The sequence below is a fragment of the Ranitomeya variabilis genome, chromosome 6 (assembly GCF_051348905.1).
Source record: "Ranitomeya variabilis isolate aRanVar5 chromosome 6, aRanVar5.hap1, whole genome shotgun sequence".
NCBI classification, from domain to species: domain Eukaryota; kingdom Metazoa; phylum Chordata; class Amphibia; order Anura; family Dendrobatidae; genus Ranitomeya; species Ranitomeya variabilis.
The window spans coordinates 581540598-581684776 of record NC_135237.1 but is presented as its reverse complement, the minus strand read 5'-3'; the positions used below and the strand labels follow the sequence as shown (position 1 = coordinate 581684776).

General features: G+C 47.0%; 1 protein-coding gene across 1 annotated transcript; it reads left to right on the top strand.

Moving 5' to 3' along the window:
- The first annotated feature begins 68631 nt into the window (after positions 1–68631).
- Positions 68632–143910, top strand: LOC143783182 (cytochrome P450 11B, mitochondrial-like). Its single transcript, XM_077271577.1, has 9 exons — positions 68632–69089; positions 108242–108397; positions 109497–109696; positions 134054–134257; positions 135060–135214; positions 141336–141502; positions 141795–141873; positions 142277–142468; positions 143702–143910. Exons 1-9 carry the CDS (start codon positions 68806–68808, stop codon positions 143810–143812), a joined length of 1548 nt encoding a protein of 515 aa, XP_077127692.1. The 5' UTR covers positions 68632–68805; the 3' UTR covers positions 143813–143910.
- Positions 143911–144179: the final 269 nt, after the last annotated feature.

The following is a 144179-nucleotide window of genomic DNA, read 5'->3' as shown; positions in this document are numbered from 1 at the left end:
TGGAATGGTCTGCGGGCATCATGTTACGTTTGCAGAGCCCCTGATATGCCTAAACAGTAGAAACCCCCCACAAGTGACCCCATTTTGGAAACTAGACCCCCCAAGGAACTTATCTAGATGTGTGGTGAGCACGTTCAACCCCCAAGTGCTTCACAGAAGTTTACAACGCAGAGCAGTGAAAATAAAAAATCATTTTTCTTTCCTCAAAAAAGATGTTTTAGCAAGCAATTTTTTATTTTCACAAGGGTAACAGGAGAAATTGGGCCCCAATATTTGTTGCCCAGTTTGTTGTGAGTGTGCTGGTACCCCATATGTGGGGGTAAACCACTGTTTGGGCACACGTCAGGGCTCGGAAGGGAAGTAGTGACATTTGAAATGCAGACTTTGATGGAATGGTCTGCGGGCATCACGTTGCATTTGCAGAGCCCCTGATGTGCCTAAACAGTAGAAACACCCCACAAGTGACCCCATTTTGGAAACTAGACCCCCGAATGAACTTATCTAGATGTGTGGTGAGCACGTTCAACCCCCAAGTGCTTCACAGAAGTTTACAACGCAGAGCCGTGAAAATAAAAAATCATTTTTCTTTCCTCAAAAAAGATGTTTTAGCAAGCAATTTTTTATTTTCACAAGGGTAACAGGAGAAATTGGGCCCCAATATTTGTTGCCGAGTTTGTTGTGAGTGTGCTGGTACCCCATATGTGGGGGTAAACCACTGTTTGGGCGCACGTCAGGGCTCGGAAGGGAAGTAGTGACATTTGAAATGCAGACTTTGATGGAATGGTCTGCGGGCATCACGTTGCATTTGCAGAGCCCATGATGTGCCTAAACAGTAGAAACACCCCACACGTGACCCCATTTTGGAAACTAGACCCCCGAAGGAACTTATCTAGATGTGTGGTGACCACTTTCAACCCCCAAGTGCTTCACAGAAGTTTATAACGCAGAGCCGTGAAAATAAAAAATAATTGTTCTTTCCTCAAAAATTATGTTTTAGCAAGTAATTTTTTATTTTTGCAAGGGTAACAGGAGAAATTGGACCCCAACAGTTGTTGCCCAGTTTGTCCTGAGTACGCTGGTACCCCAAATGTGGGGGTAAACCACTGTTTGGGCGCACGTCGGGGCTTGGAAGGGAGGGAGCACCATTTGACTTTTTGAACGCAAGATTGGCTGGAATCAATGGTGGCGCCATGTTGCGTTTGGAGACTCCTGATGTGCCTAAACAGTGGAAACCCCTCAATTCTAACTTCAACACTAACCCCAACACACCCCTAATCCTAATCCCAACTGTAGCCATAACCCTAATCACAACCCTAACCCCAACACACCCCTAACCACAACCCTAACCGCAACACACCCGTAACCCTAATTCCAACCCTAATCCTAACCCTAATCCCAACCCTAACCCTAATCCCAACCCTAACCACAACTGTAACCCCAACGCACCCCTAACCCTATCCGTAACCCTAACCACAAGCCTAATCTTAACCCTATTTCCAACCCTAGCCCTAATTCCAACCCTAACTCTAATTCCAACCCTAACCCTAAGGCTATGTGCCCACGTTGCGGATTCGTGTGAGATTTTTCCGCACGATTTTTGAAAAATCTGCAGGTAAAAGGCACTGCGTTTTACCTGCGGATTTACAGCAGATTTCCAGTGTTTTTTTGTGCGGATTTCACCTGCGGATTCCTATTGAGGAACAGGTGTAAAACGCTGCGGAATCCGCACAAAGAATTGACATGCTGCGGAAAATACAACGCAGCGTTTCTGCACGGAATTTTCCGCACCATGGGCACAGCGGATTTGGTTTTCCATAGGTGTACATGGTACTGTAAACCTGATGGAAAACTGCTACGAATTCGCAGCGGCCAATCCGCTGCGGATCCGCGGCCAATCCGCTGCGGATCCGCGGCCAATCCGCTGCGGATCCGCAGCCAAATCCGCACTGTGTGCACATGCCATAACCCTAACCCTACCCGTAACCCTAACCCTACCCCTAACCCTACCCCTAGTTTTAACCCTAGTTCTAACCCTAACCCTAGTGGAAAAAGAAAAAAAAAATTGTCTTTATTTTATTATTGTCCCTACCTATGGGGGTGATAAAGGGGGGGGTTTATTTATTATTTCTTTATTTTGATCGCTGTGATAGAACCTACCACAGCGATCAAAATGTACTTTGTAATGAATCTGCCGGCCGGCAGATTCGGCGGGCGCTGTTATGACCCCAATGGCGAGGGTCTCAGAGGAACGTGGAAGTCTGCAGAATACAAAAATCCAGCTCATAGGGCAGTGGTAACTGGGTTGACCATATATCTACTCCTGACGCCAACACTAGAAGTAGCCGGGGATCATTCCTACGTTGATTCTAGATGACACGCGCCAGCCGGAGAATCTAGCTACCCCTAGTAGAGGAAAACAAAGACCTTTCTTGCCTCCAGAGAAGGGGACCCCAAAGCTGGATAGAAGCCCCCCACAAATAATGACGGTGAGGTAAGAGGAAATGACAAACACAGAAATGAACCAGGTTTAGCACAGAGAGGCCCGCTTACTGATAGCAGAATAAAGAAAGGTAACTTATATGGTCAACAAAAACCCTATCAAAATCCACACTGGAAATTCAAGAACCCCCGAACCGTCTAACGGTCCGGGGGGAGAACACCAGCCCCCCTAGAGCTTCCAGCAAAGGTCAGGATATAGATTAGGAACAAGCTGGACAAAAATACAAAACCAAAACAAATAGCAAAAAGCAAAAGGCAGACTTAGCTGAAATAACTGGAACCAGGAACAGTAGACAAGAGCACAGCAGACTAGCTCTGATAACTACGTTGCCAGGCATTGAACTGAAGGTCCAGGGAGCTTATATAGCAACACCCCTAACTAACGACCCAGGTGCGGATAAAAGGAATGACAGAAAAACCAGAGTCAAAAAACTAGTAACCACTAGAGGGAGCAAAAAGCAAATTCACAACAGGGCGCACTGAGCATGCGCCCGCCATTTTGGAAGATGGCGGCGCCCATGATGGAGGCGGACGGGGACCGGGAGCCTCGGTAAGTATAAGGGGGGGGAGATCGGGGCACGGGGGGGGCGTCGAAGCACGGGGGGGTGACATAGGAGCAGGGGGGGAGCGGGCAGGAGGACGGGGGAGCGGAGCACAGGACGGAGGGGACCGGACCCAATAACGGAGCACTGGGGGGGCGATCGGTGGGGTGGGGGGGGTCACTTCAGGTTTTCCAGCCATGGCCGATGATATTGCAGCATCGGCCATGGCTGGATTGTAATATTTCACCAGTTTTTTAGGTGAAATATTACAAATCGCTCTGATTGGCAGTTTCACTTTCAACAGCCAATCAGAGCGATCGTAGCCACGGGGGGGTGAAGCCACCCCCCCTGGGCTGAAGTACCACTCCCCCTGTCCCTGCAGATCGGGTGAAATCGGAGTTAACCCTTTCACCCGCTCTGCAGCGACGCGATTATTCCATGACGCCACATAGGCGTCACAGGTCGGATTGGCACGGGTTTTCATGACGCCTACGTGGCGTCATGGGTCGGGAAGGGGTTAAAACTGGGGATTGGGGATTAATCGTATTAACCTAGGTAGTGCATTCCAAAGAATCGGCGCAGCACATGTGAAGTCTTGGAGACGGGAGTGGGAGGTTCTGATTATTGAGGATGCTAACCTGAGGTCATTAGCAGAATGGAGAGCACGGGTAGGGTGGTAGACTGAGACCAGGGAGCGGTCAGAGAGAGGAGGAGAACCAGGAGAGAGTGGTGTCCTTGAGGCCGATGAGAATTAGCATGGAGTAATGACCATTAGATTTAGCTGTTAGTAGGTCATTAGAGACTTTAGTGAGGTCAGTTTCAGTGGAGTGTAAAGAGCGGAAACCGGATTGTAGAGGGTCGAGAAGAGAGTTATCTGAGAGATAGCGGATAAGACAGGAGTGGACCAGGCGTTCGAGGAGATTAGAGATGAGGGGAAGATAAGAGACAGGTCTATAATTAGCAGCACAGTTTTGGTCGAGGGATGGTTTTTTAAGTAATGGATGTATGATGGCATGCTTAAATGAGGAGGGAAAAATACCTGAAGAGAGAAAGGTTGAATATTTTTGTTAGGTGAGTGGTGACAGGAGGGGAAAGGGCCTGGAGGAGATGTGACGGAACGGGGTAACTGGTGCAAGTGGTTGGGCGAGAAGGTGCAAGGAGCCTGATTACTTCTTCTGTGACTGGTTCAAAGTGAGAGAGTGAGCGAGATGCAGTGCGGGAGGGAGGACAGTGCCTGGTATGAGGAGATATTATAAGAGGCTGTTGGTGGCAAGGCATATACAGCAAGAGACAGTATGGCAAGCTTGGGTACGTGTGCATGTGTGAGGAAATGAAGAGAAAATTGGTGTGCACTAAGGTTGGAATAAAGCGAGGTGCAGGTGTAGAGGACTGGGGTGTCCTAACACACTATGACTAAATATAATACACCGCACACTCTAAGTATGTGACTTGTGAAGAATTTGAAATTTATTGAGGTGCTATAGACATATCATTCAACAATGCGAAGTGCGACCAGAAGTCAATCTGACAACGTTTCGACTCCTCCCGAGTCTTTATCAAAATGGTCGCTTAGCAAGGTGAATAGTAGTATAGCAAAAAATAGTATCCTCGTGGTATAAAGATATATATCTTTATACCACGAGGATACTATTTTTTGCTATACTACTGTTCACCTTGCTAAGCGACCATTTTGATAAAGACTCGGGAGGAGTCGAAACGTTGTCAGATTGACTTCTGGTCGCACTTCGCATTGTTGAATGATATGTCTATAGCACCTCAATAAATTTCAAATTCTTCACAAGTGACATACTTAGAGTGTGCGGTGTATTATATTTAGTCATTGCATGTGTGAGGAGACAGTATGGTAAGGAGAAATATTCATAAGGAGACAGGATGTGCAGATGGGGCAGTATGGCAGTTCGGTGTTAGCACTGTTGCTTTGCAGTGCTGGGGACCTGTGTTCAAATCCCACCAAGGACAATATCTGCAAGGAGTCTATATGTTTTCACCATGTTTGTGTGGGTTTCCTCAGGGTAGAAAATTTAGATTGTGAGCCCCAATCGGGATAACACAATCATGTTTGTAAAGTGCTCTGGAACTAATGGCATTATATAAGTAATATAAATAACTAAAGATTATTGGTAAATGTGTGAGGAAACAGTATTAGGGTTATGAGGGGACAATATGGGAAGGAGAAGCCATTACTGATGCTATGTTCCATAAGAGAGATAGTATGGGGGTCATATTTTGCGCAGGGAGCACAGTGCAATTATTCATTATTCTATTCAGTAGCATTATATTAACACTTATCTATAAGAGCCCCTTGTCAGGATGTGCTGGAGAAGACAGAAGTCTTCAGGGACAAGCTGTGAATGTGAAGTCAAAGTTGCATCTGAACCTGAAGGAGACAAAAGGGAAAGTATGAAAATAACTAAAATCAGAGAAGATGTCACCTATAAGGTAGATTGGTGTTATTCTTTATTCGTGACCCTGCCTGCCTCTCATCAGTACTGTAATTCCTGTACCATCTGCAGTTTGATGATGGCAATTCGGTTGCCTATGGGGCTGACTCGCCATTACAGTTGATCATTGTACCAAGTTTGGTGATGTATTCCTGTACTTCTGGTGGTTCTGATTATATATTCCAGTATTGATGGAGGTTCTAGTAATGTATTCCTGTACTGATGATGTTTCCGGTGATGTATTCATATACTGTTTTGTTCTAGTGATGTACTCATGGAATCATAGAATGTTGGAGTTGGAAGGGCCCTCCGGGGTCATCATGTACAACCCCCTGCTCAATGCAGGATTCACTAAACCACCTCAGACAGATATCGCCCGCTGTCACAAATCCCACCAATATGTTAGGGACCCCGGGGAAGATAGCTTTTTCATCCCCACGACTCACACCAATTTGTCATGAATTGGGGTTGTTTGGTTGCCCCTGGTTCTTTCTGAAGGGGATTTATCTATATTCCACTTCCCAGTTCCGGTTTGGAACTTGCAGCTCTCTGGCGCCCCCTTACCCTCGGGTCAGACCAGGTACTGCACCTAGGATAATTAGTCGCTGCCTTACTTAGTACTGCCTAATGGGCACACTGCAGCGAGGGCGATATAACTACTCCCGCTCAGACGGCAACAATAATTATCAACGCCGTCCTTCACTACAAAGCCTCCCAAACGCACAGGACAAATCCGCTGCCACCAGCTCCGATTTCGTAATTATTAACGGGTCCGGAGCCAACCGAAATCAGTAGCATAATTCACTTCAGAGGACGCGACAGTTCGTTATAGAGCATGGAGAGACAAGCTAGCAGTTTTATATTTTACTAAAAAAAAAAGGTAGGCAGTGTTATAAAGATATTATAAATGAGACAAATCATATGTACAATACAATTACAAATAAAAAAAACGATTACAATTGAAAAGAACACTTATAGGTCGTTATGGCATTGCATCATCATGGCTGGCCATGTGCTGAGGAGGGGGGGCTACATCAAGATGCATATCACAAATCTGTACAGCAGCTAGACCCCGGACAAAACTAACTCACAACTCAGCAGGATGAAGCTATGCCCTCTCGTCGTGACATCACTGAGTGGGCTGAGTTATGAAATGCACTCCTTTTTTCTTAGTTATGAAATGCCTTTTTTACCCATTTTTCGGCGTATGAACGTTATAGAAGAAAGACACAGTTATCACTATGCTCAGCAAGTCCTGAAGGTTAATTTAAGTGTAAACACATCTTGGCTGGGAGACGCAGTTAAGCAGTAATGCATTTCTCACTTTCGGCTGCATGCTGGCCTCCCCGATCTCACCAGCTAGGAGCCCTATCCTTGCGGTTCCCAGAAATATGGGAAGCCTATTTCTGTGCCTATCCTGTTATTATGATATATTTGGTCTAATTGGACCACTGTAGCTACACAATGGAATTGCCATGCTTTCTACTCTTTATGTTTAGCTTCACAGTGGCAAACAAAGACATTCCTGGGGGAGGGGGAAACGAGTGGCTTGAATTCCACTGTGCTGCAGGCAGAGGAAAGAAGGGGGTTGGAAGAGCCCACAGCGTGTCTGTGCTCATCTTTAAGGGACGTATCAGAGCTCAGTGTGCGGGATCATAGACAATCAAATACCTCATGTTCCTGACACCTCCTCCTTTTGGACTGCGCTACGGAGGCAGGACCTCTCAGTTCTCCTCCAAGCGCACCTCAGCAGGTTCAACCCATCTGCATTGCCATGCTCACTGCCCCTTTGAAGCTAACTGCTCAAGCAGCTTCTCGGAGCATGGCATAGGGTGCACGTCCGAGGCTTTGAAGGCGTTCAGCCCCCTGTAGTCCACGCAGAATCGGGTGGTCTGATCCTTCTTTGGCACGAGAACTACAGGTGAGGCCCACGCGCTCTTTGACCGTTGAATCACCCCCAGCTGTAACATCTCATCGATCTTCTGGCGCATAACCTGCTGCACCTCGTCGGAGATCCAATAGGGTGTTCGCCGTAGTGGGGCATGATTCCCGGTGTCCACCTCATGGACTGCTAACTCAGTCCTTCCAAGTCAGTTGGAGAACACGGCTTGGAAGGGTTCCAGCGTGGTCCGCAACTGCGATCGCTGGGGTTTGGTTAACAAGGCGCTTACCTCCACGTCCTCGATGAACCCACCGGCCTTGGCTTGGGCCAGCATGTCCAGGAGGGGGTCTTCCTCCCCATCATCCGGCAGGCTGCAGACTGGTAGGATGTAGGCTTCACGTTCGTAATGATCATATTGACATGAAAGGCCTTTCGCCTACCCCTAGCATGGTCAAGCGTGACCACGTAGGTAGACCACCAAAATAGTTCCTCTATAACAACTAACAATGATCCTCTTCACATGAGATAACATACAACCAACTGAGATAGTGAAGTCACAAACACGATCCAAATTCTATAAAAAATAATTCTTTATTTATACAAACAGGAATATTCTGTATATATCAATACACATATCAAATAATTACAAATATCCGTAAATATAGTATATAGCAGTGGAACCCACTACTGTACATGGACTAATATAGAACGGGGTAACAGAACCAAAAATAGAAAGTGACCTATCCCCATGCCATAATGACATCCAGAATGCATATATTATCAGCAATAGTCCATAATTCATATATTTATATAGCCTTTTCTCAAAAAATTGAACTAATAGAGCATGTCAATATACTATCCTAATATGTTTGTTAAACCCAAAATAGGGGTAAGTTTACAGCTAGTTTAGCATGATAGCCGGTCCCTATCATATAAGATAGATCTATACTAATGACATGAATCTATTGTATGCAGTCTCAACACTAAAAATAGTGGAGGATATAGATAGATAGTGTCTAATAACAGATCTCTCAATGAGAAGCAAATCCTATATCCACTGAGATACAAAACTATTAGAGGACATATTGTGATGAAGTAGATCTATTACCTGCGGTCATGTTGACAAGGGGTATGGACACACTGGCACCTCGACGCGCGTTTCGCTGGCTCTGCAGCTTCGTCAGGATGTCATTATGGCATGGGGATAGGTCACTTTCTATTTTTGGTTCTGTTACCCCGTGACCACGTAGGTGACTGGGTTGAGCTGTTGGTGGATGACGTACGGGCCTTCCCAGGCTGCCTGAAGCTTATCCTTTGGCATGGGGACCGGCACCCACACCCTTTGTCCCACCTGATAGGTCCGCTCCCGGGCGTTCTGGTCGTAACAGTGTTTCTGATCAGCTTGAGCCTGCGTCATGTTGCCATGCACCAACTGTGTCAAGGTCTGCATTTTGTCACGGAAGCGCATGACATACTCCACTATGGGCACTTCAGAAAGGTTTGGCTCCTCTTCCCAAGGTTCCCTTATTAACCCTAGGGGTCCCCGGACTCTCCTGCCATACAGGAGCACGAAGGGGGAAAACCCCGTCGAGGCCTGCGGAAACTCTCGGTAAGCGAATGGCAGGTGTGGCAGGTACCGCTCCCAGTCAAGTCCTTGGGTCTCAACTAGCATGTGTAGCATCTGCTTGAGGGTATCGTTGAAGCGCTCACACAAGCCATTGGTCTGTGGGTGATACGCACTCGATACTAGACGCTTCATCTGCATTCTCTTACAGAGAGCCTCCATTAAGCATCTGCCTGGAAAATCCTGCGAGTGAAAAGATGGCCAACAGTGCATCCGCCACCTTATCCGCCCTAGTTGAGGACAAAGCCACTGCCTCTGGTACCGGGTAGCGTAGTGTACCACAGTGAGGACGTATTGCTTTCCAGAGCTGCTGGAGACGGCCGCAGGCCCACCATGTCCACCACGATCCTCTGGAAATGCTCCTTTATCACTGGCAAAGGGATCAGGGGAGCCTTAAGAGCAGGGCCCACCTTCCCCACTCTTTGACAGGTGATACAGGTGCGGCAGTAGTTAGTCACATCTGTCCCCATCTTGGGCCAATAGAAGTGTTGAGTGTCATGATTCTCAATGGCGAGAGAACATAGCCCAGCATATATGAGAACTAGCTCTTGGAAGATGGAAACTATACTGACCATGAACTAAACCTGCCGCACAACTAGAAGTGGCCGGGTAGCATGCCTACGTTTTTTAACCCTAGATGCCCAGCGCCAGCCAGAGAACTACCTAATCCTAGCAGAGGAAAAGACAGTCCTGGCTCACCTCTAGAGAAATTTTCCCAAAAGGCAGACAGAGGCCCCCACATATATTGGCGGTGATTTTAGATGAAATGACAAACGTAGTATGAAAATAGGTTTAGCAAAATCGAGGTCCGCTTTCTAGATAGCAGGAAGACAGAAAGGACACTTTCATGGTCAGCAGAAAACCCTATCAAAACACCATCCAGAAATTCCTTTAAGACTCTAGCATTAACTCATAACACCAGAGTGGCAATTTCCGATCACAAGAGCTTTCCAGACACAGTAACGAAACAGCAGCTGTGAACAGGAACAAAATGCAAAAACACACAAGGACAAAAGTCCAACTTAGCTGGGAGTTGTCTAGTAGCAGGAACAAGCACAGAAGGCTTCTGATTACATTGTTGACCGGCAAGAAACTGACAGAGGAGCAAGGTTATATAGCGACTCCCACATCCTGATAGGAGCAGGTGAACAGAGGGGATGATGCACACAAGTTCAATTCCACAAGTGGCCACCGGGGGAGCCCAGAATCCAATTTCACAACAGTACCCCCCCCTCAAGGAGGGGGCACCGAACCCTCACCAGAACCACCAGGGCGATCAGGATGAGCCCTATGAAAGGCACGGACAAGATCGGAGGCATGAACATCAGAGGCAGTGACCCAAGAATTATCCTCCTGACCGTATCCCTTCCATTTGACCAGATACTGGAGTCTCCGTCTGGAAACACGAGAGTCTAAGATCTTTTCCACAACGTACTCCAACTCACCCTCAACCAACACCGGAGCAGGAGGCTCAACGGAAGGCACAACCGGTACCTCATACCTGCGCAACAATGACCGATGAAAAACATTATGAATCGAAAATGATGCAGGGAGGTCCAAACGGAAGGACACAGGGTTAAGAATCTCCAATATCTTGTACGGGCCGATGAACCGAGGCTTAAACTTAGGAGAAGAAACCCTCATAGGGACAAAACGAGAAGACAACCACACCAAGTCCCCAACACAAAGCCGAGGACCAACACGACGACGGCGGTTGGCAAAAAGCTGAGTCTTCTCCTGGGACAACTTCAAATTGTCCACCACCTGCCCCCAAATCTGATGCAACCTCTCCACCACAGCATCCACTCCAGGACAATCCGAAGATTCCACTTGACCGGAGGAAAATCGAGGATGAAACCCCAAATTACAGAAAAACGGGGACACCAAGGTGGCAGAGCTGGCCCGATTATTGAGGGCGAACTCCGCCAAAGGCAAAAAAGCAACCCAATCATCCTGATCCGCAGACACAAAACACCTCAAATATGTCTCCAAGGTCTGATTAGTCCGCTCGGTCTGGCCATTAGTCTGAGGATGGAAAGCAGACGAAAAAGACAAATCTATGCCCATCCTAGCACAGAATGCCCGCCAAAATCTAGACATGAATTGGGTCCCTCTGTCAGAAACGATATTCTCAGGAATACCATGCAAACGAACAACATTTTGAAAAAACAGAGGTACCAACTCGGAAGAAGGCAACTTAGGCAAGGGAACCAGATGGACCATCTTAGAGAAACGGTCACACACCACCCAGATGACAGACATCTTCTGAGAAACAGGCAGATCCGAAATAAAATCCATCGAGATGTGCGTCCAAGGCCTCTTCGGGATAGGCAAGGGCAACAACAATCCACTAGCCCGAGAACAACAAGGCTTGGCCCGAGCACAAACGTCACAAGACTGCACAAAGCCTCGCACATCTCGTGACAGGGAAGGCCACCAGAAGGACCTTGCCACCAAATCCCTGGTACCAAAGATTCCAGGATGACCTGCCAACGCAGAAGAATGAACCTCAGAGATGACTCTACTGGTCCAATCATCAGGAACAAACAGTCTACCAGGTGGGCAACGATCAGGTCTATCCGCCTGAAACTCCTGCAAGGCCCGCCGCAGGTCTGGAGAAACGGCAGACAATATCACTCCATCTTTAAGGATACCTGTGGGCTCAGAATTACCAGGGGAGTCAGGCTCAAAACTCCTAGAAAGGGCATCCGCCTTAACATTCTTAGAACCCGGTAGGTACGACACCACAAAATTAAACCGAGAGAAAAACAATGACCAGCGCGCCTGTCTAGGATTCAGGCGCCTGGCAGACTCAAGGTAAATTAAATTTTTGTGGTCAGTCAATACCACCACCTGATGTCTGGCCCCCTCAAGCCAGTGACGCCACTCCTCAAAAGCCCACTTCATGGCCAAAAGCTCCCGATTCCCAATATCATAATTCCGCTCGGCGGGCGAAAATTTACGGGAAAAAAAAGCACAAGGTCTCATCACGGAGCAGTCGGAACTTCTCTGCGACAACACCGCCCCAGCTCCGATTTCAGAAGCGTCGACCTCAACCTGAAAAGGAAGAGCAACATCAGGCTGACGCAACACTGGGGCGGAAGAAAAGCGGCGCTTGAGCTCCCGAAAGGCCTCCACAGCAGCAGGGGACCAATCAGCAACATCAGCACCCTTCTTAGTCAAATCAGTCAATGGTTTTACAACATCAGAAAAACCAGCAATAAATCGACGATAAAAGTTAGCAAAGCCCAAAAATTTCTGAAGACTCTTAAGAGAAGAGGGTTGCGTCCAATCACCAATAGCCTGAACCTTGACAGGATCCATCTCGATGGAAGAGCGGGAAAAAATGTATCCCAAGAAAGAAATCTTTTGAACCCCAAAAACACACTTAGAACCCTTCACACACAAGGAATTAGACCGCAAAACCTGAAAAACCCTCCTGACCTGCTGGACATGAGAGTCCCAGTCATCCGAAAAAATCAGAATATCATCCAGATACACAATCATAAATTTATCCAAATAATCGCGGAAAATGTCATGCATAAAGGACTGGAAGACTGAAGGGGCATTTGAAAGACCAAAAGGCATCACCAAATACTCAAAATGGCCCTCGGGCGTATTAAATGCGGTTTTCCACTCATCCCCCTGCTTGATTCGCACCAAATTATACGCCCCACGGAGATCAATCTTAGAGAACCACTTGGCCCCCTTTATACGAGCAAACAAATCAGTAAGCAGTGGTAACGGATATTGATATTTAACCGTGATTTTATTCAAAAGTCGATAATCAATACACGGCCTCAAAGAGCCGTCTTTCTTAGACACAAAGAAAAAACCGGCTCCTAAGGGAGATGACGAAGGACGAATATGTCCCTTTTCCAAGGACTCCTTTATATATTCTCGCATAGCAGCGTGTTCAGGCACAGACAGATTAAATAAACGACCCTTAGGGTATTTACTACCCGGAATCAAGTCTATGGCACAATCGCACTCCCGGTGCGGAGGTAGTGAACCAACCTTGGGTTCTTCAAAAACGTCACGAAAGTCAGACAAGAATTCAGGAATCTCAGAGGGAATAGATGATGAAATGGAAACCAAAGGTACGTCCCCATGAGTTCCTTTACATCCCCAGCTTAACACAGACATAGCTCTCCAGTCGAGGACTGGGTTATGAGATTGCAGCCATGGCAATCCCAGCACCAAAACATCATGTAGATTATACAGCACCAGAAAGCGAATAACCTCCTGGTGATCCGGATTAACACGCATAGTCACTTGTGTCCAGTATTGTGGTTTATTACTAGCCAATGGGGTGGAGTCAATCCCTTTCAGAGGTATCGGAGCCTCCAGTGGCTCCAAATCATACCCACAGCGTTGGGCAAAGGACCAATCCATAAGACTCAAAGCAGCGCCAGAGTCGACATAGGCGTCCGCGGTAATAGATGACAAAGAACAAATCAGGGTCACAGATAGAATAAACTTAGACTGTAAAGTGCTAATTGAAACAGACTTGTCAGGCTTCTTAGTACGCTTAAAGCATGCTGATATAACATGAGTTGAATCACCACAATAGAAGCACAACCCATTTTTTCGTCTAAAATTCTGCCGCTCGCTTCTGGACAGAATTCTATCACATTGCATATTTTCTGGCGTTTTCTCAGTAGACACCGCCAAATGGTGCACAGGTTTGCGCTCCCGCAGACGCCTATCGATCTGAATAGCCATCGTCATGGACTCATTCAGACTCGCAGGCACAGGGAACCCCACCATAACATCCTTAATGGCATCAGAGAGACCTTCTCTGAAAATCGCCGCCAGGGCGCACTCATTCCACTGAGTAAGCACAGACCATTTGCGGAATTTTTGGCAGTATATTTCAGCTTCATCTTGCCCCTGAGACAAGGACATCAAGGCCTTTTCCGCCTGAAGCTCTAAATGAGGTTCCTCATAAAGCAACCCCAAGGCCAGAAAAAACGCATCCACATTGAGCAACGCAGGATCCCCTGGTGCCAATGCAAAAGCCCAGTCTTGAGGGTCGCCCCGGAGCAAGGAAATTACAATCCTGACCTGCAGTGCAGGGTCTCCGGCAGAGCGAGACTTCAGGGACAAAAACAATTTGCAATTATTTTTAAAATTTTGAAAGTGAGATCTATTCCCCGAGAAGAATTCAGGCAAAGGAATTCTAGGCTCAGACATAGGTGCATGAACAACAAAATCTTGCAAATTTTGTACCTTTGTGGCGAGATTATTCAAACCTGTAGCTACACTCTGAAGATCCATTTGAAACAGGTGAACACAGAGCCATTCAAGGATTAGAAGGAGAGAAAGAGAGGAAGGCTGCAGTATAGGCAGACTAGCAAGTGATTCAATTAAGAGCACACTCAGAACTAGAGGAAAAAAAAAAAAAAAAATTGTAGCAGACTTCTTTTTTCTCTCCTTTCTCAGCCAGTAATTTAACCCTTTTTTGGGAAGGCCGGTCAAACTATCATGATTCTCAATGGCGAGAGAACATAGCCCAGCATATATGAGAACTAGCTCTTGGAAGATGGAAACTATACTGACCATGAACTAAACCTGCCGCACAACTAGAAGTGGCCGGGTAGCATGCCTACGTTTTTTAACCCTAGATGCCCAGCGCCAGCCGGAGAACTACCTAATCCTAGCAGAGGAAAAGACAGTCCTGGCTCACCTCTAGAGAAATTTTCCCAAAAGGCAGACAGAGGCCCCCACATATATTGGCGGTGATTTTAGATGAAATGACAAACGTAGTATGAAAATAGGTTTAGCAAAATCGAGGTCCGCTTTCTAGATAGCAGGAAGACAGAAAGGACACTTTCATGGTCAGCAGAAAACCCTATCAAAACACCATCCAGAAATTCCTTTAAGACTCTAGCATTAACTCATAACACCAGAGTGGCAATTTCCGATCACAAGAGCTTTCCAGACACAGTAACGAAACAGCAGCTGTGAACAGGAACAAAATGCAAAAACACACAAGGACAAAAGTCCAACTTAGCTGGGAGTTGTCTAGTAGCAGGAACAAGCACAGAAGGCTTCTGATTACATTGTTGACCGGCAAGAAACTGACAGAGGAGCAAGGTTATATAGCGACTCCCACATCCTGATAGGAGCAGGTGAACAGAGGGGATGATGCACACAAGTTCAATTCCACAAGTGGCCACCGGGGGAGCCCAGAATCCAATTTCACAACAGTTGAGACAGCCGGGCCTTAGTTTTTCTGATCCCCAAGTGTCCAGCGAGTAGGATCTCATGGGCAATCTGCAACACCTCACCCCTAAATTGGTGCAGGACGACCAGCTGTCTTATCCTCAACCACTCCTTTGGGGATTTTCTAGGAACTGTCTACCGGTACAACCTCCTTCATTCCCGGAACACCCTCTCCTTATCTGTCACAGAGGTGGGCATCTCGGCGAGGTGTCTCAAATTCTCCAGGCTCGCATTTGAGTGCAGAGCAGCCTGTAACTCCTGGCTAGGGGCAGCCAGAAGCGAAGTCAGGGTCCCTTCCCCACAGGAACCCTCTGGGACCTGCTCTGGGTCCATCTCTGGTTCAGTCACGCCTGTGACTGAGGAGGGTCCAGAAGGCAGAACGTTATCTGCGTTCTGGGCAATCTGACTGCGGGTGACAGCAGCTAAATAGGATGTGTCCCCGGGGATTTCCACAGACCCATCTGCCAGCACTGCTATGGGTACTACCTCCCCATCCATCCCCAACATTCCAGGAGCAGTGCTACTTATGGGGCAGTTACCTTCCTCTGTGGCACTGGTTAGTGGCACGGCATCACCTTCCTCACGGTTCCTATGCATCTCCCCATTTCGCTTAGCACCATCGATTGCTCCTGTTAGGGGTTCCTCAGCCATCCCACCCCACAAAGCGACATGGCTGAGCACTCCTGCACCTGTGAACACATCATTCTTGGGACACAAATGGTTAGCATGTAACACATGCACATTTTCATCATTAGCATCATCAGTATTACCCTCTGCATTTTCAGAAAAATGGTTATCAGGTACCTCATTAATCGGTAAAGCATTGTCAGGTAACACATGCAATTTCCCATCGCTATCATCACCATTCGATCGGGGAGGGGAGTAAGGGACATAATATGCAATCATCCTCCCCAAATCAGTCCCCAATAAAACATCAGTGGGCAAGTTATCGGACAGCTCCACTTCCTTCACCGCGCTCCCAGCACCCCAGTCTATATAAACCCGGGCCATTGGTAGGGGACAGCGGATGCCCCCAATCCCGGTGACAGTCAGGGTTATCCCCGGAATTATCTCTTCAGTGGCCACCAGTTCGGGTCGGATGAGGGTTCGTTCAGCCTTGGTGTCCTTGAAGCCTGTAGTGACATGGCCCCCCACAGTGATGCGCTGCACGTTGTCACACACCCTCCCAACCGCCCCAACCACCAAAAGAACTGCTGCATTAGGCCCTGGGGACTTGGCTGGGGGGTTCTTCTGCTTCTCGGGGCAGTGGACGCTGATATAACCTGTCCGTTTGCAGACAAAAAACTGGCGAGGGTCGGTTGTAGGTCTGATGCTGTTGGCAACTGGGACAGGGCCTCTGGTGAGTTGGCTGCCAGGGGTACGGCAGCACCACAGGTGATCGGTTGCTGCAGTGATGTTGCTTTTCCTTTGGGGAAGGTAATGTCATGCTCAGAGGCAATGGAGTTCTCTTTACCAGGTAAGGCACACACATGCAACACATTCTGAATCCAGGCCAAGAGGGGGAGCTCAGGACCCGGATTCAGGGGAGCTTCCCTAGGCTTTTTGTATCCTGACCTGGAGAAGGAGCAAGTTAGTTGGTCCTGGGAGACCAAGGAGGACAGTCTGGGAGAGACACTGAAGTGGAAGGAAGTCTGGAACTGAGTGCAGACAGAGAGGTCTGGCATCCACGAGGGAGCTGCAGCCTCTGGAAGGACAGATAACCTGGAAAAGGTTGTTGTATGTGGAGTAGCTGGAAGGGAAGGAGCACAGGAGAGGAACAGAGCTCACAGGGGAACTGTGGCAGGACACCCTCAGAGCTGAAGTGCAGAATCCGGGAACGGGGAGCCCGAGGCTTTTGTGGGACTCTAGGGCACAGAGCAGAACTGGAGGGCACGACACTACACGTTACCTGCCCGCACCACGACTGAGATGCAGCAGCACCTGAGGAGCCCGAGGCATGTTAGAGTCCCTGTAAAAAGGCTCAAGCTGCCCGTTGTGCAGGTACCTGTCCCAGGGGGAAACTGGAGGACTCTGTAGGAAGCTTCAGGCAGCAAGGACCTCACCTTTAACGGCGCTAGTTGGAAAGGCTCACGGACCTCTACTGGAACAGGGAACCCTCTATTGCCTCTGAGCCGGCCGGACCACCATCACCCATGCCTGATACCCTGGACTGTGGCCAGCAACCTACAGTAAACCAGGTAAAGACTTATAACTTGTCTCCTCCACTTATTTACCGGCTATACCATCCACGCCCTACACCATAGGACCCCTGGTGACCCTGCTTCAGCTGTGGGAAGTGTAACATCTGTGCTTCCGCAACATCCCCCAGGGGACCCCTTTAATGCAGCGTCAGTCCAACTACTGACCGAACTCCACAGGTGGCGTCACAACAAACTTTGAACATTTTCCCCTTTAACGTTGAGGCCCAGGGCCACGGACCGGGTCCAGCCACCTTGACATCCCCCTTGCGACCGGATCCGGTACCGAGTACCCCACTGCCCTGGGGGTGACTCATACTGGCATTGGTTGCAGGCTTACCCCCTCTCCAGCTGGCGGTGACTGACTTCCGCACCTTCGGTTGGCCTCATAGGCATCGGCAATCTGCGCTGCTTTAGTCACGTCTTTGGGCTCTCTGTCCATCACGAACTGTCGCACCTCAGCTGGGCAAAAATGTAAGAACTGGTCTTTGATCATCAAGTCTCACAGCTGTGCAAAAGTTCTATGATAAACCTCAGGTGTAGCTGGTACTTTATCAGGGCCTGCTTGATGGCCTCATAGTCACCATCTTGATCTTGAGGAAGAGCAGCAAATGACTCCAGAGCTTCGCCTCTTAGCCCTGGGGTCAGGTATTGGGCCCATTCTTTATTCGGCAGCCGATTTTGTCTGCAGACCATCTGAAAGGGCCTCAGAAAAGTATCCAAATCCCCGTCCTTTTCCATCACAGGAAAGTGTTGTGGCCGGGGTTTAGGGGTCTGAGCGCTGTTGGGCTCACCGCTGGACTGGAACGACCTCAGCCTCTGGAGTCGGGCTAACTCCAGCAGGTGCTCCTGCTCCGCTTGCCGCTCGGCTCTCTCCGCCTCCTGCTCAGCTCTCTCCGCCTCCCGCTCAGCTCTCTCATGGTATTGCTGGATCAGCTGCAGTTGTCTATCACGGTCGTCTGCAGGGAGTTGTTCCAAGGCCACCAGCAGGTTGGGGTCCAATCTGCCCTGGTTGAAAGTAGGGTCAGCACTCAGTGGTTGGTCCTCTGCTGCAGCACCATTTTCGCTTGTGCTGGCTTCTGCAGCCACTGGCCTCTGAGACCAGGCTTGGTCTGCTTCAAATTGCACCAGTTCCGTGACCAATTGAGCCTTGGTTTGCCCTGAGGATCCAGGCCGTGGTACGTGCATACCCCAACAAGAGTGTCCCTCTTCTGCTGGGTGTACCAGGCTTCTCCTTTTGCGACCATCATTGCCAAATAAATGATAAAATAGAAAAACAAAGAGAAGGGAGGGGGTAATCGCAAGTACACACTATTGTCTCAGGACTAGTGATGAACGAATATACTCGTTACTCGATATTTCTCGAGCACGCTCGGGGGTCCTCTGAGTATTTTTTAGTGCTCAGAGACTAAGTTTTTCTTGCTGCAGCTTAATGATTTACATCTGTTAGCCAGCATAAGTACATGTGGGGGTTGCCTGGTTGCTAGGGAACCCCCACATGTACTTATGCTGGCTAACAGATGTAAATCATTCAGCTGCGGCAAGAAAAATTAAATCTCCGAGCACTAAAAAATACTCGGAGGACCCCCGAGCATGCTCGAGAAATACCGAGTGACGAGTATATTCGCTCATCACTACTCAGGACTAGTAAACACTGAGCTTGTTCTCCAAAACTTTTTTGAGCCAAGTCCTCGCAAGAACTGTGCCACCAATATGTCACAAATCCCACCAATAGGTCAGGAACCCCGGGGAAGATTCCTTTATCATCACCACCACTCACACCAATTTGTCATGACCCGGGGTTGTTTGGTTGCCCCTGGTTCTTTCTGAAGGGGATTTATCTATATCCCACTTCCCAGTTCTGGTTTGGAACTTGCAGCTCTCTGGCACCCCCTTACCCTCAGGTCAGACCAGGTACTGCACCTAGGATAATTAGTCACCAGAAAGGCTGCCTTACTTAGTACTGGCTAATGGGCACACTGCAGCGAGGGCAATATAACTACTCCCACTCAGGCGGGAACAATAATTATTAACACCGCGGTCACTACAAAGCCTCCCAAACGCACAGGACAAATCCACTGCCACCAGCTCCGATTTCGTAATTATTAACGGGTCCAGAGCCAACCCAGATTAGTAGCGTAATTCACTTCAGAGGATGCAACAGTTTGTTATAGAGCATGGAGAGACAAGCTAATAGTTTTATATTTTACTCAAAAAAAGGTAGGCAGTGTTTACAAAGAATAAAAAGATATTATAAAGGAGACAAATTATATGTACAATACAATTACAAATAAAAAAGAATTACAATTGAAAAGAACACTTACAGGTCGTAATGTCATTGCATCATCATGGCTGGCCGTGTGCTGAGGAGGTGTGCTACATCTAGATGCATCACACATCTGTACAGCAGCTAGACCCCGGACAAAAGACCCACTCATAACTCAGTAGGGTGAAGATATGCCCTCTCGTCGTGACATCACTGAGTGGGCTGAGTTATGAAATGCACTCCTTTTTTCTTAGTTATGAAATGCCTTTTTTACCCATTTTTCGGCATATGAACCTCGTAACAGAAAGACACAGTTATCACTATGCTCAGCAAGTCCTGATGGTTAATTTAAGTGAAAATACATCTTTGCTGGGAGCCCCAGTTAAGCAGTAATGCATTTCTCACTTTCAGCTGCGCTCTGGGCTCCCCAGTCCCACCAGCCAGGAGCCCTGTGTCACGAAAAGGGGGGTGACCTTTGGCCGACACCCGGCTATCACATGTGCAGGGGGCTTATCTTAGTTATCCCTCCGCTGCTAACAATGCGATGAAGCACAAACAAGGCTATTGACCTATCAGTTTCACTCAGGGGCTTATTTTAGATATCCCACTGCTGCTACAATATGTCACGAACTGCAGGGACTTATATATATCCCGCTTTCCAGTTCCACATTGGAACTTGCAGCTCTCTGGTGCCCCCTTTACCCTCAGATCAGGTTAGGTACTGCATGTGAAGGAAGCCCCAGTTCCTCCCACGTCACCAATCCGTGACGTCACTACACAGGCACAGCTCTCCGGCGCCCCCTTTGTCTCTCAGGTCAGTAAGGGAACTGCACCTAGAGCAAATGGCCGCCTGGGAGACTGCCCTGTTACCCACACTGGGTATTCTAGGATTCGCAATCAGAGTAAAAGGATCAGCCCAAAATTAATTTATGATTTAATTGCCTTAAGGGCGCACTAGGTAATTACAAGAAATATACAATCACAATATATCAAGAGTTACAGTCAGAGTACAATACAACAACAATGATACAAGGCTTAAGGTATAAAGCTGGAGGTCACTTTACCAGGTTAGAGGTCGCTTGTGGAAGCCGGGGGGCGCAGCGTTCCGCAGGTCCAAAACTTTAGTTGCCGGGCAGCCCCCAGAAAGCGTGTGCTTGCCCCCCTCTGGCTGGCATGCCCTGTTTCTTAGCTGGTCATCTTCTGTGTGTCACCCGCTCTCCACATGTTCCAGCTCTTAACCCTGCCGTGTCCCTCCCCCTGTAGCTGGGTGGACTTAGCAATCTCCACCCCTCTGCCTCCCTGCAAGATTTATTCCATTATCTAATAAATGGGATAACTTCTCTCAGGATGATCGGATCAGTACCCGGGCAGTACCAGCGCCTGTGGTTTGTTCTGCCGGTCGTACAGGGATCAAACCTGGACCCATTCGGTCCCTGTGGGAGGCTGATCTCTATATCTCGGGTTTCAGACCTCCCAGGGACACAGGAGTCGCACTATTAGATGCACAATTTCTTTAGGACGAGGGGAATATTTTTTATGAGCCGGTACCTCGGACGATGCGTCCATAATTCACGATTCCATGTTTGAGACGGTTTGACTGGACAGCCATAAGAGATGTGTATCCAGTGGCCACTTGACATGCGTGGTTTAATTAAGCCCCCAGGCATTTCCAAGCCCCCTGCTGGTGTGGCTTCCTCCCTGAGCTTTGAAGTACCTTCTGCAATCTACACTGAGCTCAGCCGATTACCATACTAATAGGCACTATGTTCATTAGAAAAGGTGGGGGCCAGGAGCACTCCTCTCTGCAGAGCTGTGACCAGGAGACAAAATGGAGTCAAGCCAATCTGTGTTAGTATGCCCATCCAAGATGGCGGCTGTTCCCTCATCACACCTCCCTGCTTTAGAGGGCGCTAGGGGGCATCACATTCCTGTGTTCCCCCGTGCGCCCTTCCGCACCTTCTCCTTGCCGGGACAACCCATCAGCATTACCATGGTCTCTGCCCCCTCCTCTGTCTCTCTCCGAGGCTGTCTCTGCCTCCTCCTCTGTCTCTCTGAGGCAGTCTCTGCCTCCTCCTCTGTCTCTCTGAGGCTGTCTCTGCCCCCTCCTCTCTCTCTAAGGCTGTCTCGGCCTTCTCTCTCTTTCGGAGGCTGTCTCTGCCTCCTCCTCGGTCTCTCCCTGAGGCTGTCTCTGCCTCCTCCACTCTCTCTCTGAGGCAGTCTCTGCCTCCTCCTCTGTCCCTCTCTGAGGCTGTCTCTGCCCCCTCCTCTCTGTCTCTGAAGCTGTCCCTGCCTCCTCCTCTGTCCCTCTCTGAGGCTGTCTCTGCCTCTCCCTCTCTCTTTCTGAGGCTGTCCCTGCCTCCTCCTCTGTCTCTCTCTGAGGCTGTCTCTGCCTCCTCCTCTCTGTCTCTGAGGCTGTCCCTGCCTCCTCCTCCTCTGTCCCTCTCTGAGGCTGTCTCAGCCTCTCCCTCTCTCTCTGAGGCTGTCTCTGCCTCTCCCTCTCTCTCTGAGGCTGTCTCTGCCTCTCCCTCTCTCTCTGAGGCTGTCTCTGCCTCTCCCTCTCTCTTTCTGAGGCTGTCCCTGCTCCTCTCTCTCTCTCTCTCTGAGGCTGTCTCTGCCTCCTCCTCTCTGTCTCTGAGGCTGTCCCTGCCTCCTCCTCTGTCCCTCTCTGAGGCTGTCTCTGCCTCCCTCTCCCTCTCTCTCTGAGGCTGTCTCTGCCTCCTTCTCTCTTTCCCTGAGGCAGTCTCTGCCTCCTCCTCTGTCTCTCTCTGAGGCTGTCTCTGCCTCCTCCTCTCTGTCTCTGAGGCTGTCCCTGCCTCCTCCTCTGTCCCTCTCTGAGGCTGTCTCTGCCTCTCCCTCTCTCTCTGAGGCTGTCTCTGCCTCCTTCTCTCTTTCCCTGAGGCAGTCTCTGCCTCCTCCTCTGTCTCTCTCTGAGGCTGTCTCTGCCTCCTCCTCTCTGTCTCTGAGGCTGTCCCTGCCTCCTCCTCTGTCCCTCTCTGAGGCTGTCTCTGCCTCCTTCTCTCTTTCTCTGAGGCAGTCTCTGCCTCCTCCTCTGTCTCTCTCTGAGGCTGTTTCTGCCCCCTCCTCCCTCTTTCTGAGCGGATAGGGTACCCCTAACTGTCGGTCCCTGGGCCACGCCTCCGGTGAACCCTGCTGGACCGTTACCTGGAACAGCCATCCCTGGTCCCAGACCACCCGCTCGCGGTCTGACTCCCCAGGAGGCTGTGCCACCTGCTCCTTGAGAGCTTTCAGGCTAGCATCAGCTTCCAACGCTGCCTGAAATCCCTGACTCGATGTGGCGAGAATGGACGACACTGCCACATCCGCTGTCAGCTCCCCGGGATCTGTCTCCTGGCCGCTGTCTGACTCGGCCGCCACTTGGTCAGAGAGGGGGAAGCCTTCGGACCTCTGCAAGGCTCCTTGGGCTCCGGCGCTCCCACTCCTGGTGACAGCGGCCACGACCGCGGTGCCCATGGGTAGCGCCTGCTTCCCCCCGGCTCCTGACCAAGTCGCCAGGTCAGGCAGACTTCCCTGCCCTCCTGACATCCCGGGTGTGGGGAACTCCTGCCCTGGGGTCTTACCTGGTGGCTCCTCTCCTGGGACGCCTCCTCCCCCCATGGCCTGTTCCTCTTCCTGCAGGGGCCCTAGGCTCAGCAGGCTGGATTCACTTAGGGGCCCTACACTGCCCATAGCAGCCCCTCCCTCCACCTCTGAGCTCTCCCCTACAGTCTCCTCACCTGTCCTCCCTGTGAGCCCTGTGTGTGTGGTGTCAGTGTATGGATTACCCTCAGGTTTCAATCCCTCCTCCACTGTTGGAGGCACATTCAACACATCAACATTCACAGTAGAGTCATGACATTCTTGGGGAGCCGAACTTGGGGGTTCAGTGGCCACATACTGAGACACTATCCGCCCCAAATCGGTCTCAAGTAATACATTGGCAGGAATATTTGACGTTACTCCCACCTCCAGCACTCCCCTCCCGGCGCCCCAGTCCAAAAACACCTTGGCGACAGGCAGCGCCGGTTCCACGCCTCCAATTCCGGAGACGGAAAGGGTTTTTCCCGGTACCAAGTCTTGAGGGGACACCACCTCAGGACGTACCAGGGTTCGTTCAGCGCCTGTGTCCCGCAGTCCCATGACCGCTGTGCGGCCGATAGTGACGGGTTGGTAATTGTCCAGGGACCTCCCACCACCCCCTCCCACACATAAAACAGTGGACGGTTCCAGGGACAGGGATGGGGCCTTAAGACGCTGGGGACATGCAGACTTGAAGTGTCCCAGCTGGTTGCAGTGATGACGTCTGGGTTCTGCGCCTGGCCTGGAGAGGGCAGCAGGGGGGTACACCCCTTGCACTCTGGGGGCTGGGGAAACAGGGGCAGGATTGGGCTTACCCCCAATCCAGGAGCTGCTGGCAGGCTTCTTCGGCTCAGGCGCCCGGTTATTGGCATACTCGTCTGCCAGGGCGGCTGTAGCAGAAGCCCCCTTCGGTTTCCGGTCACGAAGGAACTGCTGGAGGTCCTCTGAGCAGTTCCACAAGAACTGCTCCGTGACGAACAGTTCCTGGACCTCCTGGCGGGTGGTGAGCGCTAGACCCGAGGTCCAGTGCTCTGCAGCTCGCAGCAATGCCCGCATGTGGTCGGTCCAGGTGTCCTTTGGGCCCCGCTGCAGGCTCCGGAACTTCTTGCGGTAGGACTCCGGGGTGAGGTTGTAGTGCTGGATCAGGGCCCGCTTGATGCTGCTGTAGTCCTGCTCTGCCCCGGCAGGTAAGTCCCCCAAAACTTCCAGGGACTTACCCCTCAAACGGGGGGTCAGGTATCTTGCCCACTGAGCCGGGGCCAGATGGTGTTGAAGGCAGGTCCTTTCAAAGGCCAGCAAGAAGGAATCCAGGTATCCATCCTTCTCAAGCAGAGGGAAGTCCTCGGCCCGGACTTTGGAAACCCTGGACTCTGGTGGTGCTGGGGCGTCCAGCGGGAGCCCGTGTTGAGCCATCTCCAGTCGGTGCTGGCGCTCCGCTGCTCTCTCTGCCGCTGCTTGATCTGCTGCCTCACGGCGTTCTGTACGCTCGGCCTCCGCTGCTTTCTCTGCCCGCTCCGCTGCCTCACGGCGTTCTGCACGCTCTTGCTCTGCCGCTTCATGGCGTTCTGCACGCTCGGCCTCCGCCGCCTTCTCTGCAGCTGCCATGAGTCTCATATAGGCGTCTTCATTACCCGCCTCGAGACGTGCCACTGCCGCTGCAACAAGGGCCTCTGATGTGGACAGGCTGGGGCGGGTAGGTGGTGGGTAGTCCCTTGCCGGACTAAGCACGGGTGGCTGGCTCCTTGGGGAGTCTGGGCTGAGCTCCCCCTCACCTTGAACAGTAAAGTCCACCACCACCTCCTCATCGACCATAGCACTGGCCTGCGCCCTCACTGCACTCCTGGTGCCCTCTGCCATCTTTGGAACCTCTGGTTACTGACACAGCTGTAACCCTGACCTTGCACACAACTTATTATATTTACACTCTAACCGTCTAGTGCTGGGCTGACCTTAAGACCCCAGCAGTGAAAGTTACCACTGGTAGTCTTTAGTGTCTGGGAGTAGGAGTCCCACGCACACTATTACTCTGATCCCACGTACGCTGCCACCACTGTGAAGGAAGCCCCTGTTCCTCCCACGTCACCAATCCGTGACGTCACTACACAGGCACAGCTCTCCGGCGCCCCCTTTGTCTCTCAGGTCAGTAAGGGAACTGCACCTAGAGCAAATGGCCGCCGGGGAGACTGCCCTGTTACCCACACTGGGTATTCTAGGATTCGCAATCAGAGTAAAAGGATCAGCCCAAAATTAATTTATGATTTAATTGCCTTAAGGGCGCACTAGGTAATTACAAGAAATATACAATCACAATATATCAAGAGTTACAGTCAGAGTACAATACAACAACAATGATACAAGGCTTAAGGTATAAAGCTGGAGGTCACTTTACCAGGTTAGAGGTCGCTTGTGGAAGCCGGGGGGCGCAGCGTTCCGCAGGTCCAAAACTTTAGTTGCCGGGCAGCCCCCAGAAAGCGTGTGCTTGCCCCCCTCTGGCTGGCATGCCCTGTTTCTTAGCTGGTCATCTTCTGTGTGTCACCCGCTCTCCACATGTTCCAGCTCTTAACCCTGCCGTGTCCCTCCCCCTGTAGCTGGGTGGACTTAGCAATCTCCACCCCTCTGCCTCCCTGCAAGATTTATTCCATTATCTAATAAATGGGATAACTTCTCTCAGGATGATCGGATCAGTACCCGGGCAGTACCAGCGCCTGTGGTTTGTTCTGCCGGTCGTACAGGGATCAAACCTGGACCCATTCGGTCCCTGTGGGAGGCTGATCTCTATATCTCGGGTTTCAGACCTCCCAGGGACACAGGAGTCGCACTATTAGATGCACAATTTCTTTAGGACGAGGGGAATATTTTTTATGAGCCGGTACCTCGGACGATGCGTCCATAATTCACGATTCCATGTTTGAGACGGTTTGACTGGACAGCCATAAGAGATGTGTATCCAGTGGCCACTTGACATGCGTGGTTTAATTAAGCCCCCAGGCATTTCCAAGCCCCCTGCTGGTGTGGCTTCCTCCCTGAGCTTTGAAGTACCTTCTGCAATCTACACTGAGCTCAGCCGATTACCATACTAATAGGCACTATGTTCATTAGAAAAGGTGGGGGCCAGGAGCACTCCTCTCTGCAGACCTGTGACCAGGAGACAAAATGGAGTCAAGCCAATCTGTGTTAGTATGCCCATCCAAGATGGCGGCTGTTCCCTCATCACACTGCACCTAGGGTACTTAGTCGCCAGAAAGGCTGCCTGCTATGTACTGGCTATTGAGCACGCTGCAGCGAGGGTGATATAACTACTCCCGCACAGGCGGGAACAATAATTATCAACGCCGCCGGTAGCTGCAAAGAAGCCCAATTTCACAGGACAAAGTCGCTGCCCCCAGCTCCGATTTTCACAAGGATTAACGGGTCTAGAGCCAACCCAAATTAGTAGCGTAATTAACTTCAAGCACGTGTAAATTCACTATAGAGCATGGAGATAATGAGACTAATAAATTTTATATTTTACTCCAAAAAAGTTAGGCATTGTTTACAAAAGGTATAAAAAGATTTTACACTATGAGACAAAGTAAGTACAAAGCAATTACCCAAAAAACTGGGATTAAAACAGAAATTAACACTCACATGGTGCTTAGATCATTCCAGGCTAACCATGCTGGTGGGAGGAGCTAGATGTCACAATGCATTGAGGGTCTTGTTGCAGCAGCTGCCCAGGTAAAACTGAAGGCTGGGCTGAGTACAGTGACTTATACTTCTGGGCTTGTGACATCACTAAAGGGGGTTGAGTAACCACTGCCCTCCCCTTTTCTCAGAGTTACAGATTTGTTAGCAATACTTATAATTATCGTAACTTGGCTTGAGAACCTAGCAGAATAACTACACACACATCACTTATCTTATATTGAAATTAGCTTTCTAATGATTTCAAACTCGGACTAGCTATTCCACTCGGTTCAGGAGAACTCCATTTCTTGAGTTCTTTTGGTGCTAGAATTTAGCAAAAGGCGCTGTAGCGAAGCCCTATCAAAGCACGTTCCAAATATGTACTTGTCATATTTCTATCATACACTGGCGTCACATTATGGCTTCTCTAATATCTCCCCCCATACAGCAAGCACATGGGCTTTTTAGACAAAAGACTGCTCTTGGCTAATTAACATTCCTGAAGGAGGAAGGAGAAGGAAGATCCATAGAGTTACAGGCTGTGTGTGAAGAAGCTTGGGAGAACAGCCTGCTGGCAGGGGAAGGGAAGCCTGGGTCTGCAGCTATGAAGGTAGCAGAACGTTCTAGAAAGGCATGTGAATTAATAAGGAAAACCATTCATTTTCACATTATCGTGACACCCTGTCCTTGTGGTTCCCGGAAATATGGTCAGCCTATTTCTGTTCCTATCCTGTTATGATATATTTGGTCTTATTGGACCACTGTAGCTACACAAAGGAATCGCCATGCTTTCTACTCTTTACGTTTAGCTTCACAGTGGCAAACAAAGACATTCCTTGGGGAGGGGGAAACGAGTGGCTTGAATTCCACTGTGCTGCAGGCAGAGGAAAGAAGGGGGTCGGAAGAGCCCACAGCATGTCTGTGCTCCTCTTTAAGGGACATAGCAGAGCTCAGTGTTCAGGATCATAGACAATCAAATACCCTATGTTCCTGATACCCACCTGTTCCACTTATTGATCATCATCACTGTCAAAAAGTTTTTTCTAATATCTAATCTGTATCTTCTCACTTTCAGTTTCATTCCGTTGCTTCGTCATGTTTCCATGTGCAAATGAGAATAATAATGATCCCTCTACACTGTGACAGCCCTTCAGATATTTGTAGACCGCTATTAAGACTCCTCATAACCTTCTTTTGTGCAAGCTCAACATTCTGAGATAATCTAATCATTCTCGTAGGACATACTTTGCAGTGTCCACTTACCATTCTGGTCGTTCTTCTCTGAACTTGCTCCTGTTTTTCAATGTCTTTTTTATAATGTGGTGTCCAGAACTGAACACAGTATTCCAGATGAGGCCTGACCAAGGAGGAGTAGAGAGGGATAATAACTTCACATGATCTAGACTCTATACTTCTCCTAATACATCCTATTAAACTGTGTTTGCTTTTTTTGCTGCTTCATCACACCGATGACTCATGCATAGTCTGTGATCTATTAGTATACCCAAGTCTTTTCCACACATGCTGTTACTTAGTTCTATTCCTCCCATTCTGTAGGTGTAATATTCATTTTTCTTGCCAGATGTAGAATCTTGCATTTCTCCCTGTTAAATATCATTCTATTAGACACTGCCCGTTTGTTCAAGCTTATCAAGATCCTTCTGAATCCTTTCTCTGTCTTCTCTAGTGTTAGGGTACTGTCACACAGTGCAATTTTGATCGCTGCGACGGCATGATCCGTGACGTCGCAGCGATCGTATGATTATCGCTCCAGCGTCGTAGACTGCGGTCACACGTTGCAATCACGGCGCTGGAGCGATGCCGAAGTCCCCGGGTAACCAGGGTAAACATCGGGTAACTAAGCGCAGGGCCGCGCTTAGTAACCCGATGTTTACCGTGGTTACCAGCGTAAAAGTAAAAAAAAAAAAACCGTACATGCTCACCATCTGATGTCCGTCCGGTCCCTTGCCGTCCGCTTCCTGCTCTGACAGATCCGGCCGTACAGTGAGAGCAGAGCGCAGCGGTGACGTCACCGCTGTGATCTGCTCTCACTTTCCGGCCGGCAGACAGTCAGAGCGGGAAGCGGACGGCAAGGGACCGGACGGACATCAGATGGTGAGCATGTACGGTTTGTTTTTTTTTACTTTTACGCTGGTAACCACGGTAAACATCGGGTTACTAAGCGCGGCCCTGCGCTTAGTTACCCGATGTTTACCCTGGTTACCAGCGAACGCATCGCTGGATCGCTGTCACACACAACGATCCAGCGATGTCAGCGGGTGATCAAGCGACGAAAGAAAGTTCCAAACGATCTGCTACGACGTACGATTCTCAGCAGGATCCCTGATCGCTGCTGCGTGTCAGACACTGCGATATCGTAACGATATCGCTAGAACGTCACGAATCGTACCGTCGTAGCGATCAAAATTGCACTGTGTGACGGTACCCTTAGCTATCCCTCCTAGCTTTATATTGTCTGAAAATTTGATCAGTTTACCTTCAGTTCTCTTATCTAGATCATTTATAAACAACACTGAGGCCAGGACAGAGCCTTGTGGTACCCCTCTTGTAACACTAGGGTCAGGACAGAGCATTGTGGTCCCCACTTGTAACACTGGGGCCATGACAAAGCCTTGTGGTACCCCGCTTGTAACACTGGGGCCAGGACAGAGCCTTATGGTACCCCGCTTGTAACACTGGGGCCAGGACAGAGCCTTGTGGTATCCCACTTGTAACACTGGGGCCATGACAGAGCCTTGTGGTATCTCATTTGTAACACTGGGGCCAGGACAGAGCCTTGTGGTACCCCGCTTGTAACACTGGAGCCAGGACAGAGCCTTGTGGTATCCCACTTGTAACACTGGGACCAGGACAGAGCCTTGTGGTACCCCGCTTTTAACACTGGGGCTAGGAATACCCCGCTTGTAACACTGGGGCCATGACAGAGCCTTGTGGTACCCCACTTGTAACACTGGGGCCAGGACAGAGCCTTGTGGTACCCCGCTTGTAACACTGGGGCCATGACAGAACCTTGTTGTATCTCACTTGTAACACTGGGGCCAGGACAGAGTCTTGTGGACCCCACTTGTAACACTAGGGCCAGGATATAGCCTTGTGGTACCCCGCTTGTAACACTGGGGCCAGGACAGAGCCTTGTGGTCCCCACTTGAAACACTTTTCCATTTGGATGTTCAACCTTTTATTACCACTCTTTGAGTACGATCACTGAGCCAGTTATGAATCCACCTAACTGTAGCCTTCTCAATCCCATCACATTTGAAGTCACTTTGAGGGGTCTATATGATAGAAAATAACCAAGTGTGACACCATTCTAAAAACTGCACCCCTCAAGGTACTCAAAACCACATTCAAGAAGTTTATTAACCCTTCAGGTGTTTCACAGGAATTTTTGGAATGTTTAAAAAAAAATGAACATTTAACGTTTTTCACAAAAAATTTACTTCAGATCCAATTTTTTTTTATTTTACCAAGGGTAACAGGAGAAATTGGACCCCAAAAGTTGTTGTGCAATTTGTCCTGAGTACGCCGATACCCCATATGTGGGGGTAAACTACTGTTTGGGCGCATTGCAAAGCTCGGAAGGGAAGGAGCGCCATTTGACTTTTCAATGCAAAATTGACTGGAATTAAGATCGGACGCCACGTCATGTTTGGAGAGCCACTGATGTGCCTAAACAGTGGAAACTGTTAGAATCTGTTTTGTTTTCGACCATCCACCATCTTGTTGTGGTTTTCTGGCTGCTGGTCTTTTTCCCCTGGTGCTGGGTTGTCTTGGTCAGGTGTTTGTATCACTCTTTATTACCCAGCACCTGCCTCCCAGTCCTTGCTGGACTACGGTGTTAATCCGCTTGAGTTCTGGCTAGGTGCTTTGATAGCTCTCTGTGTTTTCTATTTGGAGGTGACCTGTTTTTGTACCCAGTCCTTAGATCTTTCAGGGACCTCCTTCCCCTTATCTATAGGTCTTTACTGAGATTAATTTAGGATTGTCAGTGGGTCTATTCGCAAGGAATCGGTCGCCCACTCCATCGTAGGGTATCAGGCTAGTCTCAGTGTAGGGTCAGTTTTCCCCCTTCTATCTTAGTCCTGTGCTGCAATTCCGTAACAGAAACCCCCCACAAGTGACCCCACTTTGAACCCCCAATTGTTTCACTACAGTTTATAATGCAGAGCCATGAAAATAAAAAATCCTTTTTTTTCCACAAAAATTATTTTTAGCCCCCAGTTTTGTATTTTCCCAAGGGTAACAGAATACATTGGACCCCAAAAGTTGTTGTCCAATTTGTGCTGAGTACGCTGATACCCCATATGTGTGGGGAACACTGTTTGGGCGCATGGCAGAGCTCGGAAAGGAAGGAGCGCCATTTGGAATGCAGACTTTGATGGATTGGTCTGCAGACATCACATTGCGTTTGCAGAGCCCCCGATGTACCTAAACAGTAGAAACCCCCCACAAGTGACCCCATATTGGAAACTAGACCCCTCAAGGAACTTATCTAGATGTGTTGTGAGAACTTTGGATCCCCAAGTGTTTCACTAAAGTTTATAATGCAGAGCCGTGAAAATAAAAAATAATTTTTTTTCCCATAAAAATGATTTTTTTAAGCCCCCAAAGTTTTATTTTCCCAAGGGTAACAGGAGAAATTGGACCCCAGAAGTTGTTGTCCAATTTGTCCTGAGTACACTGACTCCCTATATGTGGGGTAAACCACTGTTTGGGCGCATGTTAGGGCTCGGAAGGGAAGGAGCGCCGTTTTACTTTTTCGGGTAAATATATTTTTATTAAAGAGAAGAGAATTTTACAAGAAAAACAGTAGTTGAAAACTACGACAATGATCAAAGTACTTTTTCTTATAATATACAATTCGAGAAGAGTAACACAAAAAACACTCGTTCACAAACCTTGCATAAATCTTACATAAAAGAAAGAAAAAAAAACGGTAACTTTAACATATAAGCAATAACTCCTTGCCCCCGCAACAGGCGAGGACTTTCATTACCGTGAATAAAAGAAAGCATACCTAAAATCAGTGCGCCCATGTCCCCTAGAGCGAGACATGCACGCAAATAGTAACATTATAAAAGTAACTGGTAAATCATGGTACAGACCTATCACCCCGAGCTGGTGGAAGGTGAACAGCTCACCCAGGGGGCAGATAGAAAGAGGAGGAAATAGAGGGGGGAGCCCACGTAGGTGGGGCTCAAGAAAAGAAATATAAAATGAGAACACGAAAAGAAAAGAAGAGTAGCTTAGTAATCGACTGTAGAATAGACAGGTGTATTCAGGTAAACAGGTCAGGGAAACGAGCAGAATCTTTAAATAGAATCCATTCAGTCCAGGTACCTAAGAAGGAGACCCTTGTCTGTGAAAGGTCTGCTTCAATTTCCTCCATCCTAAAGATGGTTTCAAATTCTGAAAACCACTCCACAACATCGGGGGGAACCGGGTCTCGCCATCGGCGGGGGATGACCGTTCTAGCAGCTGCTAGGCAAAATTTAAGGATGTCCTTTTTTTGGGATCTCACCGAACCGGGAATCATGGAGAGCAATGCCATCTCCGGAGTACCGGTGATGTGCTTGCCTGTGATCAAACCATAATTTCGGAACACTTGGTCCCAGAATGTTCTAATCAAGGGGCAGCCCCACCAGATATGCAAAAGGGAGCCAATGCCATTTCCACACCTCCAGCAGCAGTTTGAAATTGAGGGAGAAAATTTGTGTAACCTGTCAGGTGTGAGGTACCACCTATATTGCAATTTATACCCCTTCTCCGAGGCCTCACTGGAACTCGGGAGTTTATGGTTCATCAGGAAGCAACGCTCCCATTCCTCATCCGACAAAGTCCGCCCTAAATCCTTCTCCCAAGCAGACTGGAAATAGAGCCTTGCGTCAGAGTCAGGTGTTGAAAAAATTGAGTAGAGGGAAGAGATTCCCCTGCTCGGGGTGTCTCCACCGGCAAACAACAGTTCCAAGGGAGAGAGTCTACAGTTCGAACCCCTTGGCAAATTCAAAGAGGCCAGGAAGGACCGGACCTGCAAGTACTCCCACCAAAGAAGTTTAGTGGAGAGAGATTGGGTTTCGAGGGAACAGAGGGTGGGAATCTCGCCACGCTGTAAGATATCACCAACCCGTATGTCATCCTCGTATTTTCATCCCATGAAGGCTTTCCTGTGAATGCCCGGAGGAAATGCCGGGTTGCAAAAAATAGGTGTAAGAAGGCTGGCCCCAAAAGGAGCGGACCCCTTCACCCCACTGCAGTGCCATGCCCTCATAGCCTCTGAGGTTAGGAAGGAAAATCTCCCCCGTTGAAGAGCATATTGCTTTGGGATCCACTGAAGATAATGAAGAGGCAAATCGGACCATTCTTGTTCCAACTCTACCCATTTTTTAAATTTAATTTTATATTTCCAGTCCAAGAGGCAAACTAATATGGCCGCCCTGCAATAGTTTCGGAGGTTGGGTAGACCCACCCCACCAAACTGGCGTGGCCTAGATAAAACCTTGTAACTCACCCTCAGTGTTTTCCCCTTCCAGATAAAACGGTAAATCAAGGACTGTATTTTAATAAAAAACGATCTATGTGGCCAAATGGGAATCGCCTGAAAGATATAAAGAAATCTCAGCAGGATATCCATCTTAACCACCTGAATCCTACCGAGCCACGACAGCCTCAATGGGCCGTAAGACTCCAGAAGGGATCCCACCCTGTTCAAAATGACCTGATGGTTCAAAGAAAATAATTGAAGAGGATCCGAGGTGAGGTTCACCCCGAGATATGAAATCTGATCCTGTTGCCATCTAAAGGGGAAGGCCCGCTTCAAGGAAGCCACCACGGAAGAAGATAGAGAAATGTTTAGGACCTCAGTTTTGGAGTAATTAATCTTGAAGTTACTTAAATCCCCAAAGGATTCGAACTCCTTCATAAGCACTGGAAAAGAGACGACTGGGTTAGAGACGAAGAGGAGGATGTCGTCGGCAAATAGGGCCGTTTTATGGTTAGAGTTTCCAACCTGAATCCCTGAGATACTGTCATTAACTCGGATAGCCTTAGCCAAATGCTCAATAACTAAAACATATAATAGGGGCGACAACGGGCAGCCTTGTCTAGTACCGTTCTGAATATAAAAACGATCGGACAAAGATCCATTGACTCTAACACGAGCTGAGGGTTTTGAATATAATGACATAATTTTCCCCAGGAAATTGGATTGTAAGCCAATATGGGTCAGGGTCTCCCATAGAAAGTCCCAATGGACTCTATCAAAGGCCTTTTCCGCGTCAATCGACAGAAGACAAAGAGGGGACTTTTGCATCTTGGTCCTCTCAATAAGAAGAGACCTGATAATGCTGTCCCGTGCCTCCCGGCTCTTGACAAAGCCCACCTGATCAAGGTCGATAATAGATGGGAGAAGTCCTGACAATCTGTCAGCCAATACCTTGGCAAATAATTTTACATCGACGTTGATCAGAGAGATTGGCCTATAACTCCCGGCCAGCAGGGGATCTTTATTAGGCTTTGGCAGAACAGAAATATGAGCCTCTAGGGACTGGGGGGTAAAGCTATTCTCCTCAGAAATCACATTAAAGGTGAGGACCATTTGGGGAAGCAAGTCAGATAGAAGGGATTTATAGAATAAGGAAGTGAACCCATCCGGCCCAGGACATTTAGAGGTGGACGTGGATTTAACAGCTTCTGACAGCTCCTCAGGGGTTACGTCCTTTTCCAGGACCGCCAAATCCTCCTCAGGGAGGGACGGGACCTTGATCCTATTCATATAAGATTTAATTTTATTTTTCAATGTGGTGGGATCCAAATCAGCGAACCTGCCCCTAATGTTGTATAGGGATTTATAGAACTTTTGAAAGACCTCTAGGATCTCCTCATTACTATGGACCAGTTGGCCCTTATCATTTTTGAGTGATGAGATAAGGGTGGGACCCGATCTGGGATGAAGCAGTCGTGCTAGAGGGCGCCCACAAACATTAGCTCTTTTGTAGAAAAACCCTTTAGTTCTTTCCTTGTCACCCATAAACCGTCTATCCAGCAGGCCTTTAAGTTCAAGCCTTTTTGTAGTGAGCTCGACCAAAGTCTCAGAGGACCTCGAATTCTTATGCCTGCTTTCCAGGGTCTGAATTTGTGACAGCAAAGCGTCTATTTCCTCAGTCTGAAGTTTTTTGATTCTAGCCCCATGTTTGATTAAGGTGCCTCTCATGATGCACTTCAGTGCTTCCCATTTAATTGCCTGAGGTGTGGGATCTGACGCATGAGTATGGGCAAACGCTGCAATGTCAGATTTCAAATCACTCAAACAGGTGGTGTCTCGTAAAAGGTTGCCATTCAATTTCCATGAGAATTTTTTCATAGCCAGCCCGGGTATCTCCAAGGATAGAAAAATAGGGCAATGATCCGATTGAACCATATTACCAATCTTGGCATCAGGCCTCCAAGATAAGACCCCCCTGCTGACCAGAAAAAGGTCAATTCTGCTGTAGGAGTTATGTGGAGTAGAATAGAAAGTATAATCCTTACCTCTAGGATTGAGGATTCTCCAAACATCTATCAGATGTAGTTTAAGTAAGAATTTTTGTAGGGCTCTCACCTTTCTCGATGGGACCGCCCCCCGACCAGAGGAGGTATCTAGTTTGGGATCAAAGACAAAGTTAAAATCACCACCTATCACAACCTGGCCCTCCGCAAATGAAGACAGTTTCAACAATAGAGACTTGCAGACCTTAGGCTGTTCCCGGTTCGGGAGATACCAGTTAACTAGGGTCAGGATCCGTTCAGCAACTTTAACTTTCATAAAAATATAGCGTCCCCCTTCATCTATGACCTTGTCTATCAATATGATATTTAAATTCTTACAAAAGGCTATTGAGACACCTTTTGTCCTCGATTCGGGGTTGGAACTATGGGACCATCTATCATAAAGTCTACCCCCGATAACTGCTATCCGGTCAGTTCTAAAATGAGTTTCTTGAAGAAAAAGTATCTGAACCCCTAGCTTGTGCATATCTGAAAGTACGTGGCTCCGTTTTTGGGGAGTATTGAATCCCCGTACATTTAGGGAACCAAATTTTAAGGAACCCATTTTTCAATAGAACGTCGAGTACCCAACCATTAGGCCCCAAAAAGGGGTTATCCTGCCACCTGAGAGATGAGAACAGAAAACAAGATGCAGCAAATTAGAAGAAAAAGAAGAGAAAAAGAGTAGGCAAATATAGAAGAAAAAAGGAATGTAGCAGTAAATTGTACCCCTGAGGGAGCTGAAAATTAAAAACTCTTACTTAAGATATGGGGTATAGTCGTTTCACGAATATCACGGTTTGGACCAACCGTATAACCCCTTAATGGGTCGTGTCCTTTCCACTGAAGAAAGGAAGAAAGTCAAAACAATATATAACAAAATAAATCATATACCGACGGATTCGATAAACAATATAACTGTATAACACACCATGTTCCCCGGCGAACTTCCCTGAGACAAAAAAAATACACAAAATTACCCAGTACAACCGAACCACCAGAGGGGGAGGGAAAGGGAGAAGAAAAAAGGGGGGGGGGAGGGGTAATCAAAGGAGAGGAGGGGGAGGGGGAAGAATAAGAAGGGGGAAGGAAGAGAATGGAATAGTGGAGAGGGAAGGGAAAATGACCAAGGGAAAAGAGCAAAGCATATATCATCAACACGGCCATTACTGCCTAAAGCTAGACCAAAGACCTAAGGGTCTGCAACCGACTGATGCAAAAATACTGGACGCTTGCATATCAGCCGTCTTCACATACATCATTACAGTTCTGTCCTCTACCACGAGATCTAGTGCAGCCTCTTCCACGGTTGCGACGCGCCCTCTTTCTTCGCTGTGGCATAGGGCCCATATCCTGACCAACGGGATAAGGCCAGTCAGGGAATTGTAGGCCCGGATCCTCGAGGTTCAGAAGGGAGAGAAATGAACGATGCTCCCTGGGGTGAGATAAGGACACCATCTGGGTTCCCCGCCGAACCTGAAGGCGGAACGGATATCCCCAAGAATAGGGGATCTGGCTCTGGCGAAGGAGGTTAAGTAGAGGTCGCAGAGCTCTCCTCTTTTGGAGGGTTCTCCGTGACAGATCCGAGAGGAACTGTAATTGGCAATCTTGGAAACGGATCTCCTAGGTCTTTCTGGAACAGTTGAGGATTTCTTCCTTCACTTGGTACCTATGAAAACGACAAATCACGTCTCTAGGCAGACCTCCATCCTCAGGGGGAGGACCCAGCGACCTATGAGCTCTGTCAAATTCAATACCCAACTCTGGGGCAGTGTTCCTAACGGAGTTGAACAAAGCTTGAAGAGTCGCAGTTAGGTCACTGGCTTGGACTGATTCCGGTAGACCCCTCACTCTCAGATTTTGCCTTCTCTCCCGATTCTCCAAGTCCTCCATATAGTCTAGAAAGCTCTCAAAGGTGGACGTCTGGGCTGACAGTTTATCCTCAAGGGCTAGGATCTTGCTGGAGAGATTTTCCATAGTAGTGTCAGTAAGTGTGACTCTGCCCGCTAGAGCTGAGACGTCCCCTCTCAGGGCCATTGTTTCAGCTTTAAAGGAGTTCTCCACCCTGGAGATAAAGCCCTCAAGTTCCTCTTTAGTTGGAACATTGCTAATACGGGCCTTAAAAGCTTCCCACATGTCTGGGTCAGGGCTATCTTGTGGCCGCATATTTGGTAAAATAGGGGAACCACTGGGGCCTCCACTCATGGTCGGCTCCACTCGTCGCTCACCCCCTGTGGCTTCTGTGGGGTGATTTAGTAGAGGGGGGAGATAACCTGCTCCACTGCCCGGTTTCTGAATAGAGAGTTGTTGAAGCACCCCCTCTGCAGGTGTAAGTGGCCGAGGTGACAGGCTAGGAGGCAGCCGAGTCTCCTGCAGCACAGGCCACTCAGTTTGGGAGGGGTAGAGATCAGCTCTCTGTGTCCAGGACCTCACCGCTTCTCCCTCTGTTTGTACAGTCTCATGATCCGAGCCCCCACCATCCTCCCTCTCCCCTGCGGTACCTTCATCTGAGACCCCCTGCAGGGGGGCCTCTCCTGAGTAAACAGTCTGGTGACAGACGCTCTGGAATCCTCAGTGCAGGCCTGCAGTGTCTCCTTCTCTCTCTGTTTGTTTTTTGCCTCATGTGTAGTGCTGCAGGGCTTGGGGGAGGGATCAGCCATCTTAGGATCAGTGCAGCTCCAAGGCCCCTTCCCAGAGCTTCTTAAAAAGCGAGATATACTTGCAGAGAACTCCACAGGGGGTCCAGAAGGGGTGTTGGGGCGTGCAGGCTTCCGTTTAGCAGGCATAGACTCCGGTAAAGTCAGTTTCTGGGCTGTTGCAGGGCTTTATTCGGCTGGGGAAGCAGGAGCTCAGGGATTAGCAGCCTTCCTCCATTATGGCCAGGACACGCCCCCGCCGTTTTACTTTTTCAACGCAGAATTCGATGGAATTGAGAACGGACTTCATGTTGCGTTTGCAGAGCCCCTGATGTGCCTAAACAGTGGAATCCCCCAATTCTAACTCCAACCCTAACCCCAACACACCAATACCCTAATCCCAACCATAACCCTAACCACACCCCTAACCCTGACACACCCCTAACCCTAATCCCAACCCTAACCATAACCCTAACCACACCCCTAACCCAACACACCCCTAACCAAAACCCCAACACACCCCTAATCCCAACTCTAACCACAACTCTAACCTGAACACACCCCTAACTCTAATCATAAGCCTACCCCTAACCCCAACACACCCCTAACCCTAATCCCAACCCTAACCACACCCCTAACCCTGACACACCCCTAACCCAACCGTAAACGTAATCCAAACCCTAACCCCAACTCTAGCCCCAACCCTAACTTTGGCCCTAACCCTAACCCTAACTTTGGCCCCAACCCTAACCCTAACTTTGGCCCCAACCCTAACAATAATGGGAAAATGGAAATAAATAAAAACATTTATTTTATTATTTTTCCCTAACTAAGGGGGTGGTAAAAGGGGGTTTATTTACTATTTATAGCAGCTGTCACATACTAAAAGACGCCTTTTATTGCAAAAAATATTTTTTGCGTCTCCACATTTTGAGAGCTATAATTTTTCCATATTTGAGTCCACAGAGTCATGTGAGATCTTGTTTTTTGCGGGACGAGTTGATATTTTTATTGGTAACATTTTCGGGCACATGACATTTTTTGATCGCTCTTTATTCCGATTTTTGTTAGGCAGAATTAACAAAGACCAGCAATTCATGAATTTCTTTTGGGGGGGGGGGGGCGTTTACACCGTTCCACATTTGGTCAAATGGATAAAGCAGCTTTATTCTTTGGGTCAGTACGATTACAGAGATACCTCATTTCTATCTTTTTTTAATGTTTTGGAGCTTTTATACAATAAAAACTATTTTATAGAAAAAATCATTATTTTTGCATCGCTTTATTCTGGGGGCTATAACTTTTTTATTTTTTTGCTGATGGCGCTGTATGGCGGCTCGTTTTTTGCGGGACAAGATGACGTTTTCAGCGGTACCATGGTTATTTATATCCATCTTTTTGATCGCGTGTTATTTCACTTTTTATTAGTCGGTATGATGATAAAGCGTTGTTTTTTGCCTCAGTTCTTTTTTTTCCTTTACAGTGTTCACTGAAGGGGTTAACTAGTGGGACAGTTTTATAGGTCGGGTCGTTACGGACGTGGCGATACTAAATATGTGTACTTTTATTGTTTTTTTCATATATACATAAAGAAATGTATTTATTGGAATAATATTTTTTTTTTCTTTATTTAGGAATTTTTTTTTTTTTTACACATCAATATATATTTTTTTCACTTTTTTACTTTGTCCCGGGGGGAGGCATCATGTTATAGTGTCAGATCGCTGATCTGACACTTTGCACAACACTGTGTTAGATAAGTGATCTGACGTGCACAGCTCCAGGCTTGCTGGCTCCTGCTCTGAGCAGGCACTCGGTAAGCCACCTCCCTGCAGGACCCGGAAGGACCCCCGCGGCCATCTTGGATCCGGGCCTGCAGGAAGGAGGACGGAGGAGATGCCTGGAACAACGCGATCACATTGCGTTGTACCGAGGGTCTCAGGGAAGCACGCAGGGAGCCCCCTCCCTGCGCGATGCTTCCCTATACACTGGAACACTACGATCATGTTTGATCGCAGTGTTCCGGGGGTTAATGTGCCGGGGGCGGTCCGTGACTGCTCCTGGCACATAGTGCCGGATGTCAGCTGTGATAATCTCCCCCCGTGAGCGCGGCTGATCGGTGATGATGTACTATCCTGTCGGTGGTCATACGGGCCCAGGTTACCTCGATGGGATAGTACGTCCGATGTCAGAAAGGGGTTAAACAAAAGGACATTTTTGAAAGGAAAAAAACATTTCCTATAAAAAAAAAAGCCTAAAGCAAAAATGAAACAGATAATCTATAGGAAATCAGAGACGGCCCAATCTGTGCATCCAATCGGACTGATCGGTTTCCATCTACTCAGCTCCGTCATATTGGAGGTAATTGTCCAGTGCAGACTGTGTACAACAGAAAAGAGGCCTCCAGAATGATTAGTGCACGCTCCCCGCCGCTCCTCGCCGTCAGGACCCCGCGCCCCCAGTAGTCACCCAGCAGCTCCCCGCCGCTCCCCGCCGTCAGGACCCCGCGCCCCCAGTAGTCACCCAGCAGCTCCCGGGCCAGTGCCCTGCCTCTCCTCTGCACATAATACACAGGGGGGAAAAGAGGCCTCCAGAATGATTAGTGCACGCTCCCCGCCGTCAGGACCCCGCGCCCCCAGTAGTCACCCAGCACCGACCGGGCCAGTGCCCTGCCTCTCCTCTGCACATAATACACAGGGGGGAAAAGAGTCCTCCAGAATGATTAGTGTGCGCTCCCCGCCGTCAGGACCCCGCGCCCCCAGTAGTCACCCAGCAGCTCCCCGCCGCTCCCCGCCGTCAGGACCCCGCGCCCCCAGTAGTCACCCAGCAGCTCCCCGCCGCTCCCCGCCGTCAGGACCCCGCGCCCCCAGTAGTCACCCAGCAGCTCCCCGCCACTCCCCGCCGTCAGGACCCCGCGCCCCCAGTAGTCACCCAGCAGCTCCCCGCCGCTCCCCGCCGTCAGGACCCCGCGCCCCCAGTAGTCACCCAGCACCGCCCGGGCCAGTGCCTTGCCTCTCCTCTGCACATATTACACACGGGGGAAGTGACAAACACCAAAGGGACAAGGTGAAAACCCCGCAGATAACAACCGGACTCCGATCACCAGGCGTGGCTGACACCAGACCTTTACAGGGTGGTGGGAGTGGTCACCCCCGGCATCAGCTGACCCAGCAGCACTGCAGTAACAGCAGGCGGCCAGCAGGGGAAACTGACATTAACCCCCGATGGACTGAAAGGAAGTAAGCTACATGTAAACTGAGTGGGACCAGACCTGCCACCAATGCAAAAATGGACCAGGACACACAGTTACCTAGTTACGTCGGCTGAAAAGCCCCCGCTCCATCAGGTTCAGCCGTTCTTCTCAGATTGTTTTATGTTAGCTATAACCCACAATGTTCTGTGTACTGTGGAATCATCCGGCCCTTGTGTAAGAGCTGGTCGGCCATTACTACCTCCTGTGGTCGGCATCCTACCGTCTGACTGCTCGAACTGTGGAGAACCCTTTCCTCATTAGCTGCCAGATTCGCCTGCCTTCCCCCAGTAATGAGTGTCCCCTGGTCCTCAGTACGGTCTATGGAGGGACTAAGTCCTGTGCCGTCCTCTGTACAGACCACACATATATTATACATGGAATGAGATCTCCTCCGAGGCTAAACAAGACCAACGTGTACAACCTCTCCTCATATGAGAGGCCTCCATCCCGTGTAATATAGGAGAGGCCTCCATCCTGTGTAATATAGGAGAGGCCTCTATCCCGTGTAATATAGGAGAGGTCTCCATCCCGTGTAATATAGGAGAGGCCTCCATCCTGTGTAATATAGGAGAGGCCTCCATCCTGTGTAATATAGGAGAGGCCTCCATCCTGTGTAATATAGGAGAGGCCTCCATCCCGTGTAATATAGGAGAGGCCTCCATCCCGTGTAATATAGGAGAGGCCTCCATCCCGTGTAATATAGGAGAGGTCTCCATCCCGTGTAATATAGGAGAGGCCTCCATCCCGTGTAATATAGGAGAGGTCTCCATCCCGTGTAATATAGGAGAGGCCTCCATCCTGTGTAATATAGGAGAGGCCTCTATCCCGTGTAATATAGGAGAGGTCTCCATCCCGTGTAATATAGGAGAGGCCTCCATCCTGTGTAATATAGGAGAGGCCTCCATCCTGTGTAATATAGGAGAGGCCTCCATCCTGTGTAATATAGGAGAGGCCTCCATCCCGTGTAATATAGGAGAGGCCTCCATCCCGTGTAATATAGGAGAGGCCTCCATCCCGTGTAATATAGGAGAGGTCTCCATCCCGTGTAATATAGGAGAGGCCTCCTGTCACGATCTCTGCAGGCAGAGATCATAGCAAGCCTATAGAGGGACAAGCTCTCGGAAGATGGAACTATACTGACCATGAACTAAGCCTGCCGCGCAACTAGAAATAGCCAGGTAGCATTTCCTATTTATCGCTAGATGCCCAGCTCTGGCCTAAGACCTAAATAGCTAGCAGAGGGAAATATAAGACCTGGCTCACCTCTAGAGAAATATTCCAAAGAAGACAGTAGCCTCCCACATATAATGACGGTGAGTTCAGATGAAACAACAAACGCAGCAGGAAAATAGTCTTAGCAAATTTGAGGTCCGCTTACTAGATAGCAGAAGACAGATAGTATACTTTCATGGTCAGCAGAAAAACACTAATAAAACACCATCCAGAGATTACCTTAAACTCTGGCATTAACTCATAACGCCAGAGTAGCAATCCCTGATCAACGAGAGCTTTCCAGACACAGTAACAAAACTTCAGCTGTGAACTGGAACAAATAGGCAAAACGAAACATGGACAAAAGTCCAACTTATCTAGTAGTTGTCTAGAAGCAGGAACAAGCACTGAGAGGCATCAGATAACATTGTTGACCGGCAAGAAACCACCAGAGAAATGAGCTTAAATAGCGACACCCACTACTGATGGAACCAGGTGAAACAGGAAAGAGGATGACAAGTCCAATTCCACAAGCGGCCACCGGGGGAGCCCAGAATCCAAATTCACAACAGTACCCCCCCCTCAAGGAGGGGGCACCGAACCCTCACCAGATCCACCAGGGCGACCAGGATGAGCCCTATGGAAGGCACGAACAAGATCAGAAGCATGAACATCAGATGCATTGACCCAAGAATTATCCTCCTGGCCGTAACCCTTCCAGTTGACCAGATACTGGAGTTTCCGTCTGGAAACACGAGAGTCCAAAATTTTCTCCACAACGTACTCCAACTCACCCTCAACCAACACCGGAGCAGGAGGCTCAACTGAAGGTACAACAGGTACCTCATACCTGCGCAATAACGACCGATGAAAAACGTTATGAATGGAAAAGGACGCAGGGAGGTCCAAACGGAAAGAAACAGGATTAAGAATCTCCAATATTCTATAAGGGCCGATGAACCGAGGTTTAAACTTAGGAGAAGAGACCCTCATAGGGACAAAACGAGAAGACAACCACACTAAATCTCCAACACAAAGCCGAGAACCAACACGACGATGACGGTTGGCAAAACGCTGAGTCTTCTCCTGGGACAACTTCAAATTGTCCATAACCTGCCCCCAGATGTGATGCAATCTCTCCACCACCGCATCCACTCCAGGACAATCCGAGGATTCCACCTGACCGGAGGAAAATCGAGGGTGAAACCCCGAATTACAGAAAAACGGGGACACCAAGGTGGAAGAACTGGCCCGATTATTGAGGGCGAACTCTGCCAATGGCAAAAAAGCAACCCAATCATCCTGGTCAGCAGAGACAAAACACCTCAGATATGTCTCAAGGGTCTGATTAGTCCGCTCGGTCTGGCCATTAGTCTGAGGGTGAAAAGCAGATGAAAAAGACAAATCTATGCCCATCCTAGCACAGAATGCCCGCCAAAATCTAGACACAAATTGGGTACCTCTGTCCGAAACAATATTCTCAGGAATACCGTGCAATCGGACAACATTCTGAAAAAACAGAGGAACCAACTCAGAAGAAGAAGGCAACTTGGGCAGAGGAACCAAATGGACCATTTTAGAGAAACGGTCACAGACCACCCAGATGACAGACATCTTCTGGGAAACAGGCAGATCTGAAATAAAATCCATCGAGATGTGTGTCCAAGGCCTCTTAGGAATAGGCAAGGGCAACAGCAGTCCGCTAGCCCGAGAACTACAAGACTTGGCCCGAGCACAAACGTCACATGACTGCACAAAGACTCGCACATCTCGTGACAGGGAAGGCCACCAGAAGGATCTTGCCACCAAATCCCTGGTACCAAAAATTCCGGGATGACCTGCCAATGCAGAAGAATGTACCTCAGAGATAACTCTGCTGGTCCAATCATCCGGAACAAACAGTCTATCAGGCGGACAACGATCCGGTCTATCCGCCTGAAACTCTTGCAAGGACCGCCGCAGATCAGGAGAAACGGCCGACAAAATTACTCCCTCCCTAAGGATACCTGTGGGTTCAGAATTACCAGGAGAGTCCGGGTCAAAACTCCTAGAAAGGGCATCTGCCTTAACATTCTTAGAACCCGGTAGGTATGACACCACAAAATTAAAGCGAGAAAAAAATAAAGACCAGCGCGCCTGTCTAGGATTCAGGCGTCTGGCAGTCTCAAGATAAATCAAATTTTTGTGGTCAGTCAATACCACCACCTGATGCCTAGCCCCCTCGAGCCAATGGCGCCACTCCTCAAACGCCCACTTCATGGCCAAAAGCTCCCGATTCCCAACATCATAATTCCGCTCTGCGGGCGAAAATTTGCGAGAAAAGAAGGCACAAGGCCTAATGACGGAGCAGTCGGAACCTTTCTGCGACAACACTGCCCCAGCTCCGATCTCCGAAGCGTCAACCTCAACCTGAAAAGGCAGATTCACATCAGGCTGACGCAACACAGGGGCAGAGGCAAAACGGCGCTTAAGCTCCTGAAAGGCCTCTACAGCATGAGGGGACCAATTAGCAACATCAGCGCCTTGTCTGGTCAAATCAGTCAGTGGTTTAACGACATCCGAAAAACCAGCAATAAATCGGCGGTAAAAGTTGGCAAAGCCCAAAAATCTCTGAAGACCCTTAAGAGAGGAGGGCTGAGTCCAGTCACAAATAGCTTGCACCTTGACGGGATCCATCTCAATGGAAGAGGGAGAAAAAATATACCCCAAAAAGGAAATTTTCTGGACCCCAAAAACGCACTTAGACCCCTTCACACATAAAGAATTAGACCGCAGAACCTGAAAAACTCTCCTGACCTGCTGGACATGAGAGTCCCAGTCATCAGAAAAAATCAGAATATCATCCAGATATATTATCATAAATTTATCCAGAAAATCGCGGAAAATATCATGCATAAAAGACTGGAAAACTGAAGGGGCATTAGAAAGACCAAAAGGCATGACCAAATACTCAAAGTGGCCCTCGGGCGTATTAAATGCGGTCTTCCACTCATCCCCCTGCCTGATCCGCACCAAATTATACGCCCCACGAAGATCAATTTTAGAGAACCACTTAGCACCCTCTATACGAGCAAACAAATCAGTAAGCAATGGCAATGGGTATTGATACTTAACAGTGATCTTATTCAGAAGCCGATAATCAATACATGGTCTCAAAGAGCCGTCTTTTTTTGAGACAAAGAAAAACCCAGCTCCCAAGGGAGAAGAAGATGGACGAATATGTCCCTTTTCCAAAGACTCCTTTATATATTCCCGCATAGCAGCATGTTCCGGCACAGACAAATTAAACAAACGACCCTTTGGATATTTACAACCCGGTATCAAATCTATGGCACAATCGCACTCACGGTGCGGAGGTAACGACCCAAGCTTGGGTTCGTCAAAGACGTCTTGATAATCAGAGAGGAACTCAGGGACTTCAGAGGGAATGGACGACGAAATAGAAACCAAAGGTACGTCCCCATGAATACCCTTACATCCCCAGCTCAACACAGACATTGCTCTCCAGTCCAAGACTGGGTTGTGAGACTGCAACCATGGCAATCCCAGTACCAAATCGTCATGTAAATTATACAGCACCAGGAAACGAATAATCTCCTGGTGATCCGGATTGATACGCATGGTTACTTGTGTCCAGTATTGTGGTTTATTATTAGCCAATGGGGTGGAGTCAATCCCCTTCAGAGGAATAAGAGTCTCCAAAGGCTCTAAATCAAAACCACAACGATTGGCAAAGGACCAATCCATAAGACTCAGAGCGGCGCCAGAGTCAACATAGGCGTCCGTGGCAATGGATGACAAAGAGCAAATCAGGGTTACAGACAAAATAAACTTAGACTGAATGGTGCCAATGGAAACAGACTTATCAAGCTTCTTTGTACGCCTAGAGCATGCTGATATAACATGAGTAGAATCCCCACAATAGAAACACAATCCATTCTTCCGTCTAAAATTCTGTCGCTCGCTCCTGGACAGAATTCTATCACACTGCATACTTTCTGGCGTCTTTTCCATAGACACCGCCAGATGGTGCACCGGTTTGCGCTCCCGCAGACGCCTATCAATCTGAATAGCCATTGTCATGGACTCATTCAGACCTGCAGGCAAAGGGAACCCCACCATAACATCCTTAACGGCATCAGAGAGACCTTCTCTGAAAGTTGCCGCCAAGGCGCACTCATTCCACTGAGTAAGCACAGACCATTTACGGAATTTTTGGCAGAAAACTTCAGCTTCGTCTTGCCCCTGAGATAGTGCCATCAAAGTTTTTTCTGCCTGAAGTTCCAAATGAGGTTCCTCATAAAGCAAGCCCAAGGCCAGAAAAAACGCATCCACATCGCGTAACGCAGGATCCCCTGCTGGCAATGAGAAGGCCCAATCTTGAGGGTCACCCCTGAGCAAGGAAATCACAATCCTAACCTGCTGAGCAGGGTCTCCAGCTGAACGAGACTTCAGGGACAAATAAAGCTTACAATTATTTCGGAAATTCTGGAAGCTAGCTCTATTCCCTGTGAAGAACTCCGGCAAAGGAATTCTCGGCTCAGATACCGGAGCATGTACCACAAAATCTTGTAAATTTTGTACTTTCGTGATGAGATTATTCAAACCCGCAGTTACACTCTGGAGATCCATTATTGTCAGGTGCACACAGAGCATACAGAGATTAGGAGGAGAGAGAGAAAAAAGACTGCAGCAAGGCAGACTGGAGGAAAAAAAAAAAAAAAAATTCCAGCAGACTTCTTATCACTCTCCTTTCTCAACCTGGGTCTTTAACACTTTATTGGCCGGTCAAACTGTCACGATCTCTGCAGGCAGAGATCATAGCAAGCCTATAGAGGGACAAGCTCTCGGAAGATGGAACTATACTGACCATGAACTAAGCCTGCCGCGCAACTAGAAATAGCCAGGTAGCATTTCCTATTTATCGCTAGATGCCCAGCTCTGGCCTAAGACCTAAATAGCTAGCAGAGGGAAATATAAGACCTGGCTCACCTCTAGAGAAATATTCCAAGAAGACAGTAGCCCCCCACATATAATGACGGTGAGTTCAGATGAAACAACAAACGTAGCAGGAAAATAGTCTTAGCAAATTTGAGGTCCGCTTACTAGATAGCAGAAGACAGATAGTATACTTTCATGGTCAGCAGAAAAACACTAATAAAACACCATCCAGAGATTACCTTAAACTCTGGCATTAACTCATAACGCCAGAGTAGCAATCCCTGATCAACGAGAGCTTTCCAGACACAGTAACAAAACTTCAGCTGTGAACTGGAACAAATAGGCAAAACAAAACATGGACAAAAGTCCAACTTATCTAGTAGTAGTCTAGAAGCAGGAACAAGCACTGAGAGGCATCAGATAACATTGTTGACCGGCAAGAAACCACCAGAGAAATGAGCTTAAATAGCGACACCCACTACTGATGGAACCAGGTGAAACAGGAAAGAGGATGACAAGTCCAATTCCACAAGCGGCCACCGGGGGAGCCCAGAATCCAAATTCACAACAGCCTCCATCCTGTGTAATATAGGAGAGGCCTCCATCCCGTGTAATATAATAGAGGTCTCCATCCCGTGTAATATAGGAGAGGCCTCCATCCCGTGTAATATGGGAGAGGCCTCCATCCCGTGTAATATAATAGAGGTCTCCATCCTGTGTAATATAGGAGAGGCCTCCATCCTGTGTAATATAGGAGAGGCCTCCATCCTGTGTAATATAGGAGAGGTGTCCATCCTGTGTAATATAGGAGAGGCCTCCATCCCGTGTAATATAGGAGAGGCCTCCATCCCGTGTAATATAGGAGAGGCCTCCATCCCGTGTAATATAGGAGAGGTGTCCATCCTGTGTAATATAGGAGAGGCCTCCATCCTATGTAATATAGGAGAGGCCTCCATCCTGTGTAATATAGGAGAGGCCTCCATCCCATGTAATATAGGAGAGGCCTCCATCCCGTGAAATATAGGAGAGGCCTCCATCCCGTGTAATATAGGAGAGGTCTCCATCCCGTGTAATATAGGAGAGGTCTCCATCCCGTGTAATATAGGAGAGGCCTCCATCCCGTGTAATATAGGAGAGGCCTCCATCCCGTGTAATATAGGAGAGGCCTCCATCCCGTGTAATATAGGACAGGCCTCCATCCCGTGTAATATAGGAGAGGCCTCCATCCCGTGTAATATAGGAGAGGCCTCCATCCCGTGTAATGTAGGAGAGGTCTCCATCCCGTGTAATATAGGAGAGGCCTCCACCCCGTGTAATATAGGAGAGGCCTCCATCCCGTGTAATATAGGAGAGGCCTCCATCCCGTGTAATATAGGAGAGGTGTCCATCCCATGTAATATAGGAGAGGCCTCCATCCCGTGTAATATAGGAGAGGCCTCCATCCCGTGTAATATAGGAGAGGCCTCCATCCCGTGTAATATAGGAGAGGTGTCCATCCTGTGTAATATAGGAGAGGCCTCCATCCTATGTAATATAGGAGAGGCCTCCATCCTGTGTAATATAGGAGAGGCCTCCATCCCATGTAATATAGGAGAGGCCTCCATCCCGTGTAATATAGGAGAGGCCTCCATCCCGTGTAATATAGGAGAGGTCTCCATCCCGTGTAATATAGGAGAGGTCTCCATCCCGTGTAATATAGGAGAGGCCTTCATCCCGTGTAATATAGGAGAGGCCTCCATCCCGTGTAATATAGGAGAGGCCTCCATCCCGTGTAATATAGGACAGGCCTCCATCCCGTGTAATAAAGGAGAGGCCTCCATCCCGTGTAATATAGGAGAGGCCTCCATCCCGTGTAATGTAGGAGAGGTCTCCATCCCGTGTAATATAGGAGAGGCCTCCACCCCGTGTAATATAGGAGAGGCCTCCATCCTGTGTAATATAGGAGAGGCCTCCATCCCGTGTAATATAATAGAGGTCTCCATCCTGTGTAATATAGGAGAGGTCTCCATCCCGTGTAATATAGGAGAGGCCTCCATCCTGTGTAATATAGGAGAGACCTCCATCCTGTGTAATATAGGAGAGGCCTCCATCCTGTGTAATATAGGAGAGGCCTCCATCCCGTGTAATATAGGAGAGGCCTCCATCCTGTGTAATACAGGAGAGGCCTCCATCCCGTGTAATATAGGAGAGGTCTCCATCCCGTGTAATATAGGAGAGGCCTCCATCCTGTCTAATATAGGAGAGACCTCCATCCTGTGTAATATAGGAGAGGCCTCCATCCTGTGTAATATAGGAGAGGCCTCCATCCTGTGTAATATAGGAGAGGCCTCCATCCTGTGTAATACAGGAGAGGCCTCCATCCCGTGTAATATAGGAGAGGTCTCCATCCCGTGTAATATAGGAGAGGCCTCCATCCTGTCTAATATAGGAGAGACCTCCATCCTGTGTAATATAGGAGAGGCCTCCATCCTGTGTAATATAGGAGAGGCCTCCATCCTGTGTAATATAGGAGAGGCCTCCATCCCGTGTAATATAGAAAAGGCCTCCATCCCGTGTAATATAGGAGAGGCCTCCATCCCGTGTAATATAGGAGAGGTCTCCATCCTGTGTAATATAGAAGAGACCTCCATCCTGTGTAATATAGAAGAGGCCTCCATCCTGTGTAATATAGGAGAGGTCTCCGTCCTGTGTAATATAGGAGAGGCCTCCATCCCGTGTAATATAGGAGAGGTCTCCGTCCTGTGTAATATAGGAGAGATCTCCATCTTGTGTAATATAGTAGAGGCCTCCATCCTCTATAATATAGGAGAGGCCTCCATCCCGTGTAATATAGGAGAGGCCTCCATCCCGTGTAATATAGGAGAGGTCTCCATCCCGTGTAATATAGAAAAGGCCTCCATCCCGTGTAATATAGAAGAGGCCTCCATCCTGTGTAATATAGAAGAGGCCTCCATCCCGTGTAATATAGGAGAGGCCTCCATCCTGTGTAATATAGAAGAGGCCTCCATCCCGTGTAATATAGGAGAGGTCTCCGTCCTGTGTAATATAGGAGAGATCTACATCTCGTGTAATATAGGAGAGGCCTCCATCCCATGTAATATAGGAGAGGTCTTCATCCTGTGTAATATAGGAGAGATCTCCATCTTGTGTAATATAGGAGAGGCCTCCATCCTCTATAATATAGGAGAGGCCTCCATCCCGTGTAATATAGAAAAGGCCTCCATCCCGTGTAATATAGAAGAGGCCTCCATCCTGTGTAATATAGAAGAGGCCTCCATCCTGTGTAATATAGGAGAGGCCTCCATCCCGTGTAATATAGGAGAGGCCTCCATCCCGTGTAATATAGGAGAGGCCTCCATCCCGTGTAATATAGGAGAGGCCTCCATCCTCTGTAATATAAATGTGGAGGCCAAAACTGGATCCCATAGTCTAGCTGTGGCCTCACATTGATCATCTTTATATTTTATTGTTCTCAACACATTCCACTATGTAATGAATAAAGATTTACAACTGGAATTTTTCTTTCAGTGATGTCTAGGATGTGGGATTGTAGTGTTCCCTTTATTTTTTGAGCAGTAAAGTATCAGAACCAGACACAGTACAGATACAGGTGCTTCTCACAACATTAGAATATCATCAAAAAGCGAATTTATTTCAGTTCTTCAATACAAAAAGTGAATCTCCTGTATTCTATAGAGTCATTACACACAGAGTGATCTATTTCATGTGTTTATTTCTGTTAATGTCGATGATTATGGCTTACAGCCAATGAAAACCCAAAAGTCATTATCACAGTAAATTAGAATAATTAACAATAATCACCTGTAAAGGCTCCTAAGTGTTTATAAAGGTCCTTAGTCTGTTTCAGTGGCTCCACAATCATGGGGAAGACTGCTGACCTGACAGATGTCCAGAAGGAGGGGAAGCCACAAAAGGTCATTGGTAAAGAAGCCGGCTGTTCACACAGTGGTGTATCCAAGAACATTAATGGAAAGTGGAGTGGGAGGAAAACGTGTGGAAGAAAAAGGTGCTCAAGCAACCGGGATAACCGCAGCCTGGAAAGGATTGTTAAGAAAAGGCCATTCAGTAATGTGGGGGAGATTCACCAGGAGCGGACTGCTGCTGGAGCCATTGCTTCACCACACTCACACACACACGTCTCCAGGACATGGGCTACAAGTGTCACATTCCTTGTGTCAGCCACTCATGGCCAATAGACAACGCCAGAAGCGTCTTACCTGGGCCAAGGAGAAGAAGAACTGGACTGTTGTCAGTGGTCCAAGGTCCCAGAGTCTGGAGGAAGAGTGGAGAGGCCACAATCCAAGCTGCTGGAGGTCCAGTGTGAAGTCTCCACAATCAGTGATGGTTTGGGGGCCATGTCCTCTGCTGGTGGAGGTCCACTGTGTGTTATCAAGACCAAAGTCAGCGCAGCCGTCTACCAGGACATTGTAGAGCACTTCATGCTTCTCTCTGCCGACAAGCTTTATGGAGATGGAAATGTCATTCTCCAGCAGGACTTGGCCCCTGTCCACACTGCCAAAAGTACCAATACCTGGTGTAAAAACAACAGTATCACTGGGCTTCATTGGCAGCAAACTCGCCTGACCTTAACCCTATAGAGAATCTATGGAGTATTGTCAGGAGGAAGACGAGACACCAGACCCAACAATGCAGACGAGCTGAAGGCTGCTATCAAAGCAACCTGGGCCTCCATAACCCCTCAGCAGCGCCACAGGCTGATCGCCTCCATGCCACGCCGCATTGATGCAGTAATTGATGCAAAAGGAGCCGCGACCAAGTATTGAGGGCATTTACTGACCATACATTTCAGTAGGCCAACAATGTTCCCCCAATCCAAATATATGATCCCCCATCCTGGTATATGTCCCCATCCTTGTATATGCTCCCCTGTCCAGGTACAGTTGTGCTCAAAAGTTTACATACCCCAGCAGACTTTTTGCTTTCTTGGCCCTTTTTCAGAGAATATGAATGATAACGCCAAAACTTTTTCTCCACTCATGGTTAGTGGTTGGGTGAAGCCATTTATTATCAAACTACTGTGTTTTCTTTTTTTAAATCATAATGACAGCCCAAAACATCCAAATGATCCTGATCAAAAGTTCACATCCCCCATTTCTTAATACCGTGTATTGCCCCCTCTAACATCAGTGACAGCTTGAAGTCTTTTGTGTTAGTTGTGGATGATGTTCTTTATTTTCTCAGATGGTAAAGCTGCCCACTCTTCTTGGCAGAAAGCCTCTAGTTCCTGTAAATTCCTGGGTTGTCTAGCATGAACTGCGCAGTTGAGATCTCCTCGGAGTGACTCAATGATATTGAGGTCAGGAGACTGAGATGGCAACTCCTGAACCTTCACTGTGTTTTGCTGTAGCCAATGACAGGTCGACTTGGCCTTGTGTTTTGGATCGTTGTCATGATGGAATGTCCAAGTACGTCCCTCTCGCGTTATGTCACGGTGTAACGCAGTCCGTTTAACGGTCTGCTAAAATGCTATGTGAGCGCTGACTGGAGGGGAGTAGGGAGGGGCCAATTCGCGGCGGGACTGTGCCTGTCGCTGATTGGTTGCGCCCAGCCGGCCGCGACCAATCAGCGATGCGGGATTTCCATGACAGACAAACAGACGGAAGTGGACCTTAGACAATTTTATATATAGACTAGATGGTGGCCCGATTCTAACACATCAGGTATTCTAGAATATGTATAGTAGTATATAACACAGCCCATGCAGTATATAACACAGGCCACGTAGTATATAGCACAGCCACGTAGTATGTTGCATAGCCACGTAGTATATAGCACAGCCACGTAGTATATAGCATAGCGACGTAGTATAAGGGTATGTGTCCACGTTCAGGAAACGCTGCGTTTTTGACGCAGCGTTGAGCAGCATGCATAAAAAACGCAGCGTCCTGATGTTACAGCATAGTGGAGGGGATTTCATGAAATCCTGTCTCCACTATGCAGTAAAAGACGCATGCGGCACACCCGAGAAAACTCACATGCGGCGCGTCTTTTAAGAACGCAGCATGTCCTAAGGGTATGTGTCCACGTTGAGGATTGCTTCAGGATTTGGTCAGGATTTTTCATCAGTATTTGTAGCCAAAACCAGGAGTGGAACAATTAGAGGAAAAGTATAATAGAAACATCTGCACCACTTCTGTATTTATCACCCACTCCTGGTTTTGGCTTACAAATACTGATGGAAAATCCTGACCAAATCCTGATGCAATCCTGAACGTGGACACATACCCTTAGGGTACTGTCACACAGTGCAATTTTGATCGCTACGACGTTACGATTCGTGACGTTCTAGCGATATCGTTACGATCTCGCAGTGTCTGACACGCAGCAGCGATCAGGGATCCTGCTGAGAATCGTACGTCGTAGCAGATCGTTTGGAACTTTCTTTCGTCGCTTGATCACCCGCTGACATCGCTGGATCGTTGTGTGTGACAGCGATCCAGCGATGTGTTCGCTGGTAACCACGGTAAACATCGGGTAACTAAGCGCAGGGCCGCGCTTAGTAACCCGATGTTTACCGTGGTTACCAGCGTAAAAGTAAAAAAAAAAAAACCGTACATGCTCACCATCTGATGTCCGTCAGGTCCCTTGCCGTCCGCTTCCCGCTCTGACTGTCTGCCGGCCGGAAAGTGAGAGCAGATCACAGCGGTGACGTCACCGCTGCGCTCTGCTCTCACTGTACGGCCGGATCTGTCAGAGCAGGAAGCGGACGGCAAGGGACCGGACGGACATCAGATGGTGAGCATGTACGGTTTGTTTTTTTTTACTTTTACGCTGGTAACCACGGTAAACATCGGGTTACTAAGCGCGGCCCTGCGCTTAGTTACCCGATGTTTACCCTGGTTACCCGGGGACTTCGGCATCGCTCCAGCGCCGTGATTGCAACGTGTGACCGCAGTCTACGACGCTGGAGCGATAATCATACGATCGCTGCGACGTCACGGATCGTGCCGTCGTAGCGATCAAAATTGCACTGTGTGACGGTACCCTTACATTGCAGAAAAAACTCAAGGGCAACGCAGGTGACCTGCCAGTGACCTCAGGTGCAGATTTGGTCAGGATTTTACCTGCATAAAATTCTGACCAAATCCTGAAGCAATCCTGAACGTGGACACATAGCCTATAACACAGCCCACGTAGTATATAACACAGGCCACATAATATATTGCCCAGCGACGTAGTATATAGCACAGCCACGTAGTATATAGCACAGCTACACAGTATATAGCACAGCCACGTAGTATGTAACACAGCCACGCAGTGTACAGCACAGCCCATGCAGTATATTGCACAGCCACGTAGTATATAGCACAGCCACGTAGTATATAACACAGCCCACGTAGTATATAGCACAGCCCATGTAGTATATAGCACGGAGACATAGTATATAACACAGCCCATGCAGTATATAACACAGCCTACGTAGTATATAGCACAGCCACGTAGTATATAACACAGCCGCGCAGTGTATAGCACAGCCCACGTAGTATATATCACAGCCCACGTAGTATATTGCACAGCCACGTAGTATATAGCACAGGCCACGCAGTATATAACACAGCCCATGCAGTATATAACACAGCCCACCTAGTATCTAACACAGCCCACATAGTATATTGCCCAGCCACGTAGTATATTGCCCAGCCATGTAGTATATAGCACAGAGACATAGTATATAACACATCCCACGCAGTATACAGTATAACACAGCCCATGTAGTATATAGCACAGCCCACGCAGTATATAACACAGGGCACACAGTATTCTTCTCTTGGATTCCTGGACATAGCGGGTCCATGCCCCCAAAACTCAGCTTATGCATCACGGGTGAGCTGGTTTATATTCCTTCTCTTCATTGTTATTTATCTTGCAGAGACTGAGCATCTCCGCAAGATAAATAGACATGCTGCAGTCTATAAAGATGCGCCGCATGTACGGTTACGCAGGTCTGCCGCCTGCATGTTTGCACCGTTAGTGGAGATAGGATTTCATACAATCTCCTCCACTATGCTGTAACATCTGGACTCTGCGGCAATACGCAGCGTCCAATCTGCAGCAAATCCTGAACGTGGAAACATACCCTTATGGTAACAAAATGACCTGCAGTACAGTATGATTACGACGATACCAAACTTGCATTTTTTTTCTGATTGTGTCGCCATTTTCTGAGACCCATTGTGTTTTTTTTAGGTTGACGGAGCTGTGTGAGGGCTTAATTTTTGCAGGGCAACACAGTGTTTATATTGATACCATTTTGGGATAGATATGACATTTTGATCGCTCCTTACAGCATTATTTTGCGGTGTTGCAGCAACCAAAAAAGGTGCAATTGTGTCATTTTTTATTTTTTTATTTTGACTGCGTTTACCAATTGGTTTAATTATTTTTATATTTTGATAGATTTGACTTTTATGGATGCGGCAACATGACATATATGTATTTTTATTTATTTTTTTAATGGGAAAAGAGGGGTGATTGAATTTTTAAGATATTTTTGTTTCATTTTTTCATATTTTTGGAAACTGTTCTTTTTTTAACTTTTTTACTATTTGTATTAGTTCCCTTATGGGTCTTGATTACAATCGTCTGATCGCTTATGCTGTATACAGAAATACCACAGTATTGCTGCATATTGTAAAAATCATAGTCTCCTTTACAGCCCGGCCACAAGAAGGGTTTCACAGGACCTCTGTCTGACGAGCCCCCATGCCGACGCTGTGAAGAAGGTTCCATCACTCCCCCAACCTACGGTCTCCTTCCCCATAATCCTGTAGAATGTAAGTCCGCAAGGGCAGGGTCCTCTCCCCTCTGTATCAGTCTGTCACTGTAAGTGATATCTGTAACCTGTATGTAACCCCTTCTCCTGTACAGCACCATGGAGTCAATGGTGCTATATAAATAAATAATAATAATAATAATAATATAGCAGAGGCCGCGTAGTATATAGCAGAGGCAACGTAGTATATAGCAGAGGCCGCGTAGTATATAGCAGAGGCCGCGTAGTATATAGCAGAGGCCACGTAGTATATAGCAGAGGCCACGTAGTATATAGCAGAGGCCGCGTAGTATATAGCAGAGGCCACGTAGAATATAGCAGAGGCCACGTAGTATATAGCAGAGGCCACGTAGTATATAGCAGAGGCCACGTAGTATATAGCAGAGGCCACGTAGAATATAGCAGAGGCCACATAGTATATAGCAGAGGCCACGTAGTATATAGCAGAGGCCACGTAGTATATAGCAGAGGCCACGTAGTATATAACACAGCCACGTAGTATATTGCCCAGCACGTAGTATATAGCACAGAGACATAGTATATAACACATCCCATGCAGTATATAACACAGCCCACGTAGTATATAGCAATGTGGGCATCATATCTCTGTTAAAAAAAGAATTAAAATAAAAAATAGTTATATACTCACCTTCCATCGGCCCCCGGATCCAGCCCAGGCGTTTAGCGAAGCTCCGGTCCCAAGAATGCATTGCAGCAATAACAAGTGATGATGTAGTGGTCTCGCGAGACTGCTACGTCATCATCTCGCGAGACCGTGGGTCATTGCCGCAATGGATTCTTGGGACCGGAGCGTCGCAAGGAGCGGGAAAGGCACAGGAAGGTGAGAATATAATGATTTTTTGATTTTTTTTATTATTTTTAACATTAGATCTTTTTACTATTGATGCTGCATAGGCAGCATCAATAGTAAAAAGTTGGTCACACAGGGTTAATAGCTGCGTTAATGGACCGCTAAACCGCTATGGGGCACTGACTGTGGAGTAGGGAAGGGCGAATTTGCGGCCGGCCACGACCAATCAGCGACATGGGATTTCCGTTACAGACAGACAAACAGACTAACAGACAAAAGTGCTCCTTAGACGATTATATAGATGTGTTTTACATGTACTTTGTATACATTACATTGTAGGATAGGACAATATTGGGAACAGTGGGACACAATAGAGATGAGAGTGCCTGACCAAGTATGGTTAGAATAAGGGGTTTCCAGGAGGGAGGAGCTAGAGATGGGGTAGCATAGAGCGGTGAGGTATAGTAGAGACTTCCTGATTAGCATCAGAGGATAGTGATGTAGTGACAGGAGAGGGAAGACAGATAGCCTTGGGGCTGGAGACTGCTGAGGCAATGTGGGGCCCCAGGCTAAGCAGCTGAACCATACCAAAGAGGATCCGGGGCCTATGGCCGGGACTAGGCAGAGCTGAGCGCACAGGGGGATGGGAGGAAGATGATGGGGATACTGATGATGATGATGGAACTAAGTCTAGAGTGGCAATCACATACAAATTGTGGATAATGTGTCATTGTCTAGAGAATTTCTCCTTTATTCATAGTTGCCTAAGATTCTTAAATGTGCTGGGGATTTAGGACAACATTGGATCCTTCAGAGATCCACAATGAACTTCTGGAGGGAGTTTTCTGCACTGAAAGTAAAGGGGACGAATAATATTGCACGCCCCACTTCTCAGTTTTTGAATTTCCACAAAAATTTAAAATAACCAATACATTTCGTTCAACTTCACAATTGTGTTCCACTTGTTGTTGATTCTTCACCAAAAATTTACATTTGTATCTTTATGTTTGAAGCTTATGTGGAAAAGGTTGGAAAGTTCCAGGGGGCTGAATACTTTCGCAAGGCACTGTATCTGGTTTAAGCAACACTGCCACTTGTTACACCAGTAAGACTGGACTTTTAAGGGGCCTTGGGATAACCCGTTGATTGTTGAGTGGGCAGTGCTTATTTGACTTTGTCTTTCCACGTGCACCTTTTCATCATTAGTATTTTTAATGCTTACTATTAATGAAGTTTATTAGTTTTATTACCTTATTCTATTCCAAAGTGCTTATCCCGACATATCTAGATTGGATTACCATCTGCTATTTACTATCGAGGAAGAAGGTGGACCTAGGGGCACGGGAGCCGCAGAGGTGAAAGGAACGTCTGCGGGACGGAATTCATCAGGAGAGAAGCCGGAGCTCATGGAATGAGGTTGGATGAGAACCTATATTAGTGTTAGGGACACAGGGGGATAAGAAAATGTAGTTAAAATACAATCTTTTATTCAAAATTAAGTTAAAAAAGATATAAAATCAGTAACAAAAGGGATTTCACAAACAGGTAAAAAAGCTGGGAATGAAACCAAAGGCCAGTGACAGTAATAAAGTAGCAGGGAAGACCAGCCACCATCTACTGAAGGTGAACCCAGTCCGAGTGTGCTCCATTAATAACCACCCTTTGTTTCCTATCCCTGAGCCAGCTCTCAACCCACTTACACATATTTTCCCCTATCCCCATTATTCTCATTTTATGTAACAACCTTTTGTGTGGCACCGTATCAAAAGCTTTGGAAAAGTCCATATACACTATATCTACTGGGTTCCCTTGGTCCAGTCCGGAACTTACCTCTTCATAGAAGCTGATCAAATTAGTCTGACATGAACGGTCCCTAGTAAACCCGTGCTGATACTGGGTCATGAGGTTATTCCTCTTCAGATACTCCAGTATAGCATCCCTTAGAATGCCCTCCAGGATTTTACCCACAGTAGAGGTTAAGCTTACTGGCCTATAATTACCGAGTTCAGTTTTTGTCCCCTTTTTTGAATATTGGCACCACATTTGCTATACGCCAGTCCTGTGGTACAGACCCTGTTATTATGGAGTCTTTAAAGATTAAAAATAATGGTCTATCAATGACTGTACTTAGTTCCTGCAGTACTCGGGGGTGTATCCCATCCGGGCCCGGAGATTTGTCAATTTTAGTGATTTTTAGACGCCGCTGTACTTCCTGCTGGGTTAAGCAGGTGACATTTAATGGGGAATTTTTGTTATCACTGATCATATTGTCGCCATGGGATTTTCTTTTGTTAATACTGATGAAAAAAAGTCATTTAGCATATTGGCTTTTTCCTCATCCTCATCCACCATTTCCCCCAGATTATTTTTAAGGGGGCCAACACTATCATTTTTTAGTTTCTCACTATTTATGTAGAATATTTTGGGATTATTTTTACTCTCTCTGGCAATGAGTCTCTGTCTCAATCTTTGCTGCCTTGATTTGCTTTTTACAGAATTTATTTAATGTTCTGTATTTATTTAATGCCTCCTCGCTACCTACTTCCTTTAATTCTCTAAATGCTTTCTTTTTGTCCCTTATTGTGCCCCTTACAGCTCTATTTAGCCATATTGGTTTCCTCCTATTTCTGGTATGTTTATTCCCATACGGTATATACTGTGCACAGGTCCTATCCAGGATGCTAATAAATGTCTTCCATTTTCTTTGTGTATTTTTGTGTCTCAGGATATCGTCCCAGTTAATTGCACCAAGATCCTCTCTCATCCGTTGGAAATTTGCCCTCCTGAAGTTTAGTGTCCTTGTCACCCCTCTACTACACATCTTACTAAAGGAGACACGAAAACTTATTATTTTGTGATCACTATTCCCCAAGTGACCCCCAACCCTTATATTTGCTATGCGGTCTGGCCTGTTGGGTAATATTAGGTCTAGCAGCGCCCCCCTCCTTGTTGGGTCCTGAACCAGTTGTCAGAGGTAATGGTCTCTCATACAGTCATGGCCAAAAGTATTGACACCCCTGCAATTCTGTCAGATAATACTCAGTTTCTTCCTGAAAATGATTGCAAACACAAATTCTTTGTTATTATCTTCATTTAATTTGTCTTAAATGAAAAAACACAAAAGAGAATGAAGCAAAAAGCAAAACATTGATCATTTCACACAAAACTCCAAAAATGGGCCAGACAAAAGTATTGGCACCCTCAGCCTAATACTTGGTTGCACAACCTTTAGCCAAAATAACTGCGACCAACCGCTTCTGGTAACCATCAATGAGTTTCTTACAATGCTCTGCTGGAATTTTAGACCATTCTTCTTTGGCAAACTGCTCCAGGTCCCTGATATTTGAAGGGTGCCTTCTCCAAACTGCCATTTTTAGATCTCTCCACAGGTGTTCTATGGGATTCAGCTCTGGACTCATTGCTGGCCACCTTAGAAGTCTCCAGTGCTTTCTCTCAAACCATTTTCTAGTGCTTTTTGAAGTGTGTTTTGGGTCATTGTCCTGCTGGAAGACCCATGACCTCTGAGGGAGACCCAGCTTTCTCACACTGGGCCCTACATTATGCTGCAAAATTTGTTGGTAGTCTTCATAATGCCATGCACACGGTCAAGCAGTCCAGTGCCAGAGGCAGCAAAGCAACCCCAAAACATCAGGGAACTTCCGCCATGTTTGACTGTAGGGACCGTGTTCTTTTCTTTGAATGCCTCTTTTTTTTCTCCTGTAAACTCTATGTTGATGTGGAGCGCCCCCACTGTCGCAGGGCCGAGGGGTACCCGGTACCGGGCCTCTCTATCTCGATTCGGGGATTGTCACGTTGGCTAGACCCAGTCCGTGACCCTGCTGAGGGGCGTCCAGTGAAAGTTGACAATGATGTGGTGTGGTGCAGGTCGCGATGAATAACGAGGACACCAGGTTGCAGTCTCTTTACCTCTTTACTGAAGGCTTTAGGATCCTCAATCCGGAGTACGGTTAACAGGGCTGTCTGAGACCGGCCGGTCCGATGGCACTTCCAGAGTTCCCTTTACAGGTGGAAATCTGTGCCTACCTTCTAGCGCTTGTGTGTTGTAGTCCTTCCCTGCTCAGCACCACGGGATAGTCCTCACAACTGTTGTGTCTGTTTCTGAAGTTCCCTCACAGCTGATTCTGATGTTCTTCTCCGTCCCCCAGATGATATGGCTAGGACGCACCAGTATGACGGGTAGGCCTGGAGTTCTTCCGGGACCCTAGAGTTGCCCCTCTCCAACTGTTGCCCCCTATGTCTGCTTAGGTGATTTAGGTGAGACAGCCCGCCTATAAACTGACTGTCCTGCCATAGGTTTGAAGTAAGGCTTGGAGCCCAATACTTCCTCGGCGTTCTGGCCACCGGCTACGTGCCTCAGTAGGATGTTGCCTCGGTCTTACAGCACGACTCCTACTGGTGTTATCTCCTTGTTGCGTTGATCTCGTTTCTCACTCTTCACAATAAACCTCGCTTCTTGTCCTTTCTTGGGGTACCACCGCAATGAAGTGCAGGCGCGGTCCCGTAACGTTCTCTCTGGTTGCTAGGCCTCTGTCAGGATCCCACCCCTGACAGGGACCCCCCTGAATCTTCCCCTGCAACACCCTCTGCCACAGGATGTTGCCTGGTTCTAACCCAGTCAGCTTTCTGTCTAACTTCCTATCTAACCCCCAGTTTTACCAGATTGTGAGGAGTGGCCTAATACATAGCACCCTTAGCTCCCCCTGGAGGCCAGACTGTGAAGTGTATTGGTGTCTATGATACCTGGTCAGGCGAACTCCTTCAGTGCCATCAGACGTACCATAGCCCCCCTTAGGGGCAGAGCATGAGTACTGCAACGACCAGGACTCTGGGGCGCTGCACTGCCTTTGCCCAAAAAGCTCTACTTTTGTGTCATCTGACCAGAGAACATTCTTCCAAAACGTTTTAGGCTTTTTCAGGTAAGTTTTGGCAAACTCCAGCCTGGCTTTTTTATGTCTCGGGGTAAGAAGTGGGGTCTTCCTGGGTCTCCTACCATACAGTCCCTTTTCATTCAGACGCCGACGGATAGTACGGGTTGACACTGTTGTACCCTCGGACTGCAGGGCAGCTTGAACTGGTTTGGATGTTAGTCGAGGTTCTTTATCCAACATCCGCACAATCTTGCGTTGAAATCTCTTGTCAATTTTTCTTTTCCGTCCACATCTAGGGAGGTTAGCCACAGTGCCATGGGCTTTACACTTCTTGATGACACTGCGCACGGTAGACACAGGAACATTCAGGTCTTTGGAGATGGACTTGTAGCCTTGAGATTGCTCATGCTTCCTCTCAATTTGGTTTCTCAGGTCCTCAGACAGTTCTTTGGTCTTTCTTTTCTCCATGCTCAATGTGGTTCACACAAGGACACAGGACAGAGGTTGAGTCAACTTTAATCCATGTCTACTGGCTGCAAGTGTGATTTAGTTATTGCCAACACCTGTTAGGTGCCACAGGGAAGTTACAGGTGCTGTTAATTACACTAATTAGAGAAGCATCACAGGATTTTTCGAACAGTGCCAATACTTTTGTCCACCTCCTTTTTATGTTTGGTGTAGAATTATATCCAGTTTGGCTTTAGGACAATTCTTTTTGTGTTTTTTCATTTAAGACAAATTAAATGAAGATAATACCAAAGAATTTGTGTTTGCAATCATTTTCAGGAAGAAACTGAGTATTATCTGACAGAATTGCAGGGGTGTCAATACTTTTGGACATGACTGTAGTTGTCAGACCCCGATTACCTTTGCTGGAACTGCAGGTTTCTGTTCCCCAATCTATTTCAGGGTAGTTGAAGTCCCCCATAATAATGACTTCTCCTCGAGTCGCAGCTTCATCTATTTGCTTTACGAGGATATTCTCCATTGCTTCCATTATTTTTGGAGATTTATAACAAACCCCTATCAGTAATTTATTATTTTTTCCCCCTCCCCTTATCTCCACCCACAGTGACTCTACATTTTCATTAGATTCCCCTATATTATCACGCAGGATGGGTTTTAAGGACGATTTTACATATAGACACACCCCACCCCCTCGCTTATCTGTACGGTCATTTCTGAACAGGCTATAGCCCTGCAAGTTAACAGCCCAGTCATGGCTCTCATCCAGCCACGTCTCAGATATCCCCACCATGTCATAATTATGCTCCAACAACATTAGTTCTAATTCGTCCATGTTGTTGGCGAGGCTTCTGGCATTAGTATACATGCACTTGATGTTCCTCTCTGTACCTCTATTCTTTCTTAAATTACTAACTGTTCTAACCCCACCCCCCATGCCACCGCCACCCCCAACTTCCTTATTTGTGCCCAGGTCTCTATCTGCACTATCTTCCCCTCCTATAGAATGAATACCCTCCCCCCAATCCCGACTTTAAACACTCCTCCAACCTTCTAGCCATTTTCTCCCCCAGCACAGCTTTCCCCATTGAGGTGCAGCCCGTCCCTAGCGTAGAGCCTGTAGCCAACTGAGAAGTCGGCCCAGTTCTGCAGGAACCCAAACCCCTCCTTCCTACACCAATTCCTGAGCCACTTATTAACCTCCCTAATCTCCCGTTACCTCTCTGGCGTGGCACGTGGTACCGGCAGTATTTCGGAAAATACCACGTTGGAGGTCCTTGCTTTCAGCTTGCAGCCTAATTCCCTGAAATCATCTTTAAGGACCTTCCACCTACCTCTAACTTTGTCATTTGTGCCAATGTGCACCATGACCGCTGGGTCCTCACCAGCCCCTCCCAGTAATCTGTCCACCCGATCAGCGATGTGTTGGACTCGAGCGCCAGGTAGGCAGCACACCGTCCGACGATCCCTGTCTTTGTGACACATTGCCCTATCTGTTCCCCTAATAATGGAGTCCCCCACTACCAGCACCTGTCTGGCCTGCCCTGCTCTCCTATTTCCCTCCTTACTGGAGCAGTCACTCCTCCGGCTTTCAGAGGACATGCCTGGCTGCAGCAGTGCTACCCCTGTACTGGCACCCCCCTCATCTGCCAACTTAGCAAACTTATTGGGGTGTGAAAGATCAGGACTAGCCTCCCTGGCACTCTTCCCTCTACCCCACCTTCTATCTGTCACCCAGCTAACTGCCACACTGTCCTGCAGCTCCATCCTACCATCCCCCTCCTCATCTATCCCATTGAGCGTCTGCTCAGTGAGCAGAAGACTCCTCTCCATATTGTCTATGGTTCAGTGTTGCCAGCTGCACATTTAGATCCAGAATCTGGGCTTCCAAATGCTCAACGTGCTCACATCTCGCACAGCAGTATGCACCCTCGACCGGCTGGTCAAGGACTGCATACATGTGGCAAGATGTGCACTGGATGGCATTAACAATAGTGGAGCACATTTCCTAATGGGGATTGCACCACAGAAACGTTATATAAAAATAAATACAAAGTATCAATAAAATACAGACAGCAATTCCTCCCTTGGAAACTCCCTGAATCCAAAGTCACTGAATCACAAGTCACACTTACCGCCGTTCACACTTACCGCCATCCACACTTACCGCCGTCCACACTTACCGCCGTTCACACTTACCGCCGTCCACACTTACCGCCGTCCACACTTACCGCCGTTCACACTTACCGCCGTCCACACTTACCGCCGTCCACACTTACCGCCGTTCACACTTACCGCCGTTCACACCTACCGCCGTTCACACTTACCGCCGTTCACACTTACCACCGGTCACACTTACCGCCGGTCACACTTACCGCCGGTCACACTTACCGCCGTTCACACTTACCGCCGTTCACACTTACCGCCGTCCACACTTACCGCCGTCCACACTTACCGCCGTTCACACCTACCGCCGTTCACACTTACCGCCGTTCACACTTACCGCCGTCCACACTTACCGCCGTTCACACCTACCGCCGTTCACACCTACCGCCGTTCACACTTACCGCCGTTCACACTTACCGCCGTTCACACTTACCGCCGTTCACACTTACCACCGGTCACACTTACCGCCGGTCACACTTACCGCCGGTCACACTTACCGCCGGTCACACTTACCGCCATTCACACTTACCGCCGGTCACACTTACCGCCGTTCACACTTACGCTCAGGTCACACTCAGCTCGTTCACACTCGCTAAGCTGAAGATATAAAGATTTTTTTTTCCCCTCTGCAGCAATAATCCACCTTGCTGTTCAATGCACTTCCAGAAAGGATCTTTGTAATCATAGACCTGAGACAGGGACAAGGGGGCATCCTCTACGTCTGGAGGAAAGAAGGTTTAAGCATAATAACAGACGCGGATTCTTTACTGTAAGAGCAGTGAGACTATGGAACTCTCTGCCGTATGATGTTGTAATGAGTGATTCATTAATTAAATTTAAGAGGGGACTGGATACCTTTCTGGAAAAGTATAATGTTACAGGGTATATACACTAGATTCCTTGATAAGGCGTTGATCCAGGGAACTAGTCTGATTGCAGTATTTGGAGTCGGGAAGGATTTTTTTTCCCCATGGTGGAGTTACTCTTACCACATGGTTTTTTTTTGCCTTCCTCTGGATCAACATGTTAGGGCATGTTAGGTTAGGCTATGGGTTGAACTAGATGGACTTACAGTCTTCCTTCAACCTTAATAACTATGTAACTACGTAACTATGTAACTATGCATATTGTCTACAGTGTCACATAAAGTGCATTGTGTATTATATATCACACCTCCCCTTGGGAAATCAAGGCTGACAGCGGCGAAACGCGCGTCGGGGTGCGTTCAGTGGGCTCTCTAGTGCAAGGTGAGAAATGCTCTCCTTTGGTTCCCCTTTCTATGTCCACCATGCACATGTAATGGATAGACGCCTTAGGGCACTGGTGGACTTTCACATAGACATTCCCTTAGGTCACAAGTGATTGATTGTACTAAAAGGACCTTGAATTATAAGAATGAGGGATTTGTCTTCTGGGACATTAAAAGGAGGGTGTTGTCCTTCCCAAAATTACGCCACTACCGTGCTGATATAATGATGTATTCATTGTTGTACTGAGTGCCATCAATATGTGGTGTCTTTGATCATAGCACATCCATCACTTTGTGTGTTTTTAAATTGTTTGTATTGGTATAAATAAAGCTTTTTTCACTTTTATACAAAACTCCTATTTGTTCTCCGGTTTTTCATATAGCCAATTAATGGAGTTGTACAAATTAATTCAGTGACTAATAGGGGTCACAATATGAATCTGGAAATTGTTATACTAGTGCATTATGTATTGTGACAGTAATGCGCCAATAACTATGGTTGTCTGATTTGTGGATAGTCAACATATAAAGTGCATCAAGCAACCAATGACCCACTGCCACCAAATGTACAGTCAATGTTACCTACATAGATGTCTCCCCGGCCTGTGGACACCTCAGCTGTTCCCCGGCAGCGCTGTTCCCCGGCAGCGCTGTTCCCCGGCAGCGCTGTTCCCCTCGATCCACAATGGCTGTATATGCTGACTGTACACAAATAAGATACCCATTGGCGCATGCAGGGTACGGGCACAATATATAATGCGACCCTGTAGACAATATGCAGAGCCGTGTGCACATGTGCTAGGTTCGCCGTCAGTAGATGGTGGATGGTCTTCCCTGCTACTTTATTACGGTCTCCGGCCTTTGCTTTCATTCCCACCTTTTTTACCTGTTTGGGAAATCCCTTTTGTTACTGATTTTATATCTTTTTAACTTAATTTTGAATAAAAGATTGTATTTTAACTACATTTGCTGTGTCCCTGTGTCCCTACCACTAATATATCATGATTGGACTGAGGTGGGTAGGATACCACCAACGGACCTTCGATAGTTATGGATGTGAACCTACCTTACTGCTGGGCCACAACCGCGGCTTCTCTAAACAAAGTTCAACTGTTGAGTAAGAAGATGGAGTCGGGAATTATTTGTGTGAACCTTGAAGCTGAGATCACAGAATCGGAAGGAACCCGAGCCTAATGTGAGCGTTCTACTTTACACATATCACACCCAACTGACGGGACATTATGCTTCCATTCTGGGGTGCCAGGGTGTGGGGACGCAACAGCTTTTCACCACAACCACACCCCCTTCCTGGTATATGCCCCCCATCCTTGAATATTCTCCCCCATCCATGTATATGCTCCCCAAATCCATATACAGTATAGATCCCCCATCCTGAAATATGCTCCTTTATCCTGGTATACAGCATATGTTCCCCATACTGGTATATATTTCCTCCATCCTGCCGGCGCCGCTGTTGAATACATAGAAAGAAAACAAAGAAATGTGTACAAAGAAATCCTGTGCCCACCTCCTGTGCCCTCCCCCACCTGTGCCCACCTCCTGTGCCCTCCCCCACCTGTGCCCACCTCCTGTGCCCTCCCCCACCTGTGCCCACCTGCTGTGCCCTCCCCCACCTCTCCCACCCGTGCCCACCTCCTGTGCCCTCCCCCATCTGTGCCCACCTGCTGCGCCCTCTCCCACCTGTGCCCACCTGCTGCACCCTCTCCCACCTGTGCCCACCTGCTGTGCCCTCCCCCACCCGTGCCCACCTGCTGCATCCTCCCCACCTGTGCCCACCTGCTGCGCCCTCTCCCACCTGTGCTCACCTGATCAGCTTGGACAGTTTAGTAAAAGTTAGACTGTTATAAAGAACTCGGTATCCCATGCTTTGTGTGTGGCGGCTCCTGAGGATGGAGACATAGAGGCAGCAGAGGACTGGAGGCAGCAGAGGCCTAAAGGCAGCGCAGGTCTGGAGGCAGCAGAGGCCTGGAGACAGCGGAGGACTGGAGGCAGCAGAGGCCTGGAGGCAGCGCAGGTCTGGAGGCAGCAGAGGCCTGGAGGCAGCGCAGGTCTGGAGGCAGCAGAGGCCTGGAGACAGCGGAAGACTGGAGGCAGCAGAGGCCTGGAGACAGCGGAGGACTACAGCCTACAAGTGAGTGTAATAGACCCCACATCCTACAGCACACTGGGACTGGGACGCCCCTGTGTCTGTAAAGGGCCAGAGAGCAATCAGCCTCTTTGGGGCGACTACCTCTCTAGACACTTTACCCACACCACAGCATCTCTTCGCACCTTGGTGGGTGGCACATGGGCTCCGAACATTTCTGTCTGCAATGATGATAGTAGCCGCTCTTCCCCTCCTTCATATTAGTGAGTTTGGTGTCTTCTCTACAGTTAGGTGACTATTACGCTGACATTGGTGGTCTTTTCTGTCCTCTGGGACTTTGAATCCTGAGTGATTTATGGGGCAGGCAGTGGTAGGGTACCTGGGGGTCACATACTTCATACACGTCCCCCATGCTGCTAGATTTGCTGCCACTTCTGTGATGGACGATGTTGCTAATTAACATGACATCCACTAAATTCAAGCCATCATTTACATGTTCCATGATCAAACATCTAAGCTGAAGAAGGTCAGGGCGGGGAGGCTGGGTGGTCCGAGCCAAGGAGGGGGCATTGTGTGTCATGGAAAGATCTGGTGATAACAGCTGTATATGAGAAAGTCACTGCAGAAACAAGAAGACGAATGAGAGCGAAGCGACACGTAGCAGAAAAGTGACCCTAAGGTCTGTACGACATTGTCTTCTCACTAGGGTAGCTAGAACACGCCATGAAAGACTGAGCCACTTCAGGTGCAAGTTACTACCAAGAGCAGCTCAAGATGAAGAGGAAGGTCCTGAGACAGATTGGCTCGTGTCTGCTAGGACACCATCCATGGGATCCGTGCATCCTCCTCTCAGGGACATCATGCATGTCCACTGCTCAGGTGGTCCATGAAGCCTCCTCAGATGTCTCCTCCAGTAGCTCAGTTCTGCCTTTCCACTCCATCCCCAGCACTGGACGCAATGCCTGGTTTAACCTCTTCCAGTCATGGAGAAGGAATAGCTTCCTGCGCATGCACCAAGTCATGGAGGAGAACTTCAACCACCTAGGACCCATATACAGGTAAGTGGTGGACCTCTGTGCTTACATCTGTGTTATGGTTACCATTGATGTTACTGTTGCTTCATCACTTTGAGCCGAGGAATATGACCTTGTTCTTCCTGTCAAATCTGCCGCAAAGAGCAACTGAGGCTCAGATGTGATGTTAGTATGAAGATGTGAATAAAAAGAGAATTGAGGCGTATCATTCGATTATTCCTCCTTTACCTTTTTATTTTACTTTTCAGCAACTTTGTAATTAAGAAGTTGTGAGATGTGAGATGACTACTTGTGCGGTCAATGTAATCACAGGCTGATTGCTCTTGACGAGTGGTGATCGAGCACTAAAATGCTGTTGTGTTTGGTGATTACATCGAGCAGGTCGACTTCTCCTCCCATAACAGGTGGTACGGACGTTTCACGGACGATCTCCTCCTGATTTGGGTGGGACCCTGGGAACTGGTAGCAGATTGTGAACAATACATCAATCATAATGAGATGAACTTGAGATTTACCCACAATTTACAAATATCAGACATATCACACTTGTTAACGATACTTGTACAAATATCACAATTCCCCCCTTACGGGAAAGATGTGGCTGGAAATTCCACACTGCCAGACAAGTTATTACAAATATTCCAATTGGTGAATTCTTTTGAACTAAGAGGAACACTGCGCTAGAATCAAAACTCCAAAGAAGCCAATTGTATGAAACTTACAGGACCGCCAAGTGGACGAGCAGACGCCGCAGTAATGAGACACCCGAATCGGACATCATACGGGAGAAAAGGAAACATTTTTCCCAAAACTCAAATTACATCAATTTCCATGTACAGCCCACAATCCTCATCAATAAAACATGTCCCCATACTTTATAATCCTGAGATTTTCAGCATAGAAGCCCTCACACTGGCCACACACGTTATCTCCATGTTTATACATCAATCAAAATCTTCTGCCAAAAATTCCTGGTGATTCACTGAAGGTTTTTATCGTTGTGGACACAATATCTGTAATTGTTGGGAACATGGTGAAAATAAGACCAATTTTACATCATCTGCTACGAAAAAGACAAATGGTATCAGGAGCTTTATCAATTGTAATTCGTCTTACATAACTTACTTGTGAAACGTGATTTCTGATATGTGGGCTGAACAATGAAGGTTTTCTAGAATCAGTTCGGTTTCATTCACTGAACGATTAGACGAACATACTCGAACCCCATTAAATTCAATGCGAGGACAAACGAAACGCATAGACGACACCTTAAGGGGTGACAAATAGCTCCTCAAACAGTTAAAATTTGGGGCAGACACCATGAAAAGTGGAATCACTTGACCCACAGTAGAAACCTACAAATGGCGCAGCAGCAGTCAGCCATGGGCCATGCAGGAGGTATCATGGTCAGGCCCAGCATTGACAGCTTGGAACTAAAGTTTCAGTGAGGACCTGGTGGTTGAGGCAGCGGTGTAAGCCTTCTTAGCTGGGAGACCTGATACCTCATGCAACACCTCCAATTTGTTTTCTATTCCAGCCATACTCTGATGGCACAAACATCAGTTTCATACAGTAATATTGATAGAAAAATGTAAGGAAAGTAACACAGGTAGGTGACTGAAAGTGAGTGCAGGCCTGCCTGTCTGTGAGCCCTACTTACACGGGCAGCACGCATGAAGTAGACCCAACTTGGCGTCTTCTCATTTAAAATAATTGTTTGTAACTTCAGTAGCAACAGCAGGCACAGAAGACAAAAAGATGGCGCAGACTGCAATAACTCGAGATCAATGGATGACCCTAAAACGACACCATCGCCTAGTCTGTTGTTGTGAACTCTATTTTTAGGCTCCCTCTAGTGGTCACAAGCGGTACTGTGTAGTGTTGTCTTATGCAGGTTGGCTGCATCAGCTGGTTCGTTATCCTTGGTTCGTTTCCTATTTAACTCACCTGGATACTCAGTTCCTTGCCTGCTATCAATGTATTCAGTGCTCTTCAGATTCCTTGTGACTACCTTGCTCCCAGCCTTTCCAAGACAAGCTAAGTTTTTGTCCGTTCATTTATTGATTATCAGCATTCATCATGTTTCTTGTCCAGCTTGCTAAGATGTGATCTCCTCGCTTGCTGGTTGCTCTAGGGGACTGAGTTTCTCCCCCCACACCGTTAGTTGGTGCGGGGGTTCTTGAAATCTCAGAGTGGATATTTTGTAAGGGTTTTTTACTGACCGCATAGATTCCCTTTTCTATTTTCTGCTATCTAGTATTAGTGGGCCTCATTTGCTGAATCTGTTTTCACCCCTGTGTATGTGCCTTCCTCTTACCTCACCGTTATTATTTGTTGGGGGCTTCTATATCTTTGGGGATTATTTCTCTGGAGGCAAGAGAGGTCTTTCTTTCTCTCTAGGGGTAGTTAGTTCCTCAGGCTGGCTCGAGACGTCTAGGATTTTTAGGCACGTTCACCGGCTACTTCTAGTGTGTTTGGATAGGTTCAGATTTGCGGTCAGTCCAGTTTGCCACCTCCCTAGAGCTTGTCCTATGTTTGTTACTTAGCTGGAGTAATTCGTGATCCTCAACCACTAAGGATCATAACAGTATAGCAGGCCAAAAAAGTGTTTAATGCATCGCAGAAGTGGGATAAAAAGAAGACCGGAGTACATTTTTTTTTTTCCTCCCGCTTTTCCTTTGCTGCAGTCTGTTTAGCTTCTTTCATCCCCTTGAACTCTGGGTGGTTTTGAGCTCAGCTGCAGACATGAATGTTCAGACTCTGGCTTCTAGTGTGGATCATCTTACTGCACGGGTGCAAAGTATTCAGGATTTTGTTATTCATAGCCCTATGTCAGAACCAAAGATACCCATTCCTGAGTTGTTTTCTGGAGATAGATCTAGGTTTTCAGAATTTTAAGAATAATTGTAAGTTATTTCTGTCTCTGAGACCTCGTTCCTCTGGTGATTCCGCTCAGCAAGTTAAAATTGTTATCTCCTTGTTGCGAGGCGACCCTCAAGATTGGGCTTTCTCTCTGGCGCCAGGAGATCCTGCATTGGTTAATGTAGATGCATTTTTTCTGGCTCTTGGACTGCTTTATGAGGAGCCTAATCTTGAGAATCAGGCAGAAAAAGCGTTGCTGGCTATCTCTCAAGGTCTGGATGAAGCAGAGGTGTATTGTCAAAAATTTCGGAAATGGTCGGTGCTTACTCAATGAAATGAGTGTGCCCTGGCTGCAAATTTCAGAGAAGGTCTTTCTGAGGCCGTTAAGAATGTTTTGGTGGGGTTTCCCACCCCTACAAGTGTGAGTGATTCTATGGCTTTAGCCATTCAAGTTGATCGGCGTTTGCGGGAGCGCAAATCTGTTCATCCTTTGGCGGTATTTTCTGAACAGAGACCTGAGTCTATGCAATGTGACCGAACTCTGACCAGAATTGAGCGACAAAGTCATAGACGTCAAAATGGGTTGTGCTTTTACTGTGGTGATTCTACTCATGTTATCTCAGCATGCTCTAAACGTTTAAAAAAAATCGCTAAACCTGTCACCATTGGTACGATACAGCCTAAATTTATTTTGTCTGTTACTTTGATTTGTTCTTTGTCGTCCTACTCGGTTATGGCTTTTGTGGATTCAGGTGCTGCCCTGAACCTGATGGATTTGTCGTTTGCCAGGCGCTGTGGTTTTGTCCTGGAGCCTTTGGAATTTCCTATTCCTCTGAGGGGAATTGATGCTACGCCATTGGCTGAGAATGAGCCTCAGTATTGGACGCAAATGACCATGTGCATGACTCCCGTACATCAGGAGGTGATTCGCTTTCTTGTTCTGCATAATTTGCACGATGTTGTCGTTTTGGGTCTGCCATGGCTGCAGGCTCATAATCCAGTTTTAGATTGGAAAGCAATGTCTGTGTCAAGTTGGGGTTGTCAGGGAATTCATGGCGATACTCCGTTGGTGTCTATTGCTTCTTCCACTCCTTCTGAGGTCCCTGAGTTTTTGTCTGACTACCAGGATGTATTTAATGAGCCCAGGTCCAGTGCCCTGCCCCCTCATAGGGATTGTGACTGTGCTATAAATTTAATTCCTGGTAGTAAATTCCCTAAGGGACGACTTTTTAATTTGTCTATACCAGAGCATGCCGCGATGCGGAGTTATATAAAGGAGTCTTTGGAAAAGGGACATATTCGCCCATCCTCTTCCCCTCTTGGTGCAGGATTTTTTTTTGTGGGCAAGAAAGACGGGTCTTTGAGACCTTGTATAGATTATCGTCTTCTGAATAAAATTACAGTCAAATTTCAGTATCCTTTGCCACTATTGTCTGATTTGTTTGCTCGGATTAAGGGGTCCAGTTGGTTCACCAAGATAGATCTCCGTGGTGCGTATAACCTTGTGCACATTAAGCAGGGAGATGAATGGAAAACAGCATTTAATACGCCCGAAGGCCATTTTGAGTACTTAGTGATGCCTTTTGGACTCTCTAATTCTCCTTCTGTGTTTCAGTCCTTCATGCATGACATCTTCCGAGAATATCTGGATAAATTTATGATTGTTTATCTGGATGACATTTTGGTCTTTTGTGATGATTGGGAGTCCCATGTGAAGCAGGTCAGGATGGTGTTTCAGGTCCTGCGTGCTAATGCTTTATTTGTGAAGGGCTCAAAATGCCTCTTCGGAGTACAGAAGGTCTCCTTTTTGGGTTTTATTTTTTCTCCTTCTACTGTGGAGATGGACCCAGTCAAGGTCCAGGCTATTCATGACTGGACTCAGCCTACGTCTGTTAAGAGTCTTCAGAAGTTCTTGGGTTTTGCTAATTTTTACCGTCGTTTCATCGCTAATTTTTCTAGCGTGGTTAAACCTTTGACGGATTTGACCAGGAAGGGTTCTGATGTTACTAATTGGTCTCCTGCGGCCGTTGAGGCCTTTCGGGAACTGAAGCACCGGTTTTCTTCAGCTCCAGTCTTATGTCAACCAGATGTCTCTCTCCCCTTCCAGGTCGAGGTTGATGCTTCTGAGATTGGAGCAGGGGCTGTTTTGTCGCAGAGAAGCTCTGATGGCACTGTGATGAAGCCATGTGCTTTCTTTTCTAGAAAGTTTTCGCCTGCCGAGCGGAATTATGATGTTGGTAATCGGGAGTTGTTGGCTATGAAGTGGGCATTTGAGGAGTGGCGATATTGGCTCGAAGGAGCTAAACATCGTGTGGTGGTCTTGACTGATCACAAAAACCTGATTTACCTCGAATCTGCCAAGCGCCTGAATCCTAGACAGGCTCGTTGGTCGCTGTTTTTCTCCCGTTTCAACTTTGTGGTCTCATACCTGCCTGGTTCGAAGAACGTGAAGGCTGATGCACTTTCTAGGAGTTTTGTGCCTGACTCTCCGGGAGTTTCTGAGCCGGCTGGTATTCTCAGAGAGGGAGTGATTTTGTCTGCCGTTTCCCCAGATTTGCGACGAGTGCTGCAGAAATTTCAGGCGGATAGACCTGACCGTTGTCCACCAGAGAGACTGTTTGTCCCGGATAGATGGACCAGCAGAGTTATTTCCGAGGTTCATTCTTCGGTGTTGGCGGGTCATCCTGGGATTTTTGGAACCAGAGATTTGGTGGCTAGGTCCTTCTGGTGGCCTTCCTTGTTGCGGGATGTGCGTTCCTTTGTGCAGTCTTGTGGGATTTGTGCTCGGGCTAAGCCTTGCTGTTCTCGTGCCAGCGGTTTACTTTTGCCTTTGCCTGTCCCGAAAAGGCCTTGGACGCACATTTCCATGGATTTTATTTCGGATCTTCCAGTATCTCAGAAAATGTCTGTCATCTGGGTGGTGTGTGATCGTTTTTCCAAGATGGTCCATTTGGTGCCCTTGCCTAAGTTGCCTTCCTCCTCCGATTTGGTTCCTCTATTTTTTCAGAATGTGGTTCGCTTGCACGGCATTCCTGAAAATATTGTGTCTGATAGAGGATCCCAGTTTGTGTCCAGGTTTTGGCGGACTTTTTGTGCTAAGATGGGCATTGATTTATCTTTTTCGTCGGCCTTCCATCCTCAGACTAATGGCCAAACCGAGCGAACTAATCAGACGTTGGAAACTTATTTGAGATGTTTTGTTTCTGCTGATCAGGATGATTGGGTGACTTTTTTGCCATTGGCCGAGTTTGCCCTTAATAATCGGGCTAGTTCTGCTACTTTGGTTTCGCCTTTTTTCTGCAATTCTGGTTTCCATCCTCGTTTTTCCTCGGGTCAGGTTGAGTCTTCTGACTGTCCTGGGGTGGATTCTGTGGTGGATAGGTTGCAGCAGATTTGGAACCATGTGGTGGACAATTTGAGGTTGTCACAGGAGAAGGCTCAGCGCTTTGCCAACCGCCGCCGCGGTGTGGGTCCCCGACTTCGTGTAGGGGATTTGGTGTGGCTGTCTTCTCGGTATGTTCCTATGAAGGTCTCCTCTCCTAAATTCAAGCCTCGCTTCATCGGTCCTTATAAGATCTTGGAAATCCTTAACCCGGTGTCTTTTCGTTTGGATCTCCCAGCATCGTTTGCCATTCATAATGTGTTCCATAGGTCTTTGTTGCGGAGGTATGTGGTACCTGTGGTTCCTTCTGTTGAGCCTCCTGCTCCGGTGCTGGTCGAGGGTGAATTGGAGTACGTGGTGGAGAAGATTTTGGATTCTCGTATCTCTAGACGGAGGCTTCAGTATTTGGTGAAGTGGAAGGGCTATGGTCAGGAGGATAATTCCTGGGTTGTCGCCTCTGATGTTCATGCGGCCGATTTGGTTCGTGCCTTCCACGCGGCTCGTCCTGATCGCCCTGGGGGTCTTGGTGAGGGTTCGGTGACCCCTCCTCAAGGGGGGGGGTACTGTTGTGAACTCTATTTTTAGGCTCCCTCTAGTGGTCACAAGCGGTACTGTGTAGTGTTGTCTTCTGCAGGTTGGCTGCATCAGCTGGTTCGTTATCCTTGGTTCGTTTCCTATTTAACTCACCTGGATACTCAGTTCCTTGCCTGCTATCAATGTATTCAGTGCTCTTCAGATTCCTTGTGATTACCTTGCTCCCAGCCTCTCCAAGACAAGCTAAGTTTTTGTCCGTTCATTTTTTGATTATCAGCATTCATCATGTTACTTGTCCAGCTTGCTAAGATGTGATCTCCTCGCTTGCTGGTTGCTCTAGGGGACTGAGTTTCTCCCCCCACACCGTTAGTTGGTGTGGGGGTTCTTGAAATCTCAGTGTGGATATTTTGTTAGGGTTTTTTACTGACCGCACAGACCCCTTACTATTTTCTGCTATCTAGTATTAGTGGGCCTCATTTGCTGAATCTGTTTTCACCCCTGTGTATGTGCCTTCCTCTTACCTCACCGTTATTATTTGTTGGGGGCTTCTATATCTTTGGGGATTATTTCTCTGGAGGCAAGAGAGGTCTTTCTTTCTCTCTAGGGGTAGTTAGTTCCTCAGGCTGGCTCGAGACGTCTAGGATTTTTTAGGCACGTTCACCGGCTACTTCTAGTGTGTTTGGATAGGTTCAGATTTGCGGTCAGTCCAGTTTGCCACCTCCCTAGAGCTTGTCCTATGTTTGTTACTTAGCTGGAGTAATTTGTGATCCTCAACCACTAAGGATCATAACAGTCTGTACAGTCTGCGATTGGGGTGCAAAAGTCCTTTGAGGTCCATAACTTGTTCATCTTGATGAAAGTTAGGTGGTCTTACTACTTACTTTTGAAAAGCTTCTGCTCTCATTCATTTCGCCTATTTATGATATAATAATCCCAGATATTTGGCTCAAATCTAAGGTTCGAATAGTAGGCGATTTATACTCAGGTGACACTCATGTATCCTTTAGTGAAATTAAATACAAATACAATATTCCGGCTTCGGAGTTCTGGCTTTTTATCATATTGAAGGATAAAATGGGGGAACTCTTATGTTCAAGAGCACTTAACATGAATACTATCTCTTGGTTTATTGATAATTCAGGGAATAAAAATTTATGGAGTTTAACAAATATTTACAAGATTTTTAATAAGAATGCGCTCTTTATAAAAAACGCTTAGATAAAACGTTGGGAATCTGAGCTTAATGTTACTCCTCAACTAAACCACTGGGAAAAAGCTATAAAACTTTCTTATACCTCAAACGTTTCAATGGTTCTTCAAGAATCATTCTATAAAATGATGGTGAGGTGGTATTTTCCACCATCCAGGTTGCATCATATGAACCAAGAGAACTCTGTTCTGTGCTGGAGAGAATGTGGCCAACCTGGGAACCTCTGCCGTTTGTTCTGGAGCTGTCCTAAGTAAAACACGTGAATGATCACATCAGTTTCTTGTTGGATAGAAATATTAGTATTTCTCCACAGATGGCGCTTTTGTCCTTAGAAGTGGATGAAATTGATCCTGCTGCCAGGAAGATGGTTATACATATCCTGTTGTTGGTAAAGAACACCCTGGCCGCACGGTGGAAAAAAAAGGACCCTCCAAAATTTTCAGAGATTCTTGACTCCCTTCTGATTCACAGCGCTTTGGAATGGAGATTTGTGATAAGTAATAATTTCCTTCCAAAATATACGAATAAATGGGATTCCTGGAATTTGAAATTGAAGTCAAAGCATTCTCACCCTGTACACTCCAGCAATTAATTACTTTGGGTGTCCGGTTGAGATTTGGACACCACCAGCAGCACTGAAGACACGTTCTGAGAGAACACAGGCTGCCGGCACGATAAAACCTCCAAGGTGTGAGAAGCGAGCTCAGACCACTCTTCCATTTTTGAAGACCAAAGTGTAAAAGGGTCCAAACCCCCCTGATGGTATTGATAGTGAACTCCAGACACCATCCTCTCCAGTTGTTCACAACGTGTCAGATTTGTATTCTGTTCTGCTGGTGTACAGGCCGGTGTAAGAAATTTGTGAAATGACTCACAGACATTGCGTCTGCCCATTACACTGCTGCCAATGTTATAACATTGACGACTCGACGTCCCGGGGTTGGAAGTCTAGAACTGGGATGCACACCGTGCGCCTCACTGCTGTCTTGGGGAAAACCACTATAAAGATTATCTACAAGCGCGTTTCTATACTCCAGCATTTGCGCGTCCCTCTCCGGGGGGGAAGCATCTGGCTAAATTTACTCTTGTACAGAGGATCTAACAGAGTGGCAACCCAGTAGTCAGCACTGATTCTAACCCTAAGAACACGGGCGTTGTGTTGGAGATACTGTAGTTCAGCAAGAAGGCGCTCATGTGTCGAGCCCTTCCATGAGGTCCAAATCCATGGTGTGTTGGTGGTGGGGTAACACTCAAGGTTGCTTCCTCCGTCTCAGCCAACCACGGACAACAGAGAGGGGATCATTATCCTCTTCATCTCCTGACTGTTGCGCGTCCTTCACGTCTTCCTCCTCATCCTCCTCAATCTGTTCCTCAGCTCCTGCACCCTCACTAACAATTTGTCTTGTACCATGAGCCCCCTTGATCGCTACATGACGCGCACAAACAAGCGCACCAGTATTCTTCTGTACGCCGGTGTTCGGTGCTATATACAAATATACATGCTTACTATAATGGGTGCAGAGAGTCAGTGTTAATGTCTCCCACTTACTGCCCCACACTCTGTCACTGTACACACTAGCACCACTCCGCATGGCTTTCAGGCTTTCTCACTTATCATATATCATGCATTCTGTTATCACTGCTGTCACTGGAATTCTCACTGACCACCTCATAATGGAATCTTATGTATCGCTGCAGTATAAACCCCTCACTGCAACAGGAAGGCTCAGAAACCTGGCCGCCCCACGCGGGGATACACCGCACTGCTGTCATCACAACATTACTGGACACCGGCCTGCTTCCCTCAGACGACAACGGGATGGTTGTGTGGAGCCGGGCAGCCATTATTGCTGACCAGTGCTGCTCCTGGTCTTTGTTACTATCTATTATCTATCTGTTATATATCTATTATCTATCATCTATCTATCTATTGTCTATCTATTAACTATCATCTATCTATTATCTATCTGTTACATATCTATTATCCATCTATTGTCCATCTATTATCTAGCACCTATCTATTATCTATATATCTATTTATCTATCTATTGTCTATCTATTATCTATCATCTATCTATCTTCTATCTATTATTTATCTATCTATTATCTATACAGTGCCTTGCAAAAGTATTCGGCTCCCTGGAACTTTTCAACCTTTTCCCACATATCATGCTTCAACCAAACAACAAGTGGAACACAAATGTGAAGTTGATGAAATTTATTGGTTATTTTACATTTTTGTGGAAATTCAAAAACTGAAAAGTGGGGCGTGCAATATTATTCTGCCCCTTTACTTTCAGTGCAGCAAACTGACTCCAGAAGTTCATTGTGGATCTCTGAATGATCCAATGTTGTCCTAAATGCCTAATGATGATAAATATAATCCACCTGTGTGTAACCAAGTCTCCGTATAAATGCACCTGCTCTGTGATAGTCTCAGGGTTCTGTGTGAAGCACAGAGAGCATCATGAAGACCAAGGAACACAACAGGCAGGTCCGTGATACTGTTGTGGAGAAGTTTAAAGCCGGATTTGGATACAAAATGATTTCCAAAACTTTAAACATCCCAAGGAGCACTGTGCAAGCGATCATATTGAAATGGAAGGAGTATCATACCACTGCGAATCTACCAAGACCCGGCCGTCCCTCTAAACTTTCATCTCAAACAAGGAGAAGACTGATCAGAGATGCAGCCAAGAGGCCCATGATCACTCTGGATGAACTGCAGAGATCCACAGCTGAGGTGGGACAGTCTGTCCGTAGGACAACAATCAGTCGTACACTGCACAAATCTGGCCTTTATGGAAGAGTGGCAAGAAGAAAGCCATTTCTCAAAGATATCCATAAACAACAAGCCACCTGGGAGACACCAAACATGTGGAAGAAGGTGCTCTGGTCAGATGAAACCAAAATCGAACTTTTTGGCAACAATGCCAAACGATATGTTTGGCGAAAAGGCAACACAGCTCATCAGCCTGAACACACCATCCCCACTGTCAAATATGGTGGTGGCAGCATCATGGTTTGGGTCTGCTTTTCTTCAGCAGGGACAGGGAAGATGGTGAAAATTGATGGGAAGATGGATGGAGCCAAGTACAGGACCATTCTTGAAGAAAACCTGTTGGAGTCTGCAAAAGACCTGAGACTGGGACAGAGATTTGTCTTCCAACAAGACAATGATCCCAAACATAAAGCAAAATCTACAATGTAATGGTTCACAAATAAACGTATCCAGGTGTTAGAATGGCCAAGTCAGAGTCCAGACCTCAATCCAATGGAGAATCTGTGGAAAGAGCTGAAAACTGCTGTTCCCAAACGATCTCCATCAAACCTCACTGAGCTCGAGCTGTTTGCCAAGGAAGAATGGGCAAGAATTTCAGTCTCTCAATGTACAAAACTGATAGAGACAAACCCCAAGAGACTTGTAATCACAGCAAAAGGCGGCGCAACAAAGTATTAAGTTACAGGGGCCGAATAATATTGCACGGCCCACTTTTCAGTTTTTGAATTTCCACAAAAATGTAAAAAAAACCCAATAAATTTCATTCAACTTCACAATTGTGTTCCACTTGTTGTTGATTCTTCACCAAAAATTTACATTTGGTATCTTTCTGTTTGAAGCATGATATGTGGGGAAAGGTTGAAAAGTTCCAGGGGGCCGAATACTTTCGCAAGGCACTGTATATTACAGTGGGGAAAAAAGTATTTAGTCAGCCGCCCATTATAAGTGGGAGAACTTGCACAAAGATGAGAGAGGCCTGTAATTGACATCATAGGTAGACCACAACTATGAGAGTCAAAATGAGAAAACAAATCCAGAAAATCATCTTGTCTGATTTGGCAAGATTTATTTAGCAAATTATGGTGAAAAATAAGTATTTGGTCATTAACAAAAGTTCATCTCAATATTTTGTTATATATCCTTTTTTGGTGATGACAGAGGTCAAACGTTTTCTGTATCTCTTCTTCTCCAAAGGTTTTCTATAGGGTTGAGATCTGGAGACCGGCTAGGCCACTCCAGGACCTTCATATGTTTCTTACGAAGCCACTCCTTCATTGCCCTGGCGGTGTGCTTTGGATCATTATCATGCTGAAAGACCCATCCACGTTTCATCTTCAATGCCCTTGCTGATGGAAGGAGGTTTGCACTTAAAATCCCACGATACATGGCCCCATTCATTCTTTCATGTACACGGAGCAGTCGTCCTGGTCCCTTTGCAGAGAAACAGCCTCAAAGCATATTGATGCCACCCCCATGCTTCACAGTAGGTATGGTGTTCTTTGGATGCAACTCACCATTCTGTCTCCTCCAAACACGACGAGTTTTGTTTCAACCAAACAGTTCTACTTTGGTTTCATCAGACCATATGAAATTCTCCCAATACTCTTCTGAATGGTTACAGGATGCTTCGCCCCCAGCAGTTCGCCCCCAGCAGTTTGCCCCAAGTACATTTCGCCCCCAGCAGTTTGCCCCCGTTTGTTCTAGTGGTTCATGAATTCCCATCCGTCATCAATCCAAATGTCACAAAAGTACTGTATAGAGTGCTGCACTTTTGTGACATGTTAAATCAACTGTTTCCATCTGATGTCACGGGGTACTGGTACAGATGATTGGCCTCGGGGAGACCAAAACATCCAACACCGCGGAGACACCATCACGTGTTTCTCAACGCAGTGAGCCAGATTCCTACTCCACACTGATGAGGGGCAAACACCCCGAAACAGCTGTCTGTGGATGGATACCATGCTTGGCATAGGTGGTTTTCCTGTATTGGATGTTTCCTTTATTGGATGCTGCCCTTCCCGTGGTTGTTCCTTCCCGGGGAAAGGTCTGGCTATTCACTGCTTGCGTTGAGAAACACGTGATGGTGTCTCCGCAGCTATCCTACATGCGTTTGCATATTTCCCATAAGGGATGGGGGCAGTGTTCTGGATCACTGCGTTGAGAAACACGTGATGGTGTCTCCGCGGTGTTGGATGTTTTGGTCTCCCCGAGGCCAATCATCTGTGCCTTTACAGCCTTTTACTAGGCACTGCTCCTAATAGCCAGATTCCTACTCCACACTGATGAGGGGCAAACACCCCGAAACAGATGTCTGTGGATGGATACCATGCTTGGCATAGGTGGTTTTCCTGTATTGGATGTTTCCTTTATTGGATGCTGCCCTTCCCGTGGTTGTTCCTTCCCGGGGAAAGGTCTGGCTATTCACTGCTTGCGTTGAGAAACACGTGATGGTGTCTCCGCAGCTATCCTACATGCGTTTGCATATTTCCCATAAGGGATGGGGGCAGTGTTCTGGATCACTGCGTTGAGAAACACGTGATGGTGTCTCCGCGGTGTTGGATGTTTTGGTCTCCCCGAGGCCAATCATCTGTGCCTTTACAGCCTTTTACTAGGCACTGCTCCTAATAGCCAGATTCCTACTCCACACTGATGAGGGGCAAACACCCCGAAACAGCTGTCTGTGGATGGATACCATGCTTGGCATAGGTGGTTTTCCTTTATTGGATGCTGCCCTTCCCGTGGTTGTTCCCTCCCGGGGAAAGGTCTGGCTATTCACTGCTTGCGTTGAGAAACACGTGATGGTGTCTCCGCAGCTATCCTACACGGGGTACTGGTAGACTGCACTCCGTGACCCAAGGAGCTACAGCTGCGACAGGTAAGTATCATCCTGGGGGCCAAATGCTGGGGATAAAATGTGCTGGGGTGAAATGTACCCAAGGGTGAACTGCTGGGGGGGCGAAACATCCAAATCCCCTTTTGGATAATCAAAATGCTCTCTAGCAAACTTCAGACGGGCCCGGACATGTACTGGCTTAAGTAGAGGGACACATCTGACACTACAGGATCTGAGTCCCTGGCGGCGTAGTGTGTTACTGATGGTAGCCTTTGTTATGATGGTCCCCCGTGTGGTTCTGGGATTTTTGCTCACCGTTCTTGTGCTGATTTTGACCCCATGGGGTGAGATCTGGCGTGGAGCCCCAGATCGAGGGAGATTATCAGTGGTCTTGTATGTCTTCCATTTTCTTATTATTGCGCCCACAGTTGATTTCATCGCACCATGCTGCTTGCCTATTGCAGATTCAGTCTTCAGAGCCTGGTGCAAGGCTACAATTTTGTTTCTGGTGTCCTTCGACAGCTCTTTGGTCTTCACCATAGTGGAGTTTGGAGTGTGACTGTTTGAGGTCGTGGACAGGGGTCTTTTATATTGATAAAAAGTTCCAACCAGACCCATTACTACAGGTAATGAGTGGAGGACAGAGGAGCCTCTTTAAGAAGTTACAGGGCTGTGAGAGCCAGGAATCTTGCATGTTTTTAGGTGACCAAATACTTATTTTCCGCCAGAATTTGCAAAATAAATCTTGCCAAATTAGACAAGGTGATTTTCTGGATTTGTTTTTTCACGTTTAGAATTGAGAGTCCTCAGTGGTTGATACCTTTTAATGGCTAACTGAAAAGATGGTAACAAATTGCAGCTTTCCAGGCTACTCAGGTCCCTTCATCAGGCACAGACTAATAGAAATTTTAAAGATTCACATATTTATGCACAATACAGCCCAGAAATAATGCCATAGATAAGACAGGTGACGTGAAGCAGAACTACCATTATGTGAGAGTGATAAACAGCTGTGTCCATAAATATTGGAACAGTTCATAGATAAGGAAGTCTAAATGTTTTATTGTCCTCTGAATGGGTCTGGTTCTGTTGTGATGCCCCCACATGGTCGGGGGAGCAAATTCCTTCATTGATGTAAAAAGACATAAATCCATGTGACACATTCATTCCTGCTCTGAGTGTGTCAAAGGTCGTCATCAGTTTATATTCCAAGACTCTTCTGTCTCTCTGAGATTTGAAATTACCCTTTAATACAAGTAATTTCATGTGCATGGTGCTATGATCAGGGAGACAGAAATGTTTGGCCACAGGTACAGTAGATCAATTCTTTTTTCTCTTATTGAGTGGTGGTGAGAGTTCATTCTTGTTCTCAGTTTTTGCCCTGTCTCCCCCACATACAGACCCCCAGTTGGACATTTAGTACAAATAATTAGGTACACCACTAGTGTTGAGCATTCCGATGCTGCAAGTATCGGGTATCGGCCGATACTTGCTGTATCGGAATTCCGATACCGGGATTCCGATACTCTTGTGGTATCGGGTATCGGGTATCGGAACAACATTAATGTTAAAATGTGTAAAATAGAGAATTAAAATAAAAAATATCGCTATACTCACCGGTCCGACGCAGCCGGGACCTCAGCGCAGGAACCGGCAGCGTTGTTTGTTTAAAATTCCCGCTTTTACATGGTTACGCGAAGTCCCGGCTTTTGATTGGTCAGGGCGGCCATGTTGCCGGGCCGCGGACCAATCACAGCAAGCCGTGACGAAAATACGTCACGGCTTGCTGTGATTGGTCCGCGTCCCGGCAACATGGCCGCCATTAACCAATCACAAGCCGTGACGTCACGGGAGGCTGGAAACGCGCTCATTTTAAAAAGGGCGCGTGTCCAGCCTCCCGTGACGTCACGGCTTGTGATTGGTTGCGTCGCGGTCAACCAATCACAAGCCGGGAGGCTGGACACGCGCCCATTTCAAAATGAGCGCGTCCAGCCTCCCGGCTTGTGATTGGTTGATCGCGGCGCAACCAATCACAAGCCGTGACGTCACGGGAGGCTGGACACGCGCCCATTTCAAAATGAGCGCGTCCAGCCTCCCGGCTTGTGATTGGTTGATCGCGGCGCAACCAATCACAAGCCGTGACGTCACGGGAGGCTGGACACGCGCCCATTTTAAAATGAGCGCGTGTCCAGCCTCCCGTGACGTCCCGGCTTGTGATTGGTCAGGGCGGCCATATTGCCGGGACGCGGACCAATCACAGCAAGCCGTGACGTAATTTCGTCACGGCTTGCTGTGATTGGTCCGCGTCCCGGCAACATGGCCGACCTGACCAATCACAAGCCGGGAATTCACGTAACCAAGTAATAGCGCGATTTTTAAACAAACAACGCTGCCGGTTCCCTCGCTGAAGTCCCGGCTGCGTCGGACAGGTGAGTATAGCGATATTTTTTATTTTAATTCTTTCTTTTACACATTTATATGGTTCCCAGGGCCTGAAGGAGAGTTTCCTCTCCTTCAGACCCTGGGAACCATCAGGGATACCGTCCGATACATGAGTCCCATTGACTTGTATTGGTATCGGGTATCGGTATCGGATTGGATCCGATACTTTGCCGGTATCGGCCGATACTTTCCGATACCGATACTTTCAAGTATCGGACGGTATCGCTCAACACTATACACCACATTAGAAGTGTCGCAGCTGAAAGTACCTGGGATCTTGTAGTCCTGATGTGAGTTGGGGATCTTTATCTTGTCCGTGGTCATTATAAATGGACAGGTTTTACATTTTTTCTGGTTGCAGGTTCCTGCAGCTGTTGGAGAGGACAGGGAGCTTCTGACAATGATGCTTCTTAGATTTGGGGGCTGCCTAAAACACAGTAGTGGGGGGTCTGGAAATATGCATTGTAGTCGGGCATCTTTTTGTATTAAAGTTTGTAATTTCCGTGCAGCTCCCCTTAGCACCTCCAGATTTGGATTGTAGGTGACCACTAGAGGCACCCGGTTATTTTCTTCTTTAGTTTTGTAATGTAGCAGGTGATTCCTTGATATTCTGGTGGCTCTTGTAATCTGATTTTCAATTGTTCTTGGATGGTAGCCCTGATTCAGAAAGGTCTTTCTGAGGCGACCCAGGTGTTCATCTCTATCCATTGGGTTGGAACATATACGATTGTATCTGATGGCTTGGCTGTAGACAATGGAGTTTTTTATGTGTTTTGGATGGAAACTGTCCCATTTAAGGTATGTCGGACGGTCGATTGGCTTCTGATACAGGGATGTCTCTATTTCATTGTTCTGCAGCTTAATGATGGTGTCCAAAAAGTTAATTTCAGTGCTGGAGTAGTTGAGTGCTAAGTTGATGGTGGGATGAAATTGATTAAACTGTTCATGGAACGTCTTTAGCTGTGGCTCAGGCTCCGTCCAGATGATAAAAATGTCATCAATGTAACGGTAGTAGGCCTTAGATCTACCTCTTGAAGCTCATAATAATAATAATAATAATAATAATCTTTATTTATATAGCGCCAACATATTCCGCAGCGCTTTACAGTTTGGGGGAGATACAAAGTACAGGTGTGTATTTACAATGATGTATTTACAATGATGGTCCAGCCATCTTCAGGGGGTGGGGGGTAGATGGAGATAGTGAATGGGCTACACACAAACATAAAATGACCTTGATTAGTTAATGTGGTAGGCTGCTCTGAACAAATGTGTTTTGAGCGAGCGCCTAAAACTATGCAAATTGTTGATGGTCCTAATATGTTGGGGTAGAGCATTCCAGAGGATTGGCGCAGCACGGGAGAAGTCTTGGAGTCAGGAGTGGGAGGTACGGATTAGTGCAGAGGTTAGTCTGAAGTCATTTACAGAGTGCAGGGATCGGTTAGGCCGATAGACAGTAATGAGGGAGGAGATGTAAGGGGGTGCCGCAATGTGGAGAGCTTTGTGGGGGAGAACAAGTGCTTTGAATTGTATCCTGTAATGAATGGGCAGCCAATGTAACGACTGGTGAAGAGCGGACGCACCCGAGTAACGATTAGCCAGATGGACGACCCTAGCTGCTGCATTAAGGATAGACTGGAGAGGGGAAAGTTGAGTGAGGGGGAGGCCAATTAATAGAGCGTTACAGTAGTCCAGGCGGGAGTGGATCAGGGTGACAGTGAGGGTTTTTGTTGTTTCCATGGTGAGAAAAGGGCAGATTCTAGAGATGTTCTTTAGGTGTAAGCGGCACGAGCGGGCAAGAGATTGTATATGGGAGGTGAAGGAGAGATCGGAGTCAAACATAACACCCAGACAGTGCGCCTGCTGCCGGGGTGTTATTATGGTGCCACCCACGGAGAGGGAGATGTCAGATTTAGGGAGGTTAGTAGAAGGCGGGAGCAGAAGAAGTTCAGTTTTGGAGAGGTTGAGTTTCAGATAGAGAGCGGACATGATGTCAGAGACTGCAGACAGATAGTCAGTGGCTTTCTGTAGTACAGCGGGGGTAAGGTCAGGGGATGACGTGTATAGTTGTGTGTCATCAGCGTAAAGATGGTACTGAAAGCCAAATCTGCTGATTGTCTGTTCAATTGGGGCCGTGTAGAGGGAGAAGAGAAGGGGGCCAAGGACTGAGCCCTGAGGTACCCCAACAGTGAGAGGAAGAGGAGATGAAGTGGAGCGTTATGGACCTGGTGGTTAGGTGCACCAGGAATGACCTGATAGTTAAACACGGAATCGGGACGAGCTCTGGGGAAATGGGAACTCTGCTGACCGCAAACCCTACTCCTATCAACACAACTAGAAATAGCCATGGAGCGTGCCTGACTCTGCCTAGACACCTCTTCACAGCCTAAGAGCTAACTACCCCTAAAGAAAGGAAACAAAGCCTCACTTGCCTCAGAGAAATTTCCCCAAAGGTAAAAGCAGCCCCCCCCACAAGTATTGACTGTGAGTTAAGAGGAAATCACAAACACAGGATGAAATAGGCTTTAGCAAAGGGAGGCCAGTAGTGTTGAGCGATACCGTCCGATACTTGAAAGTATCGGTATCGGAAAGTATCGGCCGATACCGGCAAAGTATCGGATCCAATCCAATACCGATACCCGATACCAATACAAGTCAATGGGACTCAGGTATCGGACGGTATTCCTGATGGTTCCCAGGGTCTGAAGGAGAGGAAACTCTCCTTCAGGCCCTGGGAACCATATTAATGTGTAAAAGAAAGAATTAAAATAAAAAATATCGCTATACTCACCTGTCCGACGCAGCCGGGACCTCAGCGAGGGAACCGGCAGCGTTGTTTGTTTAAAATTCGCGCTTTTACTTGGTTACGTGAGGTCCCGGCTTGTGATTGGTCAGGGCGGCCATGTTGCCGGGACGCGGACCAATCACAGCAAGCCGTGACGAAATTACGTCACGGCTTGCTGTGATTGGTCCGAGTCCCGGCAACATGGCCGCCATTAACCAATCACAAGCCGTGACGTCACGGGAGGCTGGACATGCGCGTATTTTGAAAAGCGCGCGTGTCCAGCCTCCAGTGACGTCCCGGCTTATGATTGGTCACGGCGCCATGTTGCCGGGACGCGGACCAATCACAGCAAGCCGTGACGAAATTACGTCACGGCTTGCTGTGATTGGTCTGCGTCCCGGCAACATGGCCGCCATTAACCAATCACAAGCCGTGACGTCACGGGAGGCTGGACACGCGCGCTTTTCAAAATACGCGCATGTCCAGCCTCCCGTGACGTCCCGGCTTGTGATTGGTTAATGGCGGCCATGTTGCCGGAACGTCACTGGAGGCTGGACACGCGCGCTTTTCAAAATACGCGCATGTCCAGCCTCCCGTGACGTCACGGCTTGTGATTGGTTAATGGCGGCCATGTTGCCGGGACGCGGACCAATCACAGCAAGCCGTGACGTAATTTCGTCACGGCTTGCTGTGATTGGTCCGCGTCCCGGCAACATGGCCGCCCTGACCAATCACAAGCCGGGACTTCACGTAACCAAGTAAAAGCGCGAAATTTAAACAAACAACGCTGCCGGTTCCCTCGCTGAGGTCCCGGCTGCGTCGGACAGGTGAGTATAGCGATATTTTTTATTTTAATTCTCTTTTTTACACATTATTACATTAATGTTGTTGCGATACCCGATACCCGATATCACAAAAATATCGGATCTCGGTATCGGAAATTCCGATACAGCAAGTATCGGCCGATACCCGATACTTGCAGTATCGGAATGCTCAACACTAGAGGCCAGTCTAACTAACAGATTGAGGATAGAAAAGGGATCTTTGCGGTCAACAGAAAAAACTACAAAACCACGCAGAGTGTGCAAAAAATACCCCTGCACCGACTCACGATGCGGTGGTGCCACTCTGCACCCCCAGAGCTTCCAGCTAGCCAGGCAGTTTCATGATAGCAAGCTGGACTAGAACTTAGCAAGAAAAACCATATGTAACAAATGAACAAGCAGGAACTTAGCTTCTGCTGAAGTAGACAGGTCCTCAGAAAGAGCCAGGAGAGATCTGACCAGTACTAGAACATTGACAGCTGGCATGGAGTAATGGTCTGAGTGGAGTTAAATAGAGAATCCAGCCTAGCCCTAAACGAGGGCAGGTGGGGAAGGAATCTCAGAACCAGCAGCTCCACTCACAGCCACCAGAGGGAGTCCACGGACAGAACTCACCGAAGTACCATTCATGACCACAGGAGGGAGTTCAAGAACGGAATTCACAACAGTGGAGCCAGAGAACAGAACACTAAAGGAGCGGTCAGAAAGATAGGAGGAGAACCAGGAGAGAGCAGTGTCCTTAACCCCTTTCTGCCATTGGACGTATTGGGAATTGGGGTGGGCCCTAATTCCCAAGGACGGAATAGTACGTCCAGCGCGTGAGCGCGGCCGATCGCGGCCAGGTGTCAGCTGCCTATCGCAGCTGACATCCGACACTATGTGCCAGCAGCGGTCACGGACCGCCCCCGGCACATTAACCTCCGGCACACCGTGATCAAACATGATCGCGGTGTGCCGGCGGTACAGGGAAGCATCGCGCAGGGAGGGGGCTCCCTGCGGGCTTCCCTGAGACCCCCAGAGCAACGCGATGTGATCGCGTTGCTGCGAGGGTCTCTTACCTCTCCTCCCTGCAGCAGGCCCGGATCCAAGATGGCCGTGGCATCCGGGTCCTGCAGGGAGGGAGGTGGCTTACCAAGTGCCTGCTCAGAGCAAGCGCTTGGTAAGCCTGCAGCACTGTAAGTCAGATCGCCGAACTGACAGAGTGCTGTGCAAACTGTCAGATCAGCGATCTGTGATGTCCTTCCCCGGGACAAAGTAAAAAAAATAAATTCCACATGTGTAAAAAAAAAAAAAAAAAAAAAAAAAATCCTAAATAAAGAAAAAATATATATATATTATTCCCATAAATACATTTCTTTATCTAAATAAAAAAAAAGTTAAACAATAAAAGTACACATATTTAGTATCGCCGCGTCCGTAACGACCCCACCTATAAAACTATATCACTAGTTAACCCCTTCAGTGAACAGCGTAAAAAAAAAAAAAACACGAGGCAAAAAACAACGCTTTATTCTCATACCGCCAAACAAAAAGTGGAATAACACGCGATCAAAAAGACGGATATAAATAACCATGGTACCGCTGAAAACGTAATCTTGTCCCGCAAAAAACGAGCTGCCATACAGCATCATCAGCAAAAAAATAAAAAAGTTATAGTCCTCAGGATAAAGCGATGCAAAAATAATATTTTTTCTATAAAATAGTTTTTATCGTATAAAAATGCCAAGACATAAAAAAAGATATAAATGAGGTATCGCTGTAATCGTACTGACCCGAAGAATAAAATTGCTTTATCAATTTTACCAAATGCGGAACGGTATAAACGCCTCCCCCAAAAGAAATTCATGAATAGCTGGTTTTTGGTCATTCTGCCTCACAAAAATCGGAATAAAAAGCGATCAAAAAATCTCCCGTGCCTGAACATGTAACCAATAAAAACGTCAACTCGTCCCGCAAAAAACAAGACCTCACATGACTCTGTGGACTCAAATATGGAAAAATTATAGCTCTCAAAATGTGGTAATGCAAAAAATATTTTTTTCAATAAAAAGCGTCTTTCAGTGTGTGACAGCTGCCAATCATAAAAATCCGCTAAAAAACCCGCTATAAAAGTAAATCAAACCCCCCTTCATCACCCCCTTAGTTAGGGAAAAATTAAAAAATTTAAAAAATGTATTTATTTCCATTTTCCCATTAGGGTTAGGGTTAGGGCTAGGGTTAGGGCTAGGGTTAGGGCTAGGGTTAGGGCTAGGGTTAGGGCTAGGGTTTGGGTTAGGGTTGGGGCTAGGGTTAAGGATACAGTTAGGGTTGGGGCTAAAGTTAGGGTTAGGGTTTGGATTATTTACGGTTGGGAATAGGGTTGGGATTAGGGTTAGGGGTGTGTCTGGGTTAGAGGTGTGGTTAGGGTTACCGTTGGGATTATGGTTAGGGGTGTGTTTGGATTAGGGTTTCAGTTATAATTGGGGGGTTTCCACTGTTTAGGCACATCAGGGGCTCTCCAAACGCGACATGGCATCCGATCTCAATTCCAGCCAATTCTGCGTTGAAAAAGTAAAACAGTGCTCCTTCCCTTCCGAGCTCTCCCGTGTGCCCAAACAGGGGTTTACCTCAACATATGGGGTATCAGCGTACTCAGGACACATTGGAGAACATCTTTTGGGGTCCAATTTCTTCTGTTACCCTTGGGAAAATACAAAACTGGGGGCTAAAAAATAATTTTTGTGGAAAAAAATATTTTTTTTATTTGCACGGCTCTGCGTTATAAACTGTAGTGAAACACTTGGGGGTTCAAAGCTCTTACAACACATCTAGATGAGTTCCTTAGGGGGTCTACTTTCCAAAATGGTGTCACTTGTGGGGGGTTTCTACTGTTTAGGTACATTAGGGGCTCTGCAAACGCAATGTGACGCCTGCTGTTATGATCCTGGTGGTAGGATCTCAAACTGACCTGACACATATACCCTGAATATATAGGACAAGTTCTGGGGATGTGGAAGCTATACTGACCGCAATCCTGATCCTATCCAAACACACTAAAGGCAGCTGTGGAACGTTACCTGAAAACCTAGACGTCTCGTCACAGCCTGAGAAACTGACTACCCCTAGAAAGAAAGCAAAGACCTCACTTGCCTCAGAGAAATATCCCCAAACTTTTAGCTAGCCCCCCACAAATAATAACAGTGAGTTAAGGGGAAAACACAAATGTAGAGATGAAACAGGTTTAGCAAATGAGGCCCGCTAATACTAGATAGGCAGATAATAGATAGGTGTCTGTGCGGTCAGTACAAAGACTATCAAAAGTAAACCACGCAGAGAATACAAGAACCCCCACACCGACTCACGATGTGAGGGGCGCACTCTGCACCCCAGAACTAACCAGCAAGCAAAAAATCACATAAAAGCAAGCTGTGCTGAACTCATAATATAATGAGAAACGTTTTCAAGGAAATAATGAGAAACTGAACAAACAAACTTAGCTTCTCATAGCAGGATACTGGTCACAAGGAATATTCAGGAGAGCACAGGATCAGGACTGAACACACCGACAGCAGGCGACAAGTAAAGGTCCAGGTGAGTTAAATAGGCCCAGCCTAGCAGGAGATGAAACAGCTGAGCCCAGCCATATCGCTAAAGGCCACCAGAGGGAGCCCAAGAACAAACTCACACAGTACCACTCATGACCACAGGAGGGAGCCCGAGAACGGAATTCACAACAGCCTGCAGACCATTCCATCTAAGTCTGCATTCCAAATGGCGCTCCTTCCCTTTTGAGCCCTCCCATGCGCCCAAACAGTGGTTCCCTCCCACATATGGGGTATCAGCGTACTCAAGACAAATTGGACAACAACTTTTGTGGTCTAATTTCTCCTGTTACCCTTGGGAAAATACAAAACTGCGGGCTAAAAAATGATTTTTTGTGGAAATTTTTTTTAATTATTTTCACGGCTCTGCGTTATAAACTGTAGTGAAACACTTGGGGTTTCAAAGTTCTCACAACACAACTAGATAAGTTCCTTCGGGGGTCTAGTTTCCAATATTGGGTCACTTGTGGAGGGTTTCTACTGTTTAGGTACATTAGGGGCTCTGCAAACGCAATGTGACGCCTGCAGACCAATCCATCTAAGTCTGCATTCCAAATGATGCTCCTTCCCTTCCGAGCTCCGCCATGCGCTCAAACGGTGGATCCCCCCCAACATATCAGGTATCAGCGTACTCAGGACAAATTGGACAACAATATTTAGGGTCCAATTTCTCCTGTTACCCTTGGAAATATACAAAACTGGGGGCTAAAAAATAATTTTTGTGGAAAAAAAAATATTTTTTATTTGCACGGCTCTGCGTTATAAACTGTAGTGAAACACTTGGGGGTTCAAAGCTCTTACAACACATCTAGATGAGTTTCTTAGGGGGTCTACTTTCCAAAATGGTGTCACTTGTGGGGGGTTTCTACTGTTTAGGTACATTAGGGGCTCTGCAAACGCAATGTGACGCCTGCAGACCATTCCATCTAAGTCTGCATTCCAAATGGCGCTCCTTCCCTTCCGAGCCCTCCCATGCGCCCAAACGGTGGTTCTCTCCCACATATGGGGCATCAGCGTACTCAAGACAAATTGGACAACAACTTTTGGGGTCTAATTTCTCCTGTTACCCTTGGGAAAATACAAAACTGCGGGCTAAAAAATAATTTTTGGGGAATTTTTTTTTTATTATTTTCATGGCTCTGCGTTATAAACTGTAGTGAAACACTTGGGGGTTCAAAGTTCTCACAACACAACTAGATAAGTTCCTTCGGGGGTCTAGTTTCCAATATTGGCTCACTTGTGGGGGGGTTTCTACTGTTTAGGTACATTAGGGGCTCTGCAAACGCAATGTGATGCCTGCAGACCAATCCATCTAAGTCTGCATTCCAAATGATGCTCCTTCCCTTCCGAGCTCCGCCATGCGCTCAAACGGTGGTTCCCCCCCAACATATCAGGTATCAGCGTACTCAGGACAAATTGGACAACAATATTTAGGGTCCAATTTCTCCTGTTACCCTTGGAAAAATACAAAACTGGGGGCTAAAAAATAATTTTTGTGGGAAAAAATTTTTGTTTTATTTTTACGGCTCTGCTTTATAAACTTCTGTGAAGCACTTGGTGGGTCAAAGTGCTCACCACACCTCTAGATAAGTTCCTTAGGGGGTCTACTTTCCAAAATGGTGTCACTTGTGGGGGGCTTCAATGTTTAGGCAAATCAGTGGCTCTCCAAACGCAACATGGCGTCCCATCTCAATTCCTGTCAATTTTGCAGTGAAGAGTCAAAGGGCGCTCCTTCCCTTCTGAGCTCTCCCATGCACCCAAACAGTGGTTTACCCCCACATATGGGGTATCAGCGTACTCAGAACAAATTGTACAACAACTTTTGGGGTCCAATTTCTTCTCTTACCGTTGGGAAAATAAAAAATTGGGGGCGAAAAGATCATTTTTGTGAAAAAATATGATTTTTTATTTTTACGGTTCTGCATTATAAACTTCTGTGAAGCACTTGGTGGGTCAAAGTGCTCACTGTTATGATCCGGTGACTTTGGAGCCGCATGAACTTTCTCTGGAGTAGGTGGAAACTGTACTGACTGCAAAACCTGAACTAACACCGCAACTAGAAGTAGCCATGGGGTGTGCCTAACAAACCCTAGACACCTCGACACAGCCGGAGGACTAAATACCCCTATAGATGGAAATAGGAATACTACCTTGCCTCAGAGCAGAACCCCAAAGGATAGGCAGCCCCCCACGAATATTGACTGTGAGTAGGAGAGGAAAGACACACGCAGGCAGAAAACAGGATTCAGCAAAAGAGGCCACTCTAGCTAAATAGGGAAAGATAGGACAGAATACTAAGCGGTCAGTATTAAAACCCTTCCAAAAATATCCAAAGCAGATAATACAAAAAGTTCCACAATCTAACTAAAGACATGGAATGTATATCTGCCACTCCAGAGAATCCAACAAGACTGAGAAAATACTGACACAATCTAAGCTGGACTAAAAAAACACTGAATAGCACATAATTATTAAGCACACAGCATGTGTGCCACAGAAACCAAAACCAGACACTTATCTTTGCTGATTTGGCAGAAGGCAGAAGGAACCAAACCAGGACCAAAACCTCCCAACAACCATGGACAACTGGCAAGGACTAATGAATCCTGCACGCCTAAATACCCCAGTCAGAACTGCAATCAGCAGATACACCTGACCAGGACTGCAACTCAGAGACAACTGCATTACCACCTACAACCACCGGAGGGAGCCCAAAAGCAGAATTCACAACAGTACCCCCCCTTGAGGAGGGGTCATCGAACCCTCACCAGAGCCCCCAGGCCGATCAGGACGAGCCAGATGAAAAGCATGAACCAAATGAGCAGCATGGACATCAGAGGCAAAAACCCAAGAATTATCCTCCTGGCCATAACCCTTCCATTTGACAAGATACTGAAGCCTCCGCCTCGAAAAACGAGAATCCAAAATCTTCTCAACCACATACTCCAACTCCCCATCAACCAACACAGGGGCCGGAGGATCAACAGAGGGAACAACGGGTACCACATATTTCTGCAATAAAGGTCTATGGAAGACATTATGGATAGCAAAAGAGGCCAGAAGGGCCAATCGAAAAGACACCGGATTAATAATCCCAGAAATCCTATAAGGACCAATAAACCGAGGCTTAAACTTATGAGAAGAAACCTTCATAGGAACATGACGGGAAGACAACCAGACCAGATCCCACACCTGAAGCCGGGAACAAACACACCGACGACGGTTAGCAAAACATTGAGCCTCCTCCTGAGACAACACCAAATTGTCCACCACATGAGCCCAAATCTGCTGCAACCTGTCAACCACTGAATCTACACGAGGACAGTCAGAAGGCTCAACCTGCCCAGAAGAAAAACGAGGATGAAAACTAAAATTACAAAAAAAAGGCGAAACCAAAGTAGCCGAACTAGCCCGATTATTAAGGGCAAACTCGGCCAATGGCAAAAAGGCCACTCAATCATCCTGATCAGCAGACACAAAGCATCTCAAATAAGTCTCCAAGGTCTGATTAGTTCGCTTGGTTTGGCCATTTGTGTGAGGATGAAATGCAGAGGAAAAAGATAAATCAATGCCCAGCCTAGCACAAAAGGCCCGCCAAAACCTAGAAACAAACTGGGAACCTCTGTCGGACACAATATTCTCCGGAATGCCATGCAAACGAACCACATGCTGAATAAACAACGAAACTAAATCTGAAGAGGAAGGCAATTTAGGCAAAGGCACCAAATGAACCATCTTAGAAAGCCGGTCACAAACCACCCAGATAACTGACATCCTCTGGGAAACCGGAAGATCAGAAATAAAATCCATAGAAATATGCGTCCAGGGCCTCTCAGGGACCGGCAATGGCAAAAGCAACCCACTAGCACGGGAACAACAAGGCTTGGCCCGCGCACAAGTCCCACAGGACTGCACAAAAGAACGCACATGACGTGATAAAGAAGGCCACCAAAAGGACCTACCAACCAAGTCTCTGGTACCAAAAATACCAGGATGACTAGCCAACACAGAACAGTGAACCTCAGAAATCACTCTACTAGTCCATCTGTCAGGAACAAACAGTTTCCCCACTGGACAACGATCAGGTCTGTCAGCCTGAAATTCCTGAAGAACCCGTCGTAAATCAGGGGAAATAGCAGAAAGAACCACCCCTTCTTTCAGAATGCCGACCGGTTCAAGGACCTCAGGAGAATCAGGCAAAAAACTCCTAGAAAGGGCATCAGCCTTAATATTCTTGGAACCCGGAAGATACGAGACCACAAAATCAAAACGGGAAAAAAACAAGGACCATCGAGCCTGTCTAGGATTCAGCCGCTTGGCAGACTCGAGGTAAATCAAATTCTTATGATCGGTCAAGACCACAATACGGTGCTTAGCTCCCTCAAGCCACTCCTCAAATGCCCACTTCATAGCCAACAACTCCCGATTGCCGACATCATAATTGCGTTCAGCAGGCGAAAATTTACGGGAAAAGAATGCACACGGTTTCGTCAAAGAACCAACATGATCCCTCTGGGACAAAACGGCCCCTGCGCCAATCTCAGAAGCGTCAATCTCAACCTGAAATGGAAGGGAAACATCCGGTTGGCGCAACACCGGAGCAGAAGTAAATCGACGTTTAAGCTCCTGAAAGGCAGAAACAGCCGCAGAGGACCAATTCGCCACATCAGCACCTTTTTTCGTCAAATCGGTCAAGGGTTTAACCACGCTGGAAAAGTTAGCAATGAAACGGCGATAAAAATTTGCAAAACCCAAAAATTTCTGAAGGCTCTTTACGGACGTGGGTTGAATCCAATCATGAATGGCCTGAATCTTAACCGGATCCATCTCAATAGATGAAGGAGAAAAAATAAAACCCAAAAAAGAAACCTTCTGCACCCCAAAGAGACACTTAGACCCCTTCACAAACAAAGCATTGTCACGAAGGATCTGAAATACCATCCTGACATGTTCCACATGAGACTCCCAATCATCAGAAAAAATCAAAATATCGTCCAAATATACAATCAAGAATTTATCAATATAAGTCCGGAAGATATCATGCATGAAAGATTGAAAAACAGATGGAGCATTAGTGAGCCCGAACGGCATCACAAGGTATTCAAAATGGCCTTCGGGCGTATTGAACGCAGTTTTCCATTCATCACCCTGCTTAATACGAACAAGATTATACGTCCCCCAAAGGTCAATCTTCGTAAACCAACTAGCCCCCTTAATCCTAGCAAACAAATCGGAAAGCAAAGGCAAAGGGTATTGAAACTTGACCGTGATCTTGTTCAAGAGGCGATAATCAATACAGGGTCTCAAGGAGCCATCCTTCTTAGCAACAAAAAAAAAACCCGCTCCCATCGGTGAAGAAGATGGCCGAATATGCCCTTTCTCCAAAGACTCCTTAACATAACTCCGCATAGCGGTATGTTCCGGCACAGACAGGTTGAAGAGTCGGCCCTTAGGAAACTTACAGCCTGGAATCAAATCAATAGCACATTCACAGTCCCTGTGTGGTGGAAGAGAACTGGACTTGGGCTCATCGAATACATCCTGAAAATCAGACAAAAACTCGGGAATTTCGGAAGAGGAAGAAGAGGAGATGGACATTAAAGGAACATCATTATGAACCCCCTGACAACCCCAACTAGTCACAGACATAGACTTCCAATCCAACACAGGATTATGTGCCTGCAACCACGGAAAACCCAGCACAATAGCATCATGCAAATTATGCAACACCAGAAATCGACAATCTTCCTGATGGGCTGGCGCCATGCACATGGTCACCTGTGTCCAAAACTGGGGCTTATTTTTAGCCAAAGGTGTAGCATCAATGCCCCTTAAAGGAATAAGGTTCTGCAAGGGCTGCAAGGGGAAACCACAACGCCTGGCAAACTCAAGGTCCATTAAGTTCAAAGCGGCGCCTGAATCCACAAACGCCAAGACAGAAAATGATAACAATGATCAGATCAGGGACACCGATAACAGAAATTTAGGTTGTACAGTACTGATGGTAAATGAACTAGCAATCCTCTTTGTCCATTTAGGGCAGACTGAAATGACATGAGAAGCGTCGCCACAATAATAACACAACCTATTCTGATGTCTGAGTCCTTGTCGTTCTGTCCTAGACAGAATCCTATCACACTGCATTGGCTCAGGACTCTGCTCTGAGGACAACGCCACAGCGTGCACAGTTCTGCGCTCCTGCAAGCGCCGATCAATCTGAATGGCCAAAGACATAGAATCACTCAGACTGACGGGCGTGGGAAACCCCACCATAACATCTTTAACGGATTCAGAAAGACCCTTTCTGAAAATTGCAGCCAAAGCATCATCATTCCATTTAGTCAACACAGACCATTTTCTAAATTTCTGACAATACAATTCTGCCGCCTCTTGACCCTGAGATAGGGCCAACAAGGTCTTCTCCGCTTGATCCACAGAATTAGGTTCATCATATAATAGTCCTAAAGCCTGAAAAAAGGAATCTACATTAAGCAAAGCCGGATTCCCAGATTCCAGGGAAAATGCCCAATCCTGTGGATCACCACGCAGCAGGGAAATGACGATTTTAACCTGCTAAATATAATCCCCAGAGGATCGAGGTCTCAAAGCAAAAAACAGTTTACAGTTGTTTTTAAAACTCAAAAATTTGGACCTGTCACCAAAAAACAAATCAGGAGTAGGAATCTTCGGCTCTAAAACAGGAGTCTGAACAATATAATCAGAAATTCCCTGTACCCTAGCAGCAAGCTGGTCTACACAACAAGCTAATTCCTGAACATCCATGCTAACACAAGACTCCTCAGCCACCCAGAGAAAAAGAGGGAAGAAAAGGCAAAGCAAAGTGCAGAAAAAAAAATGACTCAACACCTTTCTTCCCTTCTTCTGAGATGCATTTAACTCATAGTGGGCCAGTTGTACTGTTATGATCCGGTGACTTTGGAGCCGCATGAACTTTCTCTGGAGTAGGTGGAAACTGTACTGACCGCAAAACCTGAACTAACACCGCAACTAGAAGTAGCCGTGGGGTGTGCCTAACAAACCCTAGACACCTCGACACAGCTGGAGGACTAAATACCCCTATAGATGGAAATAGGAATACTACCTTGCCTCAGAGCAGAACCCCAAAGGATAGGCAGCCCCCCACGAATATTGACTGTGAGTAGGAGAGGAAAGACACACGCAGGCAGAAAACAGGATTCAGCAAAAGAGGCCACTCTAGCTAAATAGGGAAAGATAGGACAGAATACTAAGCGGTCAGTATTAAAACCCTTCCAAAAATATCCACAGCAGATAATACAAAAAGTTCCACAATCTAACTAAAGACATGGAATATATATCTGCCACTCCAGAGAATCCAACAAGACTGAGAAAATACTGACACAATCTAAGCTGGACAAAAAAAAACACTGAATAGAACATAATTATTAAGCACACAGCATGTGTGCCACAGAAACAAAACCAGACACTTATCTTTGCTGATTTGGCAGAAGGCAGAAGGAACCAAACCAGGACCAAAACCTCCCAACAACCATGGACAACTGGCAAGGACTAATGAATCCTGCACGCCTAAATACCTCAGTCAGAACTGCAATCAGCAGATACACCTGACCAGGACTGCAACTCAGGGACAACTGCATTACCACCTACAACCACCGGAGGGAGCCCAAAAGCAGAATTCACAACAGCTCACCACACCTCTAGATAAGTTCCTTAGGGGGTCTACTTTCCAAAATGGTGTCACTTGTGGGGGGCTTCAATGTTTAGGCACATCAGTGGCTCTCCAAACGCAATATGGCGTCCCATCTCAATTCCTGTCAATTTTGCATTAAAAAGTCAAACGGCGCTCCTTCCCTTCCGAGCTCTCCCATGCGCCCAAACAGTGGTTTACCCCCAACATATGGGGTATCAGGGTACTCAGGACAAATTGTACAACAACTTTTGGGGTCCAATTTCTTCTCTTACCCTTGGGAAAATAAAAAATTGGGGGCGAAAAGATAATTTTTGTGAAAAAATATGATTTTTTATTTTTACGGTTCTGTATTATAAACTTCTGTGAAGCACTTGGTGGGTCAAAGTGCTCACCACACCTCTAGATAAGTTCCTTAGGGGGTCTACTTTCCAAAATGGTGTCACTTGTGGGGGTTTCAATGTTTAGGCACATCAGGAGCTCTCCAAACGCAACATGGTGTCCCATCTCAATTCCAGTCAATTTTGCATTGAAAAGTCAAATGGCGCTCCTTCGCTTCCGAGCTCTGTCATGCCCCAAAACAGTGGTTTACCCCCACATATGGGGTATCAGCATACTCAGAACAAATTGTTCAACATCTTTTGGGGTCCATTTTCTCCTGTTACCCTTGGTAAAATAAAACAAATTGGAGCTGAAGTAAATTTTTTGTGAAAAAAAGTTAAATGTTCATTTTTATTTAAACATTCCAAAAATTCCTGTGAAACACCTGAAGAGTTAATAAACTTCTTGAATGTGGTTTTGAGCAGCTTGAGGGGTGCAGTTTTTAGAATGGTGTCACACTTGGTTATTTTCTATCATATAGACCCCTCAAAATGACTTCAAATGAGATGTGGTCCCTAAAAAAAAAATGGTGTTGTAAAAATGAGAAATTGCTGGTCACCTTTTAACCCTTATAACTCCCTAACAAAAAAAATGTTGGTTCCAAAATTGTGCTGATGTAAAGTAGACATGTGGGAAATGTTCCTTATTAAGTATTTTGTGTGACATATTACTGTGATTTAATTGCATAGAAATTCAAAGTTTGAAAATTGCGAAATTTTCAAAATTTTCGCCAAATTTCCATTTCTTTCACAAATGAACGCAGGTAATATAAAATACATTTTACCACTATCATGAAGTACAATATGTCAAGAGAAAACAATGTCAGAATCACCAGGATCTGTTGAAGCGTTCCAGAGTTATAACCTCATAAAGAGACAGTGGTCAGAATTGTAAAAATTGGCCTGGTCATTAACGTGCAAACCACCCTTGGGGGTGAAAGGGTTAATGCCCAGTGACTGGAGCCTAGAGAGTAGGAGAGGGTGGTCAACAGTGTCGAAAGCTGCAGAGAGGTCGAGGAGAATGAGCAGAGAGTGGTCACCGTTACATTTTGCTGTCAGAAGGTCATTGGTCACCTTGATGAGTGCAGTTTCTGTCGAATGTAGGGGACGGAAACAGGACTGTGAAGGGTCTAGGAGGGAATGAGTGGAGAGGTAATGGGCAAGGCGGGAGTAGACCAGGCTTTCTAAGAGTTTAGAGATGAAGGGGAGATTGGAGACCGGTCTGTAGTTATTTGTGCAGGATGGGTCGAGGGTGGGTTTCTTTAGTAATGGAGTAATGATAGAGGAGAGGAAAATGCCAGAGGAGAGGGAGAGATTAAAGATTGCAGTTAGGTGAGTTGTGACGACTGGAGAGAAAGACTGGAGGAGGTGTGAGGGAATGGGGTCGGTGGTGCATGTTGTCGGACAAGAAGAAGAGAGGAGCCTGGAGACTTCTTCTGTGATGGGATCGAATGTGGAGAGTGAGCCAGGGGAGATGCAGGAAGGGATGGGAGTCACTGAACTTGGTGTCTGGGAGCGGATTTCCTGATGGAAATTATCTATTTTCTCTATAAAGTGGGAGGCCAGGTCATCAGCACAAATGTCTGTGATAGGGCCTTGTGCTTTTAGCCTGAGGAGGGAGTGAAAGGTGTCAAAAAGTTTCTTGGGGTTGTTGGATAGTGAGGAGATCAGGGTGGTGAAGTAGCTCTGTTTGGCGAGGTGAAGGGCAGAGTTATAGGTCCTTAACATAAATTTGAAGTGTATGAAGTCTTCTGGGGTGCGAGTTTTCCTCCATAAGCGTTCAGCACTCCTAGAGCATCGCTGGAGAAATCGGGTTTGCGATGTGAGCCAGGGCTGTTTCACTCTGTGTTTGGAGGTTCTGAGGGTGAGGGGAGCTACTTGGTCTAGGGTGCTTCTAAGAGTGTCATTGTAGTGATGTACCGCCAGATCAGGACAGGAAAAAGAAGAGATTGGGGACAATGATGAGTGTAGAGAGTCTGAAAGTTTGTGAGGGTTAATGGCGTGTAGATTTCTGAATGTGTGGTAGGTAGGAGTGTGCTGAGGTGAGCAAGGATTTGTCAGCATGAAGGAGAGAATGTTGTGGTCAGAGAGGGGAAGCGGTGAGTTATCTAGGTAGGAGACTGAACAGAGCAGGACAAAGACCACGTCCAGGGCGTTACCGTCATTGTGTTTCATAGGTTGAGATCTGTGAGAGGCCTAGAGAAGTGGTTAGTGATAGAAGCTGGGAAGCAGATGTGGAAGTGGAAGTGTGGCTGTTAATGGGGATGTTGAAGTCTCCCAGGATAAGGGTTGGGAGTTCTGAGGACATGAAGTACGGCAGCCAGGCAGAGAAATGGTGCAGGAAGTGGGGGGTGAGCCTGGAGGCCGGTATATGACCGCTACTCTGAGGGAGGGGGGACAAAGAGCCTGATGGTGTGGACCTCAAAAGAAAGGAATGAGAGGGATGGAGCTGGGGGGATGAACTGGAAGGTGCATTGTGGGGAGAGGAGTATGCCGACTCCACCACCAGGTCTATTTGTGGGTCTCGAGGAATGTGAGAATTGTAAGCCACCATGGGAAATGGCAGCAGGAGAGACAGTATCAGAATCCTGAATCCAGGTTTCCGTGAGGGCCAACAGATTCAGAGAGTTTTTCATAAAATAATTGTGTAGGAAAGGAAGCTTGAGACATACAGACCATGGATTTGAAAGGGCACAATTAAAAGAAGGAGATGAAGGAGTGCAATTAATATTAGTAAGATTATTAAGGTTTCAATGTGAGGTTGGGTAGGGGTTGAGGTTGGTGAATGGTGGAACAGGGTTGGGGGAGATGTCCCCTGAAATCAGTAGGAGTAGGAAGATAAAGAGCAAGTAGTTTTTGGAAGTGTATGAAGTTTTTTTGTGCAGTGTGTTTGGGTAAGATGGGCTGAGGTTTTTCAGGAAGGTAAGAAGTGCATGGGAGCTGTACATGGGAGAGGGAAGGAGAGAGGAGCTGATGTGTATGAGTTGTGATTGAGGGGGGATTGAGCGGTGAATGTGGATGGCAAGGGAGTATAGGAGGATAGGAATATAGCACATGGATAGAAGGGAGAGCAGAGTGTGGGTTACCTGGCTCCTGCCCTGACTAACTGCCAGCTGGGGCCAGCACACAAGGGTTTTTTTTTTGATGATCAAAGACATTCAGGCTGGCAACATCTATTTTAACACCTTCCACCAGACAAGATCTACACTGATCCCAGTCATGGATATGCAACAGTGAGTATTAAGTACAATGCACCAAATGAGTTATACCAATTAAGTAGCACCCCCACTTGCTTGCGTGCACCCCCCACATCATGAGAGTGCCAAGAGTGTGCAAAGCAGTCATCAAAGCAAAAGGTGGCTACTTTGAAGAACCTAGAATATAAGACATAATTTCAGTTGTTTCACACTTTTTTGTTAAGTATATAATTCCACATGTGTTAATTCATAGTTTTGATGCCTTCAGTGTGAATGTACAATTTTCATAGTCATGGAAACGCAGAAATATCTTTAAATGAGGTGTGTCCAAACTTTTGGTCTGTACTGTGTGTACAAGTGCTTATCACAAAATTAGAATATCATCAAAACCAATAGACAACGCCAGAAGCGTCTTACCTGGGCCACGGAGAAGAAGAACTGGACTGTTGTCAGTGGTCCAAGGTGTTGTGTTTAGATGAAAGTAAATGTTGCATTTCATTTGGAAATCGAGGTCCCAGAGTCTGGAGGAAGAGTGGAGAGGACACAATCCAAGCTGCTGGAGGTCCAGTGTGAAGTTTCCACAATCAGTGATGGTTTGGGAGCCATGTCATCTGCTGGTGTAGGTCCACTGTGTTTTATCAAGACCAAAGTCAGCGCAGCTTCAACGAGGACATTGTAGAGCCCTTCATTAGTGGAATACATGTTCCTCATCACTTTACAATGCCAGATAAATCATGGCCATTAGACTTTTGTGCTTTGCCCGCCACCACCCCCACGTCCAGAGGGCCACCAGGTGCCGTGAAACCTGAGCTTTGTGAGCTCCACAGATCCCAATGGAGCCACAGTCATAGCGGGGGAAGCCGCTGTAAGGCGAATCTAATCCAGGAGTTGGGGGAGCTGTGTAATGCTCGCGCCCAGACTGGATGGCGCTAGTGAGCATTGTGGCCCCACTGTGCCCCAAACCAGACTACCCTGGAGGGCGTGACTAAGCCGCTACCTTGGTGTTCACTGGAGCCTCTAGTGGTGAGGTCAGGCTTGTGCGGCAGGTAGCGGCCAGGTACCACTCCAGGGCGGTGTCTGGCCATAGCGGCTGACCCCACTGGGGACAGAACACTAATGACAGGTGCGGGCAAGGACTGACAGGCACAGCTGGCAGACAGGAGGGCATGGCGGGCACTCTGGCAGGCAGGCGGGCATGGATCAGACTGGAGGAACTGGGCAGGGCAGGAACACAAGCAGGTACGATTAGTATAACAGAACAGGTAGGAACCAGTTCAGAGTGGAGGGACAGAGAGCAGCAGAATGCGGAACGAGAGCAGAGCAGAACCGCAAGGAACAGAACAGGAGCAGAGCCACAGGGTGCAGAGCAAAAGCAGAGCAGAGCTGCAGGGTGCAGAGCAGAAGCAGAGCAGAGTCCGCAGCATGCGGAGCAGAATCAAAGCGGAGCCACAGGATGCGGTGAGAAAAGCAGGGCAGAGGAGAGCCGCAGGGTGTGGAGCAGAAGCAGAGCAGAGCCGCAGCATGTGACGAGCAGAGCAGCAGAAGCAAAGCCACAGGGTGCGGAGCAGAAGCAGAGCAGAGCCACAGGACGCGGTGAGAAAAGCAGGGCAGAGCAGAGCTGCAGGGTGTGGAGCAGAAGCCGAGCAGAGCGCAGCATGTGACGAGCAGAGCAGCAGAAGCAAAGCAGAGCCGCAGGATGCGGCGAGCAAAGCAGGGCAGAGCACAGCCACAGGGCGCGGAGCAGAAGCAGAGCAGAGCCGCAGCATGTGACGAGCAGAGCAGAGCCGCAGGATGTGGAGAGCAGAGCAGAAGGAGTAGACACCAGGATACACACAGCTGAGGAGGGAAGGCAACAAACAAGGATACAAACAGGTATAGGGCAGAGCTCAGACAGGGACAGACAAGGGAACTAGTTCAGGACAAGGATTCTGGCCCGGGTATGCAGCCTCCAGGGTGGAAGAAACGAGACACACAGAATTGGGTTTGGGTATGCAGCCTCCAGAGAGGCGGAAAACAGGACAGGACCTGGCAACTCCGAAGCAAGATACTAACCGAGAAAATTCCTTGCTCAGGCATCTCCCGGTGGGTGGAAATGTCTTCCACTGACTTGAATGACGTTCGGCTATGTCCAGCGAATATTCGACTAATAAATCGGTGAATATTGCAAATTCGGCGAACGTAATCTGAACCAAACATTGAAACATTTGCCCATCTCTATTGCTGACTACGGTGACCAGAAAAATGCCCACATGAAAAATGCCCACAGGAAAATTGCCCACATGGAAAAATGCTCACAGGAAAAATGCCCACATGAAAAATGCCCACAGGAAAATTGCCCACATGGAAAATTGCCAGTTGCATCATCACAAAGTTTCAGATCCATGATATTTGAGATGCAAGGTGAAGAATGCCCACAGAAAATTGCCCACAGGCTGAATTATATGTTAAATGCTCTGCAGGACAGGGGGATAGTATACAGGTATACATGAGATACTCTGCAGGGCAGAGAATAGTATAGGTGAGATGCTCTGCAGCACAGAAGAATGTCGGCAAAAATTGCCCACATAAAAAACTACCAATAAGTTTATTAAGAGCAGTTTATTAAGGAGGTCTAATGACTACAATAACTCAAGCTTATTAACCAATCATTGCACATCTGCTAATAATTAGCTGCCGGGTGATTGTCCGTGACTTCCATGGGCTCCATACAATACAGCACAACACAGGCAGCAAAGAAAAGGCAGAATGGATGTCAGCAAAGGTCTCTGGGCCCAGGTTACTTCTCCAGGTTCTCCAGGTTCGGTTCACTCCTCCCCAGTCCCAGAGTACGGGTTCTGTTCTTGTCATTCCACTGTGCTAACAATAATTCTACTCTCATTGTGGCGTGTCTGGGCCTAGAGACCCAGGGCGGCACGGTGGCTCAGTGGGTAGCACAGCAGCCTTGCAGCACTGGAGTCCTGGGTTTGGACCCCACTAAGGACGTCATCTGCAAAGAGTTTGTATGTTCTCTCCATGTTTGCGGGGGTTTTCTCTGGGTTCTCCGGTTTCCTCCCACATTCCAAAGACATACTGATAGGGAATTTAGATTGTGAGCCCCAACGGGGACAGCGATGATGTGTGCAAAATGTAAAGCGCTGCGGAATATGTTAGCGCTATATTAAAAATAAAGATTATTATTAGAGACCCTTAGGCTATGTGCACAGGCTGCGGATCCGCAGCTGCTGGTCCGCAAGCGGTTTCCAATGCGTTTACAGTACAATGCACATGCTGCGGAAAAAAAGCGCAGAAACGCAGTGGTTTACATTCCGCAGCATGTCAATTCTTTGTGCAGAACCCGCAGAGGTTCTACACCTGCTCCATAATAAAAAACCGCAGGTGGAATCCGCACAAAAACTGCAGTAAATCCGCAGGAAAAATGTGCAGTTTTTGCCCTGCGGATTTATCAAATCCGCTGCGGAAAAATCCACAGAGGATCATTCTACGTGTGCACATCCCCTTATTGAAATCCACTCTGCATTTCCTTCCATCCTGTGCCTGCACCCGCAGTAGATGTGTGTGATACATAACTAGGTAGCGTCTGTTCACTCTTACTCTCGGCAGCCATAAGTGGACCGGGAAGGCAGTGCAGGCCCCAGACTCACCGCCACTGAAGTCAATGGGAGCGCGGAGCTGCTATGGCACTTCCCCTCCTCTGACAGAATCTCACCTTTCTGCGCTGCCTTCTGGGCTTCCAAGACCATCTATCTCAGCCAGCAGCACCTGCTTTTGGTGGGCACCCACTGAGATGATAATGTATTAGATCTGACCTGCAGTCCCATGTAACCCCACAGATAATGCAGTGATGGCTCCTCTGGATCACACTGCTGCTGGTTCTGCCTGTGCTGCTGCTCTGGGCTGGTGGGAGGAGGCAGAATCAGTGAGAGATGAGAGCAGACTAGATCCATCTACTGCGGAGAATGACAGACTGCTGCACACCACAGATCTTCAGCATGTCTGCACTAGGTCAGCTGTAAATCACAAGGTGATCACATATCATGTGACCATCCTCACCTTTCACCTCCAATATCATAGATCTGAAACTTTGTGATGCTGCAATTGGCAATTTTCCGTGTGGGCAATTTTCTGTGTGGGCAATTTTCCTGTGGGCAATTTTCCGTGTGGGCAATTTTCCGTGTGGGCATTTTTCATGTGGGCAATTTTCCTGTGGGCATTTTCAGGGAACCGCTGACTACAACTCTCATCAGCGACGCCTGGCCTTGCTGACTCTAGCGAGACCAGGCGAGGATCATGACTATAATAGTCAGCACCCACCGCCTGGGAATAGCACTGTTACACGGATGTCATCAGTGTGCACGTGGGCAACAACAGTTCCTCCATGGTGCCGAGGGAATAAAGGACACGTCTGCACTTTCTTCACACGCACACACGATCTGTGTAATACAACTGACATGTGCGACCACCATAGAAAACATTGGGTGGGCGTGTGTCCGTATTTGTGAAGCTTAGAAAAAGTTGGTGTGAATGGGACCTTACTGTAAGGACCATCGCCGGGCATATCCTTCTGATGGGTGGTGGGCATAGTACATGGCAGTGACTAATTCTGAGGGCCCCTGTGCTGGGGCCCAGACCCCCATGAGATGTGTTTAATCCTCCTCCCTGTCTCCTCCTCTGCAGGGAGAACCTGGGCACGCACAGCTCCGTTAATATTCTGCTTCCTCAGGACGTGGCGCGACTCTTCCAGTCTGAGGGTGTCTTTCCCCGCAGGATGAGCATTGAGCCGTGGGCCATCCACAGAGACATGAGGAACCACAAGTCCGGCGTTTTTCTGTTGTGAGTACCTGCTTTCAGAAGGGTTGGTCCGAGCATCTGGTGATTAGATCTGTGGTGGGTTGTCAGGATTCAGATCTGTGTTGTGAGTGGTCAGATCTGTGGTGGGATGTGAGTGGTCAGATCTGTGGCGACTTGTCAGTAGTCAAATCTGTGGTGGGTTATCAGTGATCTGATCTGGGTTGTCAGTGGTCAGATTTGTGGCGGGTTGTCAGAATTAAGATCTGTGTTTTTAGTGGTCAGATCTGTGGTGGGTTGTCAGTGATCTGATTTGGGATGTCAGTGGTCAAATCTGTGGTGGGTTGTCAATGGTCAGATCTGTGGTGGGTTGTCAGTGATCTGATCTGGGATGTCAGTGGTCAAATCTGTGGTGGGTTGTCAATGGTCAGATCTGTGGTGGGTTGTCAGTGATCTGATTTGGGATGTCAGTGGTCAAATCTGTGGTGGGTTGTCAATGATCAGATCTGTGGTGGGTTGTCAGCAGTCAGATCTGTGCTGGGTTGTCAGCGATCAGATCTATGACGGGTTGTCAGTGGTCAGATCTGTTGCAGGTTGTCAGTGGTCAGATCTGTGGTGAGTTGTCCATGGTCAGATCTGTGGTGGGTTTTCCATGGTCAAATCTGTGGTGGGTTGTACGTTGTCAGATCTGTGGTGGGTTTTCCATGGTCAAATCTGTGGTGGGTTGTACGTTGTCAGATCTGTGGTGGGTTGTCCATGGTCAGAACTGTGGTGGGTTGTCCATGGTCAGATCTGTGGTGGGTTGTCCATGGTCATATCTGTGATGGGCTGTTCTTGGTCATATCTGTGGTGGGTTGTCCATGGTCAGATCTGTGGTGGGTTGTCCATGGTCAGATCTGTGGTGGGTTGTTCTTGGTCAGATCTATGGTGGGTTCTCAGTGGTCAAATCTGTGGTGGGTGTTCAGCGGTCAGATCTGTGTTGGGTTGTCAGCTGTCAGATTAGTGGTGGGGTGTCAGTGGACAGATCTATGATGGGTCGTCAGTGGTCAGATCAGTGGTGGGTTGTCCGAGGTCAGACCTGTGGTGGGTGGTCAGCGGTCAGATCTGTGGCAGGTTGTCAGTGCTGGTTTCTGTGTCTACACAGGAACGGAGAAGCCTGGAGATCGGACCGCATAATAATGAACAAGGAGGTTCTGAACCTGAAGGGGGTGAAGAAGTTTCTGCCGTTACTGGATGAGGTCGCCGCCGACTTTGTGTCCCTCATGCAACGGAGGATAAACAAGAACACAAGAGGCGCCCTGACTGTGGACCTGTATGCCGACCTGTTCAGATTCACACTGGAGGGTCAGTAACCCTGGTAACACCACCGATGTAACCTGGGTATCTCCTGTGTATTATTATATACAGTAGGGAAAAAAAGTATTTAGTCAGGCACCAATTGTGCAGGTTCTCCTAATTAAAAAGATGAGAGAGGCCGTAGTTGACATCATAGGTAGACCACAACTATGAGAGTCAAAATGAGAAAACAAATCCAGAAAATCACCTTGTCTGATTTGACAAGATTTATTTTGCAAATTATGGTGGAAAATAAATATTTGGTCATTAACCAAAGTTCATCTCCATATTTTGTTATATATCCTTTGTTGGCAATGACAGAGGTCAAACGTTTTCTGTAAGTCTTCACAAGGTTGGCACACACTGTTGGTGGTATATTGGCCATTCCTCCATGCAAATCTCCTCTAGAGCAGTGTTGTTTTGGGCCTGTAGCAGGGCAACACGGACTTTCAACTCCCTCCAAAGGTTTTCTATCGGGTTGAGATCTGGAGACTAGCTAGGCCACTCCAGAACCTTCATAAACTTCTTACGAAGCCACTCCTTCCATGTCCTGGTGGTGTGCTTGGGATCATTATCATGCTGAAAGAGCCATCCACGTTTCATCTTCAATGCCCTTGCTGATGGGAAGAGGTTTGCACTCAAAATCTCACGATACATGGCTCCATTCATGCCTTCATGTACATGTCCTGGTCCCTTTGCAGAGAAACAGCCCCAAAGCATAATGTTGCCACCCCCATGCTTCACAGTAGGAATGGTGTTCTTTGGATTCAACTCAGCATTCTGTCTCCTCCAAACACGAGTTTTGTTTCTACCAAACAGTTTTACTTTGGTTTCACCAGACCATATGACATTCTCCCAATACTGTTCTGGATAATCCAAATGCTCTCTAGCAAACTTCAGTCGGGCCTGGACATGTACTGGCATTGCAGGATCTGAGTCCCTGGCGGCTGTTATGATCCCAGTGGCTTAGGATCACAAATCTAACCAGCTAAGTCAGAGATAATAGGACAAGCTCTGGGGATGTGGTAACTGGACTGACCGCAAAACCTGATCCTAACAAAACACACTAAAGGTAGCCGTGGAACGTTTCCTGAAATCCTAGACGTCTCTTCACGGCCTGAGAAACTGACTACCCCTAGAGATAAAGTAAGACCTCACTTGCCTCAGAGAAATAACCCCAAAGATATAGAACAGCCCCCCACAAATAATAACGGTGAGTTAAGAGGAAAAGACAAACGCAGAGATGAAACAGGTTAAGCAAATGAGGCCTGCTAACACTAGATAGCAGAAAATAGCAAGGGATCTGTGCGGTCAGTAAAAAACCCTATACAAAAATATCCACGCAGAGAATGCGAGAACCCCCACACCAACTAACGATGTGGGGGGAGCAACTCAGCACCCCAGAGCTACCAGCAAGCAGAGAAATCACATATTAGCAAGCTGGACAAAACTCATAATATTCTAGGAAACATATTGAACATAGATGAGCAAGAATAAGCAAACAGAACTTAGCTTCTCAAGGAGAGACTGATAACGGATGTAGACAGGAGCAATCAGAATAGCACTGAATACAACGACAGCTGTTATGACCCCAATGGCAGAGAGTCTCAAAAGTACATACCAAGTCTGCAAACACAAAAAACCAGCTCATAGGGCAGTGGTAACTGGGCTGACCATATATCTAATCCTAGCACCACAAATAGCAGCAGCCGGGGAACGTGCCTACGTTGGTTCTAGACGTCTCGCGCCAGCCGGAGAACTAACTAACCCTAGAAGGGAAAAGATAGACCTTTCTTGCCTCCAGAGAAAAGACCCCAAAAGTTGGAGACAAGCCCCCAACAAATAATAACGGTGAGGTAAGGAGAAAAGACAAACGTAAGAATGAACTAGATATTTAGCAAAGAGAGGCCCACTGACTAATAGCAGAATATAGTAAGATGACTTATATGGTCAGCAAAAACCCTATCAAAATTTCCACGCTGGATATTCAAGAACCCCCGAACCGTCTAACGGCCCGGGGGGAGAACACCAGCCCCCTAGAGCTTCCAGCAAAATCAGGAATCACATTTAGTACAAGCTGGACAAAAAATAAGAGCAAAGCAAATAACCAAAAAACAAGGAAGCAGGACTTAGCTTAATTTTGCAAGATCCAAGACCAGCAGACAGGAGCAAACAGAAAGGAACTGATTACAACGATGCCAGGCACTGGACTAAGAAACCAGGAAGTTTATATAGCAACACCCCTGGACTAACGACCCAGGTGGGTGCCAAACTGAGGAAAGACAATCCCAGAGTCATATCACTAGTGACCACAAGAGGGAGCCAAAAAAGTCTAATTCACAACAGACAGCAGGCATAGACTGAGAGTCCAAGTGAGCTTAAATAGAAAACCAGCCCACAGATAACGAGACAGCTGATGCCAGTCACAAACCTGCAGAAAGACAGCACTCACACAGTACCACTTGTGACCACAAGAGGGAGCCCAGAAATAGAGTTCACAACAGGCGGCGTAGTGTGTTACTGATGGTAGCCTTTGTTACGGTGGTCCCAGCTCTATGCAGGTCATTCACTAGGTCCCCCCTTGTGGTTCTGGGATGTTTGCTCACCGTTCTTGTGATTATTTTGACCCCATGGGGTGAGATCTTTCATGGAGCCCCAGATCGAGGGAGATTATCAGTGGTCTTATATGTCTTCCATTTTCTTATTATTGCTCCCATAGTTGATTTCATCACACCAAGCTGCTTGCCTATTGCAGATTCAGTCTTTCCAGCCTGGTGCAGGGCTACAATTTTGTTTCTGGTGTCCTTCAACATCTCTTTGGTCTTCACCACAGTGGAGTTTGGAGTGTGACTGTTTGAGGTTGTGGACAGGGGTCTTTTATACTGATAACAAGTTCAAACAGGAGCCATTACTACAGGTAATGAGTGGAGGACAGAGGAGCCTCTTAAAGAAGAAGTTACAGGTCTGTGAGAACCAGATCTTGCAAGTTTTTAGGTGACCAAATACTTATTTTCCATCATAATTTGCAAAATAAATCTTCCAAATCAGACAAGGTGATTTTCTGGATTGTTTTCTCATTTTGACTCTACTAGTTGTGGTCTACCTATGATGTCAAGTACAGGCCTCTCTCATCTTTTTAAGTGGGAGAACTTGCACAATTGGTGGCTGACTAAATACTTTTTTCCCAACTGTATGTACAGCCAGTATAACTTGGGTATCTCCTGTGTATTATTATATACTAGCTGAAAAGGTCAGCATTGCCCGGGCATAGTACCTAACTGTGGTTAGCTATAACAAATTATAATGATAATATTGCACATAAACACATTTCACATCATATATTCAACACTACAGATTTGCAACACAAATTAACTAAACGATTACCTAAGTATTGATAGTATTTTATTTTCAACTCATTCTAGAGCCTTTTGATAAACAACATTTTTGGTTTTTCCTTCTGGTGCAAAGATGAACATATTTTTGGCAGTTCCAACTCTTGAACAGGCCACGTAAAGTTGACCATGAGAAAAGCATGGAGATTGCACATCGATCCCTACTACATTCGAGGACTGTCCCTGAGCCTTGTTAATGGACATTGCAACTGCCAGTCCAACTAAAAACTGGAGACATTTAAAATCATAAGGCAAATCAGATGGAATGAGTGGAATTCTTGGAATGAAAAAGTCCCCTCCTTTGGCACATCCTGTCAAAATGGTGGCTTCAATTACATGTGTAAACAGGTTCTTAATCAAAGAGTCTTGTTCCATTACACAGCTTTGGTGGATCTAAATTTCTCAACAGCAGAATAGGTGCTCCAGGTTTTAGAAAGAGTTTATGCGTAGGAAGTCCTTGTGGTTCCAAGGTGTTGCGGAACTCTGTTGGCTAGAATAATGCTTGATAAGGGCCTGTTCCTTATCCACTGACTTGTTGGTCGTGCACATACCTGGAAAGAGACTTACATTTTGAAGATTGATCTTGTTAACAAATATTGTGGTCTTCAAAATATAAAAATTTTGCTTCAATAAAACGGTGCTGGCGCCATGCGCAATAGCATCTATCGGCAAGCAGTGCTCTCAATCTGCACATGCGCGGCCCACTGTGTTCCAAGGACCAGTGTGGGAACACGCTCAAGAAAAACAAATTGTCGCTGCTGAACATAGCACGCTCCCGTACTGGTACACGGAACACAACCGGCGCCATTTTGATGAAGCAAAAGGTTTTTAGGATCACAATATTAACCCCTTAACGACTGCCGATACGACTTTTAACGCTGGCAGTTAAGGGGCCTTATTCCTCCTGCACCTCACGCTCCTCCTGTATACACAGCATTTTTTGCAGCACAGCTTTTAGTCGCCTCCTCCGGCAGTACCTCACACTCCTCTTCCATATACAATTGCAAACACTGGATCCTGAGAAAAATTGCTCTAATTAGAATCATAGAATGGTAGAGTTGGAAGGGACCTCCTGGGTCATCTGTACCAACCCCCTGCTCAAAGCAGGATTCACTAAATCATCCCAGACAGATGTCTGTCCAGCCTCTGTGTGAAGACTTCCATTGAAGGAGCACTCACCACCTCTCGTGGCAGCCTGTTTCACCCATTGATCACCCTCACTGTCAAAAAGTTTTTTCTAATATCTAATTTGTCTCCTCCCATTCAGTTTCATTCCATTGCTTCTGGTCTTTCCTTGTGCAAATGAGAATAAAGATGATCCTTCTACAATGTGACAGCCCTTGAGATATTTGTAGACAGCTATTAAGTCTCCTCTCAGTCTTCTTTTTTGCAGCTAAACATTCCAAAATCCTGTAGCTGTTCCTCATAGGACATGGTTTGCAGACCGGTCACCATTCTGATCGCTCTTCTCTGAACTTGCTCTAGTTTGTTGATGTCTTTTTTAAAATGTGGTGCCCAAAACTGGACACAGTATTCCAGATGAGGTCTGACCAAAGAGGAGTAGAGGGCAATAATGACCTCATGTGATCTAGACTGTATGCTTCTGCTAATACATCCCAGGATTGCATTTGCCTTTTTTGCTGCTGCATCACACTGTTGACTCATGTTCAGTCTGTGATCTATTAGTATGCCCAAGTCTTTTTCACATGTGCTGTTGCTTAGCCCTATTCCTCCCATTCTGTATATGCTTTTTTCATTTTTATTGCCCAGATGTAGTACTTTGCATTTTTCAGGACAGAAACCTGTGGTACCCCACTTGAGACATTCTTCCAACTGGATGTGCAGCCATTTACGACCACTCTTTGGGTCCGATCACTAAGCCAGTTATGAATCCACCTAACAGTTGCCTTGTCCATTCCATACTTAGTCATTTTTTCAATAAGGATTGTGTGAGATACTTTGTCAAATGCTTTGCTGAAGTCAAGATATACTATACCTACAGCATTTCCCTGATTCACCCAGTCAGTGATTCTGTCATAGAAGGAAATTAAGTTAGTCTGACATGACCTATTGGTTACAAACCCATGCTGACTCTGGTTAATCACTTCATTCTTATCCAGGTACTTACATACATGTTGTTTAATAATTTGTTCAAAGATCTTTCCTGGTATAGACGTCAGACTCACCGGCCTATAGTTCCCTGGGTCCACCTTGTTCCCCTTTTTGAAGATAGGAACAACATTTGCTCTTCTCCAGTCTTCTGGGACTTCTCCTGTTGTCCAAGAATTTTCTAAGATTATGGAGAGTGGTTCAAAAATTTCTTCTGCTATCTCCTTCAGTACTCTGGGGTGTAATTCATCTGGACCTGGAGGCTTGAATTCATTTATGTTAGCTAAGTGTTTCCTCACTGTCTTTCTGTTTATAGGTATCCTGGATTCTTCTATTCCTTTAATAGGACAGTGAAAATCAGTTGATGTTACATTTCCTTCCTGAGAGAAAACAGATGCAAAATAGGAATTTAAAAGTTCGGCCTTCTCAACATCCTTTCTTACCATTGCAATAAAGCGTATTGTATACACAGCCTACTTCTTCTGCAGCACCACACTTTTCTCCTTTAGACCTTGTTCACACGTTATTTGGTTAATATTTTTACCTCAGTATTTGTAAGCTAAAACTTGTAGTAAAACAATCAGAGGAAAAGTATATTAGAAACACGTCACCACTTGTGTATTTTTCTCCCACTCCTGGTTTTGGCTTATAAATACTGAGGTAAAATACTGACCAAATACTGAACGTGTGATTGCGGCCTTACACAGCCTCCACCTGCAGCGCCTCACTCTTCTCTATACACAGCCTCATACTGCAGCAGCACCTCACTTCTCTCATTTTCCCATCACGCCTCTCATTTTCCCCCTCTGTCAGGAATCCCACTGTATGTCAGGGATCCCACCAATAATATGTCACGGTTCACGGGGAGGATACCTTTAACATCCCCACCACTCACACCAATTTGTCATGAACCGGGGTTGTTTGGTTGGCCCTGTTTTTTTCTGAAGGGGATTTATCTATATCCCACTTCCCAGTTCCGGTTTGGAACCTGCAGCTCTCTGGAGCCCCCTTACCCTTAGGTCAGTCAGGGTACTGCACCTAGGATAATTAGTCGCCAGAAAGGCTGTCCTACTTTGTACTGGCGGGAACAATAATTATCAATGCCGCCGGTCACTACAAAGCCTCCCGATCGCACAGGAAAAATTCCGCTGCCACCAGCTCCGATTTCGTAATTATTAACGGGTCCGGAGCCAACCCAGATTAGTAGCGCAATTCACTTCAGAGGACCTGACAGTTTGTTATAGAGCAAGGAGAGACAAACTAGTAGTTTTATATTTTTCTCCAAAAATAGGTAGGCAGTGTTTACAAAGTATAAAAAGATATTATAAAGAAGACAATTATCATATGTGCAATACAATTACAAATAAAATGGGATTAACGTAGAAAAATCACTTAAATTTAATTATGTCATCTTATCTCATGGCCGACCGTGTGCTGTGGAGGAGGGATGCATCTAGATGCTTAGCAGGCATCTGTACAGCAGCTAGACCCCAGACAAAAGACACATGAAGCCTCCTGCTTCACTCAGTTATTTCCTAGCCTAAAACCAAAGCCCTACCCCTGTGGTGACCTCACCTAGAGGCAGGATGCTCCCTTGTCTTAACATTATGAAAACCCATCATCCCACATATCTTGGCATAGGAACCTCGTATGAAGACGACACATTGATCAGGAGGTGCACCACGTTGAGGCGATTCTTTTAAGTGTAAATATGGTGTGGGTACACGGCCCGCTTACGGAGAAACCCACTCTTTGCACTCGTTGGGTTTAGCTTCTAGCAGTTTCAGTGAGTTATAGATCCCTTGATGGACGTCCGGAATATATAATTCTTATATCTCTAACCCTGATCAATGCCACTATATATAACCTTAAACGAACAATAGAAGCTCATGGTTTCTACACCAGTTTCAACCAGTACCAGGTGGGAGGGGGAATGAGTAGTTTAGGGAGACCTGCTTGCAGCTCAAAGCCATAAAACTGCTCAGTGGGGGCTGCTACACATTGGTATCAGGTTGCACAGAGTGTGTCAGCCATAGGTCTTTGTTTTTGTATCAGCGAATGCAGTGGGGAAGAAAGGGGGATCGAATCTGCAGTGTGTGTCTGTGCCATGGTACCTTCTAGAACTTAACTCCACAATATGGCATTTTTACATTATCGCGACACCCTCAAATCTCTCAATTTCCCCTTCACATCTCTCATTTTCCCCCTCACATCTCTCATTTTCCCCTCACTCCTCTCATTTTCCCTCTCACACCTCTCATTTTCCCCCCTCACACCTGTCATTTTCCGATCACTACACTATTTTCCCCTCACTCCTCTCATTTTCCACTCACCTCTTCCTTTTCACCTCACACCTCTCATTTTCACCTCACACCTCATTTTCCTTTCACTCCTCTCATTTTCCCCTCACTCCTGTGTTCCCCTCATACATGCACAACAACTTCCTGTTATGAGCACAGTGGTGTAATCCATGAGGCTCCTCTCTTTCCTTGATGTCATGCCTCACAGGAGCAACTCCATTCTAGACACAACACAGCTAGATGTGGCCTGTGCCTGCCGCGCACTGATACTTTAAAGGAGGTGGCCCTGATTGTAGCTCGCAGCGGCTGGGACGTCACAGCCGGTGAGTTTTGCAGGGTGGCTTTTGAGGTGAATGTGTCTCCGCCCGTGTGCGCTAACAACATGGGCCGTGTGGACAGGGCTTTGCGTGTGGAGTGGGCGTGGCTTGATACATACATACACACATACATACACTCAATTTTATATATATAGATGTACAGCCGGTACAACCTGGGCATCGCCTGTATATAATTATACATGTACAGCTGGTATAACCTGGGCATCTCCTGAATATAATTATATGTACAACAGGTGTAACCTGGGCATCTCCTGTATATAATTATATATGTACAGCCGGTATAACCTTACATAGTTACATAGTTATTAAGGTTGAAGGAAGACTGTAAGTCCATCTAGTCCAACCCATAGCCTAACCTAACATGCCCTAACATGTTGATCCAGGGGAAGGCAAAAAAACCCCATGTGGCAAAGAGTAACTCCACCATGGGGAAAAAAATTCCTTCCCGACTCCACATACGGCAATCAGACTAGTTCCCTGGATCAACGCCTTATCAAGGAATCTAGTGTATATACCCTGTAACATTATACTTTTCCAGAAAGGTATCCAGTCCCCTCTTAAATTTAATTAATGAATCACTCATTACATCATACGGCAGAGAGTTCCATAGTCTCACTGCTCTTACAGTAAAGAATCCGCGTCTGTTATTATGCTTAAACCTTCTTTCCTCCAGACGTAGAGGATGCCCCCTTGTCCCTGTCACCGGTCTATGATTAAAAAGATCATCAGAAAGGTCTTTGTACTGTCCCCTCATATATTTATACATTAACATAAGATCACCCCTTAGTCTTCGTTTTTCCAAACTAAATAGCCCCAAGTGTAATAACCTATCTTGGTATTGCAGACCCCCCAGTCCTCTAATAACCTTGGTCGCTCTTCTCTGCACCCGCTCCAGTTCAGCTATGTCTTTCTTATACACCGGAGACCAGAACTGTGCACAGTATTCTAAGTGTGGTCGAACTAGTGACTTGTATAGAGGTAAAATTATGTTCTCCTCATGAGCATCTATGCCTCTTTTATTGCATCCCATTATTTTATTTGTCTTTGTAGCAGCTGCCTGACACTGGCCACTAAATGTGAGTTTGTCATCCACCCATACACCCAGGTCTTTTTCATTGACGGTTTTGCCCAGAGTTTTAGAATTAAGCACATAGTTATACATCTTATTACTTCTACCCAAGTGCATGACCTTACATTTATCCCCATTAAAGCTCATTTGCCATTTATCAGCCCAAGCTTCTAGTTTACATAAATCATCCTGTAATATAAAATTGTCCTCCCCTGTATAGATTACCCTGCAGAGTTTAGTGTCATCTGCAAATATTGAAATTCTACTCTGAATGCCCCCTACAAGGTCATTAATAAATATGTTAAAAAGAAGAGGGCCCAATACTGACCCCTGTGGTACCCCACTGCTAACCGCAACCCAGTCCGAGTGTGCTCCATTAATAACCACCCTTTGTTTCCTATCCCTGAGCCAGCTCTCAACCCACTTGCACATATTTTCCCCTATCCCCATTATTCTCATTTTATGTATCAACCTTTTGTGTGGCACCGTATCAAAAGCTTTTGAAAAGTCCATATACACTACGTCCACTGGGTTCCCTTGGTCCAGCCCGGAACTTACCTCTTCATAGAAGCTGATCAGATTAGTCTGACATGAACGGTCCCTAGTAAACCCGTGCTGATACTGGGTCATGAGGTTATTCCTCTTCAGATACTCCAGTATAGCATCCCTTAGAATGCCCTCCAGGATTTTACCCACAGTAGAGGTGAAGCTTACTGGCCTATAATTACCGAGTTCAGTTTTTGCCCCTTTTTTGAATATTGGCACCACATTTGCTATACGCCAGTCCTGTGGTACAGACCCTGTTATTATGGAGTCTTTAAAGATTAATAATAATGGTCTATCAATGACTGTACTTATTTCCTGCAGTACTCGGGGGTGGATCCCATCCGGGCCCGGAGATTTGTCAATTTTAGTGATTTTTAGACGCCACTGTACTTCCTGCTGGGTTAAGCAGGTGACATTTAATGGGGAATTATTATCACTAGTCATATTGGCTGCCATGGGATTTTCTTTTGTAAATACTGATGAAAAAAAGTCATTTAGCAGATTGGCTTTTTCCTCATCCTCATCCACCATTTCACCCAGACTATTTTTAAGGGGGCCAACACTGTCATTTTTTAGTTTCTTACTATTTATGTAGTTAAAGAATATTTTGGGATTATTTTTACTCTCTCTGGCAATGAGTCTCTCTGTCTCAATCTTTGCTGCCTTGATTTGCTTTTTACAGAATTTATTTAATTTTCTGTATTTATTTAATGCCTCCTCACTACCTACTTCCTTTAATTCTCTAAATGCTTTCTTTTTGTCCCTTATTGCGCCCCTTACAGCTCTATTTAGCCATATTGGTTTCCTCCTATTTCTAGTATGTTTATTCCCATACGGTATATACTGTGCACAGGTCCTATCCAGGAGGCTAATAAACGTCTCCCATTTTCTTTGTGTATTTTTGTGTCTCAGGATATCGTCCCAGTTAATTGCACCAAGATCCTCTCTCATCCGTTGGAAATTTGCCCTCCTGAAGTTTAGTGTCCTTGTCACCCCTCTACTACACATCTTATTAAAGGAGACATGAAAACTTATTATTTTGTGATCACTATTCCCCCAGTGACCCCCAACCCTTATATTTGCTATGCGGTCTGGCCTGTTGGTTAATATTAGGTCTAGCAGTGCCCCCCTTCTTGTTGGGTCCTGAACCAGTTGTCAGAGGTAATTGTCTCTCATAGTTGTCAGACCCCGATTACCTCTACTGGAACTGCAGGTTTCTGTTCCCCAATCTATTTCAGGGTAGTTGAAGTCCCCCATAATAATGACTTCTCCTTGAGTTGCAGCTTCATCTATTTGCTTTACGAGGATATTCTCCATTGCTTCCATTAGTTTTGGAGATTTATAACAAACCCCTATCAGTAATTTATTATTTTTCCCCCTCCCCTTATCTCCACCCACAGGGACTCTACATTTTCATTAGATTCACCTATATTATCACACAGGATGGGTTTTAAGGAAGATTTTACATATAGACACACCCCACCCCCTCGCTTATCTGTACGGTCATTTCTGAACAGGCTATAGCCCTGCAAGTTAACAGCCCAGTCATGGCTCTCATCCAGCCACGTCTCAGATATCCCCACCATGTCATAATTATGCTCCAACAACATTAGTTCTAATTCATCCATTTTGTTGGCGAGGCTTCTGGCATTAGTATACATGCACTTGATGCTCCTCTCTGTACCTCTATTCTTTCTTAAATTACTAACTGTTCTAACCCCACCCCCCATGCCACCGCCACCCCCAACTTCCTTATTTGTGCCCAGCTCTCTATCTGCACTATCTTCCCCTCCTATAAAATGAATACCCTCCCCCCAATCCCTAGTTTAAACACTCCTCCAACCTTCTAACCATTTTCTCCCCCAGCACAGCTGCACCTTCCCCATTGAGGTGCAGCCCGTCCCTAGCGTAGAGCCTGTAGCCCACTGAGAAGTCGGCCCAGTTCTGCAGGAACCCAAACCCCTCCTTCCTACACCAATTCTTGAGCCACTTATTAACCTCCCTAATCTCCCATTGCCTCTCTGGCGTGGCGCGTGGTACAGGCAGGATTTCGGAAAATACCACGTTGGAGGTCCTTGCTTTAAGCTTACGGCCTAATTCCCTGAAATCATCTTTAAGGACCTTCCACCTACCTCTAACTTTGTCATTTGTGCCAATGTGCACCATGACCGCTGGGCATCTCCTGTATATAATTATATATGTACAGCCGGTACAACCTGGGCATCTCCTGTATATAATCATATATGTACAGCCGATATAACCTGGGCATCTCCTGTATATAATTATATATGTACAGCCGGTATAACCTGGGCATCATCTGTATATAATTATATATGTACAGACGGTATAACCTGGGCATCTCCTGAATATAATTATATATGTACAGCCGATATAACCTGGGCATCTCCTGTATATAATTATATATGTACAGCCGGTATAACCTGGGCATCATCTGTATATAATTATATATGTACAGACGGTATAACCTGGGCATCTCCTGAATATAATTATATACGTACAGCCGGTATAACCTGGGTATCTCCTGTATGTAATTATATATGTACAGCTGGTATAACCTGGGCATCTCCTGAATATAATTATATGTACAACCGGTGTAACCTGGGCATCTCCTGTATATAATTATATATGTACAGCCGGTATAACCTGGGCATCTCCTGTATATAATTATATATGTACAGCCGGTACAACCTGGGCATCTCCTGTATATAATTATATATGTACAGCTGGTATAACCTGGGCATCTCCTGAATATAATTATATGTACAACCGGTGTAACCTGGGCATCTCCTGTATATAATTATATATGTACAGCTGGTATAACCTGGGCATATCCTGTATATAATTATATATACACAGCCGGTATAACCTGGGCATCTCCTGAATATAATTATATACGTACAGCCGGTATAACCTGGGTATCTCCTGTATGTAATTATATATGTACAGCTGGTATAACCTGGGTATCTCCTGAATATAATTATATGTACAACCGGTGTAACCTGGGCATCTCCTGTATATAATTATATATGTACAGCCGGTATAACCTGGGCATCTCCTGTATATAATTATATATGTACAGCCGGTACAACCTGGGCATCTCCTGTATATAATTATATATGTACAGCTGGTATAACCTGGGCATCTTCTGAATATAATTATATGTACAACCGGTGTAACCTGGGCATCTCCTGTATATAATTATATATGTACAGCTGGTATAACCTGGGCATATCCTGTATATAATTATATATACACAGCTGGTATAACCTGGGCATCTCCTGTATATAATTATATACGTACAGCCGGTATAACCTGGGCATCTCCTGTATATAATTATATACGTACAGCCGGTATAACCTGGGTATCTCCTGTATATAATTATATATACACAGCTGGTATAACCTGGGCATCTCCTGTATATAATATATGTACAGCTGTAATAACCTGTGCATCTCCTGTATATAATTATATATGTACAGCTGTAATAACCTGGGCATCTCCTGTATGTAATTATATATTTACAGCCGGTATAACCTGGGCATCTCCTGTATGTAATTATATATGTACAGCCGGTATAACCGGGTCATCTCCTGTATATAATTATATATGTACAGCCGGTATAACCTGGGTATCTCCTGTATATAATTATATATACACAGCTGGTATAACCTAGGCATCTCCTGTATATAATTATATACGTACAGCCGGTATAACCTGGGCATCTCCTATATATAATATATGTACAGCTGTAATAACCTGGGCATCTCCTGTATGTAATTATATATGTACAGCCGGTATAACCTGGGCATCTCCTGTATATAATTATATATGTACAGCTGGTATAACCTGGGCATCTCCTGTATATACTGTAATTATATATGTACAGCTGGTATAACCTGAGCATCTCTTGTATATAATTATATATGTACAGCTGTAATAACCTGGGCATCTCCTGTATGTAATTATATATTTACAGCTGTAATAACCTGGGCATCTCCTGTATGTAATTATATATGCACAGCCGGTATAACCTGGGCATCTCCTGTATATAATTATATATACACAGCTGGTATAACCTGGTTATTTCCAGTATATAATTATATATTGTAGAGGTTTGTACTCACTCAGCTGCTCTTGAGGTAGGCACAGGAAATGGTTTTCATGCAATAGGCCAGGCAGGTTTATTTAGCTTCATAAACTCCTCAGGGTGGCAAAACAAAACAAAGCCTTGTCAGGCACAAAGTGAAAACAAAACGTAAAATAAATAGTCCATATGGTATTGCGGGTCCGCCCGCACAGGTCACTGCCTTTTGCAACACACATTGAAGGTAAACACGAACTGCAGGTAAGCATAGCTCCCAACCGTCCCTCATTGTGCGGGACTGTCCCGGATTTGATGCTTTGCCCCGCAGTCCCGCATGGGACGCTCTGATCCCGCAGACAGCAGGAAAAGCGAAACGACACGCCCCCTTGTGTTAAGCCATGCCCCTGTGTTAAGCCAAGTCCTGGGTCACCTCCCGACTCTGACCAACCCCCCCACCCTTCCCCCCCGGCCCCCCGCCTCCCACCCGCCCTCCTTGAAGACGATACTCACCTTGCTCCAGCGATGCCTGGTCTCGGCGTACACAGCTCGTCCTGAATGAGCGGTCACGTGGTACCGCTCATTAAGGTCATGAATATGCGCATATTCATGACCTTAATGAGCGGTATCACGTGACCACTCACGCAGGAAGAAGGTGCTGCGCCGGGAGTTGGGACAGAGCGAGAGGGATGTCTGCGCGGCTGTGCAGTGTGGCACAGGTGAGTATGGGACGGGGGGATGAAGGACATAAGCCGGCGCGCCATGCAAGATGGGAGCTGGAGCGGGGGCGGGGGGGTTGAGATAAGCCATGCATTCAGGGGGGGAGGAATATGAGCCATGCATACAGGGGGGAATATGAGCCATGCATACATCAGGGAATATGAGCCATGCATACATCGGAGAATATGAGCCATGCATACAGGGGGGGGGGATATGAGCCATGTATATGGGATGGGAGGGAGATGAGCCATGCATACAGGAGGGGGGGTCATTATACAGTATTGAGCATCATGTGGGATCATTATACAGTATGGAGAACTGTGTGTGGCCATTATACAGTATTGAGCATCATGTGTGGTCATTATACAGTATGGAGCATCATGTGTGGCCATTATACAGTATGGAGCATCATGTGCAGTCATTATACAATATGGAGCATCATGTGCAGTCATTATACAGTATGGAGCATCATGTGCGGTCATTATACAGTATGGAGCATCATGTGGGGCCATTATACAGTATGGAGCATCATGTGTGGTCATTATACAATATGGAGCATCATGTGCGGTCATTATACAATATGGAGCATCATGTGCAGTCATTATGCAGTATGGAGCATTATGTGCGGTCATTATACAGTATGGAGCATCATGTGCGGTCATTATACAGTATGGAGCATCATGTGTGGTCATTATACAGTATGGAGCATCATGTGCGGTCATTATACAGTATGCAGCATCATGTGCGGCCATTATACAGTATGGAGCATCATGTGCGGTCATTATACAATATGGAGCATCATGTGCGGCCATTATACAGTATGGAGCATCATGTGCGGTCATTATACAGTATGCAGCATCATGTGCGGCCATTATACAGTATGGAGCATCATGTGCGGTCATTATACAATATGGAGCATCATGTGCGGCCATTATACAGTATGGAGCATCATGTGCAGTCATTATACAGTATTGAGCACTGTGTGGCCATTATACAGTATTGAGCATCATGTGTGGCCATTATACAGTATTGAGCATCATGTGTGGCCATTATACGGTATGGAGCACTGTGTGGCCATATTTTTTTGTTTAATTATTGTATATGACACAGTGTGATCAGCAGTGCTAAATGGGTGTGGTTGGGACGTGGATATGGGTGTGACTAATTATGAATGGGTGTGGTCAGAGGCGTGGCCTAAAATTTGCCGTTGCGCGCCGCAAACTTTGTCCCTCTTTCCCATCTTCAAACGTTGGGAGGTATGCAGGTAAGTAGTCCATATAGCCCTGTGGGTCCGCCCACTCAGGTCTGTGTCTTTAACACACATTGTATGTCTGCCCATCTCCAGCGACAGACACTGAATGAGCGACCTAGCCTCCATTTAACCTGCCAAACCACACCCCTGGGTTGCAGTATGTAAGCAGTCATTCCCACCCATCTCTTATGACTGCTCGTAAAACCCGGCCCTGGATTGGCCAAATTACTCTCTAAGCACTATATGTGCTGGAGGATGCTTCCAAGTTCACATCACCGCTGCTAACAGCCGCGATTACACATATCTCCCCTCAAGGACTTGTCCAGCCACCCTCTTATATACCCCCTGCCCAAACCTGGGGTGGGCTTAGCACCTTCTGCCAATAAACAGTGGACTCTCGAGAGAGTGTCAGCATTGCCATGCTGTTTCCCTGACCTATGCTCCACATGGAAGTTAAAATCCTGAAGTTCTAGGAACCACCTGGTCACTTGGGCATTGTTCCCTTTTTTCTCCCTCATCCACTTCAGTGGGGCATGGTCTCACACTAGTCTGAACTTCCTGCCCAAGAGGTAGTATCTTAGAGAGTCCAATGTCCACTTGATGGCTAAACATTCCTTCTCCACTGTGGAATAGTTTTTCTCGCAGGATAACAACTTTGGGCTAAGAAACATGATGGGGTGCTGTTCATCATTCACCTCTTGAGATAAGATCATGCCCAGCCCAACATCTGACCCATCCGTCTGGACAGCAAACTTCTTAGGAGAATTCGGATGTTACCAGCACCGGCTGTTTCCACAGGGCCAGCTTCAGTTCCTGGAAGGCTGTCTCAGCTTCTGGAGACCACTTAGCCATACCCGACTTTGTCCCTTTAAGGAGGTCTGTCAGAGAGGTAGCTATCATGGTGAAGTTTGGAATAAACCAGCGGTAATAGCTCAGAACGCCCAGGAACGCCCTGACCTGCTTCTTTGAGAGGGGTTGTGGCAGGGCCGGACTGGCCATCTGGCAATTCTGGCAAATGCCAGAAGGGCCTGTCTGGTCATGGGCTGCCTTGTCTGGTACCTTGTTAACAGAATCGGTGTTCTCAAGATTCCTATACTGTTAAGAGTTCTGATGGAGCACAAAGTTGCTGACTCCGTCACTTACCCCAGCAGGCCACGGGTGTCATTAGAAATATTGGACTTATAGGAAATCTTCCTTTCCTCCATCCAGGGTAATATTAGTAATATATGCCATCTGGTTCATGGGGACGGGGACAACATGGGCCTGTGTGATTTCAAATGCCAGGGCTGAATTTCATCCCCAGTCCGTACCTGGGTTGTGGCCAGCCCTGGATCGCCTCAACTTTATTTATCCAGGGCTTTATTTCACTCCAGCCTACAACATAGCCCAAGTACCTAGCTTCCTCCATTCCCAAGGCACATTTTTTCGGGTTTATAGAAAACCCTGCCTTCCATAGAGCATCCAGTATGGCCTGGACCTTGTTCAGATGGCTTCCTCAATGCTGGTTGAAGATTACAATGTCATACAGGTAGGCCGCCGCATACCTTTTGTGGGGGGCCTGGATCCTGTCCATGGCTCACTGGAATGTAGCTGGAGTGCCTTGTAACCCAAACAGCATCCTTTTGTATTGGAAGCATCCATCTGGCGTTGAAAAGGCAGTCTTCTCCGTGGCATCTTGGGACATAGGGATTTGCCAATACCCTTTTGTGAGGTCAAGGGTAGTAATGTACAGAGCCAGCCCTAGCCTCTCAATCAGTTCATCAACCCGGGGCATTGGGTAAGCATCGCACTTAGAGACTTCGGTCAGCTTCATATAGTCGTTGCAAAACCGCCATTTCCCATCTGGCTTTGGCACTAAGACTATTGGACTGGATCAGCCACTTTTGGACTCTTCGATGACTTCCAGGATCAGCATCCGCTTTACTGCCTTCAAGATTACCTCTTGACGAGCTTCAGCAATCCGATATGGTTTCACGTTGACCCGGACATGAGGCTCTGTCAGAAGCTCATGCTCTATAATCTTCGTAAACCCCGGGAGTTCTGAGAACAGGTCTCTGTTCCGCTGCAGTACCTCCCAGCACTGCTGCCTCTGCGAGCGGGATAAGGCATCTGCCACCTTGACATCCTCCACCCTGACCTTGGACTAGGCCAGCAGACAAGGGTTTTCTTCAGGTTCTCTGTCCTGCCATGGTTTGATTAGTTTCACATGGTAAGGCTTCCACTTCCCTGGTTGGTGGATTTTGTAGTTGATCTCCCCAACTTTCTCCACTAGCTCATAGGGACCCTGCCACATGGCCAGGAATTTGGTCTCCACCATGGGCACCAGCACCTGTATTCAATCGCCAGGGTTGAACTGTCTCACCCTTGCCGACCTATTGTATATCCTCGACTGTGCCTTTTGTGTAATGAGGAGGTGTTAATAATAATAATAATAATAATAATAATAATAATCTTTATTTATATAGCGCCAACATATTCCGCAGCGCTTTACAGTTTAACAGTTTCAAACACAACAGTCATAGGTAACAACATTAACAATACAGTAATAAAGCAAAATAAGACACAATAAGCCGCCCCTGCTCGTGAGAGCTTACAATCTACAATGAGGTGGGGGAGATACAAAGTACAGGTGTGTATTTACAATGGTGTATTTACAATGATGGTCCAGCCATCTTCAGGGAGTGGGGGGTAGATGGAGATAGTGAATGGGCTACACACAAACATAAAATGACTGATTAGGGAACGTGATAGGCCGCTCTGAACAAATGAGTTTTGAGCGAGCGCCTAAAACTATGCAAGTTGTGGATGGTCCTAATATGTTGGGGTAGAGCATTCCAGAGGATTGGCGCAGCACGGGAGAAGTCTTGGAGTCGGGAGTGGGAGGTACGGATTAGTGCAGAGGTTAGTCGAAAGTCGTTTGCAGAGCGCAGTGGTCGGCTAGGCCGATAGACAGAAATGAGGGAGGAGATGTAAGGGGGCCGCACTGTGGAGAGCTTGGTGGGGGAGAACAAGTACTTTGAATTGTATCCTGTAATGAATGGGCAGCCAGTGTAACGACTGGAGAAGTGCGGACGCGTCCGAGTAACGATTAGCCAGATGGACGACCCTGGCTTCTGCATTAAGGATAGACTGGAGAGGGGAAAGTCGAGTAACAGGGAGGCCAATTAGTAGAGCGTTACAGTAGTCCATGCGGAAGTGGATTAGGGCGACAGTGAGAGTTTTTGTTGTCTCCATGGTGAGAAAGAGGCGGATTCTGGAGATGTTCTTTAGGTGTAAGCGGCATGAGCGGGCAAGAGATTGTATGTGGGAGGTGAAGGAGAGATCGGAGTCAAACATAACACCCATACAGCGCGCCTGCTGCCGGGGTGTTATTATGGTGCCACCCACGGAGAGGGAAATGTCAGATTTAGGGAGGTTAGTAGAAGGTGGGAGCAGAAGAAGTTCAGTTTTGGAGAGGTTGAGTTTCAGATAGAGAGCGGACATGATGTCGGAGACTGCGGACAGACAGTCAGTGGCGTTCTGTAGTACAGCGGGGGTAAGGTCAGGGGCTGACGTGTATAGTTGTGTGTCATCAGCATAAAGATGGTACTGAAAGCCAAATCTGCTGATGGTCTGTCCAATTGGGGCCGTGTAGAGGGAGAAGAGAAGGGGCCAAGGACTGAGCCCTGAGGTACCCCGACAGTGAGAGGAAGAGGAGATAAAGTGGAGCCGGAGAACAGAACACTGAAGGAGCGTTCAGAAAGGTAGGAGGAGAACCAGGAGAGGGCAGTGTCCTTAATGCCTAGTGACTGGAGCCTAGAGAGTAGGAGAGGGTGGTCAACAGTGTCAAAAGCTGCAGAGAGGTCGAGGAGAATGAGCAGAGAGTGGTCACTGTTACATTTTGCTGTCAGAAGGTCATTGGTCACCTTGATGAGTGCAGTTTCTGTCGAATGTAGGGGCGGAAACAGGACTGTGAAGGGTCTAGGAGGGAATGAGTGGAGAGGTAACGGGTAAGGCGGGAGTAGATCAGGCGCTCCAGGAGTTTTGAGATGAAGGAGAGATTGGAGACCGGTCTGTAGTTGTTTGTGCATGATGGGTCAAGGGTGGGTTTTTTTAGAAATGGAGTAATGATAGAGTGTTTGAAGGAGGAGGGGAAAATGCCAGAGGAGAAGGAGAGATTAAAGATTGTAGTTAGGTGAGTTGTGACGACTGGAGAGAGAGACTGGAGGAGGTGTGAGGGAATGGGGTCGGTGGTGCATGTAGTCGGACGAGAAGAGGAGAGGAGCTTGGAGACTTCTTCTGTGATGGGATCGAATGTAGAGAGTGAGCCAGGGGAGATGCAGGGAGGAATGGGAGTCATTGCACGTGGTATCTGGGAGCAGATTTCCTGATGGATAGTCTATTTTCTCTATAAAGTGTGAGGCCAGGTCATCAGCACAAATGTCTGGGATAGTGTCTTGTGCTTTTGGCCTGAGGAGGGAGTGAAAGGTGTTAAAAAGTTTCTTGGGGTTGTTGGATAATGAGGAGATGAGGGTGGTATAGTAGGTCTGTTGTTGTGAATTCTGCTCTTGGGCTCCCTCCGGTGGTTGTTAGTGGTAGTGCAGTGGTCTCTGGATGATAGGCCAGGACAGGTGTTTCTGCTTATTGCAGCTCTATTAGGTATTTAGGTTTGTAGGATCCATCAATCCCTGCCACTTGTCCATTGTATCTTGGAGGGATTGCATCTCTGTCTGGCTCCACTTGCCCTGCTGTCATTTCAGCTAAGATAAGTGCCTTGTTTTGGTTCTCTGTAGCACGCATGCAGTGTGCTTTTATGTGCAGTGCAATCTATTGTGTTTTTGTCCAGCTTGACTTGTTTGGATTTTTCTGTCATGCTGGTTTCTCTGGAGATGCAGATATACATCCTATGTCTTTAGTTAGATGTAGTAGATAGTATTTTCTGCTGTGGAATTTTCTAGTGTTTTAATACTGACCGCTTAGAATTCTGTCCTATCCTTTCTATCTAGCTAGAAGGGCCTCTTTTGCTAAACTCTGTTTTTTCTGCCTGTGTACGTATTTCCTCTTAAACTCACAGTCAATATTTGTGGGGGGCTGCCTATCCTTTGGGGCTCTGCTCTGAGGCAAGATAGGATTTCCCATTTCCATCTTTAGGGGTATTTTGTCCTCCGGCTGTGTCGAGGTGTCTAGGCCTGGTTAGGTACATCCCATGGCTACTTCTAGTTGCGGTGTCTGTCAGTATTAGGATTGCGGTCAGTACAGGTACCACCTACTCCAGAGATAGTCTCATGCGGCTCCAGGGTCACCGGATCATAACAGTCTGTTTGGCGAGGTGAAGGGCAGAGTTATAGGTTCTTAACATAAATTTGAAGTGTATGAAGTCTTCTGGTGTGCGAGTTTTCCTCCATAAGCGTTCAGCACTTCTAGAGCATCGCTGGAGAAATCGGGTTTGCGATGTGAGCCAGGGCTGTTTCACTCTGTGTTTGGAGGTTCTGAGGGTGAGGGGAGCTACTTGGTCTAGGGTGCTTCTAAGAGTGTCATTGTAGTGATGTACAGTCAGATCAGGACAGGAAAAAGAGGAGATTGGGGACAGTGATGAGTGTAAGGAGTCTGAAAGTGTATGAGGGTTAATGGCATGTAGATTTCTGAATGTGTGATAGGTAGGAGTGTGCTGGGGTGGGCGAGGAATTGTGAGTGTGAAGGAGAGAATGCTGTGGTCAGAGAGGGGAAGCAGTGAGTTATCTAGGTAGGAGATTGAACAGAGCCGGACAAAGACCAGGTCCAGGGTGTTACCGTCTTTGTGTGTTTCAGAGGTTGAGAGCTGTGAGAGGCCGAGAGAAGTGGTTAGTGATAGAAGCTGGGATGCAGATGTGGAAGTGGGGCTGTTAATGGGAATGTTGAAGTCTCCCAGGATAAGGGGTGGTAGTTCTGAGGACATGAAGTGCGGCAGCCAGGCTGAGAAATGGTCCAGGAAGTGGGTGGGTGAGCCTGGGCGCCAGTATATGACCGCTACTCTGAGGGAGAGGGGACGGAAGAGCCTGATGGTGTGGACCTCAAAAGAAGGGAATGAGAGTGATGGAACTGGGGGTATAACCTGGAACGTGCATTGTGGGGACAAGAGTATGCCGACTCCACCACCAGGTCTGTTTGTGGGTCTTGGGGAATGGGAGAATTGAAGGCCACCATGGGAAATGGCAGCAGGAGAGACAGTGTCAGAGTCCTGGATCCAGGTTTCAGGGAGGGCCAATAGATTGAGAGAGTTGTTCACAAAGTAGTTGTGCCGGAAAGGAAGCTTGTTACATACAGACCATGGATTCCAAAGGGCACAATTGAAAGGGAGAGATGAGGAAGTGCAAGTAATATTAATAAGGTTAGTATGGTTTTGATATGAGGTAGGGTAGCGGTTGAGGTTGGGGGATGGGGGACCGGGGTTTGGGGAGATGTCCCCTGAAATCAGAAGGAGTAAGAAGATAAAAAGCAAGTAGTTTTTGGAATTGTATGAAGTTTTTTTGTGCAGTATGTTTGGGTAAGATGGGCTGAGGTTTTTCAGGAAGGTAAGAAGTGCATGGGAGCTGTACATGGGAGAGGGAAGGAGAGAGGAGCTGATGTATATGAGTCGTGGTGGAGGGGGGATTGGGCGGTGAAAGTGGATTGCAAGGGAACATAGGAGGATAGGAATATAGCACATGGATAGAAGGGAGAGCAGAGTGTGGGTTACCTGACTCCTGCCCTGACTAACTGCCATGGAATAACTGCTGTATCACGACGCTTATCTTCATGACGCTTTGCTTCTGGGATGCTTGCGTGCACCCCTAAGGATGGTTCTACATTTATAGTCCAATGCTGGGTCAGAAGAGATGGATTGTGGGACCAGGGTGGGGATAATTTGGCAGCTGGGGCCAGCACACCAGGGGGTGGTTAAATGATCAAACACATTGTGGCTGGCAACATGCTATAACTAGTGTTGAGCATTCCGATACCGCAAGTATCGGGTATCGGCCGATATTTGCTGTATCGGAATTCCGATACCGAGTTCTGATATTTTTGTGATATCGGAAATCAGAATCGGAAGTTCCCAGTGTATGGTTCCCAGGGTCTGGAGGAGAGGAGACTCTCCTTCAGGCCCTGGGATCCATATTCATGTAAAAAATAAAGAATAAAAATAAAAAATATGGATATACTCACCCCTCCGGCGGACCCTGGACCTTAGCGGTGTAACCGGGAGCCTCCGTTCCTAAGAATGCAGTGAGTGTAGGACCTGCGATGATGTTGCGGCTTGTGATTGGTCGCGTGAGCGGTCACATGAGCGGTCACGCGACCAATCACAAGCCGCGACGTCATAGAAGGTCCTTCACTCTGCATTCTTAGGAACGGAGGCTGCCGGTTACATCGCTAAGGTCCAGGGTCCGCCGGAGGGGTGAGTATATCCATATTTTTTATTTTTATTCTTTATTTTTTGCATGAATATGGATCCCAGGGCCTGAAGGAGAGTTTCCTGTCTGGAAACAGTGCATCACTAATTGTGATTCATCTATCTTTGTTGTCTATAGCATATGGTGTGAATACTTTGGTATGAGTAGGAGGGAGTGCAATCACAATTAGTGATGCACTGTTTCCAGTGGACTCATTGGCACCCAGTTAAAAGCATTAAGGATCCCTCATTGTTTATTTACTTAGTAACCATAGTCTGATATGCTCCATCCTGTGTCACATTTAAACACTTTGGTGTGATTCACATAATTTTATTAAGACCTATGTATTTATTTTGGATGTAAACAAGTTTATGTCAGTAAAAATAAAAATAATTGTTATATTTGAATTATTTGTTTTTGGTATTTACTCATTGTCCTCCGGATAAATGATATATTTATGAGTTATTATACCTACATGGGTCCGTAGTAGTTTCTGGTGCCATATAGAAATAACAGTCTATTCAGTAGGACTATCAGCTGTGTATCCACCAGACTTCTGCTCAACACAACTGATGGTCCCAACATCATTTATAAGGCAAGAAATCCCACTTATTACACCTGACAGGGCACACCTGTGAAATGAAAACCATTCCCGGTGACTACCTCTTGAAGCTCATCAAGAGAATGCCAAGAGTGTGCAACGCAGTCATCAAAGCAAAAGGTGGCTACTTTGAAGAACCTAGAATATAAGACATGATTTCAGTTGTTTCACACTTTTTTGTTAAGTATATAATTCCACATGTGATAATTCATAGTTTTGATGCCTTCAGTGTGAATGTACAATTTTCATAGTCATGAAAATACAGAAAGATCTTTAAATGAGAAAGTGTGTCCAAACTTTTGGTCTGTACTGTAGGTATAGCTGATATATCCTGGGTATCACGTGCTGTATAAAATGTAGGTATAACTGGTATAACCTGGGCATCACATGGTGTATGAAATATAGATACAGGTGGTATAACCTGGGCATTACATAGTATATAAATATGGATATAGCTGGTATAGTCTGGGCATCACATGATGTATGAATATAGGTACAGTTGGTATAACCTGGGAATGTATGGCTCTCACCATGTATTGGATTTTGCAGCCAGCAGTTACGTCTTGTATGGGCAACGTCTTGGACTTCTGGAGGAACATCCAAACCAGGAGTCCCTGCGGTTTATTAGCGCTGTGGAGATGATGATAAAGACGACCCTCCCACTGATCTACTTCCCCCACCAGCTGATGAGACTGTCAGACAGCCGCATATGGAGGGAACATATGAAGTCTTGGGACATTATATTCGAGCAGGGTGAGTCCTCCTAGGTTCTGGAGATCATCCTCTGACTACTCCTGGAGATCATCCGCTGCCTGGTTCTGGAAGTCATCCTCTGCCAGGTCCTGGAGATCATCCTCTGCCTGGTCCTGGAGATCATCCTTTGACTGGTCCTGGAGATCATGCCCTGCCTGGTCCTGGAGATCGTCCTCTGCCTGGTCCTGGAGATCATCCCCTGCCTGGTCCTGGAGATCATCCTCTGCCTGGTCCTGGAGATCATCCCCTGCCTTGTCCTGGAGATTATCCCCTGCCTGGTCCTGGACATCATCCTCTGCCTGGTTCTGGAGATCATCCGCTGCCTGGTCCTGGAGATCATCCTTTAACTGGTCCTGGACATCATCCCCTGCCTGGTCCTGGAAATCGTCCCCTGCCTGGTCCTGGAGATCATCCCCTGCCTGGTCCTGGAGATCATCCCCAGCCTGGTCCTGGAGATCATCCCCAGCCTGGTCCTGGAGATCATCCCCAGCCTGGTCCTGGAGATCATCCCTAGCCTGGTCCTGGAGATCATCCCCTGCCTAGTCCTGGAGATCATCCTTTGACTGGTCCTGGAGATCATGCCCTGCCTGGTCCAGGAAATCATGCCCTGAGTCCTGACTGGTCCAGGAGATCATCCTCTGCCTGGTTCTGGAGATCATCCCCTGCCTGGTCCTGGAGATCATCCTCTGCCTGGTCCTGGAGATCATCCCCTGCCTGGTCCCAGAGATCATCCTCTGCCTGGTATGCACCATCTCACCTTTCCTCACCTCATCTCACTCTCCTCTTCCTGATGTCGCTGCAGCGGATCGGTGCATCCAGAACATTTACCAGGAGTTCTGTCTGGGTCAGGAGCGTGGATACTCCGGGATAATGGCAGAGCTGCTGCTACAAGGAGAACTTCCACTGGACTCTATAAAAGCCAATATCACCGAGCTGATGGCTGGAGGAGTGGACACGGTGAGAGGGGTTCATGGTCTAGTGGTCTGCAACTGGTTATGTGGTGGTTGTACATGATGGTGGATCACCAGCTAACATCTCACAGCGAGGATGAATTGTACATTCTGCAGACTATCTAATGCGTACGGTAATGTTTCAATTCTCCCCTGATGGCAGATATGGGGGTAGGCATGTTGATTTTAAACATGCCTAATACTCTGTTCTCATGGGGAGAAACTGCTGATGGGACTTTTCCCTCCCATTTTAAGAAAATGTGCACTGGGTGGTTTTGGGGGAGATGTTCTGTCATCTGCAGTATGTGGCCACCTCAAGGTACAATTGTGAACACGTTAACAATAACCTGTCTCAAACATAATATTTTATGGTCTCCATGTTCTTCCTCTTCATCCCCTTCTTGGGGTCGTGCTTGACTCTAGTCTACTTGTCTCCACAGAGGATCATGTCCTTACTTGGAATCACTTTCCTGAATTCTTTTTGTATCTGCTTGTCCCCACAGATAGCCAAGCCCTTACTCTTCATCTCCTTCTTGGAGTCTTGTTGTATCTAGTAAAAAAGGGGGAATGAAGGGGGTGAAGGACCTTGATCACACCAGTTCAAATGTAGACAAGAGGATCGGAGCAAAGGGTGCCACGTCTGAGGCTGGTGTAGCGCAGCAATGACGAACCAGGGAGAAAACGGAAGAGATGGCACATCCAAGGTAAATAGAAGTCAATAGTTCCATTATCTGTATCCATTAAAATGACAAACAAGGGACTTAAAATGGACGCATTTCTGGCGTTTTTCACTGTAAATAGCATTTACATCATGTGCTTGTCCACCATATGATTTTTTTTTGTGCTTTAAATAAAATCATTGTAATATGTGTTATACCCTAATTAAGGGCGAGTGACTCTCCAGAAACATGTCGGTTTTAAATCCCTTGTTTGTCATTTTAATGGATACAGATTAAAGAATTATTGACTTGTGTTTACCTTGGATCTTCCCCCCGGGTTCGTTCTTGTTTTATCTATTTGTCCCCACAGATGGCCAAGCCCTAAGGGCCCCTTCACACTGGTCGATTCTGCTACGATTACGACGCATTTGCGTCATATTCGACATCGCAGTACGAGCTCGTAGCCAGCGGTCACACTCTACGATGTTAACGCTTTTTCTGACGTAGTTGCGATGTGAACGTCACGCGTCGCAATCGTACGCTACCCTTCACACCGCCATAGTCCTACGACTCCGAGCGTGACGTATTACCAGCATGGGCGTGCTAAAACGTCACGCCCAATCAAGAGACAGGTATGCGGAAGCCCAACCCACGTAGTCGCATTACGAGCTCGTATGACCGCCGTCACATACTACGATTTCGACCGCCACAGCGAGACATTTACGACGAAAGAAAGTTCTGCTCTTTCTTTCACATCGTACGATGCTGGGCTGCGTCGCAAATCGTAACGCCATGTCACACTTTGCAACCTCGGAACGAGGACGGATAAACGTCACAAATCGAACGCTCGTTCAGACTTTGATTGCACAGTGTGAAGGGGCCCTTACACGTGATCCACTTCTTGGGGTCTTGTTGTATCTACTTGTCCCCACAGATGACCAAGCCCTTACACATCATCCTCTTCTTGGGGTCTTGTTGTATCTACTTGTCCCCCACTGATGACCAAGCCCTTACACATCATCCTCTTCTTGGGGTCTTGTTGTATCTACTTGCCCCCACAGATGACCAAGCCCTTACACATCATCCTCTTCTTGGGGTCTTGTTGTATCTACTTGCCCCCACAGATGACCAAGCCATTACACATCATCCTCTTCTTGGGGTCTTGTTGTATCTACTTGTCCCCACAGATGACCAAGCCCTTACACATCATCCTCTTCTTGGGGTCTTATTGTATCTACTTGCCCCCACAGATGACCAAGCCCTTACACATCATCCTCTTCTTGGGGTCTTGTTGTATCTACTTGTCCCCACAGATGACCAAGCCCTTACACATCATCCTCTTCTTGGGGTCTTGTTGTATCTACTTGCCCCCACAGATGACCAAGCCCTTACACATCATCCTCTTCTTGGGGTCTTGTTGTATCTACTTGTCCCCCACTGATGACCAAGCCCTTACACATCATCCTCTTCTTGGGGTCTTGTTGTATCTACTTGTCCCCACAGATGACCAAGCCCTTACACATCATCCTCTTCTTGGGGTCTTATTGTATCTACTTGCCCCCACAGATGACCAAGCCCTTACACATCATCCTCTTCTTGGGGTCTTGTTGTATCTACTTGTCCCCACAGATGACCAAGCCCTTACACATCATCCTCTTCTTGGGGTCTTGTTGTATCTACTTGTCCCCCACTGATGACCAAGCCCTTACACATCATCCTCTTCTTGGGGTCTTAATGTATCTACTTGTCCCCACAGATGACCAAGCCCTTACACATCATCCTCTTCTTGGGGTCTTGTTGTATCTACTTGTCCCCACAGATGACCAAGCCCTTACACATCATCCTCTTCTTGGGGTCTTGTTATATCTTCTTGTCCCCACAGATGACCAAGCCCTTACACATCATCCTCTTCTTGGGGTCTTTTTATATCTACTTGTCCCCACAGATGACCAAGCCCTTACACAACATCCTCTTCTTAGGGGTCTTATTGTATCTACTTGTCTTCACAGATGACCAAGCTCTTACACATCATCCTCTTCTTGGGGTCTTATTGTATCTACTTGTCTTCACAGATGGCCAAGCCCTTACACATCATCCTCTTCTTGGGGTCTTGTTGTATCTACTTGTCCCCACAGATGACCAAGCCCTTACACATCATCCTCTTCTTGGGGTCTTGTTGTATCTACTTGTCTTCACAGATGACCAAGCTCTTACACATCATCCTCTTCTTGGAGTTTTGTTGTATCTACTTGTCTTCACAGATGGCCAAGCCCTTACACATCATCCTCTTCTTGGGGTCTTATTGTATCTACTTGCACCCATAGATTGCCAAACCCTTAAACATCATCCTCTTCTTGGAGTTCTGTTGTATCTACTTGTCCCCACAGATGACCAAGCCCTTACACATCATCCTCTTCTTGGGGTCTTGTTGTATCTACTTGTCCCCCACTGATGACCAAGCCCTTACACATCATCCTCTTCTTGGGGTCTTGTTGTATCTACTTGCCCCCACAGATGACCAAGCCCTTACACATCATCCTCTTCTTGGGGTCTTGTTGTATCTACTTGCCCCCACAGATGACCAAGCCATTACACATCATCCTCTTCTTGGGGTCTTGTTGTATCTACTTGTCCCCACAGATGACCAAGCCCTTACACATCATCCTCTTCTTGGGGTCTTATTGTATCTACTTGCCCCCACAGATGACCAAGCCCTTACACATCATCCTCTTCTTGGGGTCTTGTTGTATCTACTTGTCCCCACAGATGACCAAGCCCTTACACATCATCCTCTTCTTGGGGTCTTGTTGTATCTACTTGCCCCCACAGATGACCAAGCCCTTACACATCATCCTCTTCTTGGGGTCTTGTTGTATCTACTTGTCCCCCACTGATGACCAAGCCCTTACACATCATCCTCTTCTTGGGGTCTTGTTGTATCTACTTGTCCCCACAGATGACCAAGCCCTTACACATCATCCTCTTCTTGGGGTCTTATTGTATCTACTTGCCCCCACAGATGACCAAGCCCTTACACATCATCCTCTTCTTGGGGTCTTGTTGTATCTACTTGTCCCCACAGATGACCAAGCCCTTACACATCATCCTCTTCTTGGGGTCTTGTTGTATCTACTTGTCCCCCACTGATGACCAAGCCCTTACACATCATCCTCTTCTTGGGGTCTTAATGTATCTACTTGTCCCCACAGATGACCAAGCCCTTACACATCATCCTCTTCTTGGGGTCTTGTTGTATCTACTTGTCCCCACAGATGACCAAGCCCTTACACATCATCCTCTTCTTGGGGTCTTGTTATATCTTCTTGTCCCCACAGATGACCAAGCCCTTACACATCATCCTCTTCTTGGGGTCTTTTTATATCTACTTGTCCCCACAGATGACCAAGCCCTTACACAACATCCTCTTCTTAGGGGTCTTATTGTATCTACTTGTCTTCACAGATGACCAAGCTCTTACACATCATCCTCTTCTTGGGGTCTTATTGTATCTACTTGTCTTCACAGATGGCCAAGCCCTTACACATCATCCTCTTCTTGGGGTCTTGTTGTATCTACTTGTCCCCACAGATGACCAAGCCCTTACACATCATCCTCTTCTTGGGGTCTTGTTGTATCTACTTGTCTTCACAGATGACCAAGCTCTTACACATCATCCTCTTCTTGGAGTTTTGTTGTATCTACTTGTCTTCACAGATGGCCAAGCCCTTACACATCATCCTCTTCTTGGGGTCTTATTGTATCTACTTGCACCCATAGATTGCCAAACCCTTAAACATCATCCTCTTCTTGGAGTTCTGTTGTATCTACTTGTCCCCACAGATGACCAAGCCGTTACACATCATCCTCTTCTTGGAGTTTTGTTGTATCTACTTGTCTTCACAGATGACCAAGCCCTTACACATCATCCTCTTCTTGGGGTCTTGTTGTATCTACTTGTCCCCACAGATGACCAAGCCCTTACACATCATCCTCTTCTTGGGGTCTTGTTGTATCTACTTGCACCCATAGATTGCCAAGCCCTTACACATCATCCTCTTCTTGGAGTTTTGTTGTATCTACTTGTCTTCACAGATGTCCATGCCCTTACACATCATCCTCTTCTTGGGGTCTTGTTGTATCTACTTGCACCCATAGATTGCCAAGCCCTTACACATCATCCTCTTCTTGGAGTTTTGTTGTATCTACTTGTCTTCACAGATGACCAAGCTCTTACACATCATCCTCTTCTTGGAGTTTTGATGTATCTACTTGTCTTCACAGATGACCAAGCTCTTACACATCATCCTCTTCTTGGAGTTTTGTTGTATCTACTTGTCTTCTGAGATGGCCAAGCTCTTACACATCATCCTTTTCTTGGGAGTTTTGTTGTATCTACTTGTCTTCACAGATGTCCATGCCCTTACACTTCATTCTCTTTTTGCAGTTTTGTTGTATCTATTTGTCCCCAAAGATGGCGAAGCACTTAAGGTACCTTCACACTGAACGATATCGCTAGCGATCCGTGACGTTGCAGCGTCCTGGATAGCGATATCGTTGAGTTTGACACGCAGCAGCGATCAGGATCCTGCTGTGCCATCGTTGGTCGGAGCAGAAAGTCCAGAACTTTATTTCGTCGCTGGATCTCCCGCTGACATCGCTGGATCGGTGTGTGTGACACCGATCCAGCGATGTCTTCACTGCTAACCAGGGTAAACATCGGGTTACTAAGCGCAGGGCCGCGCTTAGTAACCCGATGTTTACCCTGGTTACCAGTGTAAATGTAAAAAAAACCAAACACTACATACTTACATTCCGGTGTCTGTCCCCCGGCGCTGTGCTTTCCTGCACTGTCAGCGCCGGCCAGCCGTAAAGCAGATTACAGCGGTGACGTCACCGCTGTGCTTTCCGGCCGGCGCTCACAGTCAGTGCAGGAAAGCACAGCGCCGGGGGACAGACACCGGAATGTAAGTATGTAGTGTTTGGTTTTTTTTACATTTACACTGGTAACCAGGGTAAACATCGGGTTACTAAGCGCGGCCCTGCGCTTAGTAACCCGATGTTTACCCTGGTTACTCGGGGACTTCGGCATCGTTGGTCGCTGGAGAGCTGACTGTGTGACAGCTCTCCAGCGACCACACAGCGACGCTGCAGCAATCGGCATCGTTGTCTAGATCGCTGCAGCGTCGCTTAATGTGACGGTACCTTTAGGGTCTTGTGTTTGACTCTTGTCTACTTGTCCTCACAGATGGCTATCTGTGATTTAACTCATTTAACTCATCATCTGTTGTGTTTAACTTTAGTCTTCTTGCTCCTGCAGATGCCCTTAACTCTTCACCGTTTCATGGGCATCTACTGCGTCTGACTTGTGCTTCCTTCTTCTCACAGATGCTGATGCCCTTACTCTTCCCCGTCATCTTATCTCCAATCCTGGGAATATATTGTCTGACTTTTGCCTTCTTGCCCCTGCAGACAGCCATGCCCTTACTCTTCACCCTCTTTGAACTGGCCAGAAATCCATCTGTACAGAGAGAACTCAGGGATGAGGTTCGCAAAGCAGAGGCCCAAAACCCTCAGGACTTGAACCAGCTACTGAACCTCATGCCTCTACTGAAGGGGGCGATCAAGGAGACGCTGCGGTAAGTGCCAGCTCTACCACTCGACAGATGACTCTTGTCTTCCTTCCAAGTATCCTCAAGCCTGCAACAGTCCTGTAGTTAAGGTCCTGTCCTGCAGTGCTCGATGTCCTGCGGCCTGTCCTAAAGGTAATAAAAGCTGGAGAGTCTCATGCCATTATATAAGCAGAAGGCACACGCCATGAGGACTCATCCTCTACCCGAGCATGAGCAGAAGTTTACTTTCCTGATGATATAACCACTACATGGCACCTGCTACGGAGATGTTTAATCTATTGCTCTCGGTTGTCTTCAGGTTGTATCCTGTGGGGATCACAGTCCAGAGATATCTGACCAAGGACATCACGCTGCACAACTACCACATTCCCTCTGGGGTGAGACTTTGCCCATTCTCTTATTAGGGACACTCAAAATAATCAGAGCTCCTCTATAAATACAGAACAAATCCCACGTGGACCTGTCTACACTGCAAGATATGATCCTAAAGATACCACCATACAGCACCCCCATATTGTCCCACCTACCTTCTATGTCTCGCTTTGTACCCCAATATTCCATCCCCTCTACCCCCACGACTTGCATTTTACTCCATATTCTGTCCCCTATACCTTAGGGTCTATCATGTTCTGTGCCCTATCTTCTTTCCCCCCTAACCCCACGTCTAGCTCTGTACCCCATGTGTCCCATTTACCCGCAAGTGTCTTGCACTGTACCCCGTATTCTGTCCCATCTAGCACCCGCTTCTTTCACTGTACGCCATATTGTCCTCTTTTGCAGACTCTGGTGCAGGTAGGTCTGTATCCCATGGGCCGCAGCTCCCACATCTTTCAGGACCCCCAACGTTATGATCCTGGTCGCTGGATGCGTCGAGATGACACAAACTTTAAGGCGCTGGCATTTGGCTTCGGATCGCGACAGTGCATTGGTAGAAGGATTGCGGAGACAGAAATGATGCTTTTCCTGATGCACGTAAGTCCAGGCAGCACTCACAGAATACAGTGGATATAAAAAGTCTACACACCTCTAATAAAATACCAGGTTTTTGCCATGTACAATAAATGCCAGAAGAATCTGCAAACTTTTTCCTTTTTAACATCACCCACAATCTGTACAAATTCAGTGAGAAAAACTGAAATCATTCTGAGGGAAAAAGAAAAATAAACCAAAATACTGTGGTTGCAAAAGTGCACACACCCTCTTATCCCCTCATGTTACATAGTAGTCAGTGCTCAGCCATCGTCATTTCCAGCGATTTTGATCAGCCCCAGAGAAAGTGTCGCTGCTCTTGGAGGATTCTCCTGTAAACAGCTGACAACACAGCAAAGGATCAAAGTGTGGAAAGTTGTTAGCCAGAAGGGACAAATACAGGGATCAGATCTACCATGGACACTGAAGACATCACAAGAAGGAGCTGAAATCTGGCAACACAGAGACATTACAGAGAACTGGACGTCCCTCAGATATTGGGGAAAAGACAAGAAGGACATTGTCACTTGAGGCCGGCGGCAACATTAGAGGAGCTGCAGGGATTTCTGGCCAGTCCTGGTGGTGTCTTACAGATGACCACAATCTCCCGTATTCCTCACATCTCCGGCCTGTGGGGTTGGGCGGAGAAGTAGCTTTTTCTTACATATAAGTCGGTGATGTTCTGCCAAATACTCCATCACATCGGCCAAAAGTAGGAAACGTGATCTGTCTGATGAGACCGAGGGGAACTCTGTGGCGATAATCCCAGAAGGTGTAAAGCAGACACCAGTCATCACCACCCCTTATCACAGTGAGGCATAGGGTGTGTGCAGACTTTTATGTCCATTGTATATAGTATATGCATACAGTGGCTGCAGCACAGGGGAAGGAAGTTACAGGGCAGCAGGTGATGGGGCAGGTGCGTTGTAGGGGCTAGCAGTACAGCTGAGGACAGGTGTTCGGGGTAAGATCAAGATGGTTTCGGGTGACAGGTGGGTGCGCAGGTGACCAATTTGAGATGAAGAGTCTGGCTGGTGACAGGTATCGGGCTGAGGAGGTGGAATTGGATCCAGGATGAGGACAAGTGGCAGGTGAGGACAGCTTGGTGATGATTGTCTGGGGTGAGGGTGTCTGGGTGATGGGTATAAGAGTGATAACAGGCAGGTGATGGATGTCTGGGTCATGAGAGGTAGTTTGCGGGGTTGAGGGTAACCTGTTTTTCTTCTCAACCTCCAGATGCTGAAGAACTTCCAGATTGACACGGTGTGTAAACATGACCTAAACACAGTTTTCAGATTCATCCTGATGCCAGAAAAACCACCGCTGCTGACCTTCCGCCCAATCTGACCCCACAACCCTCGCTGCACAGCCATGCGATGGAGGTGCATCGTAAGCTCCTACATCCAGTATGTGAAAGTGCGTACTCATAAATAAAGAATAAGACGTACATCCTGCCTGATTATTCCACCCGAAATGAGGAGCGTGATGAGCCTGAATAGTCCTACACCTCATACAGGTGGATATAGCGGAAGGAACCAGGTCGGGCCATGATACCCACAAGTGGAATGGCTCCTGAAAGATGCAAGATTGGGATGGCTCCAGGCAGGGGTAGAGATGGCCCAGGTGGGGGTGTAGTGGAAGGGGCTCCTAGAGGGGGTGGAGATGGCACAGGCGGAGGTATGGGGGGACCGCTCCTAGAGCCGTGGAGATGGCA

Bases quoted from the DNA above. Each gene is read 5' to 3' on its own strand.
- LOC143783182 (XM_077271577.1), top strand. From the start codon at position 68,806: ATGAAGAGGAAGGTCCTGAGACAGATTGGCTCGTGTCTGCTAGGACAC. The intron at 109,697-134,053 runs GTCAGTAACCCT...TGGATTTTGCAG, and splicing joins GTTCAGATTCACACTGGAGG to CCAGCAGTTACGTCTTGTAT. The intron at 141,503-141,794 runs GTAAGTGCCAGC...GGTTGTCTTCAG, and splicing joins GCGATCAAGGAGACGCTGCG to GTTGTATCCTGTGGGGATCA.